The sequence below is a fragment of the Oryctolagus cuniculus genome, chromosome 19, assembly GCF_964237555.1.
Source record: "Oryctolagus cuniculus chromosome 19, mOryCun1.1, whole genome shotgun sequence".
NCBI classification, from domain to species: domain Eukaryota; kingdom Metazoa; phylum Chordata; class Mammalia; order Lagomorpha; family Leporidae; genus Oryctolagus; species Oryctolagus cuniculus.
The window spans coordinates 21,192,418-21,298,853 of NC_091450.1; the positions used below are offsets into that span (position 1 = coordinate 21,192,418).

General features: G+C 52.8%; 1 protein-coding gene and 1 long non-coding RNA gene across 11 annotated transcripts; one reads left to right on the forward strand and one right to left on the reverse strand.

The window, feature by feature from the left end:
• Positions 1 to 5,564: 5,564 nt before the first annotated feature.
• SYT17 (synaptotagmin 17) lies at positions 5,565 to 78,025 on the reverse strand. 10 transcript variants are annotated; one of them, XM_051847474.2, is made up of 8 exons: positions 77,080 to 78,025; positions 73,472 to 73,489; positions 72,688 to 72,836; positions 65,096 to 65,244; positions 62,034 to 62,653; positions 38,129 to 38,249; positions 36,434 to 36,589; positions 5,565 to 6,838 (listed from the first exon to the last, which is right to left on the reverse strand). In XM_051847474.2, the coding sequence occupies exons 1-8, from the start codon at positions 77,092 to 77,094 to the stop codon at positions 6,642 to 6,644; spliced, it is 1,425 nt and encodes a 474-aa protein (XP_051703434.2). In that variant the 5' UTR covers positions 77,095 to 78,025; the 3' UTR covers positions 5,565 to 6,641. The 10 variants fall into 10 exon arrangements, with proteins under 10 accessions (XP_051703434.2, XP_051703439.1, XP_051703441.1 ...); XM_051847479.2 differs by having other exon boundaries at positions 72,688 to 72,798; positions 77,080 to 78,017; XM_051847481.2 differs by having other exon boundaries at positions 72,688 to 72,798; positions 73,472 to 73,494; positions 77,080 to 78,017.
• Positions 76,724 to 82,397, forward strand: LOC103348565 (uncharacterized). The gene is made up of 4 exons (XR_007920121.2): positions 76,724 to 76,970; positions 78,278 to 78,360; positions 78,501 to 78,624; positions 82,209 to 82,397. It is a non-coding gene; the product is annotated as an uncharacterized lncRNA (long non-coding RNA).
• Positions 82,398 to 106,436: the final 24,039 nt, after the last annotated feature.

A 106,436-nucleotide genomic window follows, 5' to 3' on the forward strand; every position in this document is an offset into this window, starting at 1 on the left:
AGGGGAGGAAACACAGCTGTTCCTTACACCACTTAGCACAGAGGCTGCAAGGGGAGACACTAGACAAATCGTGCTATCCTCATGGACCTACGGCAAGACTTCCTCCAGCATCACCCCACCACCTTCCCACTTCCTCTCCAAAAATGCTCAGTCAGGCGCACTGACACTTTGTAGCTGGCATTTATGTGGAGCAATGCAGCGTGTCACTTCGGCTTCCAAGCTACTCGTCTTCTGCCGCTCTGCCTGTAAGGAATAGCTTAGCCAGTGCCCGCTTGGCCCTGCTGACACTGGAGCTGAAAGTCCACTGAGGCCTGACTCAGCCCCACCTCCAGCTGGTTACAGGCCTCAGGTATACCAGTTGTCCCCAAAATTGTTCTGCTGATGCTACCCACTGAGCATGTATATTTATTTATTTATAAATGACAAGCATTTACTGCATCTACTTTTTGAAAGATTTTTTTTTAAGGACTGGGTCAGGCATCCATGTGATGTGTAGGTACTACATATTGTACTAATATATTATGTTTATACTAAAACACATACTCCAAAATTGGCATGCTTAAAGGCTGATACCAAATGTAAATACTACAAAGAAGGCTTGGGGATTCTCCCCTCGCTGCCCATTGGAGGCCCCTGCTGTCCCGTCCCCGGGCCCGCCTGGAAACGACATGCCTGTCTGGACCATTTCTGGCTGCCATCAGGAATGCCTGTGATGGAGTAATTTATAACGAATAGCACTTGTTAGGCTCACAGTTCTGGAGACTGGCAAGTCCAATATCAAGGTCCTGGCATCTGGCGTTGATCTTCCAGTTGTGTCATCTCACAGTGGAAGCTGAGAGGGTGAGGTGATGAAAAGAGGGGGCAAACCCACCCCCGTCACCCCTGAGGCCTCTGACTCCAGACTTAATGTTTCTTAAAGGGCCCCTCTCCCAACACCAACACAGTAACACTGACATTTCAATGTGACTTCTGGAAGAGCAGACTTGAAACCATAGCAACATCCCTCTGAGTGTTACTGGACTGGGAGGATGGAGGGGGTTGTCCGAAGCAGGCCAAGAAAAATCCTTTTTAAAAGTGGACAGGGGTCGGTGCTGTGGCACGGTGGGTTAAGCGGCTGCCCCTGGCACCGGCATCCCATATTGGTGCCGGTTTGAGTTCCAGCTGTTCCACTTCCAATCCAGTTCCCTGCTAATTCACCTGGGAAAACAGCAGAGGAAGATGACCCAAGTGCTTGGGCCCCTGCACCCACATGGGAGACCTGGAAGAAGCTCCTGGCTCCCGGCTTCGATTCAGCCCAGCGCCAGCTGTTGCTGCCATTTAGGGAGTGAACCAGCAGATGGAAGATCTCTCTGTCTCTCCCTCGCTCTGTCTGTAACTCTGCCTCTCAAATAGATAAATAAATAACTCTTTTTAAAAAAGTTGTATTCATTGATGATAGTGAACTCCCACCCAGCTACACACACACACACACACACACTCACACACACATATACATACACACAACCTGGAGCTCAGGGAAGATTCATATCTAGTCTATCATCTATCACATATATATCTATCACCTATCTACCCACTCGTCCACTCATATCTCTACTATCTATGTACCATCTATCATCTCTATTATTATCTATCCATCCATATTCCTACCTACTATCTATTTTTCCTATCTCCCTTAATTTCTTAGCCTTAAAAACATGTTTATTTATCAATTAAACAAAGTCCTGACCATTTTCACCACAATTACAAAAGAGGCAACAGAAGGCACCTAATTTCATGGCTTCCAATTCAAATGCATCCACGTTCAGATTCCAGATCTGCTGCTACGTGGTCGCACGCTATTTAATCCCTCTAAGCCTCTGTTTTCTCATCTGAAAAATGGCAACAAATCAGTATTTCTCTCACACAAGGGCTTGACATCTCACAAGTGACTGATGCATGTTAAACCATTTTTAGATTATTCTAGAACCTTTGAAAACACTGCATAGGGAGGTATAGACTTGGGTAGTAAAATCACCAAAGGATAGCCACTGCTGACTTTCAGGGCACTGCCTTCCTGTCTTTTTCTCCAAGCATGGTCTTTTAGTTTTTACCTACTAATCACTCCGGAGTTGTTTTCAAATGGTATTTTTGACCACAGAATCTAGGCGTAGGCATTTAGCCTAGTGGTTCTGGTTTTGGTTCAGGTGCCCTGGTCCCATATTGGAGTGCCCTGGTTTGACACCAGGTTCTGGCTCCTGATTCAAGCTGCCAGCTAGGGGAGACACTAGACAGCAGCAGGTGATGGCTCAAATAGTTCAGCCTCGGCCGGCGCCGCGGCTCACTAGGCTAATCCTCCGCCTTGCGGCACCGGCACACCGGGTTCTAGTCCCGGTCGGGGCGCCGGATTCTGTCCCGGTTGCCCCTCTTCCAGGCCAGCTCTCTGCTGTGGCCAGGGAGTGCAGTGGAGGATGGCCCAAGTACTTGGGCCCTGCACCCCATGGGAGACTAGGATAAGTACCTGGCTCCTGCCATCAGATCGGCGCGGTGCGCTGGCCGCAGCGCCAGCCGCGGCGGCCATTGGAGGGTGAACCAACGGCAAAAAGGAAGACCTTTCTGTCTCTCTCTCTCACTGTCCACTCTGCCTGTCAAAAAAAAAAAAAAAAAAAAAGTTCAGCCTCTGCCACCTACATGGGACTGAGTTCCTGGCTCCTGGCTTCAGCCTGACCCAGCCTCAGCTGTTGCTGTATTTGGGGGATGAACGAGCAGATGGGAGTCAGTCTCTGTCTCTGTCTCTACCTTTCTCGTGAACTTGGAAATGAAGGGGCAACTATCCCCTAGTGGTGGGAAAACAGGCCACCCAGCAAAAGAAAGCAGAGCTTCTTCCACGCAGCGATTCCCAGCTTTCTGGAAGAGAAAATACCAGTACCCAGAGAGCTGAGCAGGGCTGGCAGGGGGAGGAGCCCAGGTCAAGTCCTAGTGCACGGGCTGGAATCCCGGGGCACTCTGGGGTCAGGTCTGCACTGGGGGCTGTTGCCCAGGGGGAAGAGTACAATGCCTTGCCACCATGAGATGTGAGGACCCAGCATGGCCCTGGGAAGACACAGGTGACTCTGAAACGCCCACCCCCCACTCCCCGCCTGCCCTTCGTCTTTGCACTGGGGTCCCTACGCCCGGAAGAAGAGAGCATTAGTGCCCTGTGTAGCTCTTCTCCCACATGACACCTGGGAGGAGGAGGATGCTAATTAAAACAAGTAGGTAGCCCACGCCAGGGCACCCTGGGTCCAGGTTTCTATAGAAACTCGGATCTCCCTTCACCTTTCAACAAATCACTCTCGTCTCCCAACAAACTCTAGTCCTCAAGATGCAGATGACGCCAACGTGTCCCACATCTGTCCCAGTTACGTGAAGATGGCAGGCATCTTCTAGCTAAACTCCTCATCGGTCCTACAGGGCTGTTTTCTGACGAGACAGCCAGCAGAGCTGTTAGCCATGCTGGCTTAGAATGCATGACACCTGTGGGGGCTGGGTACCAGGACCCCCTGTGGGTACCCCAATATAAAGGCGCTCCTGTCCCTTATGTAGGGTGCAGTAATTGCACAGAACGTAGGCTTATGCTCCTTTATACTTTAAATCATCTCTAGTACAATGCAAAGGCTATGTGAACAGCTGTTTTCCTGTACTGTTTAGGAAAGAACAACAAGGAAAAAAGTCCAGACACGTTCAGTACAATTATTTATCAGTGTCTCAGCTGTGGCAGCTGAAGCCTTAAGTCAAAGTGCAGGAAGGGTTGATTGCTTGTTTTATTTTACACTTACGAAAAATCTTGATCCAGAGAAGAGAGAAAGAGATAGAAGGAGAGAGAGAAACTCCCATCTGCTGGTTCACTTCCCTACTATGCACAGTGGTCCAGGCTGGGTCAGGGCCACAGTAAGGAGCAGGGAACTCAATTCAGCTCTCCCACATGGGTGGCAGGAACTCAGTTACCTGGGCCATCCACCCCTGCCTCCCAGGGTCTACATTAGCAGGATCCTGGAGTCAGGAGCCAGAGTTGGGAATTGAACCTAGGGACTCTGATGTAGGATGTGGGCATCTTAACTGGTAGACTTAATGCCCACCTTGTGGGGTTGATTGTCAGGTCTCAAGCCCAGTGCTAGCCCCTGACCAGCAGGGGCCACTACAGACTCTCCCCAATAAGGCAAACAGGAGAGGTAAGGTAGACAGGTGATGAGCACACCACAAGCACCCGTGAGTTCTGTCGAAGCAGGAACCACTTTATTGAGGAAGTGTACAGGCTTATAAAGCTTACGAAGGACATGCGCAGTAGGGGAGCCAATCAGCGAAAAGGTCACGCAGGCATGGGTGGACCACGCACAGGGGCACCTTAAGTAAAGTATAGGGATCACGCACTGTCCACGTGTCCGGAACTAAAGCAGACCTATCCCTGCTGGTGGTCTGATCTTACGGAGCTTAACCGCAGCAGCTGCAGACACGCCCCTCGAACATCCGCCAGGCGCCATGTTGTAATGGAGGTTTTAGGTGATGCCCAACAGTTGATCGCTTTTGCAGGCTGCAGGGGAGGTGGGTCTCGGGCCTCTCTCCTTGGTCTCTCCCTCTCTCTCCAGATCTTCCTGCTGTGTGCTTGTGTCTCTGCGTCCAAATGCCCCTCCCTCTCTTTGCAACGACACCAGCCTTATTGGATTGGGGTCTACCTAATGACCTCTCCTACTTACCTTTATAAAGACCATGCTCCAAATCAGGTTACCTCCTGAGGTACGAGGGCAGGGCTCCAGAAATCCTTCTCGGAAGACATAATTCAGCCCATCACAGGCTCTAGCCAGAGGCCCGGGCCGGCCATCCGCCTCTGTTGCTTTCTCACCACTTACCATGATCGAACCTGGTCATCTCTTTGGACACGTCCTCCTATCAGTCCTCAGATGGGTATACTTCCACATGCAACCGTGCTTCCTTCTGGGGCTGTATGCTAATGCCATGAGCCATGCCCAGCAGGACTGGCTATTGGACTGCACCTACTGTGGCAGGCTGTATTTTTCCAAAGATGGCTGCACTACATAGAACCCATCTCAGAAGCTCTGCATCCAACGTAACTCTCTCCTTTCCTTCCATTTCCTGTTCTCTCCCCTTCCTCTGAGCAAGAGCTGGTGAACGCTCTGACCAAGACAGTGTGACAGAGTGTGTGGCTTCTGAGGACAGAGTATCAAAAGGCTATGGCATGCACCTGTGTCGCTCTTGCTCGTGGATAATTTCCTTGGAACCCTGGCACCATGCTGCGAGGAAGCCCGAGCTATCTACATGGAGAGCCCTCATGGAGAGAGCTCAAGCTCCCAGCTGCCAGCCAGCATCAACCACCATGCAGGGGAGGGAATAAACTTCCAGAAGATTCCATCCCCTAGGCCTCCCCTCTTCCAGACGAGGCCCCAGCTAGAGTAGAGATGAACCCTCCTATCAGACCTGGTCTGATCCACATCACTGCTGTGAGTGGTTGGGATGGTTTGGTTTGTAGTAATGGCAGCCGGAATACCCTCCTCCGCTGTGTCCCATGTTCATGAAGAAAAAGGTATCTTGAATGCATGGCACAAATAAATAATCTTTAATTTCAATAAATAGCTCCCATCACACCAGACAATATACTGTGGGAAAAGATACAGAAGCTTCTGAGAGAGAGAGAGAGAGAGAGAGAGAGAGAGAGACTACAATAGTTCTTTAGCACATGAGACATGACATTGGTTCACACACAGAGAAATATCCTGAAAGTGATTAAGGAAGGAGATTCCCGTGGATGGGATGTGTTGCCATTTAAATCCAGGTCTTTTGTGGGTCACAATCACCATGATTCGGTCAAAGAGTGTTACTTTTGCTCTATCATACCCTACTAACTTGATGTACGCACACATAACCACTGCCCAAGGTGGGGTCTTTGACAGACAGCAGGACACTGGGGGACAGCTCACTGGATGAGAGAAGCAGAAAGCAGGGAGTGTTCAGGGTGCAGGTCCTGAACCATCCCCTGGTTCTCCAAGAGGACACACAGGCACACACACATGTTCGCCTGGGAGGGCACACACATGAGAACACACGCACACGCAGAGTCCCTGGAATAAGCTAACACAAGGACAGATTCAGTTAAGCCGAGGGGGGTTTCTTATACTGGAACATTTTGGTTGCCATTGCTTTCTCCAGATAGGCTAACCTATTTATCACATTTACTGAGGAGAAGACAAGGATACTTATACCTTTGGAGAAAGGGACTGGGTGTGAGGGCCCTCGGGGCACAGAAGTTCCCCAGAGGGTGTGTGATTTGGGAGTAGGGAGACGGGCCTCCCACACACTGGCCAAACTGGGTCTCAATGGAGCTTGGCACCTTCTGGGAGGCCTCTTCTCCAGCCCGAGGGTTGAAAGTGCCTTTAGGGGTAGGGTATCAACAAGAGAGGCACTGCAGAGAGCCCCTCAGCTCATGAGTTATGGATGGAGCTTCCGGAAAGTTCTCAGGCCTCGCTCATCGAAGGCGGCCACTCTGGGATCACTAGAGAGAGAGGACTTCGGGGATGTGTGTGAGTGTAGGCAGGTGTGGATGTACTAGGATGGGACACATTTGTTTATTTTTTTTCCCCCACATATGAAAGCTGTGTTCCCCGCGGGTCACCTCAGGTCACCTCCAAGGAGGCCGGAGACACGCGGTCGCACTCGGCTCGGGACCGCAGGCTGTGCCACTGCTCCACGGCGGTGCGGTGGGTGTTGAGCATGCGCCGCCAGTGGTTGGACTCGGAGGGGCCGGAGGAGTACTGGCCAATGACGATCCTTCCGATGAAGTCGTTGCTGGTCTTCATGTTGTGGCCGAACACTGTGGAGGCAGAGGAGCAGGGAGGAGACAGCAGCCATTAGACCACACAACCCTCAGCTGTAAAGACAGGCCACTGCTGTTAGGGCATGATCAGTGCCTTGTAGGATGGTTCGCAGCATCCCTAGCTGCCCCGCCCCCACCTGGTGCAACCCAAAATGCATCCAACACATGGCCAAAGGCTCTTGGGAAGGCCGGTTCACCCCAGATGAGAAACAGTAGGTTAAGCCATGGGGCAAGACATCCTTGGGTGGATCCTGGCTTTGTCATTAGGGTGCTCCGAGACTTTATGGCAAATGAGATAATTTCTCTGAGTCTCAGTTTCCCTATGGGTTAATGGGAACCTTAGTAGTACTTTACCTCACAAGTCTATGTAAGGTTTCGATTAAATTATGTGTGTAAAATTCATAGCTTGCAGTGCCTAGCATGTAGGAAGTGCTCAATAAACATTATACTTTATTTTTAATGCTATTTATTTTAGAGACGAGAGAGGAGAGAGAAAGGAGAGAGAGGAGAGGGAGAGAGGGAGAGAGGAGAGAGGGAGAGAGGAGAGAGAGGAGATAGGAGGGAGAGAGGGAGAGAGGGAGAGAGGGGGAGAGAGAGGAGAGAGAGAGGGAGAGAGAGAGAGAGAAAAACACCCATGTATTAGCTTACTCCCCAAATGCTTGTAATAACCGAGGGCCAGACCAGAGCCAGGAGCTGGAAACCCAACCCATGTTTCCCATGTGGGTGCAGACACCCAACTCTCTGAGCCATCACTTACTGCCTCAGGAGGAAGCTGGCATTGGGAGCAAAGGCTGGGAGAGAAACCCACGACTTGGGAAATGATACGGGCGTCCTAACTGGTGCATTAACTTAGACCAAATGCCCACCTCCACACTGCATTTTGAGTCTCCATTTCTGGCTGTTGGGCGTTTATAAAGGAGCCCTCCTGTTTGCTCTGTGGCACACAGCGGAGGCGAGTCTGCTGGAAGACACGGCTATGGCAGTTCCTTCCACCCCCTAGATGTGCTGCACACCTCCTGGTGAGGCTTCTGTGTTGATTCCAACACAAGTTTAACTTGTGTCTTTCAAGCCTAATGAGATGGTTAGCCTGATTTATCTTCCTGGCCAAGTTCTGCTTAATTCTTGATCTGCATGTGGGCAGTCCAAGCGTGCCATCTCACTGATGTGGAAGCAGACGGTGTCTGTGTTATAATGAAGGGCTACAGAAGGGGAAATATCACGACTTCACTCGGCAGGGGCAGAGCAACGGCGGCAGGCTGGGTCCCAGGAGGGGCGCTGATGATCAAATAAACCAGCTAAAATATGCAGTCCAAAGCCGAGCCTGAATACTAACAAGTCTCTGTTCTTCTCTGTGGGGTTCACACCAAGAATTTCAAATGATTAAAAAAGGGTGGGGCTGGTAGTGGTAAGAAAACTGGAAAACCAAAACCAAAAACCCTACCCAATGCCTAAACAACAAAAAAGACCAAGGGCAAAGCAGAGTTAAGTAGAGCACGTTGTCAGTTCTATCCGGGGTATCTGGGGCTTGGCAGCACTGTGCAGAAAAGCTGGACCGTGTATGTTTCTTGTACTTGCGGACTCTGTTTACTAAAAATCAATTGCTTATGAGTTCTCTGCCTGATGCACCTGGGGAAAAAGTGTGTGTGTGTGTGTTTGAATAGGTAACACTCAGGATGGATTTTTTTAACTAAACAGAGTGGGTAGTATAAGGTTTGCTCTCCCCAAATAAGAACAAGTTGCCAGTCTCCTTCCCTGTAGACTTTGAATCTAAAACAAGAATCCATTATGCAACCTCTTGGTCTTCTTTCCTTGCGGATCAATGTTCTCACTTCCTGTGCTTCTTCAAAGCTTAGACACGGCAATGAAGAGGGCCGACATTTGGCACAGTGCTTAACTCACTGTCTGGGACGCCTGCAACCTGTGTCCGAGTGCCTGGTTTGCGTCCCGGCTGCTGTGCTTCTGATCCAGTGTCCTGCTAATGTGCACCTTGGCAGGCAGTAGATGGTGGCTCACACACTTGCCACCCACATGGGAGACCTGAATTGTGCTCCTGACTCTGGCCCTGGTCTAGTCCTGGTCATTTTGGGGGAGAGAACCAGTAGACGAAAGGTCTCTGTTTCTTTCAAATAAATTAAAAAAAAAAAAAAAAAGGAATGGTAATGGAGAAACAACCTTTTGTAATTGGCACAGGTTTTATATCCTTGGGAAAGGGGCTTATGGAAACATCACATTGTAAGCCAGAAATGTATGCAACTAACACATAAAAAATAAAATACATTTTTTAAAAAGTACATCTCAAGCACTGTCAGGTACACTGGTGGGAGAGCAGTTTGACTCCACTTTTAGAGGAGTATGTAGTTCGTGTTCCCGTGTAACTGCACACATGGGCGAACGCATACAAGGACATTTTATCCAGCAGGGGCTGGCAAACCACAGCCTCCCAGCCAAACCTGCCTAACTACCTGCATTTGTAAATGAAGCTTCGGTGGAACACGGCCAAACCCATATTTGTCCTGATACTTTTAAAATCTGACGCTGCCTTTATGGCGGGACAAGGGCAGAACGGATGTCTTAGTGTGTTCCAGCTTCTACAACCAAATGCCACGAACGCTGTGGCCTCACTGATCTTGAGTGGCTCATGGGGCCCAGTTAGCACAGACTGCAGGCATGGCCCAGGCAGACAGCTGTGGAGTTTGACATGGGACACCATCCATGGAAGCTGCCTGGAGCCCCCCGGGGTGGGCTGAGGGGCGAGCTCCAGCTATGCATCCTCATGGAGTACTTTTGTTTTTTGGTCATTCTCAGCTTTTTAGTCTTTTTTTTTTTTTTTTTTTTTTTTTGACAGGCAGAGTGGACAGTGAGAGAGAGAGACAGAGAGAAAGGTCTTCCTTTGCTGTTGGTTCACCCTCCAATGGCCGCTGCAGCCGGCACTGATCCAAAAGCCAGGAGCCAGGTGCTCCTCCTGGTCTCCCATGCGGGTGCAGGGCCCAAGCACTTGGGCCATCCTCCACTGCACTCCTGGGCCAGAGCATAGAGCTGGACTGGAAGAGGGGCAACTGGGACAGAATCTGGCGCCCTGACCGGGACTAGAACCCGGTATGCTGGCGCCGCAGGCGGAGGATTAGCCTAGCGAGCCGCGGCGCCGGCCTGCTTTTCAATCATAAAAACAATGCCTTCACCCAGGGATCACACGCTTCTCCGGAGGGGACAGAGAACGACTATGGGAGGCTCTGAGGGCCACACGGTGTCTCCTGCGATTGCTCCGTGGTCTGAATGTGGCCCCCCGCCCTCCACTGAAATTGTCACCCCAAGTGACAGTGTTGGGAGGTGGGGCCTTTGGGAGGTGCATATGAACCAATGCCCTATTGAAAGGGGCCCAGAGGAGTGGTGGGTGCTTCCCACCTTGCGGGGATGCAAGGAGAAGTGGCTGTGCATGAGGACGTGGGCCCTCACCAGAGCCCCGGTTTGCCCGGGGCCTTGATCCTCTGTTTCCCAGCCTCCAGGACTGGGAGAAATTAATGTCCTCGTGGGGTGGGAGGGGGATGGCAGCCCCCAGCCTCGTTTTCAAGGGCACTAATCCTGTTCACGAGGGCTGTATCCTAACACCCTACCACTGTCCGATGACTCAGCTCATGCGGTCAACATAACAAGGATCAGCATTCAAGGAACAAACTTTTGGGGACACAGACACTCAGACGGCAGCAGCTCCCCCTGACCCGGCTGACGTCAGGCTATACCCTGCTGCTGTCATCAACGGGGATCGTGAGTGTCAACAGCTTTGCTGAGAGCCGTGAATCCTTCTAACGAATCGCGGAGAGAGGACGTCCCAAACTGCAGACCTGCATGCGTCACACGCCTTGACGGATTTGCCTGCCTTGCCCGTCTCATTCCTCGCCCCCTGATTGGTGCTGCCAGGGGTCCCCGCCCTCCCTGGTGCTCTCCTTGAACCCACGTCATCGCCTTAGGCTCGCCTTCCGGAGGCACCTAGGTGAGGACTGGCGGGGATGATTCAACAGCTTCCTGGGGGCAGGCATCTGCCGCAGCTGCTTCAGCCGCCGCTCCGGAGTCCAGACTCGCTCTCGGAGTGCCTGCTTCAAGTCGCAGCCGCTCTGTTCCTGATCCAGCTTCCGACTGGCGAAAGCTGTGAAAGAGCACAGATTGGCTCAAGGAGCTGGGTCCCTGCCACCCAGATGGGAGACCTGGACAGAGTTCTGGGCTCCTCCTGCATTTAGACTGGTCCCGTTCTGGCTGTTGTAGGCATTTGGGAAAGGAACCAGCAAGTAGAAGATCTCTGTGTGTCTTCTGCTCTTCCAATACAAAAATGAAAGAACATCCACAAAAATGAAACAATTTCTTTGAAAGAAATGTTGCTGGCTGAAGGCATTGAAATAGACTATATTCCACTGACTACATCTTTGTAGCCTTCATATGTTAACCTGGCAAATGATTTTTTTTTTAAATAAGATCTATTTAATTTATTTTAAGGCAGAGAGAGAGAGTGAGCCCATCACTGGTTTGCTCTCCAAATGCCAGCAAACCACAACAGCCAGGTCTCAGTTAGGCCAAAGCCAAGACCCTGCACCAGAAGTGGAGCTGACTCTTGATCCAGGCACTCCAGAAATGGACACAGGAGTCCCTGGTGGCATCTTAACCCATATGCCAAACGCCCACCTCCAAATCACTCCCGATGCAATAATACCGTGGAAATCCACGTCACTGTTAAACACAAAACAGAGCCACCCACACGGAATGGAGAAACCTCTAAGACCTACTGCTAGGAGACAAAAGCACATTGCGAAACAGTCCACGTACACGCCATCTCTTTCTGTTAAAAGGAACGTTAATGTATATAAAGAAAACAACCTGGAGGAATGTTCGGCAAATTGTTGAAAAGTGACTCTCGAGGGAGAGAGAGAGAGAGAGAGAGAGAGAGAGAGAGAAATGTCCACTTCCGTGTTGCATAAGTCTACACAGTTCGAACCTTCTTTTAACAAGTACAGATTGCTTTGGAAAGAAAACAAAGAGAGAAAGAAGTTGCTATTAGAGAATCCACATCTAAACGGCCAGAAGGAAAGAAAACGCAAAGGAAGTCTAATAGCCCACGCTCCTCATCCCAATCTGCAAAGTAACTTGGCTGCTGACTCATCTGGCCCGGGACAGGTGGGGGATGTTGAGTGATTCAGCTTTTCTGACGCGCGGCACTTGCTGCTGTGGCCATCTGAGCTAATTGGCAGGCATCGGCACTTGCTAATCACTTGGTAAAGTGATGGCAATCGTACCAGACTTTCAGAAAAAAAAAAAAAAAACTGAAATGCAAATTATAAAAAGCTGAAGCTGAGTACAACTAACCACCCCTGTTATCAAAGTTGCCTGGGAGAATATCAAGATTTGCCATCCCTAGGAATTCTAAGGAGGGTGTTGTTGGAGGGCAGAGAGAATTAAGAGTAGACGTGCACAATTGAGAAAGGGGCTCAGAGACGGGGGGCTGGACACCCCTTCCATTTAACAGATCAGGAAACCAAGTCACATAGCTGGCCAGTGACGGAAACTTGCAGTACTTGAAGCCAATGATAACCTGTGAGGGAAGTCAACCCTTTGCAACTAGACCCTTAAATAAATCCCTTCTCTGCAGAAACACAACCCAAAGTTTTGTTCTAAGGCACCTCCCTAACATCGCTACTTATTGTAGGGACTCACTTCAATGCAGTCACTAATACATACTGGATAATGTATGAGAGTACTCCAGACATCTCAGAGAAAAATAAAACCAAAAGTTTTTTTTTATGTGACAATTTTTAAAAATCTCTGCATAGCTTTCCCATAATACACATTGCCACAAAATCTTCAAAGATCTTTGATATACAGGGTACGTGCACCCAACAACCCCTGCGACCGAGAATCTGTGAAAAAGCATCTAAACATCAAAATAGACGTCCCACAGTCAGGCATGGATTCTGTGGGTTTGTCCTGAAGCCTACTTTCTCTTCACAGATGTAGGTGGAATTTGAATAAACCTGCTCATTTGGTTTCCCCATCTGGGGCTGGACTGTGACTACCAGACAGGTGTAAGAACTCGAAACAGGCCAGTCCGTGAAGGGGCAAACTCCCTTCACTCTCTCACGGAGCTGAGGGCAGTCACTGTGTGGTTACTGTTTCTGCTTATAATCATGACTCTGAGTGCACGAGAGAGCTCAGGGCCAGGGTGGACGCCTGGCGTAGCACCGCGACTCAGGTTAAGATGCCTGCGTCCCACGTAGCTGGGACTCCAGCTTCCTGTCCCTAACCTCCATGGATCTCGGGGATCCCATAGGCGAAAGCCTCGGAGGATCACCATCTGTGGTCGGGTCAGTGCACACGCACACACAGCCAACTGACCTCTCAGGAGCCATCCACAAGCCTGCTTCCCTGGTGCCAACCACCACAGCACCATGAGGTGGGCAAAGTGGCCAGAGGCGCCCCCTAGTGCTACAAAGAGCAGGCTCCGAGGGAGCCTGGGGAGTGCCACTGCTTTACTAAGCACCTGCTATGTGTTGGGCCCAGGGCTAAGCAGGTCCCATGGATTAACCTGCTGCATCCTTACATCAGCCCTTAGGACAGGGTCTCTGGCCCTGGGCACTCTCAGTCTTTGGGGACAGGTTGTTTTGTCTTGAAAGGCGCTGCCCTGGGAGCTATAGGAAAACCGACAACCCAAGGCATCTCCCAACACTGCCACACGTCCTCTGAGTTACAAGTATCACCGCCCCGCCCCCGCTGAGAGCCACTGCTCTGTGGCAGTCACCACCGCTGGCCCATTTTACAGCTGGAGAGACTGATCTCCAGAGAGGTGAAGGGAATGATTTCACTGCTCCAGTCACGATTTAAGTGCTGTGCCTGAGTCAGGGGCAAGTTGATATTTGCTGCGAAAATGAATTCGTTCTTCGCTGTAACAGCTAAACTCTTTAGGTTGCTAATTTAGTTTGCCAAGGCAGACGGATCTGGAAGGGAAGCTGGATGACTTAGAATGTGGGTGTGATAAACACTGCAAATTAAAAGAAAAAAAATCCCGATTACTGCCAATGGGAAGGAACAAACTCACCAGCTCCCCACTGAACATGTTTGGTTCATAAGGGAACAATGGACTCCCAGCCGCATCCCCAGCTCTCACTGACCCTCGACCCCACACACCTTTGAGCCTGACAGCACGGTACAGGGACACCCCCAGACTAGGGCTGGAACCCCAGACGTTCATCACTGTGACCTGTGGACCACCTCTTGAGTGCTGGGTTAGGGTGTGCCCCCATTTCTTTCCTTTTTATTTATTTGAGGTGGAGATGGAGATGGAGATGGAGATATGAGAAAGAGAGAGAGAGAGAGAGAGAGAGAGAGAGAGAGAGAGAAACTCCCATCCACTGATGTACTCCCCTGCAGTGATTTACTCCCCAAATGCCCACAGTAGCTGGTACTCAGTCAAAGCCAAAGCCAGGAACCAGGAACTCAACTCGGGTCTCGCAGGTGGCAACCCAATCACTTGAGCTACCACCTGCTGCCTCCCAGGATCCGCATCAGCAGGGAGCTAGGGTCAGGAGCTCCAGGTATTGAACCCAGCTACCCCAATACAGAGCACTGGTATCCTAACCAGCACCTTCACCCCTGGGTCAGACGCTTGCCCTTACTCCTGCATTTCTGAGAATGAAAATGCATGGAGCCCGCATTCCTCACCCCAGAGGGGACCCCTCTGCCCCACACTTCAGCTGCATGTTCATGAGTTGTCTCAACTGTTAGAGGAGACCCAGTGTAGCTCACAGTTCCCTGTTGTCTCCCTCCCCCCACCCCCAGCCTGGCTCTGGCACACGTCACAGAGGAGGTCCCCACTCCTTCCAACTTTTTCTAAAGCCCCCTCAAACGACAGCACTTTCTGAAACCTTGAAGCTGCTCCAGGTGTGACTTCAAGACTAGGCAGAGGGCGGGCGCTGCAGCTCACTAGGCTAATCCTCTGCCTTGCGGCGCCAGCACACTGGGTTCTAGTCCCGGTCGGGGCACTGGATTCTGTCTCGGTTGCCCCTCTTCCAGGCCAGCTCTCTGCTGTGGCCCGGGAGTGCAGTGGAGGATGGCCCAAGTGCTTGGGCCCTGCACCCCATGGGAAACCAGGATAGGTACCTGGCTCCTGCCATCAGATCAGCGCGGTGTGCCGGCCGCAACGCGCCGTCCGTGGCTGCCATTGGAGGGTGAACCAACGGCAAAGGAAGACCTTTCTCTCTGTCTCTCTCTCTCACTGTCCACTCTACCTGTCAAAAAAAAAAAAAAAAAAAAAAAGACTAGGCAGAGCACATCCGTGCTGGGCCTCAGCTTGCCCAGTTATACCATGGGTGCAGACGCGAAGGTGCCGAGTCCCCGTTCAGCTACCCCGTTTCCTTGCTTCTGAGAAGTTTCCTCTGTGAGTTAAGGGGGATGTTTTGCAAGTGTTCTTGGCTCATTTTGTGAATCACAGCAGCTGCTCAGACAGAACTTGTCCCCCATGTTTTCCCTTGCGACAGTCATAATGACACTCCAGATAACTATATTATCATAATACAAATCAGCAACACCAGGCCCTGGGTTCTGGTACTGGGCATTGAGCAAAGCCCTTTCTGTACCTCTTTGACTTAATCCTTACCATGACCCGGTTAGGGGAGGTACTATTTCTAGCCCTATTTTATAGATTGGGAATTTGAGGTTCAGAGATATTAACTGGTTGAGTGTCTAAGGTCAAACCCACCCCACCCCTCTGTCCCCAGCATGTGACCTGGTAGGAATTGAAACTCAAAGTTCAGCATCATTTCTCCTTTTCTTATCTCAAAAGGAAAGTCTCACCCATTCCCTCCTTCCCTTGTCCCTCTCAAGTGACAAGGACAAGATTAGGAGCATAAATTTACAGAAACTCCTTGACTTACAGTGGGGTCCAATTAAACCCATGGTCAGTGGAAAATATCTCAAGTTAAAAATGCACTCACCTAACCTACTGGACATCATAGCTCAGTCTCACTACCTTCAGTGTGCCCACAATACTTGCATTAACCTACGGTTAGGCAAAGTCATCTCACAGAGAGACCCCTAATGATCAAGTGTTGAGTATCTCACGTAATGAATAATGCACTGGAAATAATAAGAACTGGAAGGAGCAGTGGGCATGCTCTCGCCCCACCATAAAGCAGAAAATCCTAAGGCTGTCGGCACTGTGTGTGTGCCTGGAAGGGAGGCAGGTCCTCAAAAGGTACCAACGGTGAGGATGGCTCCGGCAAATCCCACGAAATCCCTCATGAAGGCGCCACATTACAGACCTTCACAGCAATTCTCTAGGGCCCAGCAGAGTAAGGTCCCTCCGCCCGCCCCTGCCATGTCTGAGCGGGTGGCTGCTTCTTTGGTTGAGCAGCAAACAAGGAAGGAAGTTGTCTTACGTTTAGGAATTACTGATCGGAAAAAAATAATAATAGCAGCTAACACGTCCATCGTGCGTATTAGATAGTGGCTCCTGTGTATGGACTTTGAGTGGACTAAATTTTTTTACATTTTTAAGAAAGGCAGACACAGAAAGAGAGACTTGCCTCCTGCTGGTCACTCCCCATATGCTTGCAACAGCCTAGGCTGGGCCAGGCTAAAACCAGGAGACTGGAATCCAGTCCTAGTCACCCGCATGGATAGTGGGGACCCGATTACTTGCACCATCACCTGTTGCCTCCAGGGGTGTACCTTAACAGCAAGCTGTAGTGGGAGCAGAGTAGCCATGGCTCAAACCAGGTACTCCAACGTGGGACATGGGCATCCCAGCACCCCACATCACTGAATCCAACAACAACCCTGCAGCTACTGTGTTATCTCTATGTTATTACCTTTTTGGACACACAGGGCATGCACTGGCCATCCTGGACCTCATTCCTGGGGATGGACCCAGAAAAGCCCTGACCAGCCTTGGAAACAGGGTGGCGATGGTTTGCAGGGGAGTTCTAGGATGGTGGTACACGGAGGTGAGCTAGAAAGGTAGACGTGGACCCTTCACGCCTTGGATTCCTCCCTCCAGGGCCTGCTTTGTTCTTGGAAACCTTACCCCTTTGAAAACAGCAAGCCCAAGGTAGAGGCCTCCATGTCCAGGTCGCAGGCCACGTTGGCTTAAAGGGAACTGCTGAATTTTTTAATGCAGTGGTTCTCAGCGGGGCCCAGTTTTCCCAAGTTGGCGATATCTGGAGGCATATTTTATTCTCAGAGGGGTACTGAAGGCATCTGGTGGGTGGAGCCCAGGGTTAGGGTTAGGGTTAGGGTTAGGGATGCAGGGATGCAGCCCAACGCCCCTCACAGTCCCTGATACCGGAGGGTTACCGGGTCCCCACGATGCCAGCAAGTGCCAAGGTGGAAAAGCCCTGCCTTAAGGGACAAGCATGAGTGATGGAATTTCCCTACATTAACGTCACATCTGCCCTTCCCCACCACATACCCCAAAGGAAAGCCATTGGAACTCAAGAGGCCAAGCAGATGGCCAGGGCCAAGGAGCTGGGAGACCTGGGGAAAGAGTGGGGAGGAAGCCATGCCCACCCAGCGAGCGAGGGCTTGGGAGCTCCGCATTGGAGAATTTACAGAGCAAACCCAGGGAGAGAGGAAGGTGCTTCTGGGAGACATCACTGTGGTCCTGGACCAGGTCTTTCAAGATCGCAGCTTCCTTACAAATCCCTCTCGGGCTGATGGCTCACTTTTTTGTGCCTCCGTGGGAACACTGAGCCACGCGGAGTGGGCAGGCATGAAGGCGACATATGGGTGGGAGCGTCACTTTCAGATCTGGGTGTGACACAGCAGCCACCGGGAAGCGTTTAAAGGCGTGACTGTAAAGCAATGCGCTGTTTTCACACGCACCACCCAAATGCCTTCATGAAGAGGGACGTCTTCGCACCTGGCTTTTGGGGATGTTGCCAAGGCTTTGGGTAAACGTTTGCTACCAATGTCTCCAGGGCTGGGTATAAGACACCTGTTGAAGCTTTAGCGGAACAGTGAACTGTAGGTTCTGCCCTCATGGTGCCTGGCGCTTCCCCAAGAGATCCTGCTGACACAGAATCCAAACTGCAGGTGGCCTGATGGCTGAGCGGGACTGGAGAAAGGGGCCTGACCCTAGAGTATGAGAAGGACGGGACCTCTCTGCCCACAGCCATGCAGGTCTTGTGCCTGCAGGAGCCTGACCCGGAGGTCACTGAAAGAGCTGCAGAGAATGGTGCCTGTTGCAGCCCCCAGAGAGGAGAGGGGGCAAGGGGACCTTGAACATCTTAAATCATGCCCCCACAGCAGGGCCCAGGGACCGACCTCTAGTTGCAGATGCTTCCTGTTCCTCATCACTTCTCCTGGAGGAGTGGATTAGGATTGAGAGAGCAAAAGAGAGGTGTTTCTCTAGGGTCAGGGTGGCTGTGTTTTTCCCACAAAGGGCCACACAGAAAACATTTTAGGCTTTGGACCCTAAGGCTTCTAGTCGCTGGCTTTGCAGACCCCTCCCCAACCCCCACATGGTAACGACAGTCCTCCAAACCCTGGCTACTGGTGCTGCACTAACTGGAGATGCCACAGACAAAGCTGCCTCCTCAAATTTGTCCTGTGCAGTGGTGGCATGATGGGCCCGAGGTGGCATCCCTCCGATGCGTGGACACAGCAGGCCTGCAGCGCCTGGCCCTGGTGGATCTCACGAGGACCGTGGTTGGTGGGAGGAATCCAAGCCTCCACCTCTGTGCCACCGTTCGCCCCATGTAATGGCTCCTTACTCACCAACAGAGTCTGGCCCTAAGCTACAGTGTGGCTTGAGCTGGCTTCTGTCTCTTTCTTAGCGTAAGACAAGGCATCAAGTCCAAGCACCCACAGTGGTAGCACTGGGTTTCAATTTGGGTCCTGCTGACTTCCTAGAAGTTCCTTCTTGCCTCATTTGCTTTGAAGGAAACAACACTTATTCTGCCAGGCACAACTCCAGTGTGTTTAAAACTCGCCCTACCTCCAGAATGGACACACACATCATAGCACAGTCACCCCCCGAAATACCAGCTCCAAGACAGGAACGGCAAAACGACAACTATACACGATGAAACGAATCAAGTTTCACAAAGATGATGTTGGGTGAAAGAAGTGGTACGATCCCATTTCCATCAAGAGCAAAAAGAGACAACACGAGCACACGGGCAGGGAACGCAGGACGGTGCGCTCCCGGGCGCAGGGGAGTAACTGCAAGGGGATAGGAGGGAATTTTTGGAAAAGCTCATTTCTTGATCTGGGCGCTGGGCACATGGGTGTGTTCACGCTGAGAAAATTCATGAAGTGCCTTATCCTTATGATTGACGAACTTGGCTTATGGCTGCTGTTGACCTTGGAAGATAACCTGAGACTGACTTTGAAATGCGCGATAAAAATTTGAGTTAAGAGAGCAACTGGGGATAGACTGACATGTTGCAAAGCCAGCAGCCAAGTGTTCCTTGTAGAATTGAGGGTGGGTATTCACGACACCATTCTTTCAATATGATTTCAGAGTTTCTTAATAAAATGTCAAGATTAAAAACAAGACAACCAGACATACAACCAACCAATGGTTCTGCTTCTATATCCTTTACTTGCTAGTTTATCCTGCAGAAGTATCTGCTTCTGAGTCAGGACACCTGCTGCGGTTTGAATGCTTGCACCCTCCAAAACTCACGTTGAAATTCGATTGTCACTGTCACCACATCAAGAGGTGACTGGTCACAGGGGCTCTACCCACCATGGGGGGATTGGTGACGTCATGGAAGAGTGAGGTCAGGGCCTGTTGGATCCTAGAGTAGAAGGGGACCGCGGCGAATCAGCTGGGGTGGGACAGTGAGAAAGACAAATCCACCTGGAGAGATGGCAAAGAGGGGTCCTGCCGGGCTGTCCCCATGACCACAGGAACCAGGCCACACACAGCCAGAAACACCTTCCTGGTTGGACGGCAGGGTCCTGTGCTCTGCTATTCTGTCCACTCAAAACACCAAACAGGGCGTTAGGCAGGTAGTTAACATGCAGAGTCTCAGCTCTGCCTCCACTCCGGCTTCCGGCTACTGCACATGCTCACAGGCAGCAGGCGATGGCTCCAGTTCTTGGAGACCTGGACTCAGCTCCCAGCTCCTGGCCTCAGCCTGGCCCAGCCCCGGCTGTTGTGGGCACTTAGTGAAAGAACCAGAGTGTGGAAGATTCTCTCTCTCTCTCTTTCTCTCCCCCCCCCCCCCGCCATGGTCACCTGCTCCAAGAGGCCTTTCCTGCTACCTTATAAAAACCTATAACCGCCAACGCCATGGCTCACTAGGCTAATTCTCCGCCTTGCAGCACCGGCACACCGGGTTCTAGTCCTGGTCATGGCGCTGGATTCTGTCCTGGTTGCTCCTCTTCCAGGCCAGCTCTCTGCTGTGGCCAGGGAGTGCAGTGGAGGATGGCCCAAGTGCTTGGGCCCTGCACCCACATGGGAGACCAGGAGAAGCACCTGGCTCCTGGCTTCGGATCAGCGTGGTGCGCCGGCCGCAGTGTGCAGGCCGCAGTGGCCATTGAAGGGTGAACCAATGGGAAAAGGAAGACCTTTCTCTCTCTCTCTCTCACTGTCCACTCTGCCTGTCAAAAAAAAAAAAAAAAAAAAAGAAAAAGAAAGAGCTATAACCCTCATGCTTCCCTTTCTCTGGGCTGCTTTCTCCTTAGCCTTTAGCGTCCTCTCTAAACTCTGAGTAAGTTGGATCGCCGCCCGTCTTCCCACGTTCAGGTCTTCAGCGGAGGGAGCTGCGGTATTCGCTGAATTTGCTCACTGTCACAGCCACGGCGGGTGGCTCATACGAGGAGCCCGTGAATAAGCACATACGTGCTACCATGGAAAATGCCAAGATACGTTAAGTGACAAGAGTGAGCTGCAGTGGAGTTTATACGTGTCGGGTGCTAACATGAGCCAAGACACACGTGATTGTGTGCACTCCTGGAAGCGGCCGCAAGAAACTGTGAAAGTGGGGGAAATCAGACCCTGTTCCTCTTTAGTCTACCCTCCCCCCTTCATAGTTGTACACATACACACGTGTGCATCCTGTTCTAATACACAGATGATATGTATGTATGTAAATCTTTGACAGATATTTACTATTAACTGCTATCAATTTATTAATAGTTGTTATGCTAATATTGTTATATTTGTAGAATATAGACATAAAATATATAAATGTATATGCACACATACATACCTATATAGTATGTAGAAATACCAATGTTTTATAATGCATAAATAAGTGTCTTTTATAATACATTGTAAGTATGTATCCTTTACTTATATCTTTCATATATTAGAAAGCCAGCAATAGGGGGCTGGTGTCATGGTGCAGCAGGTTAAGCTGCCACGTGGGACATCGCTGGCATCCCACACGAGAGCACCTGTTCAAGTCGTGGCTGCTCTGCTTCTGATCCAGGCCCACGCTAATGCGCCTGGGAAAGTGGCAGAAGATGGCCCAAGCACCCGGGTCCCTGCCCCCCCACATGGGAGACCTGGATGGAGTTCCAGGCTCCTGGCTTTGGCCTGGCCCAACCCCAGCCACTGTGGCCATTTGGGGAGTGAACCAGCAGATGGAAGCACTCTCACTCTCTCTCACCTTGCCCTTCAAATAAATAAATCTGTTTAAAAAGATGAAGATCGGAAATTATAAAATATAACCTTAAAACAAAGCCATCAGCTCCCCTTCCTTCCCATCACCACATGCCTATGACATGTGCCTGTAAAACTAACATGGAAATTATGCCCAACATAGAAGGGAGATACAGTCTCTCCAGGCCTGGTCCATAAAACCCTGCCCTGTAACCTCAGCTCTCTCTCTCTCCCACCCACCAGCTGCCAGGGGATCTCTCCAAGGCCTGAGCCATGAGGGGGAAGAAGCCTGGGCCTCCAGATCCCTGCACGGAAGGCCACTCACCCAAGGACCCACAAAGGACCACTGTGCAAGTGGAAAATAAGCCTGTTGTGTCAAACTACGAACGGATGGATCTGCGGCGACGCCCCAGCGGCACTCATGCAGTGCCGCTCAGCTTTTGAGAACTCCGAGCTGGACTTTCCTCCCCTGTGAGATGGGATGGCGACAGCACAGGCTGAGCAACCAGGTCTGAAGATGCAGCCCCAAGAAAACCCTGCAGAAAAAAGCCCCAAAGCAGACACGCCGTGGGAACGCCGGCAGCTAAGTCAGTGGACACTGCTCCTGCTTCCTGGTGCCTTCTGGAACCCAGGATCCGAAAGAGGAGGGCCAACGGTGAGGCCTGAGAGTCCCCCCCGCCCAACCCCCCAGCCACTGCAGGGCTCTGCTGCTTAAGTCAGACAGGAAGCTGAGTTCACGCCCCACTGCCCACTCTGCTGCTTCTTCCCCCGCCTGTCGGCTTTGCCTTGCCTGGTCAGTAATGCCCGTGGCCAAGCCCGTCTCTAAAAGTGGTTTCCATTGCAAACCAACCACGGATGGTTCTGCTGTGATGGGGGGTGGGGTGGGACGACGCATAGGCAGAAAGCCAGGAAGCGGTTTTCATGTCGGTGTACAAACGGGCAAAGAGGGAAAGTTACACACATGCATGTCTGTTACGTGCCAAATCCTCGCCTGCACGTCATCTCGCCCAGTCCTTAATGAGACCAAGAGCCACAGTTGCCTCTCCAGCGCCTAACAGCCGTGGGCACGAGGGAGGTGTTCACGACACCCCCGTCATCTACGCTTCTGACCGTGGTCCCTACTTACAGCTCTGCCCTCACTCCATTTATTGAGACCTCTGGACTTCTTCCTCTTTGAACAAACAAGCTCATTCCTGCCCCGGGGCCTTTGCTCTGGCCACCTGCTCTGCTTAGAACGCTCTCCTCCATCTTTGCACAGCAGGGCTTTTCATACTTTATATCATCCAGTTAAAAATAATTCTCCAGGCCCTCTCCAGCACCTCTCCCTGTTAATATTTACCCGTTTATCATTCGCCTTGGCCCAACTTGAATGCGAGCACCATGGAAGGATGGGTCTTTTATGTCTTTCTGCTATTTCTTCAGCGACGTACGCAGTATCTCAACATGGTAGGGGCTACAGAAATGTTTCAGATGTAGAAGCCAGTGGTGGAAACCCCAGATTCTTGTCCAGATAACCAGCATTTGGATCCCGGCTCCCAGACAAGCTCCTGATCTTACTGTTGCCTCAATTTTCTCGTCCGTAAAATGGTAATGACAATGATCCCTGCTTCAGAGCGTTGCTACGAGGAGTAAATGAGTTAAATTCATGTGAAACACTTGGTGCGTAGGAAGCGCTATATAAGTGATTGCTATTATTGTTGTCAGCACTGCATGCTCACGGGGACAGATTTCATGCACGTCTCATAGATGGAACCACAGGCTGCAAGAGACCAAAAGGCTCTGCTCAAACGACACAGCAACCAGGATCTGGGAGTCTGGCTTTCTGACTTGTTTTTATTTAAAGATTATTTTTAAAAATTTATTTGAAAGTCAGAATTACCGAGAGAGAAAGAGAAAGAGATCTTCCAACTGCCGGTTCACTCCCCAGTGGCCACAATGGGCCAGGCCAAAGCCAGGAGCCAGGAGCTTCTTCCAGGTCTCCCGTGTGGGTGCAGGGGCCCAAGCACTTGGGCCATCTTCTGCTGCTTTCCCAGGAGCATTAACAGGGAACTGGATGGGAAGTGGAGCAACCAGGACTCGATCTAGCTCACTGCTAATGGCCTGGGAAATCAGTGGAAGATGGCCCGAATGTTTGGGCTCCAACACCCAGGTGGGACACCCAAAAGAAACTCCTGGCTCCTGGCTTTAGCTTGACCCAGGGAGAGAGTCTCCATCTGCTGGTTCATTCCCCAAATGCCTGCAACAGATGGGGCTGGGCCAGGAACTCCATCTGAGTCTCCCACTTGGTCCTGGGAACCTGAGTACCTGAGGCATCACTGCTGCCTCCCAGGTGCACATCTCCAAGGAGCTGGAACTGGGAGCGGAGCAGGGAGTTGAACGCAGGCACTCCGATATGGGATAAGGTGTCCCGAGCTGTGACTTCTCCACTGTGCCAAGTGCCCGCCCCAGGCCTCCACCTTTGAAGCTACCCAGGTGCTGGCCTTGGCTGCCGAACCCACGATGGCTTCTTGCCAGCCCTGGGGCACAAAGCCAGGCTGCAACCTGGCCTCGGCCAGCTCCACTTTCCCAATCCATCCAGCTCGGTCCCTGTGGGGACTCATGTGCTTGGCTAAATGCTCAGCTCCCTGATGCTCTGGCCCCTGGGGACTTGCCTGGAACGAGACTCCAGCAAAAGGCACCACAATCACTAAGCAGCCATGCAGACGGAATCAAAGCCCCAGGGGCCTGGCAGCCGGCCTGGCCTTCGAGCCTGCCACTGAACTCCAGACGAACGTTGAAGATCCAGGAAGCTGCACTGCCTGGCGGACTCTGCAGCCTCAAGGAGCTCTCGGAGTGGGCAGGAGGGCAGCCGGGGTGGGGGCGGGGGTGCTGCTGTAGGCTCTGCCAGGAGACCCTAAGGTGACAGGCCCCCACTTCCACCTGCTGCCTGCTTACCTGGAGTTCCGGCCTCTGCCCACCTCCAGACTCCATGCCCCATCCACAGAGCCCTTCCTGAGCTGAGCATGTCACACACATCATTTCCTTTTGTCCCCAGAACAGCCCGGGAGGCAGGAGCGGAGATCTGCAGCCTGGAAATCCTGATTCTCCAGGGCTGACTAACTTGGCCAATCAGGGAAATGGTCCTTGACATCTCATCCATGGCAAATGCAGCTGACTCCACCCCCACGTTGGTTTCCCACCGAGTTACCTCTCTGCCACCTTCCGGTCCAAGTGACCAATGCCTCTCCTGGACCAACACCGTGGGCTCCCCTGGATAGCTCGCCTCCTGCTCTCCTTCAACCGCTCCCCGCTCCACAGCTGGAATGAGACCTTCCAAGCATCATCCAGAGCCTATCACTTCCCAGGTCCAAACCCTCAAGATCTCTCAATGGGCCGGCACTGTGGCTCACTACGCTAATCCTCCGCCTGTGGTGCCGGCACACTGAGTTCTAGTCCCGGTCGGGGCGCCAGATTCTGTCCCGGTTGCCCCTCTTCCAGTCCAGCTCTCTGCTGTGGCCCGGGAAGGCAGTGGAGGATGGCCCAAGTGCTTGGGCCCTGCACCCGCATGGGAGACAAGGAGAAGCACCTGGCTCCTGGCTTCAGATCAGTGTGGTGTGCCGGCCGCAGCAGCCATTGGAGGGTGAGCCAATGGCAAAGGAAGACCTTTCTCTCTGTCTCTCTCTCTCTCACTGTCCACTCTGCCTGTCAAATAAATAAATAAAAAAGATCTCTCAATGAACTTGGAACAACCACAGCCTTGTTAGCCTACAGGCTCTGCCTGATCTGTCTGCTGCTATTCCTGTAAACTCACAAGGCCTCCCTGCTCTGACTGTGGGGGTGTGTGTGGGGGGGGGTACTGTGTGTGCGAGAGCGGAGAAGGAAAGGGTCTTCTTGCTGCTTCTTCCATGTGTGGTCCTCAAATGAGCCTTGGAGTCCCCTGATTCTCACCAGAAACACAGACACTCAGCTGCTGCCCCAGGCTTCCTGGGTCAGAGTCTGCATCTCAGCAAGATCTGGGGGGACCCCCCACCTCCACGACATGGTGCAGGGTTAGGGCTGAGGCAGGCTCTGGAAGCAGCTGGGCTAATCACCGATGAGCTGGGGGACTCTGCACACGTTGCCCATTCCCTCTTGCAGAGGGGAGAGCTCATTTCAGCCACACAGAGGTCTGGCCTTGGCCTTGGCTCTGACTGGTGATCTCTAGGCCCCCGGTGTGTCTGCCAGGGATGTGTTGTGTGCCTGGGGGCTTTGGCTATGGGAGCCTCGAGTGGTGTGACTGACTGAGAGTGGAGAAGCTGGTCACTAAAAGCACTGGCCACACCTCTGGGTGGGGCTGCGGAAGGCAGGTCAGACGCCTGGGATGTGTGCGATGACCCCTGGGATGTGTGCGATGACCCGCAGTGACCTGGAAGTCCCTGACCCCTTGGGGACAGGATGATTGGCGGCCTGCAGTTTGGACCTCCTCGGACTCTGTCCTGTGTGTCTCCTCCCTTGGCCGATTTTATTTTGTATCCTTTCACCGTAACAGGACTACTGCAACAAGTAGCATTTTTGTGAGGTATAATTCCAACATCTGGGCCATCTCATGGTTGGGTCTGTTGACTGGATTCTTTGTAAATCAACTCCTTTTGGGCGCTTTGAACACAGGCATAGCTCAGTGGTATTGTGCGTTCAATTCCCAACTACTGCAATCAACCAAATATCACAATAAAACTAGTCCCATAAATTTTTAAATTTCCTACAGCATATAAAGTTATGTTCAGGATGGGCATTTGGCCTAGAGGTTAAGACACTGATTAGGATGCCTGCATTCCATATTAGAGTGCCTGGCTTCCATTCCTGGCTGCAGCTCCTCACTCCAGCTTCCTGCTAATGTGTACCTGGGAGGGAGCAGGTAATGGCTCAAGTAATCAGGTCCCTGTCACCCACCTGGGAGACCTGGATTGAGCTCTCAGTTCCTAGCTTTACCCCTGCATACTACTCCCCCTCCCTACCCCACCCCAGACATTGCAGGCATTCGGGGAGTGAACCAATGGATGGGAGTGTCCTCTCTCTCTTTCTGGCCTCTCAAATTAATTAGTAAAAGAATGTAAAGTTCTGTTTATACTATACTATAGTCTATAATGTGTACCATAGCATACCTAAAAGAAAAATGAACATACCCTAAAATATTGTATCACTAAACGTGTTAATGATAATCTGAACTATTGATGCAATGTAGCCACAAGCTCTCATGTAATATATGCAAAGCACAATAAAGCGAGGCATGCCTGTGCTATGCTGTGAGCCTTGTTTAAACTCTATTGAGTTGTTTGTCTTGGCAGGCAACTGAACAGGCAAGGCTCGGAGTTCAAGTTCCAGGCCCTATCCATGTGTTGTTAGTCCAGTGTGAGCCCAGTTTCCAAAGCCTTTGCAGTGCCTGCCTCTCAGAGGTGACCCCAGGGACCAGAGGGATGGCCTGCCCCGCCGTTAGGTCTCAGCGCCTTGGGCGCACTGTGTAGAGCAGCAGTCACCCGTGTGCAGCTCGCAGTCAAGCCCAGGAGTTCACACGCTGGTCTGTGGGTCCCTTCTCGGGCCCCTCTCCCTTCCCCATGCTCTGGCTCCCGGGTCCCCTGTCATGCTCTAAAAAGCAGACACACGAGTCTCCCTGCACTGCTGCTCACTGCTCAGCGCTGGTCCAGGGTCTGGAGCCAAGTGCCCACTGCCAGCCCTGGCTCTGACCTAAGCCCAGGGAGCCACAGGGAGCCCAGACCGGGCTGGTGCTGTGGGTTGGGCTGGCACAGAGTTTGTGTCAACCCTTGGCTCCCCAACACCACACCAGCTGGCAGCTTTGGGGTGACGGTGACTAGGAGAGAGAGATGCTGGAAAGGTAGCCACAGGCAGCTGGGCAGAGCTGTGAACCTGCTAAGGGCCAGCATTCAACTCTCTCACACCTGCGATGATTAAAATGGCAGAGGTGACTTTTCAATCACTTCTGGGCTGGAGGGATCCGCATGCTGATTTGCCTTTAATTTCCATGCTGGGAGTGCCTCCCTACATCCTACACAAGGGGCAGCTCGGCCCAGAGACGGGAGCACCTGCTTGAGGTTTCACAGCTGGTAAACGATGGGGCCCACGTAGAAACCCAAGCGTGTGTCATTCCAGGATCTGCTCTACGTGGCAAGGCCCATCCCTCCTCTTCTTCCTCCCCTGTTCTCCCCCCGCCCCAGCCTCCTCATCCTTTGGTGCAGTGGTTACATCACCACTTGGACACCTGCAACCCAATTTGGAGGGCCTGGGTTCGAGTCCCAGCTTTGCTTCTAATTCCAGCTTCCCATTAATGAGCACCCCGGGAGGCAGTAGTGATGGCTCGGGTACCTGGGTTCTGGCCGCCCATGAAACAGACCTAGATTGAGCTTTGGGTTCCAGGCTTCAGCCTGGCCCAGCCCCAGCTGTTGTGGGCATTTGGAAGGCGAACCAACAGATGGAAGATCTCTCTCTCTCTCCATTCTCTCTCTGCCTTTGTGAGTGAGTAAATAAAGGAAGACAGTGGACGCTCACAACAGAGGAGGAGGCTGACGCTCAGACTCACTCGCTAGGAGGGAAAGGTGCAATGTGAACTGAATTGCAGCTCACTCCCATCTGTACTCGGAAGGGCTGTGCAGCCCTCTCTGTAGGAGGCAGGGCTGGGCTGCTGCCCACTAGGCCGGGCGCAAAGGGAGAGAAGGTGGGAGGTGCTAGGCGGCTGGCTAGGTGGCTGGCGCCCTGGGGCAGGGAGACATCTGTGTCCCAGAACAAACCCCAGCCAGGCTCCCTTGCAACATGGCCTCCTCTTCCTTCCTCTGTGGGAAACCCTCAGCTTCCCCCACTGTCCTGCTTCTCAAATCCCCAAGCTCCTTAAGTGTGGGCCCTGCTGCCCACTAGAGCCTGGGTCTTCCCAGGCAAGAGGGCAGCATCAGTGGACCTCCAGGTTCCCGTGGGGTCCCCGCTGTGCCTCCCCAACCCATCTCATCTCCCCGGCACATTCAATTAACCAATTTGATGCTGCAGCTGCACAGAGCCCGGAATTGCGGACCACAGAGCAGGTGCCTTGGGACTCGCTCTCACAGGGGTTCTGGGAGGCCTCCAAGCAGATGGCGGACGTGGAGGGAGGCAGAGCGGCCCAGGGAAGGGCGGGCCAAGCCAGCCTTCACCAGACACCGCCTGGGGAGCCTTGAAAAACACAGCCCTCCCCCTGCCAAGTCACAGAAGCAGATGCCCGCGCTGAGTCTGTTACTCTGAGCAGAGGGCTTGGGCATCAGGATTTTTCCTACATCCTTCAAGTAATGCCAACGTACAGACAGAGTTTGGCTCCTTTGAAGCTCACACATGCGGCACAGCCATCACTCACCCTGATGCACCTGCTCAGTGTTCCCTGCATCTGCTCCCCCACCAGGCTTTACCTCCAGCCTTCTGGATTGGAATCTGCATTTTAAGAAATCCCTGGAAAGAGCCTTTGCATCCTAGGATGCGCGTTCCCTAGGGCTTTGAAACTGCATCTCCACTGGGCAGTAGTGAGAGGGTGGAAACAACAATGAGAATTAGAGAAATGTATTAGGAGGGAGCCCCCCAATTCAAATCCTAGTGCTTTATGAGAGGGAGACCAGAGAGACCAGCTCTCTCCCCACACATACACACACATCCGTGCACCCTCCTTGTCTCTCTCCCTGTAATGCTCTGTGCCCCCTGGGACTCCGCCAGTGAGACGGCCTCTACCACATGAAGCCCCTAGACCTTGAACCAAAATAATGCCCCTTTCTTTACAAAGTAGCCTGCCTCAGGCCTTCTGTTACAGCAATGAAAAATGGACAAATACACCACTACAGTTGCCAGGTTTCCATGGCTGCCTGGCACTGGTAACTCCTGATGGGTCCTGCTTGGAGCCCATGTCCAGGTCAGCCAGGCAGGATCTTCCATGCTGACCCCTGGCAGCTCGCTGGCTCCCAGGTTCAAGTACGAGGTCTGCTTTGGTTTCTGTTCTGGGGTGGAGCCCTGCCTGACCCCTCTCACTGGCTGCAACTCCCTGTTGATAAGCACCCCTCACCTCCTCCCATTTCCCAGGCAGGGTCGGATACCTTTAGACCAGCCCTCAACTCAGTGGTTCCTGGCATGGTGCTGATGACCTTCAGTCTGTGCCCTCGCTAGGACTCAGCTGCATGAGATCCCAGGCCATGGCCGTCTGGGTCTCTGCTGATAACTTAGCATCTAGCAAAATGCCAGAGACAAAGCAGGTGCTCAAAAAGAAAAAGAAAAAAAAAATTCAACCAGTGGGGACTGACACTTGGACAGCTCCTCTGCAGGGGGCTGGATCCCACCCTCTAGCACCCCCTGCCATCAGCAACATCTGACCAGGCACTGCCCCTTAACCAAGTCTGCCCTGGGAAGAGGAGGGAGACACGCCTCCCAGAGGGCCAGGAAGCCCCGGGAACTTAGGGGAAGTGGGAGGTGGTGGAGGGCTAGAAGCGCCTGATGTGCACTTGGCTCCTTCTAACATGGCTCCCACAAACCTTCACCTCCAAGGAGGTGCACACTGGGAGGGAAGGGGCCAGGCAGGTGACCCGGCCTTCTTTCAGACGAGCCTTGAGGCTGCAAAAGACTGCACGAACCTGGTGTCTTTTGAGTAACACTAACAGCTAACACCGATGCAGCACAATCCTAAGACAGAAAGAATATCACAAAGAAGTTTAACCATTTGGGCTCAGACACAGCTCATGCAGTGTCAATGGCCCCAGTCTGCAGACAGGGAAGCTGAGGCAAATAACAGGAAGGAAAGTGTCAAGATGACACAGCAGGTAAGTGGCAAACAGGAGCCCCAGCCCAGCACCTGACCCCTAACCACCAGGCTGTCCTCCCTCAGTGGCCTTTTCCCAAGAAGGAGGGGGGCCTGCCAGGCTCTCACACCTGCACCTGACTCTTCTCAATGGCTCCAGGTCTATGCAGCTCTAGCTGAAATTTTTTTGCTTATTTAAAAAAAATAGCAAAATACATCTAATATAAAATGTTTTAGGCAAACAACCCGGTGGCACTGATCACACTCACACCGCTGTGCCACTTTCCCTGTCCCCGGCCCCTGCTACCCGCTGTTTTACCCTCTGTCTCTGATTTTTTTTTTTTTTTGACAGGCAGAGTGGACAGTGAGAGAGACAGAGAGAAAGGTCTTCCTTCCATTGGTTCACCCTCCAATGGCCGCCACGGCCGGCGCACCGCGCTGATCTGAAGCCAGGAGCCAGGTGCTTCCTCCCGGTCTCCCATGCAGGTGCAGGGCCCAAGGACCTGGGCCATCCTCCACTGCACTCCCGGGCCACAGCAGAGAGCTGGCCTGGAAGAGGAGCAACCGGGACAGAATCCAGTGCCCTGACCGGGACTAGAACCTGGGGTGCCGGCACCGCAGGCGGAGGATTAGCTTATTGAGCCGCAGCACCGGCCTCTGATGTTTTAAATCTTTTAATTTATTTGAGGAAGTGGGAGAGGAAGAAAAAGAGAGAGAAAGGAGAGCATGAGAGTGCTTCCATCTGCTGGATCACTCCCCAGATGCCTGGGAGCCGGGAGCTCAATCCAGGTCTCCCAAGTGGGTGGCAGGGATCCAGCTACGTGATCCAGCCCCATTACCTCCCCAGGGTGTGTGTTAGCAGGAAGCTGGGGTCACGACACAGCCAGGACGCGAGCCCAGGCACTCCCATGTGAGTGGTGGGCATCTTCGCACCTGCCAGTCTCTATGATTTCTGACTACTATAGAGTCTCCATACAGCATCACACACTACTTGTCCTTTTCTGACTTATTTCACTCAGCACAATGCCTTCAAGGCTGACCATGCCATAGCATGTGTCAGAATCCCCTTGGTTTTAAAATGCTGGCTAATATTCCACTGGATATGTCAAAACACACCTCACGTGCTTGCCTCGGCAGCACATATACTAAAACTGGAACAATACAGGGATTAGTAGGACATGCAAATTCTTGAAGAGTTCCATTTTTTCTTTTTTACAAGATTTATTTATCTATCTGGAAGTGAAAGTTACACAGAGGCCGGCGCTGCGGCTCACTAGGCTAATCCTCCACCTTGCGGCGCCGGCACACCGGGCTCTAGTCCCGGTCGGGGCGCCGGATTCTGTCCCGGTTGCCCCTCTTCCAGGCCAGCTCTCTGCTGTGGCCAGGGAGTGCAGTGGAGGATGGCCCAAGTACTTGGGCCCTGCACCCCATGGGAGACCAGGATAAGTACCTGGCTCCTGCCTTCGGATCAGCGTGGTGCGCCGGCCGCAGCATGCCGGCTGCAGCGGCCATTGGAGGGTGAACCAACGGCAAAGGAAGACCTTTCTCTCTGTCTCTCTCTCTCACTGTCCACTCTGCCTGTCAAAAAAAAAAAAAAAAAAAGCGCAAAGTTACACAGAGAAAGGAAAGGCAGAGAGAGAGAGAGAGAGAGAGAGAGAGAGAGGTCTTCCATCCGATGGTTCACCCCCTAATTGGCTGCAATGACCGGAGCTGTGCCAATCCAAAGCCAGGAGCCAGGAGCTTCTTCTGGGTCTCCCACACAGGTGCAGGGGCCCAAGCACTTGGGCCATCTTCCACTGCTTTCCCAGGCCATAGCAGAGAGCTGGATCGGAAGTGGAGCAGCCGAGACTAGAACCGGCACCCCTATGGGCTACCTGCGCTTCAGGCCAGGGCGTTAACCCGCTGTGCCACAGTGCAGGCCCCAAGAGTTCCATATTTAAAAAAAGCCACACCTGATATTCTTCATCCACTCACCCATCCTCTCCCCTGAATGGTCTCCGAACGTGAGCGTACAGCTGTCAGGATGGGTCCTGCTTCCTGTTCTTTGCAGAATACCCTTTCTATCCCGAGCCCCGGAAATGCTGGGTCCTACAGTAATTCCACTTTCTATTTTTTGAAGCATCGCCATCAAATTGCATTTCCTTCCTTCCACCCTTTTTATCTTCCCTACTTCCAGTGACAGCCCAGTCACCTCCCCTTGACACTGGTTCAATAAAACCTCCCTGAATTTCCCAGAATGCCGCTGGACCACGTGTCGCTGTCTCAGGGGCTGAGAGGCAATTAATTTCCCCCTTCTCTTCATCCTGCAGACATCACCTGACCGCGAACGGCAGGAGACTCCTCATCCCACACAGGAAGGCAGCCGTTCAGAAGGCCCACCCCGCCCGCTAATTACGGGCTTTGACTGGAGATCCCTGGCAAATGCTTAAATTGCAGCTCAACCCTACCGTTGATCCACAGTGTTTGGAAACATGCTAATGGGCTGGGTTTCGCAGCCTCAGCCTGGAGGTGACGGCTCTTTCCCTCCACGGACGAACAAAACAAGTTAGAACCTTACGCACTCAAATTCAGGAGAACCGCAGCTTTGTCTACAGTGACTTGATCCACATTTGTTATTATCCCAGCTCTGGGTCCGAATCCTGACTGAGCATCAGAATTACCTGGCGTGCTTTAAGAACATACACACTCAGGGGTCGGTGCTGTGGCACAGTGAGTTAAAGCCCCAAGCATCCTATATGGGCGCAAGCATCCTATATGGGTGCAGGTTCGAATCCTGGCTGCTCTACTTCCAATTCAGCTCTCTGATAACTTATGGCCTGGGAAAACATTGGAAGATGGCCCAAGTCTTTGGGCCCCTGCACCCATGTGGGAAAACCGAAAGAAGCTCCTGGCTCCTGGCTTAGGATCGGCTCAGCTCTGGCCATTGTGGCCATTTGGGGAGTGAATCAGTGGATGGAAGATCTCTCTCTCTCTACCTCCCTCTCTGTAACTCTACCTTTCAAATAAATAAAATAAATCTTTAGGGGCCGGCATTGTAGCGCAGTGGGTAAAGCCATCGCCCGCAGTGCCGGCATCCCATACGGGCACCGGTTCGAGTCCTGGCTGCTCCACTTCTGATCCAGCACCCTGCTGTGGCCTGGGAAAGCAGTAGAGGATGGCTCAAGTGCTTGGGCCCCTGCACCCATGTGGGAGACCCAGAAGAAGCTCCTGGCTTCAGATCAGCGCAGCTCTGGCCGTTGTGGCCAACTGGGGAGTGAACCAGTGGATGGAAGACCTCTCTCTCTCTCTCTCTCTCTCTCTCTGCTTCTCCTTTCTCTGTGTAACTCTGATTTTCAAATAAACAAATAAATCTTAAAAAAATAAAATAAATCTTAAAAAAAAATAATATACAGACTCAGCAGCTGTGGCGCAGCAGGTTAAGCCACCACTTATGACACTGGCATCCCAGATCAGAACGCTGGTTTGAGTCTTGGCTACTCAGCTTCCAAGTCAGCTCCCTGCTAATGTGCCTAGAAAAACAGCTGGTGATGGCCCAAGTACTTGAGTCCCTGCTACCCGCCATGGTAAACCAGATGGAGTTTCTGGATTTGCTAGGGCCCCACTCTGGCTATTGTGGCTGTTGGGAGAGAATGAGCAGATAGGACTGTGTTCTCTGTCGCTGTGGCTTTCAAATAAATAAATAAACCTTATATATGTACAGTGGTCCCCCCTTTTCCATGGACATACATTCCAAGATCCCTGGTGGATGCCTGAAACCACGGAGGGTGCCAAGCCTTTTGTATGCTTTTCCTGCACTGAAATACCTATGATAAGGTTTAATTTATAAATCAGGCATAGTAAGTGATTAACAATACCTGCCAATAAAATAAGCATTGGAACAACATAGTGTGCAATACGAGTCATGGGAATGAGGGCTCTGTTTATTTCTGGAATTTTCCATTTAAGATTTCCGGGCTGCAGCTGACCACGTGGCACAGAAACCACAGAATGGGAAACCTTGGACAAGGAAGGACGACCGGAGACGTGTGTGGGACTCCAGCTGGGTTAGAGCTCTGGGGGGTGTGGGGTGGCTGTGGGTGGGCTTTTAAGGTCTCCAGCAGATTCTAAAGCACAGCCAGGGGTACAGGGCGCTGATCAAAGTGGGCAAGGAGGCCTCCTTCTCCAGAAAGAACATTGTCACTGGGTTTTCACCCTGAGGAGCATGAGCCCGTGCGCCAGGGGCCTCAAACCCCAGCCTACAGAGGGAATCACAGGCAGGGACAGCAGAGGCCTTGTCTGATGGCGCAGCTGACAACAGCCCCGGCTGACAATGTCCACCTGTAGTGCACGGGGCTGGGGTATGATCCCTCCAGTTTGAGGCTTTAATTTTACGGGATGACCACACAGGACACAGGGGTTCAAAAAGTCTCCTCCAACTATGTGTAAAAGCTTCTGTACTTGGGGCTGGTGCTGTGGTGCAGCAGGTTAACACCCTGCCCTGAAGTGCTGGCATCCCATATGGGTGCCAGTTCGAGACCCAGCTGCTCCACTTCCAATCCAGCTCTCTGCTGTGGCCTGGGAAAGCAGTGGAAGATGGCCCAAGTCCTTGGGCCTCTGCACCCATGTGGGAGACCCAGAAGAAGCTCCTGGCTCCTGGCTTTGGATTGGCACAGCTCTAGCCATCGTGGCCAATTGGGGAGTGAACCATCGGATGGAAGACCTCTATCTCTCTTTCTCTCTCTCTGCCTCTCCTCTCTCTGTGTACCTTTGACTTTCAAATAAATAAATACATCTTTAAAAAAAACAGCTTCTGGGCCTGTGCCATGGCTCACTTGGCTAATCCCCTGCCTGTGATGCCAGCACACTGGGTTCTATTCCCGATTGGGGCACCGGATTCTGTCCCGGTTGCTCCTCTTCCAGTCCAGCTCTCTGCTGTGGCCTGGGAAGGCAGTGGAGGATGGCCCAAGTGCTTAGGCCCTGCACCTGCATGGGAGACCAGGAGGAAGCACCTGGCTCCTGGCTTCGGATCAGTGCAGTGCCGGCTGTAGTGGCCACTTGGGGGGTGAACCAATGGAAGGAAGACCTTTCTCTCTGTCTCTCTCTCACTAACTCTGCCTGTCCAAAAAAAAAAAAAAAAAAAAAGCTTCTGTACTCCTATTTTTCTGGGGAGGGGTCATCTCTCTCTAGCATTTTTAAATTTTGGAGGGATTTGTTGGGCAGCGATAGATAAGTGATACACCACGGAAGCAACAGGTTCAATCACAACCTGGGAAGATGGGCTAACTTCCATGAGCCAGTGGTCCTGAAGCTGCTACTTACATCCCGTAAGCCCTGGGATGCCTGTCAACCCCCTCCTCCGCGACCTAGGCGGCCCTGTTTTCTCACAGGCTTCTTTGTTAACTGTAAGCAATGTAACTCATCAGCATCGTTGTCATCAAAGCTAACGGAGTGAGTACTTCCTATGCTAAGTACTAATACTACCTATGCTAAGTACTAATACTACCTGTGCTAAGTACTGCTCCCACGTCATGGATCATTTCCTCTTTTTTTTTTTTTTTTTTTTTTTTTTTTTTTTTTTGACAGGCAGAGTGGACAGTGAGAGAGAGAGACAGAGAGAAAGGTCTTCCTTTGCCGTTGGTTCACCCTCCAATGGCCGCCGCGGCCGGCGCGCTGCGGCCGGCGCACCGCATCGATCCGATGGCAGGAGCCAGGAGCCAGGTGCTTTTCCTGGTCTCCCATGGGGTGCAGGGCCCAAGCACCTGGGCCATCCTCCACTGCACTCCCGGGCCACAGCAGAGGGCTGGCCTGGAAGAGGGGCAACCGGGACAGAATCCGGCGCCCCGACCGGGACTAGAACCCGGTGTGCCGGCGCCGCTAGGCGGAGGATTAGCCTAGTGAGCCGCGGCGCCGGCCGATCATTTCCTCTTTACAACACGTCTGTGCCACAAGGACTATTATTGTCCACATTTTACAGATAAGGAAACTGAGGCTCAGGTGAGTTTAGAACTTGCCTTCAGTTACTACACAGCCGTGCCAGGAAATCTGGCTTCAGGGCCCACATTCGTCACAATTACGTTGCACGGTTCTGCGACTCTCACCCAAGTTCACAGATGGCCACTGGATTCAAATCCAGACAGCTGAACACCAGCCATGAAGCTCTCAAATACAAGGCTCTCTCCAGAGGCCCTTTGTCTTGAGGCCGCCTTCTGTCTCTACGACGTGCCTCCCCCAGGGCTCCTGGCACGCCACCTACCTGTAAACACTAGGCTGGCGTTTTCCAGTTCTTCCTGGGGCACTTTGAAGCTGAAGGATTCATTGTAGAAGGGATCGATTGTGCCTCTTAAGAAGGAGGTCTTCTTGGTTTTCACAAGCTTGAGTCCATGCACCAGCTGGATTTTCACAAAGGGGTCTGAAAATCGGACAAAGCATCACAGAACACCATCAGACGCAAATAATTTGTTCAGCCTCCATCCATCCTTTCAACTTTTCATCCATCTCTCAGTCCATGCACCCATCCACTGATCCACCATCCATCCACGACCCACCATCCATCCATGATCCACCATCCATCCATGATCCACCATCCCTCCATGATCACCATCCATCCTTTAGGTGACAGATCCACCTCATCAGTCCATCCATTGAGTCACTGATCCACCCACCCATCCATCCATCAGTCCAAGCAGCCACTCCTCCTCTCATTGATTCATTCCCCCATCTATCCGTCTACTACTCATTCATCATTTTCTCATCCATCTGCTTATCCATTCATCCCTTTCTCTGTTCCTTCAGCCATCTGATACTTATGGAACTGCTCCCATCTGTTAGGTGCTGTGTTCACCGTACAGATGAGAAAGCTGAAGACTCAAGATGAGAAATGATTTGCTTAAGATCTGCCTGATGGAGGCAACACCAGGTGGAGAGGCTGTCCCAGCTACCTGAGGACTCCCATTATCACGTCAGTGAGCCCATCTACAGGAGAATGGAGATGGTATAGTTATAACTATCATTCTTCAATCACGCTATAATGGGATTCCTGGACTTTATCCACTTTAGCATCTGTTTAAACAAACCAACGAGATGAATATTATTAATGTGTCCATTTCTGAGATGGCAAAGTTGAGGCACAGGGAGGCATCCTGGGGTAAAATAACTTCTCTAAGGCCACATTATTTGCAAGCTGTGAAACTGAGATTTTGTTCCAGGCAGGCTGACATCAGAAGCCTTAATCATTTTATCAAACTGACTCCTCTATTGTGGCGCGTCTGGAATTCTCCAGCCTCGATACATTCCTGCCAGTGGTCCCTCGGAAACCTCTATTTTTGTAATGTGGCTTTTGAGACTGTGAGGTATCTTCTAGCTTCAGCTGTCACCTTATAGAAAAGTAATTTATTTTTGCTATTGTACTTAGAAAAGGCAGCAGAGGGGATCCAGGGACCATGGCTGCTTTCACAACAATATCTCCAGATGGAACGGAATCTGCTCTGTTTCATTAAAAGTCACGTTGGAATTGGTTTTTCTATAAAGCAGACACTAAATACAACAGTCATTTCAGAGCTAGGATTTACAAAGGTTCATGGCACATATGAAGTGGGCTGTGAACAAACCTCCAGGCTTGTGTGTGGGCCTCCATGCCGTCTCTGCACACTATCGCCACCTAGAGCACACTGTCTTTATTGCAGGCACAGTGTTTGGAAAGGCAAAAGGAACTTCCTCCGACTCTAGGTTCTTGGTAGCACACCTGGTCCCAGTCAACCTCACCAATTCAAACCGGGTTCCTGCTTCACCCTAAGAATCACCTAAGGACTTATTTTCTCTCTTGAGCCGGCAGCCTAGTTCTGGATGCTGTGCACCACCCAAGGTATCATCAGTGGTACCCAGGATGCAGTCCACTGAACACACGCAGGTGCCCCATTCACGACGTGGAGGGCAGGGGATGGCACTGTACCTGACCCTTGGCTCACATCCGTCTGAAGAAGCTGCTTGGCTCGAATGACATCAACATTCAGTCGCCCAGCACTCGGGAGGTAATTCAGAGACAGGAGCAGCTCCCCCAGCTCCACCTCGTTCTGCGGGGAGAGGAGATGTTCAGGAACAACTTTTCCTGTTCTTTTGTGCCCTCTGTACCCCTCGTGCAGCTCACAAATGAACAGCTGGTAGGGAGATCAGCTGACAGTGGGTGCCTCCTCTTCTTCTTTTAGCCTCTGCCTCCAATTATCTTCATCCATCTAGCTCAGAAAGTTTTTTCTGCTCTTACAATGTTTAACAGCAACAGCCAAAGCAGCCGTAATAAAAAAATAAGTGCAATATGCCATGTTCTATGCTAAGTACTTGATATGTGATTGATTAATTTAATCTTCATATTAAGTATTAACCCCATTTAACAGGCAAGAAAACTAAGCTCAGAATGCTTTAAATAACATGTCCAAGGTCATCCATCTGGAAAGAGGCAGAGCTGGCCATTGGCGCCAGTGAGGCTGACTCCAGGTGCTCAGACCACTATGCTGTGGGATCCCCAGCAGGCGGAACACCCTGCAAAGTCAGTCTCTGGGTAAGAACTCTGTTCTCGACACACAGCCCACGACAGAGCCTACGCTTCTAGCCCGTCATGGCAGGACTTGTTGGAAAGCACTGACCAAGGCCCCTGATGTCAACACTCCCACGCTTGCAGAAAATCCACACGAGCACAAGTGCACGACTCCACACTGCCAAGTTCCTAGACAAGAGCAGCTGCCCTCCCTACCATCTGCTCCTTTTCAAAAAATGATTGAAATTATACAGATTTGCCAGCGTAACATCTCCCCACATCGCCGTCACTCAGCTGTGAGCATTATCACCATTTTGCCCAACGATGTTTCACACATACCTGTATTTGTAAAAAAAAATGTTGGCCGAATATTTAAAAATAGGTTCTAAACGTGATGTCAGTTTTGTTTGAGTCCCGGCTGCTCTGATTCCATTCCAGCTCCCTGCTAATGTGCCAGGGTAAATCAGTAAAAGATGACCTAAGTCCTTGGGCCTCCGACACTCACATGGGAGACCAGGATGGAGTTTCTGGGCTCCTGGCTTCAGTATGGCCCAGCCCTGGCCATTGTGGCCATTTGGAGTGAATAGGCAGATGGAAAATCTTTCTATTACTCTGCCTTTCAAGTAAATAAATAAATCTTTAAAAAATATCTTACATAGAACATACAGTCAGCCCTCCCTCTCTGCAGGTTCTGCATCCACAAACACCAAGCACCACAGATTCAAAGCATTTGAAGAAGAAATCACACCCATACTGAACAAGTGCAGACCGGTTGTCTTGCCATCTTTCCCTAAACAATAAGTGTAACAAGGATTTACGTGGCAGTTACAGGGTATCAGGTGTTATTACACATCTGGAGGGGCCGGTGCTGTGGCGCAGTGGGATAAAGCCCTGGCCTGCAGTGCCGGCATCCCATAAGGGCGCTGGTTCTAGTCCCGCATACTCCACTTCCAATCCAGCTCTCTGCTATGGCCTGGGAAAGCAGTAGAAGATGGCCCAAGTCCTTGGGCCCCTGCACCCATGCGGGAGACTCGGAAGAAGCTCCTGGCTCCTGGCTTCGGATCGGCGCAGCTCCAGCTGTTGTGACCAATTGGGGAGTGAACCATCAGGTGGAAGACCTCTCTCTCTCTGCCTCTCTTCTCTCTGTATAACTCTGACTTTCAAATAAACAAATAAATCTTAAAAAAAAAATAACACATCTGGAGATGATTACAGTCTACAGAAGCTCCTGTCCATGTGGAAATCCTTCCACGGGAGACGAGAACTGAGATGGCCTTTGTCATTCCCCGTAACAATAATGATCCAACTTAATGTTCAGAGGACAGTGAGCAAAAGAGAGATCACGCAGGAGAAATGTGGTTGGGCTTATCGATCCCATTTCCACGGGAAACAGGTTATAGGAAGCAAACACATGCATCCAGACTTTTCTAGTGTTAGAATCGGGACTCCTAGTCACTTGTCTCAGACTGTTAACTCCTGGCCTACTCACCTATAGACCTGATATAAAACACGGTTCTGGAAAGAAAACAGAACGTCTACAGAAAGGTGTGCACTGATTCTATGCAAACATCACCCCTTTAAGGGACTGGTGCTTCCTCAGATTTGGTGTTCTTGGTGGTGACCTGGGGAGTCCCTGGACCAATCCCCTGAGGTTGTTGAGGGATGACTGCATTTGAAACTTAAAACATGCATTAAAAAGGAAAGCAGGACAATTAGAGAGGGTGGGAGGGGTGAGTGGTAGGGCACAGCTAGTGGGTGAGAGGTGAGCTGTGCACAGAGTGAAGCAGAAACCTTGGGAAATGGGGAGGGGACACACAGGCAGAGGGGGCAGCCAGTGCAAGGCAGGAGGAATCAGCAGAAGCAAGGCCAGTGTGGCTGGAGTGCAGCAGGAGGTTCTAGACACGTCCACGGGAGCCAAAGGAGGATGCCCAGGGGCTGCCCCGGGGTGGGAGTCTGCTGGAACCCAGCGTCTCACGGGAATTGCAGAAGGCAGGCAAGGGCACCTCCTGGGCCCTGAACCCCCGATGTCCTCCCTGTAACCTTCAAGAGTGGACAGAGCTGCTGTTCCCCTCCCCCACACCATGGATCAGCTCCCTGGAGTCCTTCCCCAGAATGATTCCATCGGAGAAAAGCCAAGCTCCTTCCTTCCTTCCCTCTGTGGGCTGCGAGCTCACTGCCCTTGCCGCCCACCCACCCACCCACCCACCCAACACAATGGCTTTCCCGTTGTATTTTTCCAGCAAAGCCTTCCCATTGATCCGGCCACTCTCTCTGCCTCATCTTGAGAGTGATCAATTTGCAAGTCTGGAGTTGGGGAACAGATGGTAGAAAATAAAGAGAGGGCTGATTGAGCAGTATTGATGGGCGAGCTGATTCTCATAACAGACATTCATCCTTACTGGATCCTGTACCGGGGACATCATGACCCTTACTGCAAACCTACACTGAGAAATCTCCACAGGCCACCGTGGGCCCCATCCCAGGCACAAGAAGGCTGACTCTCATCTTATCCGTCCAGACACTCCAGGGGTTTCCATCTCACAGGGGAGGGAATCTAGGCTTACAGACACTGGGCGATGGTTTGAGATCATATCACAACTCTAATAAGAGGATTTCGACGCAGCCGCCCCATGCTCTCACACCACATTGCTGGTGATGAAGGCACAGTCGCAGATGTCAAGAAATTCAGTTTTTGTAGGGATAGAAGGGAAGACAGGAAAACAAATCAAAATTTCGGGGGCTGTGCAGCCACTCGAATGACCACAATAAAAAGAAACACACACACACAATCAGGAAATAATGAGTGTTGGTGAGGAAGCGGAGAAATCGGAACTGCTGTGTGGGGCTGGTGGGAATGGCAAGTGGTATAGCCAGCGTGGTAAGCAGTGTGGCAGTTCCCCCAAAGGTTACACAGAGCCACCATGGGAGCCAACGAGTCCACCCCTAGCTATACACCCAAGAGAAGAGCAAACATAAACTTAGACTTGAATGTCCATAACAGCATTCTCACATAGCCCCAGAGTGGAAACATCCCAAATGTCCATCAACACATGGATGAACAAAACATGGCCAATCTATAAACATAGTGACAAAAAGAAGGAGACTACAATGCAGAGGAACCTCAAAAACATACTAAGTTGTGGCTATCATTTGGGCTAGTGGTTAAGACATCTGGATCCCACATCCGACTCCCAGCTGTGGCTCTGGCTTCCAGCATCCTGCTAACCTAGGAAGGCAGCAGGTGATAGCTTAAGTAATTAAGTCCCTACCACCCATACGGGAGACCTGGATTGAGCTCCCAGATCTTGGCTTCAGCCTCAGCCCTGCCCTGGCCATCATGGTCATTTGGGGAGTGAACCAGTGGATGCAAGCTCTCTGTCTCTCAAGCAAATAAATAAACATTAAAAAAAAATGCTACATGAAAGAAGCTAGATGTAACAGATCACACAGTGTAGATTATCCTTATGAAATATACAGGATAGAGACCAAATGCAGATCTGTGGGTGCCAGGGAAGTACTGTGGGAGAAGGGGAAGTATAGAGTGGCCGTTTAATTGGCAAAGCACATGTGTGCTCCAGGCACCCCAGAAGCAGGTGGGCCCCTCCCCTCTACCTCCACTTCAAATAAAAGAGAGAAAAAAATATTTTTGACGAGAACTTGACATTTCAGCAATAATACCAAATTAACTATTGAGAAATCTCAATGAGCACTGGAATTTTCAGTAGAAAATTGATATTATCTTGAATGACATAGGGTGTGAGGCTCTGCAGTTTTCAGGGCTTAGAGTCTCAAGATCTCATCCTGACCCAGCCGAGCAGAAAGTGGAAAATCCCCACTCCACTCAGGGCCTCTGCCCCAGCAGGCAGGGCACTGCAAATGGCACCATTCACTCAGACCCAGAGGGCAAAGCATTCCTGGAGGATTCCTGGATTGGTGTCTTCCAGTCCCTCTTTTCTACAAGTAGCTGATGCTAAATTGATTTTTTTAATTTAAATTTATTTATTTGAGAAACAGAGAGAAAGCTTCCATATATCGGTTTACTTCCCCGATGCCCACAGTAGCAGGGGCTGAGCTGGGGCCACAGCTGGATGCTGGCAATACAATCCAGGTCTCCCATATGGGTGGCAGGGAACCCAACTCTTTGAGCTATCACCTGCTGCCTCCAAAAGTGCACATTATTAGGGAGGCAGAGTCAGGAGCTGGAGCTGGGTATCGAACCTATGCACTTCAATACGAGATTCAATATGAATATGCACTTCACCGCCACACCTGTCCCTGATGCTGAATGTAAAAGCTGCAAGCAGACAGCTGATACAACATTTGGGATGTGGGCACAGAGAGTGGACCACCTAGTCCAGTACCTCTTCAACCTGTGCCCACCCCAGGAGGTTCATGAAATTACTGGTGAGCTTTGTGGGTATCCCTGGAATGTTGCCACCTTGGACCTGCAGCACCTCGGGCACTTCTGACCATATCTGGAGATGGTTTTCGTTGTCACAACTGAAGGGGGAGAGAAGTGCTACTGGCATCTAGAGGCAGAGGCCAGGGGTGTTCCTAGACATCGTGCAAGGTGCAGAAGACGAAGGACAGTGTCCCCTCCCCCAACAAAGAGTGATCAACAATGGCAACGCTGAGAAGTCCCGGAGGAAACCTGTGAATCTTGGGATGAGTCACTCTTTGCTCTTACATACGATTCTACCCTGGACAAGTTGTTAATGGGAACTGAAGACTGAACAGTGCCTCAGCTGGGTCTGTCTCTCGTCTCCCCCACACCTGAAAAGGTCACAGCAGCAGCTGCAAACCGGAGCCTGCAAAGATCGAGCTCGGATTTCTTCCTCCTGCCTCCCCCTTAAGCCTCCCTTCTCTGCTGCAAGGCAAGAAATCCAAGCGCCAAATTCACAAACCATCGCGGGGGGAGGGGGCTCAGCTGTCCCGTTGCTCGGGGCGGGGAGGGGGGGGTGGAGGGGGATCTTCAGCTCAGCAGGGCCTCCTTCTCTGAACAGTACGGTCAGCTGAGGCTGGGATGTCCAAGGGGAAATCTTTAAGCACAAAACCCTAGGTTTATAAAAGAACGATGGCCCCATACCATCTTGCATGTTCCCGTCTCAAACCCTCCTTCCCTCTTAGAACAAAACCCGAAGTACTCGGCCTGTCTACCTCCGATCCACGTGCCTCAGCGCTATCCTCATTCTGGGCTGGGTCATTCTTTGTTGCAAGGAGCTACCCCGTGCAGGACAGGATGCTTAACTGGACGCCACAATCCTGACAACCCAAAATGCACCCAAACATGGCGAATGTCCCCGGGGTGGGGGGCAAAATCACCCCCACTGAGAACCACTAGTCTCTAAGAATCTACAACAATCTAAATGATTGAACCTCTGTCTATCTGGGACTTGACCCATAGACTACATCTGCCATCTTTCTTTCCCTTCAAAACACAAGAGCACACCTGCCCCCCAGAGCTTGGACCTGCTGCTCCATCTCCATTCAAATCTCAACTCAAACATCCCTGCCTCAAGTAAACCTTCCGTGACCGACAGACTAAGGACAGCGCCTGCCTCCATCACTTTTTTGTTGTTGTTGTTGTTGTTGCTGACAGGCAGAGTGGACAGTGAGAGAGAGAGAGAGAGAGAGAAAGGTCTTCCTTCTATTGGTTCACCCCCTAAATGGCCGTCACGGCTGGAGCTACGCTGATCTGAAGCCAGGAGCCAGGTACTTCTCCTGGTCTCCCATGGGGTGCAGGGCCCAAGTACTTGGGCCATCCTCCACTGCACTCCCTGGCCACAGCAGAGAGCTGGCCTGGAAGAGGGGCAACCGGGACAGAATCCGGCGCCCCGACCGGGACTAGAACCCAGTGTGCTGGCGCCGCAAGGCGGAGGATTAGCCTAGTGAGCCGCGGTGCCGGCCGCCTCCATCACTTTGGATCACAACATCATCTTGTTTGCTTTCCTTCTGTCCTTACCTGAGGTTTTCTTGTTCTGCATAAAGGCAAGGACAGTGCCCAAACTGTCCCCCACACTACAGACAGCCCCTGACCTAGGAGGATCGAGTTTTACAATGCTGCAAAAGCAATATGCTGCCAGTAAGAAATTGTACCTGGGGCTCTGAGCTTTGACTCTTCCCCCGGACTGGGATAGGCAGTCGGATCCTCTTGTATGATGCCGGGGGGCAGCAGGAGCCATCACACGGGATAACAAGGGGAAACAACATTCTACAATGCTGTGTGTCTCTGCTATGATGCAGCGTGGGTTAGGCGGATTCGATGGGTTTTTGACATACGATGTTTTCCATTTACGATGGGTTTGCCAAGACACAACCCCACTGTACACTGAAGAGCATCTGAATGCATCAGCCCTGGGTGACAACTTCAACCCAGATGACCCCGGGAGCAACTCGGGCAGCCCCAGCATGGAGACTGAGTGAGAGGAACATGGTCCCCTAAGGGTGCTCAGCGGGATGCCTGCCCTGCCTCTCCCGCTGAGGTGGGACGGGAGGAGGAGCTGGGTCCTTTCTGCTTCTCCTTCTCCCCTTTGGAGGCGGTATCACAAATAAGCAGATCCGTTTCCTTTTTTATAAAAGCCTGATGAGCTTAATTTGGTCAAACCACGTGGGTGGGCAAGGGAGAACCCAAATAGCCTGTCTGTGAATTACTCAAATGAATCCAGAAGCCCCTGGGATCACCCCAGCAGCCAGCGAGGTGTGTGCTGGGCAGTGCACCCAGGCAAAGGTTTTCTCTCCCTCACCCCCACCCCCGTCCCCGTCCCCCGTGCCTCTCAACACAGTCAGGTTCTCATCAATAAAAAGAAAACCATCTGGGACAAGACATTTTTGGGCGGTGGGTGGGGTGGAAGCCCAGCTCCCCTCTCTCCTAACGCCTCCTTTGAATTGCTTCTAAAAGGCACTTCCATGCTCTCTCCTACCGAGGCTGCCAGGGGTGCACCCAACATGCAACCCTGCCCAAACACAGACATGCTTGCTGCCCTTGGCCTCCATGCCCCTGGGCCAGGGGAGCCCTTTGTCTCTGAATTTACTGCACAATTAAAATAGGAACAGATTTTCTTAAAGGAAAAAAATCTACCCATAATTCTAACACTACGCATTTCACTGAACATGTTCTTCCCCCTCTACAAAGCTTTCGATTCTGGAGTCCTTGCAAATACCACAGTGCAAAAACAATATTTGCGTAGCTGCACTGATGGCACAGGCATATTCTGACATTCTTTTTTCAAAACCTTACAGTTTGCCGTATTACTACCTAGAGGTAGACATTATATGTATCATTATACATATATATATATATATATATATATGACTACTTTTAAAAGTTTGTGAAGGATCGAATTAAAAGATATACTTATTGCTATGGCAAAAATGTTTAAATTCATAAGTAGCTCTTTCATACTATGAATTTTCCATGAAGTGTAAAAAATTATTTATTTGAGAGGCAGCAGAGAGACAGGGAGAAGCACCCCCATCAGCTTGTTCACTTTCCAGATGTCTGTAATGCACAGGGCTGGGCTGGAACTCCATCCAGGTCTCCCATGTGAGTGGCAGGAACTCAATTACCTGAGCCATCACCTGCTGCCTCCCAGGGCGCACATTAGCAGGAAGCTGGAACCAGGAACACAGCCATGACCTGGCTCAGGCATCCTGATATGGGATGCAGGTGTCTTGAATGTTAGGACAAGCGCCTGCTCCCATGAACTTTCTGAAGATCCCCTTGCACCCCTGGCTGCCTGGAGTTGCTTTGGTGTATGGTGTGAGGTAAGGCTCTGGTTTTATTTTGAGGCACCACCTGTTCTCCTGTCTTCTTGCCCCACAGGCTATGAGCTCATGGAGGGCAGTGACCTGACTCTGCTCCATCTCTGCAGATGCTCTGTGAACACTGGCTAAGGGAAACATTTGCTTATGTCCTGCGTAGGAGTCTACACCTTCCAGGAAAGCTTTGAGAGCAGCTGGCTCTTTTGATGTTGGAGAGTTTATGTTTCAGACTCAATGGCCATCCAGATTCAATCAACCTCCTCGGATGCACTTGAGCATCTCAGGAGGGTGATACAGATTGTATCTGAACTTGGGCTTCCAGTGAGTGTCTTGTTGCAGACAGGGTTGGGCAGAGATAACTTTAAAACTTGCAACATTATGGCTTCAACAATGAAATGAAACCTGCCATGAAAGCCTAGCAGGCATGCAAGTTTGCCTCCAGCCACCCCAAGCCCAAAGGAAGGACCAACAGTGGTCAGGTTTACACTCAGAGAGCGTCCTCTCCCAGGGAGAAGCAGCACCAGCCAGGACAGCCCAGTGCTTCCAAGGAAGTAACTGAGAGAAGGGGAGAGCCTTGGAGACAGCAGTGTCCAGCCACAGCCTCTGCTGCCTCCTCCTCACTCCCCCTCTGCAGAGACCTCTCTCTGTTCCTGTTGTCTCCCCAGCTCTTTCTCAACCCACATCCAGCCCAATCGCCCTGCCTACAGATACCTAGAGAGCCAATCACATGACCAGTACACAGTAGGTGCTCAATAATTGTTCAGTGACCGGGCTAGTACAAAGGACACAGCAGTGACCAGGGCAAACATGGTTTCTGGAATGGAGTTCAGGATAGTCACAATTCCTTCGTAATGATCACGTTTTGTTAGCTAACTCTGCGATTATCTCATTAGCATGGTGGTGTGTGCCATGGGGAATAAGAGATGCTATGGGAACCAACCTTCCAGAAGCACCTGCAGAAGTGGGGCTGAGATGAGATGAGGAGGAGCAGGGGCTGGTGACAGTGGAGGAATGGGAAGGCCGGGAGAGACCCAAGTAGAAGAGAAAGATAGGTGAGCTCCTACTCCGCCTCCAGGTAAGGGGTGTGCACATCTCCTGCTGAGCAGGGAGCCACACAAGGCTTTATGAGTCACCTAATTCATCTGTGCTTTTAAAAACCTCCTGCCTTGTGGCGCAGCAGGTCAAGCCACTGCTTGGGATGCCTGTATTCCGTGGTGGAGCAGCAGTTCGAGTCCTAGCTGCTTCCCTTCTGATTCAACTCCCTCCTAATGCACCCGGAAAGGCAGCGGAAGATGGCCCAAGAGCTGGGGTCCCTGTCACCCACATGGAAGACCCGGATGGACCTCCTGGCTCCTGGCTTCAGCCTGGCCCAGCACTGGCTGTTGCAGCCATTTGGGGAGTGAAGGAGCTGATGGAAGACCTCTGTCTCACTCTGCCTTTTAAATAAATAAATCAAGCAAGCCTCCTTCCTCTGATGACAGCTCTGTCTCACCTTCCAACTCCCTCTTCCATTCATGTGTAACTGTCCACGTTTCTGCACTTTAGGAAAAAAAAATTTGTTTATGTGGTCATTTTTGCTTCTGTACATGAGAGAGAGAGAGACCTGGATTGAGTTCCAGGCTCCTGGTTTTGGCCTGGCCCAGTCCTGGCTATTGTGGGCATTTAGAGAATAAACCAGTGCACACAAGATCTCATTCCATCTGTCTCTCTGGAATGAAAATAAACTTAAAAATTGGAGAAGAAAAAATAAAAGAAGAGATACAGACTCAGACCCCCAGGGGATGGAGCCAGACACAGCAGTGATGAAGCCATGAGCTAAGGGAGCATCAAGGGTTGGCGGCAGCACCACAGGGACATCTGCGGTGCCCCGGGCACTGACGGACTGGCGGGGAATACGGTCCCAGCCCCTCCGGGCTCACACTGCAGTAGAAGAACCAGACCAGGGAGAACCATTGTGCAATGACTGACAGCAGGAAGTCCGGAAAAGACCCCTCTGAGATGCTGACTGAGTAAGGAAAGGAGGGAGCCACAGAGGAATCTGTGGGTAGGGCATGCCCAGGAGAGAGCAGCAAGTGCCAAGGCCATGAGGCAGGGCCACACTGGGTGTGCCTGAGAAACCCCGGAGAGGCAGTGTGGCTGGAGCACCTGCAAGGGAGGCCACCAGCTGGGAACGAGGCTCGGGGAGCAGTAGGGCGGAGTCGTGCTTCCCTTCCATGGGGAATGAGACAGGATGCCCCAGGAAGGCTGGGAGTGGGGGAGAGGCCAGAACTGACATTCACTCTCCTGTACTCCTTGCTGCTCTGTCAAGAAGAACAAAGAGGGGTGGACTTGGGGGAGGGGATGAAGCAGGGTGACCCCTAAAGAGGGTGTTGGGTGACAGGTGCTGGTGGCCAGGGCCTGGTTAGAGGGGAGGAAGGGACCTGACGTGGGTATAGCGTAGGACTCCTGGGTTCTGGGGGTACACGGTGGCACCACACAGACGGAGAAGCAATTCAGTTATGAGTGCAACGTCAGCCAGCAGTCCGGGCAGGGGCAGACGTAGGCCTGCACAGCTCAGGGTTGCCAAGGCTACCGCCCACATGGGACGCCTAGGGATACTGTAAAACACGGGGTCCCAGGCCTTCCTGCAGTCAACTCCATCAGACCCTCAGGAGAGGGGCCTGAGAATCAGCAATTCAGCGTTCTCCCCTTATGCCTGGTGGTGACAGCCACCTGTGGTCCCCTGGCACCGTCCCATCTCACATCATCATAGAGAGTGCGACTACACTGGATTTTTGATGTTTGTGGGCTGCTTACTCCATGAACAGGAGAGCTGGGCACTGGTGTGGTGCTGGGCACACAGCAGCAAATGTGAACCCCACCCAGGGAGCATCTCACGACTCTCGATTCGGTCACCTGTAGCCTAGGCTGTGAGCCCCTCACTCACTCCTTTGTCCCCAAGTCCCACGCAGGGGTTGACACACGGGAAAACCACCTCTGCTCTGACAGGTTCACCAAATAAACGAATCAAAACCACAGCTGAAAGCATTGGCTGAGCATGCCACACAGAATGCTTGGTGCAGAAGACGATGGTGGCCGGCGCCGTGGCTCACTAGGCTAATCCTCCGCCTTGCGGCGCCGGCACACCGGGTTCTAGTCCCGGCTGGGGCACCGGATTCTGTCCCGGTTTCCCCTCTTCCAGGCCAGCCCTCTGCTGTGGCCAGGGAGTGCAGTGGAGGATGGCCCAGGTGCTTGGGCCCTGCACCCCATGGGAGACCAGGAAAAGCACCTGGCTCCTGGCTCCTGCCATCGGATCAGCGCGGTGTGCCGGCCGCAGCGCGCCGGCCGCGGCGGCCATTGGAGGGTGAACCAACGGCAAAGGAAGACCTTTCTCTCTGTCTCTCTCTCTCACTGTCCACTCTGCCTGTCAAAAAAAAAAAAAAAAAAAAAAAAAAAAAAAAAAGAAGACGATGGTGATGGTGATGGTGATGGTGATGGTGATGGTGATGGTGATGGTATGGTGAACAATATCACTGAGAGCTCCCTGCGTGCCAGGCTCCGGGCTCCGAGTGCTTTTGCTTTCGTTTTCCATTTCACTTTCACAACGCCCCTCTGGAAGAGGCACCGTTACTACCCATGTGGTCCACGCGAGTCCCTGGGGGGGACCAGCAGGTTCAGGCATGTGTCTGATGCTACACAGCTCACAGGTGGCAGAGCTGGGATAACAATAGATATGTATCTGGCCTTTGGACGTGGCTCCTGGCGCTCTGGAGAGTCATACCATGTTCCAAGGAAGGAACAAGGCCAAGGTCAAGAGCGGATGCTGGCCGGCGCTGCGGCTCATTAGGCTAATCTTCCGCCTTGTGGCGTCGGCACACCAGGTTCTAGTCGTGGTCAGGGCGCCGGATTCTGTCCCGGTTGCCCCTCTTCCAGGCCAGCTCTCTGCCGTGGCCAGGGAGTGCAGTGGAGGATGGCCCAAGTGCTTGGGCCCTGCACCCCATGGGAGACCAGGAGAAGCACCTGGCTCCTGCCATCGGATCAGCGCGGTGCGCCGGCCGCAGCGCACCAGCCGCGGCGGCCATTGGAGGGTGAACCAACGGCAAAGGAAGACCTTTCTCTCTGTCTCTCTCTCACTGTCCACTCTGTCAAAAAATTAAAAAAAAAAAAAAAAAAAAAAAGAGCGGATGCTTAGGATTTGAATGCAGCCTCCTCCCTTGATGAACTTCATGGTCTTGGGCAAATTCCTCACGCTTTCTGGGCCTCTGTGTCTTCAGCCACAAACCGGGATAATGGCAGTCCCTGGTGGCTTTCAAATTTAAATAGAAGCCACTAGAACAGTAGCCAGTTCCAGGGAAGCACCCAGCAAGAGCCAGCCTTGGTTATTAGAGACCCAGGTCACACTTCCAGAAGGAATGGGGCTGGCTCTGACCTGAGGATTACTGGCTTGTGGGTCTCTGCTCCTGATCATGATATGGCACCACTGTATACATGTGCCCAGCTCCTGTTCTTAGCACCTAGGTCTCTGGCTGTCCACAAGGACATCTGAAATGACAGCTGCCGTGATCAATGCAGTGATGGCAAAGGCTTGACCCTCAGGGCACTCGGGGGCTTGGATCTCACGGTCATGGTCAGTTTCATATGCCACACTACCAGGGTGACATCATCCGGCTTGCAAAATTCCTGAAAATCTCACCACTGACCTGGCGCCCACTGGTGCTGACACACTGCACAATCGCCCTTTATGGACTGGGAGACTGTGGCCTGGAGGTGGTCAGCAGCTCGCCTGGGCCCAGGCTTGAGTCGGGGGCTATGCCAGGACCTGAACCCAGGTCTGTATGACTCCAGGGCCTGTGCTCCCAGCCACCGCCGGGTAACGTGGCTGGCGCAGCGGGAGGACCGCCTACCTGGAAGCCCTGACTCCAGTCCTGCTTCTGCTGTGTGGCTCTGGACAAGTCACTCGACCTTTCTCATCTGTGAGACAGAGAAGCTAGCTCCAATCATCTGTGTCTCGCCTTCCAGTTCAAGGGCATGTGTGGATGTCTGGAATGTAAAACCAACTTCAATGTGAAGAGGACAGAAACAGGGACTGCATGGGAAGAACCTTCTAGCGAACAGCTGTGTTGCAAGGCTCTGGCCTGGGTCCAGCTCTGACTGCGCAGCATCTGCACAAACATCGCTGCTCGCCATTACCTGGGCGGCAGCAGTGTGAACGTGCACACGGAGGCCGGGACTCCACCGAGCGGGCTCAAGGCCGACAGCGGCTCAGGGCAAGTCGCAGAGGGGTTCTCATTAAATAGCCGGCACTGGCCTTGTCAAGGGCCTTGCCTGTTACAGTGTCGGGCAGGGAGGGATCAACGGCAGAAGGCAGCCAGGATCTGTTTACCCGGCTGTTTTTAGCAGCTGCTAGGCAGGCTGGGGGCGGTTTATACCTCCAGGCGGTTTCTACAGTGCAGGTCCAATCAGCACAGAATTCCTAGCGCCTCGAATGATCAACTATTTTTGCTTTTTTTTTTTTTTAAAGATTTATTTATTTATTTGAAAGGCAGAGTTACAGAGAGGCAGATGTGGAGAGAGGGAGGGAGGGAGGCACGGAAGAGGGAGGGAGGTAGGGAGGGAGGGAGAGAGAGGTCTTCCCTCTTTTGGTTCACTTCCCAGATGGCTGCAATGGCCTGAGCTGCGCCGATCTGAAGCCAGGAGCCAAGAGCTTCTTCTGGGTCTCCCACACAGGTACAGGGTCCCAAGCACTTGGGCCATCTTCTACTGCTTTCCCAGGCCATAGCAGAGAGCTGGATTGGAAGTGGAGTAGCCGGGTCTTGAACTGGTGCCTATATGGGATGTCGGTATTGCAGGCAGCAGCTTTACCCACTACGCCACAGCACCGGCCCCTATTTTTGCTTTCTTAAAAAAGTCAAAATGGGGCCGAGTTGTGGTACAACAGGTTAAGCTCCTGCTTGGAATTCCCGCTTCTGGCTGCTCTGCTTCCAATCCAGCTCCCTGCTGATGCACCTGGGGAAACAGCAGAAGGTGGCCCAAGTGCTAAGGCCCCTGCCAGCCATGTGGGAAATCAGGAATGGAGTTCCTGGCTCCTGGCTTCAGCCTGGCCCAGCCCTGGCTGTTGTGGGCTTTTGCAGAGTGAACCATCGGATGGAAGATTTCTCTCTGACATTGTCTTTCAAATAAATAAATCTGTAAAGAAGTCCCAGTGGAACCACTCTGTGATACAGAAGCAGGGACACATGTCATCATACTTGTCAAAACCCACAGACCGGACAATGACAAGGGAGTGCCCTAATGTAAACTGTGGACCTCAGGTGACAACGACACAAGGGTACAGTACACCCACTGCACAAAACGCACCTCTCTTCGGAGATGTTGACAACGGGAGAGCTGCGTATGGGGGGAGGGGTAGAACCCTCTGCACTGTCCTCTCAGTTTTTTTTATGAACCTCAAAATGCCCTAAAAAGTGTCTTTTTTTTTTTTTTTTTTTTTTGACAGGCCAAGTTAGACAGTGAGAGAGACAGAGAGAAAGGTCTTCCTTCTGTTGGTTCACCCCCGAGATGGCGCTGCACTGATCTGAAGCCAGGAGCCAGGTGCTTCTCCTGGTCTCCCTTGTGGGTGCAGGGCCCAAAGACTTGGGCCATCCTCCACTGCCTTCCTGGGCCACAGCAGAGAGCTGGACTGGAAGAGGAGCAACCGGGACAGAACGGGTGCCCCAACTGGGACTAGAACCCGGAGTACCGGTGCCGCAGGTGGAGGATTAGCCTAGTGAGCCACAGTGCCGGCCAAAAGTGTCTTTTTAAAAACATTCCTGGGGCCAGCGTTGTGGCGCCATGAGCTAAGCGGCTGCCCCACAAGGCTGGTATTCCATACCGGAGCCTCAGCTCGAGTTCCAGCTGCTCTGCTTCCCATCCAGCTTCCTGCTAATGACCTTGGGAAAGCAGCAGAAGGCAGCCCAAGCGCTTGGGCCCCTGCCACTACATGGGAGACCCAGGTGGAGTTCCTGCTCCTGGCTTTGGCCTGGCCCAGCCCTGGCTGTTACAGCCATCTGGGGAGTGAACCAGAGGATGGAAGAGCCCTCTCTCTCTTCCTCTCCCTATCACTCTGCCTTGCAATAAATAAATCTTTTTTTTTTAATCCTAAATTTCTTCTACCCACGGTTTGCCCAGGGCACGGGTTAGGATCCAGGCAGCATTTACTGTCACACAAACCAAATTCAAAAGCCCATTCCTTTGAGGACCAGGGCAGGGTACCAAGGAGTGAGCAACAGATGGGGGCCCTGGGCTTTACAAGAGACAGCAAACAGGCTCAGCCGCCTCCTCTTCCTCGACTCTGGAAGTGAGCGGTGGGGAGCAGCCCACCCGGAATCACCTCACCTGGCCTTGTCAAGGCACCCACAGGTGGGACTCAAAATTCAATGTCTATAGCAGGCTAATTTTTAAGTTGATCATTTTGTGTGGCCCACGGATGATGTTAACAATATCCAAATGGCCCTGGGCGGACCAAAAGGCCCCCCCCCCCCCGCTGCCACTGTAAGTTAAAGGATGGGGGAGGGGGAGGGGGAGGGAATGGCTGAGCAGAAGACCTGGGGCTCCCCACCCCCACCCCCAACCGCAGCTCCAGGGCTGGGAGAGATGGCTGCAGAGTCCCTCGCAGAGAGGGGGAGACCAGCCTCTTTCTGCACGGACAGCTGCTCAGCCAGCAGGTCTTGTTCACCGGCCTTGCACCTTCCTGGAGATGGGAGAGGGGACATGGAGAGAGGTGGCAGAGAGAAGGGGAACAGGTGGAAGACTCTGCATTCCGAGCCCTTGCTAGCAGGACTAGCACAACCACAATGTAGGCACCTGCCCCAGACCCTGGCCCTGACCTCAGCCCTCTGCTGAGTTTCCTGTGGGTGGCCCTGTGGTCCTCTCTGTGTCTCTGGGTGGGCTACAGTGAGCTCCCCAGCAGGATGAAGCTCCAGCTACAGCCAGTGGCAACCTGCGTGATAACACACCTTTTACTGGTCTCATCTCCCCCAAGCAAAATGCCTGCCCTCAAACCTTTGCCTGGAGATCTGCTTCCCAAGGCAGCCCAAGTGAGGATGCTGGATGATGTTCCGTGGGTCGGCGCACACCACAGAGGAGGGTGACGTGCACAGATCCCGCCTCCCAAGCCACAGGGTTCTGGATTCTAGACCTCAAGGCTCTGAGAGTTTTTCATTTGCACACAGCAAGGCTTGGCTTACAGGAATTTTCAGAAACATTAATATCCAGCCTGCCAGTGTGCAAATATCTCTCTTGACGAAACACATTTTCTTCTTTTGGACCTAAATCAAACATGTCTCTCCAGTGAGCAAGCTGGCTTTGCACTACGTGATGTGACACGCTGACGAGGGCCAGAGGTATCGCCACGGACTTCTGAGAGCACTCTGACTTGAGCATCCTTCCAGAAGGGCTGCAGAAGACACAGTCCTCATGGCAGCTGTGCATGGGGTACACCTGCACACCAAGCACACAGGAGCCGTCACCCAGCCGGCCAGTGCGTGCAGAGAAAATCGCCAGGCCCACGTCTGTCCAGCTCACGTGACCAAGCCCTTCCCATCCTCCACCATCACCCGAGGCTGCTCAGAGTGAGGCTCAGGTGCTCTGGCTCAAGTGCAAGTTCATGGGCCTCTGCCCGAGAATCAGTAAGGATGAGGCCTGGGGACCCCCCAGTTACAGTTCCCAGGTGGCTGAGACGCCAGTTAATGAGAACAACCACGGCCGTGGAAACCCTGGATTTGTAGGGCCTGTCTGCGGCCCCCGATGCTGGAGTTCCATGTCCCAGGGCTGGTCCTCAGCCTCAAAGACTCTGCCTTCAAGCTGCATCCCCGAGCTGACCGCCCGGCACCTCCACGGTCTCACCCACCACCGCCTCTTGCCTCGAGACCACAGCAATGACTCCGCCCTGGTACTGCCGCCTCCTTCTGTCCTTTGCTCCCCGACATTTCCTTATGAACGTTTCCAACTGCAGAAAAGCTGCACGGTGAACACCCTCAGATACATCACCCCAAGTCCACAATGAACAGTGACCGATAATCCTACAGTTACTTTTTCAATGATATCTTTGCTTTCCTGCATATCTCCCCCTCACAAGTTTTTGAATGCATTCCACCTTAGGTTGCAGGCATTAGCACCCTTCCTCCTTACCCTCATTCAGGCTGCTACAGCCAGGCAGCTTATAAACGCCAAAAACGTACTTCTCACAGTTCTGAACGTGAGAAGTTCAAGATCAAGGCATCTGCAGATTCAGTGTCCAGTGAAGGCCCAGCCCTCACCTCTCACTTTGCCCTCACCTGGAGGAACAGACGAGGTAGCTCTCTTGGTATTTTTTTAATAAGGGCACGAATTCCCATACCTGGAGACTCTGCCCTCCTGACCATCCTAAAAGGCCTCGCCTCTTTAACACCATCACCTCGGGGTTAGGATGTCAACAGATAAATCAGGAGGGGCACCAACGTGCAGCTCACAGCACTGCTAAATCCTTCAACAGGCAGATCGTGAATCAGAGCTTGGTGTGTATTTATAGTGGGGTTTTAAAATTAAGTTTATATATAGTGAAATGCACAGCCCGAAACAGTACCAGAGGAATCCTGACGCGTGCACACACCTCCGCAGGTGCTTCCCAAATTCTCTGAGTCTCCAGCAGGACACGGGGCATGGGAGCTCGCCTCCACCTCGCCCTTCCCTGCCCAAGCTACAGGAACTCAAGAGGGAAGGAGCTACTCCACCCTTGATATGGTGATGACTCCAAAAAAGTTGATTAAAGGGACACCTGTCCATCTGTGTTCACGGCAGCATGGTTCACAATGCCAAGAGATAGAAACAACTCAAGTGTCTACCAATGGGTACATGAGTGTACAAAGAAAATCAATCTCTCTCTCTCTCTCTCTCTCTCTCTCTCTCACACACACACACACACACACACACACATAGGAATATTATTCAGCCTCAAAAAGGAAGGAAATGCTGGCACACTACAATGTGGATGAACCTTAAGGACATTATGCTATGGGAGAGGAGCCAGTCACAAGACAAGCACTGCGTGATTCCACTGCATGAGGCACCCACAGGAGTCAAATGCATGGAGGCAGGGAGCAGGAGGAAGGGGAGTGAGAATTACTGCTTAAAGGGGACAGAGTTTCAGTCCTGCAAGATGAGGAGCTCTGGAGATAGATGGTGATGCTGACTGTACAACCATGCAACTGCAATGAACACCACCGAACCGCACACTTAAAAATGGTCCAGGTGGCACATTTAATAAAAAGAGTAGAGACTATGCAAATATCCCCTCTAGATGGGGATTCAGTCACTTGCATGAGCAGAATTTCTCAAGCAGCCTGTGTCATTCCATGCCCAAGTCCATCACCTCGCACACTTCATACTTCTGTGTCATTGTTTCCATTATCTTCTGGCCAAATCTTATCAATGAGACAAAAATAAAGTCAGAGCTCCATTGGCTGCCGACTTCCTGAATGCCAAGATCAAAGATGCACAGTTCAAAGGCACAGGACAGATGGGACATTCTGCTAGAGAGTGCTCAGAGGCTGGCCCTGCAAGCCACCTGTTCATCTTCCACAGGGGTTCCCTAAGGCACAGAAGGTAGAAGCAGATCTCAGCAGCTACTCTGTCCCTGCCCACCACTAAGACAGGCCAAAGCAAGAACTTGGAGCATTTTGTCTCAACACTTTCACATTCAACTGATTCAACACCTCTGCATTCAACTGACCAGCCAGTTTGGGGAAGACAGACACTTGCTTCTAATGAAAATTGGCAATGACAGACACACACTTGCATGGCCTCATGGCACTGTGTGAGTTTTCAGTCTCCCACCCAGGCCTTTTTTCCTGATCTGATTCTTCGTGTGGGACCAGTAACTCCTTTCCCACAAATGGAATGAAAACCAAAGCAACTACTCAAAGACCTGGTCCTCGGGCTTTCTGCTCCTTTGCTCCTCCCTCACCCCAACCACTGTAGCCCTCCTGAGAAGCCCTTCTCACCTGCAGGGACCAGCCTGGCTTTCATCTTAACTCTCGAGGGAGACTGCTGCTGCGCCCCTATGTGCATTTGCCCTTCGTCCACAGCAGGGTTGCTCAAGCTTTGTGCTATTGGGGTGTGTGTGTGTGTGTGTGTGTGTGTCCTGTGCACTGTAGGAGGCTTTGCAGCATCCCTGGTCTCTACCTACTCAATGCCAACACCACTAGAGTATTACAGAAGCTATGGGGAGGCCTGTGGCCACCCAGCTGGCAATCAGATTCCCCTCTCTGGTTCCCAGACGATGACTGGCTGACCCAGGGGTACAGAGGGCTATGTACCCTGTCTTGAGGAGGGACAACGCCAGAACGTCTGTGAACAGGTGCCACTGGCCACTGCGGGCCAGGCTGAGGCTGGTTCTGACTTGAGGCCACATCCTCACTGGACTCTTTCCTCTTTTACCTAACTTGATTCATTTTCCCCCTTGTAGACTTTTCATGTCCTGGGATGGGTTGACTTGTGTCCTCCAGAAAGATGTGATCAAGTGCTACCCACCCTCCCCTCCAAGCACCTCCAAATGGGACCTTCTCAGGAACAGAGTAGAAGCAATGACTTGAGTGTCATGAGGTCATCCTGGGGTAGGGTGGGTCCCAGTCCAACATGACCAGTATCCTTACGAGAAGGGACGCAGGGAGGAGAAGGCCAGGGGATGGCAGAGACTAGAGAAGTGTGGCTGCAAGCCAGGGATGGTCAGAGATTTCCTGCAAAGCGTCAGAGGACATGGAGAAGCTACGAAGGAATCTTCCCTATCGGTTTCAGAAAGAACGTGGCCATGGAAACACCTGGACCTTGGCCTTCTAGCATCCAGGACTGTGAGATGACAGAACTCTTGTCCATGGTGCTGGATTATATAGGGCAGCCCCAGGAAACTCATCCATGCCCAAATCCCCGACCAGGGCCCTGCTTCTAGGGAACCCAACCTAAGGCAACTCAAAGAGCAGATTCCAGAGTAAGCACAAGAAAGCACAAGGCGTCCATTCTCCCCTCGGTCAGCATTTCCATGAGTCTTTCTCTGCTGGAGCTCTGTCCCACTAAGTATGAGTCCAGTATTCAAACAGAGATACTGCTCTGACTTGGAAAGGGTCAAAGGGGTCGCCGCTGTGGCATAGAAGGTTAAGCCTCTGCCTGTAGCGCCAGCATCCCATATGGGCACAGGTTCAAGTCCAGGCTGCTCCACTTCTGATGCAGCTGCTTGCTGATGGCCTGGGAAAGCAGCAGAAGATGGCCCAAGTGCTTGAGCCCCTGCACCCAGAAGAAGCTCCTGGCTCTCAAATTGGCCTCAACTCTGGCCACTGCAGCCATCTGGGGAGTGAACCAGCAAATGGAAGATCTCTCAGTGTCTGCCTCTCCCTCTCTCTGTAACTTGCCTTCTGAACAAAATAAACAAATCTTAAAAATAAAAAGGGGGTGGGGGATGAGAGTGTGCTCCCCCAAGGGTTCATGTGCTAGGAGTTTGTTGAGTGGTGGTAGAACCTTTAAGAGGTGGGGCTTAGTGGGAGGTGGCACCAGCCCCTCCCACGCTCTGGCTCCCCATCTCTCCATGTGATCTCTCCCCTTCCCAGCCTCTTTCCTCTACAAAGTACAGAAAACAGGAAGACAAAGACTCCAAGCGGCCTCCAAGGCTGATTTCATCCACATGTAAAGCACTCAGGTGAAATACACTATCCCCACTCCCAGGCCCACCCAGATGCCCGTGAACACTCCTAATGCATGTCCCAGATCGGAGGACTAACTCAGTCTCTAAGCTGGCCCTGCCAAGTGGTTTTCAGGGGCACATCTGTCCGTTCTTAATAAATCAAGCCTTCACTCCACCTGCACCCTGCATGGGGCACACTGCTACCTTTTTGCTATTTACGAACCTATCTCTGCCATGAGACGAAAATGACGTGATATTTAGTTGATTAATCTGCATAGAGATCCCTGGCACATCATGAAAACTCAAGAAAAAAATAATGCATGAGTCAGAGAAAAAGAAAAAAAAAGAGTAACAAGGAGAGGTGAAGAGGAAGAGCACATATCTCTCAATCCACGTGACTCCCCCATAAATAGCCATGAGCCCTCATAGAAAACACCCATCTCCGTGAGGAACGAGGCACAGGAGGAGTTCACGGCCCCGATGTGAGAGTCAAGCCCACAGCGACAGGAATTAACAGCCATAATCTACGTGGCGACCGCACCAGCAATGAGGTGAGACGCCCCAGAGTGACAGACGAGTGCAAACCAGGTGCATGTTCCCAGGGGTTCCCCTGCTGGAAAGATTTCAACCATGTGCATGCTTCTGGCTCTCAGAGGCACCCCAAGGTCCCCTGGGAACGGAAGGCATTGCCTGCAGTTCACAGGAAAGATGAGAAGCCAGCCCTCCTGCTCTGGACAAACCTGCTCCCACGGTGACATGAGCCAGGCCTGGCCACCCCTCCTCAGAGGGACAGGGACCCAGCAGTCCTGAGACGAGCTCAGCTCCTCTGCTCCCAGAGGGCACAGCAGCAGGACCCAGCATAAACCCCCCCCAGGGACCGCCTTTCCCACGACGGCATCATCCTGATGTAACTACTGCAATCGTGGCTGGAAAACCGGGCGCCGCAGGCTTTCTCTGAATAAGCCCAGCAAGGAAGACGTCCCCTCCCAGCAACTGGAGCTGGTCGTAGGTGACGCCTCACTTGGAATCATCACCTCCACACTCGCCATGTCCAGCCTCCCCAGAGGCGCCCAGTGGGGCCACCTGATCCTGAACTGTAGCCTCCAAACTGTAAGCTGGAATAAACCTTTGCTTTCTCAAGTAGCTCCTCTTGGGTATTTTAAAGTAATGAACAGCGAACGAATACAGGAGGGGTGAGAAGGTGAAGTCCAAGCCCACTGCCCTCACATGTCACGCTCACGGCTCCCCGTGGGAAGGCATCTCCCACGGCTGTGTCTGCACTGGCCCATCCCCTGGGACAAGGCAGGAGAGAGAAACGACAGTGATGTGCCAGGAAGGCTTTGTGGCAACGGTGACATCTGTGCAAAGACCCAAAGAAGGCGAGGTGTGTGGATGCCCGGGCTGTGTCTCCAGGGCCTTCCGTCATGGGCAAGCAGGGAGCTTGGCAAGATAAGCCTGAGTTTGTCCAGTGGGTCTCCCTGCTTAAACTGCAGGTTTCTAGATGGTTGAGAGACAGTAACTCCTTGAAAACCCAAGGAAGACACACACCGCGCACCCGACGTATCCTGATTGTGTGCTGGGACGAGCCATCAGCCTGGGGACCTGGCCCTGATGCCGGGGTGCGATGCTGGGAGACACTGCCAGCACGGAGGTCACCACCTCCTCACCCTCACCACTGACCGCCTGATGGCCAGCCGCCGGCCCCTGCCTTATTTTGCACGTGTCGATGTCAGAGGTGTCTTCCCCAGCAGGAAGTGCCATTGCTAACAGCCCTCAATGACCACTAGGGGTTGGGCTACAAAGGGGTACAAATGTCCCAGCTGCTTTGCCCCTCTGCGGCAGCAGCTTCCCATGGGCTCCCAGCTTCCCCAGCAGGGTTTAGGTCGGGTTACCCGTGGAGGCAGCCTGGCCAATACCAACACATCCCTTATATGACCTTCCCGGTGTTTTCTACCACAGTGTTGCCTCCCTAATAAATGACTTCCCTTGTCTCAGAGGCTCCTTGGGGAAAACCCAAACTAGGAAAGGGATAATCTCCTAACATCCGAGACGCCCCCCACCCCCACTCCGGCCCTCGGCCCTGACACTGGAACAGTTCCTCCAGCTGTGTTTAAAACCTGCATTCTTAAAAAGAGTGGAGCACAGCTCCGGAAGTCCCTAGTGTGTGTGTTTATTACCAAACACTCCTGCCTTCATCACCCAGGTCTGCTGCTCACAGCCCAACGGCCCCCACACACCTCCCACTGGCTACCTGTGCTCCCAGCACCCCTCTGCCCACAGCATGTGCACGCTTAGGCTCCAACACACAGCAAGGCCTGACGGCTCCTGGTGACACCGCCTGGCCTGTGGGTGGCTTTCTAAGCAGCCCTGGGCTGGCCAGGGGATGGACGCCAATGGAACGATTGATTTGCCTGCAAAGCATCCATGCCCCATCCTGTTCTCTAGCCTGCACCGTTCTTCTCCCTGTCAAATCAATTCCTGAAAGCCAAAGTGACTGATAGCCACACTCCTGATTAAATCACCCAGCACCGATGGCATACAGTCTCCCAGGGAGGCAGCGGGGTCGGGGTTACACACGGCCCACGTGACAGCAAACTTCACAGGATCACAGGGGCGCGTGCCATACACAGCCGAGTCGGAACAAGGCCCGGTCGAGTGACCCATGTCCTGGCTCGTGTCCTCTGGCCGTCCAGGATGATATCATCAGGGGACATTGGATACACAGAGCACAGGGACTCTCTGCTGCATTTTTGCCACTTCTTGTGGGTCAAAAATTATTTCAAAATTATACAATCATCCCATCTCCCCCTGCCACATGCTGTTTCAATAGAAGAAAGACGGAAATCACCCCTTTTCTCTTGGGCTCCCAGGAGGAGATGCGGCCAGCCCAGCACTTACCTGGGAGCTAGGGATCAGCGCCTTCCACCAGTGCCCGCCCTTCACCAGGTCAACTTCGCACAAGGGCACAGACACTTTGCCGATGACACAGTGGCGCGAGAACTTATCGAAATCCACCACGGTGAGCAGCAGGGTCCTCCTCTGGGCTTCCAGGAAGGGGATGTCGAAGGTGTAGCGCTCCTCAAACACGGGCTTCTGCGTCTTGCGCTTGACCCCCGTCTGCTTCGAGTTCTTCTGGTCGGGCAGGAGGCAGATCTTGACGTAGGGGTTGGAGTGCGCCATGTCCTGGCGCGAGCCGTCGTGGGAGATGGGGGGCGGCAGGTCCCGGGCCTCGATCACCCTCACGGTGAGGTGGTTGTGCAGCAGGTCGTACTGGGTGCTGAAGTGCAGCATGCCCAGCTGGTACTTGGACAGGATCTCCTCGTCCGTCAGGGAGTCCACGTCGTCGCTGCTGGAGTCCAGCGAGTAGAGCCGGGGCTCGAACTTCCGGAAATAGTCGTCGGGGGCATAGGTCCGTCTGAGCACCGAGGGCTGGATAGGCTCCTTCTTGGCGCTGAGCACGCCGAATTCAATGGGCTTGATGTCGATGAGCGGGGAGCTGGGGCGTCTCGACTCCAGACCTAGGCAATGGCCAGAAATAACAGTGAACAGGGCCGCGCTGGGATGGGCGTGGCCACGCTGAGATGAGCCTGGCCACTCTGGGACGGACAAGCCCAGCCACTCTGGGACGGACAATCCCAGCCACTCTGGGATGGGCTGGCCACGCTGGGACGGGCTGGCCACACTGAGACGAGCCCGGCCACTCTGGGATGGGCCTGGCCATGCTGGGATGGGCCTGGCCATGGTGGGATAGGCCGGCCATGCTGGGATGGGCCTGGCCATGTTGTCACAGACCCTCCCATTGTTCCCTCTGCTTCTTGGGCTCGCCATGCTTTGAAATAGACTTGCTCCTCTGTATCCACTGGGGGTCTGGTTCCAGGACCCCAGAGTATACCAAAACCTGCCCACACTTGACTCTCCAGGTCCTGACAGAAAAGGTGGGGGTGGGAGAGGGGGGAGAGGCTGTGGCCAGTGCCTTGGCTTAGTAGGCTAAGCCTCACTTGCAGCGCTGGCATCCCACATGGGCGCCGGTTCTAGTTCCGGCTGCTCCTCTTCCTATCCAGTTTCCTGCTATGGCCTGGGAAAGCAGCAGAGGATGGCCCAAGTCCTTGGGCCCCTGCACCTGCATGGGAGACCCAGGAGAAGCTCCTGGCTTTGGATTGGCCCAACTCTGGCTGTTGCGGCCATCTGGGGTGTGAACCATCAGATGGAAGACATTTCTCTCTGTCTCTTTCTCTGTCTGTAGCCCTACCTCTTAAATAAATAAATAAAATATTTTTTTAAAAAATGGGGGAAGGCTAGCATTTCCACAGAACCTACACACATCACAAACTGTCAATCATCTCTAGGGTCCTATGGTGCTTACTGCCACATAAATGCTACGTGAGCCATTGTCACATTTACTGCTTAGGGAACAATGACAAGGAAGAAGATCTGTGCGTGTTCAGCCCAGGTGCGACTTTCCAGAAGCATGTCCCACCGGCAGCTGCGTGGATCCGAGGATACAGAGGGCGGAGGGCACCCCAGGAGTAATTATTCTGCGAGAGGCAGTATGGCAGCACAGCCATCGCCGTCACCCACATCACGGACTGCTGCTGTTCTAAAGGGACCGAGGGTGAGAAGCCATTCATCTGCCCGATCCCTTGGGTCAGAGAACCTTTTAATAAGGGGATCTTCCAAAAGTCCCTGGAAAACGCATATTGTTGAAGACAATGTCTGGATTGCAAAATGCTTTGCTTGAAAATGAATTCTTCTTTTAATTGTATTTTCCAGAAACTTTTTGAAGTCTGGCTGTATATCCCAAAGGCTACCACTTGGACAAGTAACCAACAGAACATTTTAGGAAGCCACTCGAAGTTCTCTTTCCTCCCCAACACTATCTTCGAAGTCCAGCATGTATTTTATACTTGCAGTCCTTCTGGTCGGGCACCAGCTCTAATTCGGTGCCCACCAGCTCCAGGGGGCTGGTGGCTGTGGCAGTGGGAAACGCCAGGCTCCCCCCTCCCGTTTTATAGATGGAGAGACTGAGGCCTACAGACATTAAAAATGTCTTCTATTTCACTATCTGAGCCCTTGACATTTTTTTCTCCTTCCTTTCTCTTCCCCATCTATACCAGGAAATGCTAGACACCAGTTTTTTTCTGTCTGATGGGTACACTGCATGGATTTTAAGCTTTTCCCTTCTGTTATGTGAATCGCACAGACACCAGCTGGGTGGGAGGGCAAAGACACCCTGCGGAGGGAAAGAAAGCTGGGAGCCTCTGGGATTTATCCTCCTTTCTCCTTTCTCCTCTCCACCCAAATCACCTAGGACCCCAAATGTGATCCATAAATACATTTTGTTTAGGTGTAAAAGCAAGGGAACATGATACAAAAACCCAGGTCGTGAGTTTCTCTCTAGAAAGACTGGGCCACCCTAGGTCCCCAATCCACAGAGCTGCCCGGAGCTGGGGCTGGGTAGCAGCCATAAAGGTCCAGTTAGCCACAGTCTCCACCCTGTCCTGTGTAACTCCCCAGGCACAGTATTAGCAGCATCAGAGTGACATTTGTCCGTGCCCAATCCTCTTCAGTCACTCAGCCAACTCAGCTGGGCCCCCAGGTCACCTGAGCTGGCGAGCCCTGCTGTCCACACAGCAACACTCACTCCTCTCACACTGATGTGACCTACGAGGGGGTCTTCATAAACGTCACAGAAATGGGAATTAGGAAAAAGCATGGATTGCAAACACTTTTTACACCAAAATAAGCATGTATTTTCATTTCCCATGAACTTTCTGGAGTGCGCTTGTACGTGACAGTGACGACAAACGATGTCAAGGTGATCAAAATGGTTATCGGTGAAGGCAGAAACCATGCCACCTCCTCCCCAGCAACAGCCCCGCCCCTCATGGTTACCCCTCCCCCAGGACACCACCGACCTTGGAGAAGCAGCCAGGGCCCCATGGCCCCAGCAGAGGGCTTACTTGAGATCCTCCGGGTCAGGCTGTACGTGGACTTGGATGTGTCTGAGGACGAGCGTCTCCCATCCGGGGAGTTGGTCCGTGGGGTCAGCGGGACATCACTGGCCGTGTGGACAGAGTCACCGTCCTTGTCACTGCTCCGGCTGGCCATCCTGGAGGAAAAGGGGAGGCCTCAGTGGCGTCAAGGGAACCCCAGGGCCTGGCCTCTTGGTCCCTAGGAAGGTGCAACCCACAAGTTCACTGTGCTCGGGCCCATGTCCTACAACTTCCAACAATGTCCATTTGAGACAGTGTGGGGGCTAACGCTGCGGCACAGCGGGTGGAGTCACCTATAGCGCCGCATCCCACATGAGCGCTGGTTCAAGTCCTGGCTGCTCCTCTTCCGCTCCGGCTCTGTGCTAATGTGCCTGGAAGGGCAGCAGATGATGGCCCAAGTCCCTGGGCCCCTGCCACCCACATGGGGGACCCACATGAAGTTCCAGGCTCCTGGTGTCAGCCTGGCCCAGCTCCACCACAACCATCTGGGGAGTGAACCAGAAGACAGAAAATCTCTCCCTCTTTGTCTTTCTGCCTTTCAAAGAAATAAAAATAAACCTTTAACAATAAAGAATTAGCGTGAGAATCCTTAAGCTCTCCATGAAGTCTTGGCGTTTTGTACAAAATGTGAAATGCCTGGAAGGATTAGTTCCGTCCCCCTCCCCTCCCTGTTTTCAACAATCTGTCAAAGGATCCGCACACTTCCAAAAGCTGGGGTTGGGTAGAGGGCTGTGCAATGTTAGGCTGCTGCCACGTGGGGGCGCCACTTTGAGCAAGTGAAGACAGAGCCCTGTCATGCTTCAGTCTGGAATGGACTGTGGGGTTGTTTACTGGCCTCCACACTCCAGCAAGCAGCTTTTGGCCAGGGTGTCCTGCTAAGTCACCCATGACTGCATCTTGAAAAGATTTTAACATCTTTCAGAAATATCCCCATAACAGGTGTCACTCAAGGGTTCTTTGAGTGGCAGGGCTGCAGCTGCGAATCAATGATTGGAGGATGGCGGCTCAATGTGAAGGAACGGCGGCCATGACTCAGTGCCCTACCGGGGAAGCTGTGGGAGTGCGGACAGGGAACCCACCCTCCCTGGCTGCCGGAAACACGAATGAGCGCACACCAGCACTGTGCGGGGCAGAGCAGGTGCAACACATTGTGGCTGGTATTCTTTATAACAGAGACGGGCTTTAAGATGCCCCAATGCTCACACAGCCAGGGCAGGGTGCCAGGGTGGGGGAAAAAGGAGGAGAGGCTGTGGGCTAGGTTCCCCAGACTGCTCCCCTCAACTGGACATTTAAGCCTGTAGGGAACTCGTCCTGAAAAATGCAAGCTCAGAATCCTACGCGGTCTTCAGATGTGTTTTGTCATGGCCAGGACAAGACCGGGTTTGCTGTCGGGAGGAAGTGGGACCTTTGCTGGCTCCCTGCTCCTCGCCTGTTGGTGGTGGAGGCAGCCGATGAGACATGAGGGGCAGGAGAAGCGGGAGGGAGACAGCGAGTGGCATGGGGTCACACTCTCCTGTCTTCCAAGGGAGGCAGGACCACAACAAAATGCCCCCTGCGCCCCACCCCTCTGCAGGGGCCCCCTTCCCAGCTGCCACACTTCACTACCAAGTCCCCCCAGCCTTCCCCAGGGGCCTGAGGGCCACTGTCATCCGGAGCTCCCAGACACGGGTCATCAAGCCTCCTGCGTGGCCATCAGGCCCCTGTCGCCCAACTGCGCCAGCTCATGCTATTCCTGTGCCTTTACCCAACCTGGTTCCGTCCCATCATTCAGGTTCCGCTTCCAGGGCACCTGCGCAGAGAGGCCCCGCCCCGTCCCCATCGCCTCCTCCAGTTGCCATCAGCCCCTCTCTGTGGCTGCTCGTCTTAACCCTCCACCCTGCACGTAGCTCATCTTGGACTGCAGCTTGCCTCCCTTCTGCGGTTGACACTGAGCCCTAGGGGTGTTCACCGCGGCACACCTCAGCCCTAGCCTGCTGGAGGTGTTCCAAATGTCTCTTGGTGGTGAATTTGTGAAAGGACCTCCCCATGGTTCTTGTCTATTTGTTGTCTTATCTATTTGGTGCAGGTCTTGCCCTTCCTCTCACACCAGCATACGGTTCTTATTGGTGGGATCTGCACCTACGATGATCAAAGGTACTAGGTGCTGAGTACCTACTATGTGCCGGCCAGGGTGTGAGCCATCTCATTCCAGCCACCTCCACTCGACTCACAGATGCTCAGTGGCAGCCCCAGGGCGGGTTAGGGGGGATGATGGGTAACCAAGCTGCACCTCTGTTGATCCGTGCATAGAACCCCAATAATGCCAAACCCAGGCAGTGAGTGCCACACATTCCCGTGGGAATCGTGCCACTTTATTAAATTCTAGCTGGAAGTGGTTTTCTCCAAGGCTCCCAGCTCGGGTCTGCCTTCTTTGTTTAAAAGGCAGGGAGTGGCCGGCGCCATGGCTCACTTGGCTAATCCTCCACCTGCAGCGCCGGCACCCCAGGTTCTAGTCCCGGTTGGGGCGCCGGATTCTGTCCCGGTTGCCCCTCTTCCAGGCCAGCTCTCTGCTGTGGCCTGGGAAAGCAGGAGAAGGTGGCCCAAGTCCTTGGGCCCCTGCACCTGCATGGGGGACCCGGATGAAGCTCCTGGCTTCAGATCAGCACAGCTCTGGCCATTGTGGTCAACTGGGGAGTGAACCAGTGGATGGAAGACCTCTCTCTCTCTCCTCTCTCTGTGTAACTCTGACTTTCAAATAAATAAATAAATCTTTTAAAAAAATACGCTGCTGGACAAACCAAAGACTTAGCTGACTTCACTTTTCAAGGGTCTTTCTGGCATTGTCCCCCCCCCCCCAAAAAAAAGAAACCAAACTGTTCCATCTCCCCGACCTTCTCAGCCTGGCCTAGCCCAGCCATGGGAAGCTGGGGCCCATAAGCCATGAGCATAGGTGACCATCCAGAGGTGACACACAGCGCATACACAAAGGCCAGCTCACCTGCCACATTTCAGTCCACAGAGGCAAGTCCCAGGGTCTGGGCTCAGAAGCCACAGTAGGAGAGGAGCTGCAAAGCCTGTGGCATTTCTACTCCCTGCCTGTTTGATAACATGCAGCTGCCCACTTGGTAAATAAATCTGGGGAAAACACAAGCTGTACATTTGCTTTTTGACTGATGAGTGTGCCTCTCTTTTACAGCTTTCTCTTACCATTTTGCATCATGTTGAATGCCAAAAAATGGGTTGAGCCTGGAGTTCAAGGGAGACCTGGATCATCACGGAAACCACGAAGGTCACATACAGCTGTTCAGGTTGTAGACTGCACAACCCTGGGTGGTAGTATTCCAAATGGCCACCATGTGACTGGTGCCACCTGCAGTTACCCGAGGTGTTGGCCCTGCAGAGAAAGCCCGAGGCCACTTCTCTGCAGGTGACAAAACAAAAACCCAACCCCTTGATCCCTGAAAAGGAAAGGGTCCTCTACTTGCACAAAGGGGCAGCAGTCAAACCAAAACAGAGCGCCTGTGACCCCGGGGGCGAACAGGTACCCAACTCCGTTTTTCTCAGTGTCCAGCAGGAGTCTCCAGTGGCATAGAAGGAAATCCCAGGTCTTCCTCGGGCATCCACGCTCTGACACTACCCCTCTCCCCTCCCCCCGAGCCTGCAGGCTTTCCACAGCCGTGCCCCTGCGGCGTTACCCACCCGGGGCCCGTTCCCTCCTGTGGGTCACAGCACCCAAGCTGTCTCCTACAGGAGCTGGCCAGCTCCAGAGCCAAATCCACTTGTCTGTTCTTGTGATCCAAGTGCTACTGACATGGTGCATCCACTCTTCTGCGCATTACCCAAGGCTGCTGCCCTCTGACACCGCCCCAGCCAGCAGAGGTGACGGACGCCACACGGCGGCCCTTCACAGGAAATGCTCACTCGGCCCACAGTCCACCAGCTTAGCTCAGGGGTTCAGGGGAGGGTGACCTCGCCGTGGTTCCCGGTAAGCAGGAACCCAACACGATTCTGGGACCATTATCTCTAAGGCACAGTGATGGCACCTAGTGACAGGCACATGACCGCAGGTGGCCGATGGGAGCCTTGCTTGGGTGTTTTGTTGTGAAGATGGTAAGATGTGAGTTTAGTGTTGCCCCATGCAGAAAGCAAGCTTAAGAATGAAGCTGGGGCCGGCGCTGTGGCGCAGCCGGTTAACGCTCTGGCCTGCAGTGTTGGAATCTCATATGGGCACCAGTTTGAGTCCTGGCTGCTCCACTTCCTATCCAGCTCTCTGCTATGGCCTGGGAAAGCAGTAGAAGATGGCCCAAGTCCTTGGGCCCCTGCACCCGCATGGGAGACCTGGAAGAAGCTCCTGGCTCCTGGCTTTGGATCGGCACAGCTCCAGTCATTGTGGCCAATTGAGGAATGAACTAGTGGATGAAAACCTCTCTCTGCCTCTCCTTCTCTCTCTATGTAATTCTGACTTACAAATAAATAAAAAAAAAAAAAGAATGAAGCAAATACAGAAGAAACAGAGGCACAAGATATCATTTGAGCCGCTGGATCCAGCTATACCTGAAGCCATCACCCCTGGGTTTTCCCATAACAAGACTCAAGCAGAACTGTTGCCTATGTACACAGGGTGCAGATGGCTACTCTGGAGGGTAACTGGACTTGCAGACTTGCCTTATCTCCTAGACAAGACGCCAAGTGCCCTGGGCATGGTAACAGGACCCTATCTGGCTCTGTGCGTGTCACAAGGCACTCAGTGTGTACTCGAGGAAAAACAGCAAAGAACTGAGACTACCTTTTCATTGGATGATTGGCACTTTCAGCATTCCGTTTTGGCCTGTAGGTTGGTCAGCCGATCGACAACTGTTTGCTTGAGTGAACAAGACACACAAAAAGTCCCGCCCTCAGGGAGCTGGCGTTCTTGTGAGCATGGTTTTAAAGAGAGCACATGGGCTGTACCAACCTCTGCCGCATGCGGTACTGAAAAATGCTAATTCTCTTCCTTTTTAAAAAAGATGTTTTTGAAGGGCAGAGTGAGAGAGAGATCTTCTATTCACTGGTTCACTCCCCAAATGACTGCAACAGCCAGGGCTGGGCCAGGCTGAAGCCAGGAGCTTCATCCTTGTGTCCCACTGGGTGGCAGGACCCTCAGTACTTGGGCCACCCTCTGCTGCCTTCCCAGGTACATTAGCAAGGAGCTGGACTGGAAGCAGAGCAGCCAGGACTCGAACCGGTGCCCACATGGGATGGTGGCGCTGAAGCCGCTGTTTACCCTACGGCACAAGCAGTGGTCAGTCCCCACCTGACCTGCCTGCCTGCTACATCCTGGCCATGTGTTCAACAAATCTAGCTCTGTGCAAAGAAACCAACCAACCAGAGCTCAGTGCACCACAGCACCAGCCCTGGTAATTTGCTCTTTGTCAATGAGTTTTACCAAATATCCCCGATCTCCATACACCTGTAGGAGTCAAGCCTCAAATGAGGAATAATGGAAGTGTTCCTTAACACGGGCTTCACATCCATTTCATAAATCTCTATTGCTACAAAGCAAAGAGAGAAGGAATCTCACAGACCCCTTCCTACTGTGCTAAGCGCCTTGCGTACACATCTTGTTTACTTTGTAACAATCCTATACATGCTTCTGCTACTCCCACTCTACAGATGAGGAAACCGAGCCCAGACTAGGGTACGCAGGATGCAGGGGTCCCGCTCGCTGAAGCACGCTCAGCCCTCCCTGCTTGCAGGTTCTGTGTCCGCAATCAATCTCAGGTTGAAAACACTCCAAGGAACATCGTGCATCTGTAGTGTGGATTTTGCTTCTTGGCATTATTTCCTAAACAAAACAGGCAAACAGCTATCCCCTTAGCATTTACACTGCACTGGGGATTCTAATGACCTGGGGGTGATGCGCGGTATACAGGAGCAAGTGCATAGGTTCTAGGGAACATGACAGTTTAGGTAAGGGATCTGGGGATCTGCAGGGGCTCTAGAGTCAATCTCTCACAGACGCCAGGGGCAGAGTATCTGAGCAGAGGGGTGGGCATTCGGTGTAGCCATTAAGATGCCACTTGGACTGCCCATTTCATATATCAGACAACCTGGGTTCAAGTTCTGGCTCCACTCCCGAGTCTAGCTTCCTGCAAAGGCACACCCTGGGAGGCAGCAGGTGAGGGCTCAAGTACCTGCCACCCACATGGGAGAACTGGGCGGACTTGGGGGCTCCTGGCTTTAGACTGGCCCAGCCCTGGCTGTTGCTGGCATTTGGGGAGTGAACTGGCAGGTAGAAGAGCTCTTTTCTCTCTCTCTCTCTCTCTCTCTCTAATAAAAAATACATAAAATTTTTAAAAGTGCGTGCAAAATAGAATTCAAAGATAAAGTACGTTCTGGTGCAAATTATTGAAATCCACGCAGTTTCTGCCTGGCACACATTTCCCACGAACTTTTGGAGGATCCTCACGCCTTCCACAATCACACTCATTCAGTCCCTGCAATAGCAACCCTATGAGATAGATACCATTCTTTTTATCTTCCCATTTCACAGAGGGGAAATGGAGGGACAGAGATCACACCACTTGTCCAAGGTCAACGACCCAGAAAATGGGAGTAGAAATCGGATCTGAACTCCCATAACCTGACCCTGATTCACTTTGCTATGGACACCCTGGATGCTTGCAGAAGCGAGAAGAGTGCGGCACAAGCTCCGACTTAGAGGGAAAGACCTGGCACCAGAGGCTTCTAGAATCACAGCCCACGGGTTGAGCTGCGACAGCTCCAGCTGGGGGTGCTTCAGCCAAGAGAGAGCGCACCCAGCGATTGCCAGTCCCTGCCCAGCCCCGGCCTGATGGACTCTTCCCCCGGAACTCTGACCACATCCCTCTCCCAGCCGTGGAGAGATGGACCAGACACGTGGCTGAGAAGCTTCAAAGCTGTGTTCCCAAAATATCCGAGCGACTGGCAGATGGCGATGCTGTATGCGGGCGCGGGAGGAGAGCAAATTGGAAATAAAATGAAAGATGCCAAAGAGAACATAAACAGCGTTGGAGGCCAGGATGGAGCCGGGGGGTGCTTTCCTGCTCCCCTGTTTCTGAAGTTCTTATGCAGACCAGCAAAAAAAAAAAAAAAAAAGCCCTTGTTTGTTCATCCCACCCACCAGTCCAAGAACAAATATCCACTCAGCATCTAGCAGGTGCAGGCAACTGGTGATGCTGGCTTGGATGCAAACCCCTAGAATCTGGTCATCCCTTGCAGAAGCCTGATGCACAAAGACCCCTCCGTCCACCTGGGATGATACCCAGTGTTGATTAAAGGTGCCCCTACAGGGCCACCACACACAGCACGCGTCCCTCAAGCCCCAACGTGAAACCACCAGCGTTAGAATCTCCGCCACCAGCTGGTCTCGCCAGCCTTGCCAAGCAACACGAGGGCCACAGCTCACAGCCCCCACCAGCGGCAAGGATGCCCATGGCAACTCGCCATCCCCACCCTCATCCACCAAATCCTGCTGCCGCTGCCGCCCAGGGGACCCCCCGACTCAGGGAGCACGCAGACCGGAAAGCCGTGGAGACGGGTCGTGATGTGGTTTGACTTACAGCCAGGGCGGGGTCTGAGCAGGAAAAGGTCCCAGAATTTCCACTTCATCCTCACTCGACTGGCAGCAGCTGGACACACAGCACTTCTCACAGCAGTGCCTGCAGGTCCACCTGCACAGCAGCAGATCAGAGATTCTGGAAAGAAAACCCTGAGGCCACGGGGGCGGGCGGGCAGGCGGGCAGCGGGGAGAAGAGGGAGAGAAGAGACAACACCCCAAATTACAAGCAGTCGACCCGGGCTGAGAGACGGAGACCCGCAGGAGGCGCGTCTCCGTGGCCGAACACTTAGAACAAAATGTTTTCCATGTCTATTTACCCACTGCAGGCACAAAGATGGCAAACAGCGAGTCGCTGGAGCCATTAATAGCAAGCAAAACATTTGCAGGTAATTTATAGTTTATGCGAGCCTCTCTCCCGCCATGTGGGTGGTTTATACAACAACAGGAGGGCTAGACAATATGTTCCCAAAACACAATGAATATTACTTTATCTTTTGGAAAGCAAGGAAAAAAATTTTCTAAAAAATCTCACTGACATGACAGCAAACAGCGATAATCAGACAGGATAAGCCGGGGTGGGAAGGGTACCCTGTGCTACCAATGGGGGGGCTTTTCTTGGGGGCTTCCTTCCGGTAGAAAGAAATGGACCCTGTGTGTGCCATCATTGCCATCCAGTTATTGTCTAACGCTCCACACCCCCACGGCCCCCACGGAAGACCCCCAAATGACAGCCAGACATTGCTTAATTCAAAGCCCAGGCAGACCACCCCCCTCCAGGAACCCACCTCGTTTAATGGCTCCAGCTGCCCTTTTAGAGATCGCGATGAGGCCGGGGGCGCAAGGGGGCGAAGGGGTTACAGAAAGAGAGAGACAAGACCAGTTTAGCAATATTCCAGCAACTCACAAAAGAAAAGAAAAAAAAAAAAAAAGCCCAGCATCTTTCCACTTACCATCCTGCGAAGGGAGCTGACTTGCTAACAAGGTGTTGCTATTATCAGGGCTGCTGATAGCTTCCCGGTTAACCAACACCGAGTAAATGGGAAACTTTAGCATCGCGATGTGCTTTGCACCGTATGCTGTTGTGAATCAGAGCGGGGGACACACAGTCGTGCTGTCCAACGCAGCCACACTTGAAGAGGAGCCCAAGGCTTCCCCGATGGAGCCAGCCATGGGGCCACCCCAGCAGGACACGGTGAGGCAGCATTGCAGGCAGGCACGGACGCCATGGCCCCCCCACGGAGGCCCTACCTTCCCACTGCGCTCCAATGGGGATGGCGGGGAGTTTCACATGTCCACCCACAAGTGGGAGAAATGCAAAAGAAAGCCATGATGTAGGGCTTGTGAAGATGGGAGGGGGCCCCCTCCCTCCCCAACTCCTCCCCTCTTCTTCCTCCTCCTCTACAAGGCGTGCTGCAAGGCCCCCATCAACCAGGTAAGTTAGGAGTCCTGTCTCCTAGCTAGGACCCAGCCCTGTGGGACTAGAACTCAGAGCTGGGAACCAGGAAGCCTCGGCTGAGTACCATTGCACGTTAATGTGGTTCCAACCTTGCTCCCTGCCTTTTTTTTTTTTTTTTTTTTGACAGGCAGTTAGACAGTGAGAGAGAGAGACAGAGAGAAAGGTCTTCCTTCCATTGGTTCACCCCCCAAATGACCGCTACAGCTGGAACTACGCCGATCCGAAGCCAGGAGCCAGGTGTTTCATCCTGGTCTGCCATGCAGGTACAGGTGCCCAAGCACCTGAGCCATCCTCCGCTGCCCTCCCATGCCACAGCAGAGGGCTGGACTGGAAGAGGAGCAACCGGGACAGAATCCGGCGCCCCAACCGGGACTAGAACCTGGGGTGCCGGCGCTGCAGGTGGAGGATTAGCCAAGTGAGCCATGGCGCCGGCCGCTCCCTGCCTTTTAAACAAAGAAGGCAGACCCGAGCTGGGAGCCTTGGAGAAAACCACTTCCAGCTAGAATTTAATAAAGTGGCACGATTCCCACGGTGTATATTTTTCCAGTTGCCTTCTGCTTCTATCTCGTGATCCTGGTTTCCTATTATGGTCATAAAACATAAAGTTTCCTTTTCATATGAATTTTAAGTGGATAAAAAGGATCTATTTATAGAAAGCCATTATATCAATATAGTACAGGTGGCACTCCAACGCCTAGTGGAAGGCACTGATCACCAACTCAGCAAAACCAAAACTCAAACCATACAGAGAACAAGACCTGGAAGCAGTGAGGGGCCTCACCTGGCGTCACCACCAGCCAACCAATCATGTGGCTCGGACAAGCGAAGGGCGGGGCGAGGGAGGAGCCTGAGCCTGGCTCACTTCTTATGGAGGGAGCTGCTCCCTACCTACCTAAGCAGGTGTCGCTGGGGTGGGAGTGAACAGATGGCAACATTGCCCACATGCTGCCCAGCTGCAAAATAAAGCACCCCCCCTCCCTGTGGTTTCATGAACACAGGGGGCTTGTCAAGGCCCCAGGGGAACCTGCCTGGCACCAGGTGTTGTCCCGGCAGGCAGAACTGTGCACAAAACCGCCAGAGGCTATGTTCCCTCAGGGGCTCCATTAGAAAGTGCTTTGAAACGCTTAGGATGCCCTTCGAGAGCACGCCCACGGGCTTAACTGCCCACGGGCTTAACTGAGGGAAGCATTTCCTGGGCATTAGGTGGTCAGAGGAGGACCTTCCACAACCACAAGGAACAGAGACCAGGCCACGGCATGCCCCCACGAAGCACCTGGCTTTCCAAACGCCCAGGTTGAAGACGGGGGGGGGGGGGGGGGGCGAAGGCTCTCCAGGGAGATGGAGATGGAGAAGGAGAAGCAGCCTGCAGAGTCCTTCCTCACCCTGGGTCCCCCCCCCCGGCTCCAGCGCCGGACACTAATGGGGGAGAACTGGTTCAAGTCAGAAAGCAAGTGGGAGAAGAATGGACATATTCTAAGCAGAGGTTGGGAAACCATGGCTCGAAGGCCAGAACCAGCGGCAGCCTCAAGCTAAGAATGACTGGCACATTTTTAAATGGTTGAACCAAAAAAAGGTAAATATACTTCTCGATTCATGCCAAAGATATATACTGAAAAAATCAAATTGGTCTCCACAAATAAAGTTTTATTGGCACAGCCACGCCCACTCACAGACTTCCCTTTGTGGCTGCCTTCTTGCACTGTTGGGCCCAATACCATGTGGACCTGGGGGGAAAAATACTTTGTACTCAGCACCAGACAGAGTTGATACTTTGTTCTAGAAAGAAACCCAGCACCACTGGGCCATCCTCAAGCGTCCTGTGGTTGAGGTCCCATCCTGACTGCTAAGCAACTGTGTGCCCTTGGACAGGCACTTGATTTCTCTGTGCTGCAGGTGGCCACTGAAAACCGGACATGCCCTCAAAATGCCCCTCTCTCGCTGGACGGTGCACGCAGAGGGGCAGACGCTGTGCCGTCCGCACCTCGTGGGTAACCACCCAAATGTGCGTTGAGTGACGGTGGAAACTTTCAGCCCCCGGTGAAATGTGAGCCGAAGAGACGTGGCCACTCCTTGTAGGGGAGGCCACTGCAGAACTCTGGGCCAGCAGGGGAATGGGGAGGCTGCACCAGGTGGACAGAGCAGCTTCCAGGCCCACAGGCTGCCGAGCCCAAGAACAAGATGAGGGAGTGTGGGAGTCCCCCGGGAGCCCCCCGCTGTGGCCGAGGGGACAAGATGTGAGCACACGGGCACCCTGGACGGGTGGAGGAGTCAGGGGAGCCCCTGGCCTTCTCTGCCTGGCTGGGAGGAGCCAGCCCCAGAAAGCAGCAGCTCAACGGATCCGGGTGACCTTGGCGCTGACCTGTCGCCACTCCCCCTCCCACCCCCCGCCCCGGCACAGGAGAAAGGTCTCTAACCAAGCAGCCCGGCCTCCCCCAGTGTTTTCCGCCCCAGGATTCTGGGGGAGTTCGCCTCCGCGCGCCCCCCACCCTGGGCACCCAGGGCCCGGGAAAGACGACGTCCTTGTCCCTTCTGGCCGGAACAGCAGCCTCGGGCTCGCTCCGCCGGCCAATTAGCCGGAGCCGTCACCACGGCAACCGCAGCTGGCGCGGTCCCTCCCCTGGGGTGGGGTGCCAGGGGGAGGGCGCGCGGGGAGGGGGAGAAAGTCTTCCCCACCCCCACTCGCTCCCCAGGAGGCGAGGGCGCGCGAGCCGAGTCCGCCTAGGGCCCTCCAGCCTGGGGTCCGGGGGGGTCCCCAGCCTCTCCTCCCGGGGCGCACCGCCGCGGCTGCACAGGTTGCCTGCGCTGGGGCGCCCGTTTTCTCGAGGCAAGTTTGTGGGAGCCCAGCCGGGTGCCCTCCCTTGCGCGCGCTCGCAGCCCGAGGGGGCGCGGCACCCCCAGCCCACAGCCCGGACCTTGTCCCCCCAGCCTCAGCCTTACCTGGATGTACGCCATTTTCGCCCGCGCGCACTCACTCCGGCCCGGGCATGGCGCCGCCACGGCCACTTTGCCCTCGCCAACGCGGGAGGGGGGAGAAGGCAAAGGGGGAAAGGAAGAAAGAGGCAGCCGGGTGGCCCCAGACGTGACTGGCGTGGCTGATGAGCGGCGCCCGCCCCTCCGCCGGGCGCCCCGTCCTTGCCTTTCCCTGCGTTCCGGCTCCCGGAGTCGGGGCTGCCTCGCCGGCTCGCAGATCCGGGGCGCCCAGGGCCCCCGCCTCGGCCTCCCTCGCCGTCCCGCGCTCCCCCGCCCCGAGGCGCTCCCCAGGCTGGGAAAAGGGCCGGGGCGCCTGGGCAGGGAGCCTCGGGCGGCCGCGGGGACTGCAGCGACCCCGGCGCAGGCGGGGCCGGAGACGCTGGGGCCCGGGCGCGCGGGAGGCGGGGGAGGGACCGGGGCTGGGGCCGGGGACGGGGGTGGGAGGGGACGGTGCACGGGTCAGCCCATCTGGCCGGCCAGGGCGCCTCCAGAAAGCAGAGACCCTGGGAGTAGGGGGGCGGGGATGTGAAGCCGCAGAGGGGCACCGTCCCCCGCCGTGGCGTCTGGGGCTGGGAGGATCCTCCCCATCCAACCCTCTCCCCAGACCGGGTTTGGGAAAACTTTATTCCCGCGCCACCCGTCGCGCCTAGAACGGTGGCGGCGAGCTACGGCAGAGACTCCAGGACCTGAGTCCGGAGCTGCGGTGGGCGTAGGGCGCCTCCGGGGGTGGGACTCCGCGGCCGGGGCCGCAGGGGACGCGAGTCGAGAGCCGAGCGTCCCTTCGCCCTAAACCTGCCGGAGTTGCGACCTGGACGCAACAGGTCCAGCCTGGGGCGGCCCGGCAGCGCCACCCAGCGTCCAAGCCCGGCCTCGTGCGCAAGTCCGCCCGCGGGCAGCTGGTGGCCGGCGAGGGCCGTGCGCCCTGGGGCGTGTCCAGCGCGCACCCCGCCGCCCGCCCGCCCGCCAGCCCGCGTGGCCGCAGCGCCCAGCACCCGAGGGCCTCCCAGCCCAAGGCCGCAGAGCTCGCGCTGGCTCGCCACCGCGGGATTCGAGGGCGCACATTGCCCTCCGCTGGTTCTCTTTAAAACGCCCGGCTGGTTCCTGGCTTATCAGCTTTTCCAACGTTTTAACCTCCGGGCGCCTCTCTTGTCTTTTCGCCAGGAAGAAAAATGGGTGAAGGTTCTGCCCCTGCCGGCGCGCCAGGGCTGTTTCCTGGGGACAAGTAAGAAAGTGTCATCCACAAAAGAGGTAGGGAGCGAACGAGGAGGTAGACACAGGTGTGCAGATGGCGCGTGCAAATGGGGCCGGCGTGTACGCCTTTGAGGATGGCGTATTTGTAGCGCCCAGCGTGTGGCGCGTTTAGAAGTCAGCGCTTCCTCTCCTTGCAGGCTCGTGTAGCTCGCTCACCGCTGCACCTGCCGCATCCGCTAGGCGCTCCAAGGACGCTTCTGTTCCCGCTTTGGACCCCTCGTGCCTTCGCCATCCCCCAGCCCTCGGGCCGAGGCCCCGCAGGTGGGAGCACAGGGCAGCCGCACTCTGCACTCCTGTCTACCACTCCGCTTTCTCCAGCCTGGTGGGAAGGGAGTGGGCTTCCTGGAGGAGGAGGTATCTTTTGGGGCTGGAGAGGGAAGGGGACTTGAGGAAGAGGAGGAGTTGCCAGGTGTTCCCAGGAATAATACAAAAGACTTGTGGGCAATGGAATAAAAACTTATTTCAGTTTTAAAAAATTGAAATCCATGCATACGTGGGGCATTCAAACATTTTGTGGAAATGCATATAGTGAAAAAAAAACTACCTATTTTTGCACCAAAACGAACGTGTCTTTTAATTGCATTTTCCGTAAACTTTTTGAAGTGCCCTTGTTATTGTTAGCCTTTTTTTTTTTTTAAGTCTGTGAGTCAGGCACCATTTTCCACCCTTTGTATGAATTCATTGTTTTAATTCTCTGGCAGCCATGAGGTAGGTGCTTCCCGATCCCACTCTTTACTTGAAAGGAGACGTAGACCAGGGAAGTGCTTGACTGGGGTGTTTATGGCCTCTAAGGAGCTGGGATTCAACCCCAGACAGCTAACCTGGAGCCCTTCCCAGGCCACTGTGTGGAGCTGCTGTATGATTCCTGATCATGGGGGAGATGAAGGAGCCCAGAAGGGTGGGCTGGGTGCCTTAACCCCTTAAGACCTGGAATTGTTGGGGGATACTAAGCACCCCTTCCCGGAGAGAGAAGAGCTGATTTTAGATGGGAATAACGCAGTCCACCTGTGGTATCATCCAATGCTTTAACTGCATGTGAAGCACCTGGCATAGTAAGTGCTTAGTAAATGTTTGCCGAGTGAGTCGATGGAGAGAGTTGGCAGCTGCCAGGGCCATGCCAACTTTTCGGTCAAGTGGTGGTGCCTGAGGGCTGGGCCTGGTTCAACCCCTCCTGGATGGGCGCTGCCATCCTCCGCATTTGACAAAGGAGGTAGCAGAAGTTCTGAGATGGGAGGCAAGGTGGGTTGCTCAAAACAAACAGGTGGAAAGGGACAGAGACCAGATAAAAATGCAGATCTGCTCAACCCCAAGGGCCCAGCTTGCTGTAGCAGTGGAGCGTCCCACTTGAGCGCCTGGGTTCAAGACCTGGGTTCGAGACCTGGTTCGAGACCTGGCTCCGCTCCTGGGAGGCAGCTGGAGATCCTCAAGTAGTTGGATCCCTGTAACTCACATGAGTTTTGGGCTCCTGGCTTCAGCCTGGGTCCAGCCTTGTCTGTTGTGGGCACTGGGGGAGTGAACCAGAATCCAGGAGGTTTGAATCTTTGCCTTTCGTATATATAAATCAATAAATACATTTTTAAAGAAGTCTCGGGTCTTCACAGCTGCACCACCCCCAGATGAAGGGATGAATAGCTAAGCAGAATAAGAACTTCATCTGGGATGGGGCTGGTGCTGTGGCACAGTGGATTAACACCCTGGCCTGAAGCACCGGCATCCCATATGGGCGCTGGTTCAAGACCTGGCTGCTCCACTTCCTGTCCAGCTCTCTGCTATGGCTCAGGAAAGCAGTAGAAAATGGCCCAAGTCCTTGGGCCCCTGCCTCCATGTGGGAGACTGGGAAAAAGCTCCTGGCTCCTGGCTTCAGATCGGCACAGCTCTGGATGTTGCGGCCATCTGGGGAGTGAACCATTGGATGGAAGACTTCGCTCTGCCTCTCCTCTCTCTGTGTAACTCTGACTTTCAAACAAATAAATAAATCTTAAAAAAAAAAAACTTCATCTGGGGCACGTCAGAGGCCTCTCTCAGACTGATTCCTTGAGCCCACAGCTCTGTGAGCCCCTCCCTGCCCTTGGCAAGGACTGGACCCAGGCCCCAGCCGTGCCTGCTGGAACACGGCAGCTGGAACCCTCACAAACCTCACTGGAGAAGCCTCAAGTCCAGGTGATAGACACAAGCATGCAGCTCCGTGGGACCTGTGCATTGACAGAGAAAGGCCCAGGGGGCTCCAGCGTACAGAGTATGATGGTTAGAGAAGGCCCCAGGAGGGGCTGGCATTAATCCAAGTCCCAAAGAACCAAAGGAGGGAGACGACTGTGGACCCCAGTGGTGCTTAGCTGGAGGTTGGATGGATAGACTTCTCGGGGAAGGTGAGTCGTGAACTTAGGGAAATAATTACATCTCCATCATCACTAGCTCCTACCTGAGGTTTATTTAATATTTCCTTCCAGGGCTGCCATTGTGTGATCCCATAGCAGAGTGCCAGTTCCAGTCCCAGCTGCTCCTCCTCTAATCCAGCTCCATGCTGATGCCCCTGGGAAAGTAGCGGAAAATGGCCCAAGTACTTGGGCCCCTGCCACCCACATGAGAGACCCAGATGGAGTTCCTGGCTCCTGGCTTCAGCCTGGCCTATCTCTGGCTGGTGCCACCATTTGGGGAGTGAACCAGGAGATGAGAGATCTGTGTCTCTCCCTCTGTCACTCTGCCTTTAAATAAATTAAATATAATTTTTAAAAGTGCAGGCAACAAACCAAAACATTATTAACCCTCTCCCAGTACTTTGTCATCCACAGAAATCTTGTACATTCACCTTACATTCTAGAGCTGCAGAGAACTTGAAATTTCATTTATACTCTTTACCATTTGAATAGGACAACAGTCATTAGGCCCATTGCTAAGTCCTTCTATTTAAGGAATTGATAAAGAAGCACATATATGATTATATTTAAATTTAAATATTTGATCACTACACATCCATATAATTATAATTTCATTATCATCCTATGTATTCTATGGTTTTTTAAAAAGCTTTATTTATGTTATGTGAAAGAGTTACACAGAGAAGGAGAGGCAGAGAGAGAGAGAGGTCTTCCATCCACTGGTTCACTCCCCAGTTAACCGCAATGGCCGGAGCTGTGCCGATCTGAAGCCAGGAGCCAGGAGCTTCTTCCAGGTCTCCCACGCAGGTGCAGGGGCCCAAGGACTTGGGCCATCTTCTACTGCTTTTCCCGACCACAGCAGAGAGCTGGATGGGAAGTGGAGCAGCCAGGAGTGGAACTGGTGCCATATAGGACACCGGCATTTCAGGCAATGGCTTTACCTGCTATACCACAGTGCCGGCCCCCTATGATTTTTTAAGACATTGTTCTGAAATGGAATCTATGGGCTTCAACAGGTTTCCATGGCACAGGAAGGTTAAGAACCCCTGAACTGGGGGTGGCGCTGTGGCGTAGCGGGTAAAGCCGCCGCCTGCAGTGCCAGCATCCCATATGGACACTGGCTGCTCCACTTCAGATCCAACGCTCTGCTATGGCCTGGGAAATTAGTAGAGGATGGAAGACCTCTCTCGCTCTTTCTCTCTCTCAATAAATCTTAAAAAAAGGAACCCCTGAACTTTTGAGGGTACTTCAAACAGTTCATGGAATGAACTTCCATGAAGTTTTTTGAAGTCCCCTGGTAGCATGTGCGTAGCTTAGAGGTGAAGTGGCTGGAGAGTGGGAGAGCAGGGCCAGGTGAGGTTCAACAGGGAGCTGGGGAGGGCGTCAGGAAGGAGCAGGGTCAGAGTTTGCAGGGGTGATGTCGTGGTGCCGTGGTAAAGGACCCGCTTGCAGTGCCTGGCTCTGCTTCAGATTCCAGCTTCGTGCTAAAGAATACCCGAGGAGGCTCAAATATTGGATCGCTGCCACCTGCGTGGGAGTTCTGGGCTCCTGACTTTGCTGTCACGGGCATTTGGGGAGTGAACCAGCAGATGGAGGGTCCCCGTCTTTCTCTGCCTCTGTGTCTCTGCCTTTCAAATAAAAAAAAATGTAAGAAAATTATTTTGGCAGGATGTGTGTTTGTGAGTGTGTCTGGCTGGCTGGCTGGCTATGGGCATGGGGGCAAGGGAGGCCAGTGGGGAGGCTGAGAAGTGAGGTGACAGTGCGTGGTGGGCGATTGTGGGAGGTAGAAAAGACTGGAGCAGGACGGATCTGCAGGGGCAGGAGAAGGAATTGTGTGTGCGGGTCCGCCGGGTCTCCGCCAGGGCTGGGCGGAGTATGCCGAGTCTCCCGGGTGTGTTATCTAGTGTTCCTGAAAGACATCTGATTCCGTCCAGCTTAGCCGAAAAGGAATTTATGAACTTGTTAACTGGGAAGTCCAGGGGGCAAATCCTATAGGCATGATGGAACTAGGGGTGCAGTTAAAGTCATAAGGGCTCCTTCTCTCTCCCTTCCTCCCTCTCTCCCTCTCCCTCTTTCCCCCCTCCCTCCTTGCGTCCCTCTCTCTCTCCCTACCTCCCTCTCTCCCTCTCCCTCTCTTCCCTCCCTCCCTCTCCTCTCTCTGCCTCTCTCCCTCTCCCTCCTTTCCTCTGCCTCCCTCCCTCTCCCTCCCTCTCCTCTCTCTGCCTCTCTCCCTCTCCGTCCTTCCCTCTCCCCCTCACCCCCTCTCCCTCTCTCCCTCCCTCCCTGCCTCCTTCCCTCCCTCTCTCTCTCTCTCCCTCTCCCTCTCCCCCTCCTCTTCTCAGCTTCCTTCTGAACATTCCATTCTTTTCCCTTGGAATAGGTTTGCTTCACATGGCAGAAAAATGACCACTTAAAAGTTTCTATGCTTGCAGTTTATGTTTCAAAAGGAAGAAAGACTTAATATTGAATTATGGAAAGTCTCAGTCCTGCTAAGGTCACGCACACACACATGCATGCATACACATGCACGCGCACACACACACACATGTGCACACACACACACATCTGCTGTGTCCAGAGGACCCCGTACTCTGCTTGAGTCAGCCTGGCCCACGTGACCAGAGATTGGGGGGGCATCGTGAGCCATGATCCCACCAGGACCACCCAGGGAGGTGGAGGCACTGGTTCCCTAAGAGGGGCTGGGAGACAGAAACATGCCTGTGACAGGTGTTGTGGACCATGTAGGTGGGTCTGCCCAGTGGGCAGCGTAGAATGATTCTGGAACTCAGCTTGTCTTACATAGACACTCAGAGCTGATGGCCAGGGAATGAGGCTTCTGTCACCTCCCCTGGCCACGTCTGAGCCCCTGTCCATCTCCAGCTTCTAAAAGGAACAAGCCCTGTCTTTCCTCCCAAGAAGGCCCAGCCCTGGGTGGCAGGCGCCTGCACATAATAACGGTCTTCTCCTGGGAACCCTTAGTGAGGTAGTTAGGAGGCAGCACAGGTCCCAGCCCTGGGCACACCTATGATAATTAACAGTGCCACGATGCCACAGTGGCCACTGGCTCCCAGAGGGACAACACGGGTCCTGGGGAGGTGACTTGCTATTTCTGCTCTGCCAGCTGGTGGCATTTGTCTCCTAAGTCAGCCTTAATTACACAGCTTCCCGATCCTGCCCCTCAGATCCTGTGTCAGCTACCCCAGCTATGCCTGGGCAGTGTTTCCAAATGACAGGGAGGTAAGTCATGGCCAGGCTCACTAAATAGCTCATGGGAAATCTTGAAAGGCAGCCACCTGCTGGAGTCTGATTCCAAAAATGGGCAGACAGGAGGGCGTCACTGTGTGTAGGAGCCGGGCCCTCTCATCTCCACCCTCTCCAGGGGCAGGGTGGTCTTCTGGGAGCAGGGCATCCAGTTCCTAGTCCAGCCCTGCCTATGTAACAGCTGTGCAACCTCGATGGAGAAAAACCACCTCTGCAGGCCTCGGTTTTCCTCATCTGCAGAATGGATGCAACACTTAGTCTGTTTGCTGATGCTATAATGAGATACCCAAGGCTGGGCACTTTGTCAAGAAAAGAGGTTGATGGGGCTTCCAGTTCTGGAGGGTCAAGGGCGCTGGTGAGGCCCTCATGACAGATGGCACACGTGCAGGAAAGAGGGAGAGATCACACAGCAAGGCAGGAAGCCCAAGTGCAGGAAGGGGTCAGCCAGGCCCTCCTGCCGGGCCCTGAATCTTGAAGGTCTCACCACATCTCCACATCACCGCACTGGGGATGTGCCTCCAACACATAGTCCCTTGGGGCCACCTGGAACTGTGTCCAAACCACAGTGGCGCTGCCCCGCCAGGGCTGGTGTAGATAAAGCAGACGAGAAAATCGCCTTTGAAACAACACAGCTGGGGGTCTCTCTTTCTCCCCCCAACCCCAAGCATGCATTTCATTTGCGCCTGTTTCCTCCATGACTAGGAGGTCAGCAGACACGTCTCTTGGGGGCGAGGATCCAGCTGGCCAATCCGTGTTTATCCCACGGCACAGTGCCTGCCACCAAGGAGGCACTGAATAAATAATAGTTTTTTTTATTTATTCAAGAGACAGACACATAGACAAAAACAGTTTCCATTTGCCAAATGCCCGTGATGGCCAGGACTGGGTTAGGTCAAGGTAGGGATCCAGCAATCCAATGCAAGTCTCCCACGTGGGTGGTGGAGACCCAACTGCTCGAGCCATCTCCTGCTGCCTCCCAGCATCTGCATTGACAGGAGGCTGGAATTGGGAGCCAGAGCCGGGAATTGAACACGGGTTCTCTGATCTGGGATGCAGGCATCTTACACGAAGCCAGTCATGTGCCCCACTTTATTCTTTTCAAACTATGAATGAGGATAGCACTTTTGGGGCGCCGCAGGTTAAGCCGCCCCTTGCAACACCAGCCTCTCATCTCGGAGTGCTGGTTCAAGTTCTGGCTACTCTGCTTCTGACCCAGCTTCCTGTTCTTGCACCGGGGATAACAGTGGAAGCTGGCCCGAGAACTTGGGCCCCTGCCGCCCACGTGGGAGACCAAGATGCAGTTCCTGGCTTTCCTGGCTGCTGGCTTCAGCCTGGCCCAGGACCGGCTGCTGCAGTCATTTGGGGAATAAGCCAGTCGTCGAGACATTTCTCTCCTTTTGTGTCTTCCTCTCTCTCTCTCATTCTGCCTTTCATAAATAAGTACGGGCCGGCGCCGCGGCTCACTAGGCTAATCCTCCGCCTTGCAGCACTGGCACACCGGGTTCTAGTCCCGGTCAGGGCACCGGATTCTGTCCCGGTTGCCCCTCTTCCAGTCCAGCTCTCAGCTGTGGCCCGGGAGTGCAGTGGAGGATGGCCCAAGTCCTTGGGCCCTACACCCCATGGGAGACCAGGAGAAGCACCTGGCTCCTGCCATCGGATCAGCGCGGTGTGCCGGCTGCAGCGCGCCAGCCGTGGCAGCCGTTGGAGGGTGAACCAACAGCAAAGGAAGACCTTTCTCTCTGTCTCTCTCTCTCACTGTCCACTCTGCCTATCAAAAAAATAAATTAATTAATTAAATAAGTAAGTATGTAAAAATAAGTACGTAAATCTTATACACACGCAAGCACATCACACAGATAGGTTGCTACTAATACTAGTATCTGCAACAGGTGCTTTGTTTACCCCGAACAGTTTTCCTCTTTGGTTCATGGCCAAGACTGAGAAGACAAGCAGACTGTGCACAGACAGAGGGCGCCGTCTTGTTCAGCTCTGCTCTCGGGCTCCTCTCCCAGGGGTCCTGAGGCAGGGGGTGTAGGAGCAGGACCTGGGGATCTGCAGCTTCCCGGGAGGTGCAGGTGCAGGTGCCTTCAGTGTGACCCTGACATTAGCAAGCTAGGACACTAACAGGCTTCCTACCTAGGACAACATGCACCCCCAGCCAGGCTGCCCCGTGAGTGTTGTCCCATTCGCTGGAAGGGGTCGGGTGGGAGCTGGCGTGAGGTTGGGGTTGGGTCGTGCCCAGAAGCCCTGAAGATAACTGACTCACCCATGAAGCTTGACCTCCAGCTGATCCCTGTGTGCTGTCCGACTTCTCTTCTTCCTGCCCGCCGCCTGCTGGCATTGCTCCTACGGCTCCTGCTTAGCTGGTGGAGTCTGATGGGATGTGCTCTGAAAGCTCCGGAAGCCAGCACCCCATCCTTCCTCCAGCCCCCATACTGGCTGCAGAATTTCCACTCCATATTCCCCCAGCTGAGGCTGGTTGCTATAGTTGGCCAAACCCTTTCCACCCCATGATTCGGGAGAGGGTAGCTCATTATTTAGTCTTTGAGAAAGAAAATCTGAGGGCGATTTAATAATGGGCTGCAAACATATGAGGGGTTATTAGCAGGAAGCTGGTGACCACCTGTTCCCTCTCTCGGCTACAGCCAGGAGGGCCAGAGATCTGATTTAACTGCAGAAATAGAAGGACATGTCAGGGGAGGCAGAAAACGTGACAGTGCGGCTGTGGTTTCAAGGGGCAGCATAAAATCACGAAATCTGCTTTCCTACGATTTATGACAAGGATGGGAGCTCTGGGTTGGATGTGTCGTGTCTCCCGGAGGCGGGGAGGAGGGCCTGATGCTGTAAGCAACGTCCAGAAAAGCATTTTATGTCTGACTCAGCCCTGATCCCAGGCAGCTAGCTGATGCACTGGAGACCTGCGGTGCTCCGAGCACGGCCCCTGGGCTGCCTTTCCTAGAAATGCAGACGTTCAGAACCCATCGCCTGCCAGCCGGATCAGAACCTCCGGGAGTGGGACCAGCAGGCTGTGCATCAGCAGAGCCTCCGGATGCTTCCGAGGCCGACTGAAGTGTGGGAACCCACCTTGGCCGCGGGTGCCTCACCTGCAGATCTCATTCTGGACAAATTTCCGAGTCAGAAGAAGGGCCTGCCACTCTGCATTTCTGACAAGTCCTAGGTGACGCTATGGCTGCTGGTCCACGAGGTAGAACAGGTGCATTTATCCCTGCACACACCTGCGAGCTCAGCTCACCTCCAGTAGCAAAGAAGAAAATACCAGAAGGCATAGATAGGCCCTGTCCACAGTCAGGCATAGCACACCATGTGGGGTCTAACAGGGACTTGGCCATTGACCAGTGTCCTTCAGCAGTGAGTGGGCTTGTGCATACCAGGGGGTTGGGGATGCAGATCAAATGGAGGAATTGCAAAACGCTGGCCTGGTGTCTGGTGTAGTTTCCCTTCCTCTCAATGACCACCTCTCGGTAGATACACAGGGCGGTGATGATTGGCAGTGCGCTTCAAACACGCACGACAAGCTCTTCGGCTCTCCCTCTGCCCCCACCAGCTGTCTGCCTTCCGGAGCCTTGCGTGTAGCAGAAAATGCAAGGGAAGCCACCCTTCTGCGGAGACAGAGTGGTGGCTGCTCACGCAGCTGCCCAGATGGAATCTACATGATTGATTTATGGACCTGCGTCTCAGACAGGACTGGATTCAGGAGCTCAACCGGAGCGGCTGACTCGTCTCTGTCTCTCTACGTCTTGTTTCCTCTTCAGTCTAGCCACAGAATTCTACTCCCCCCTCCCCATCTCCATGTTTTCCCAGTCCAGGGGCCCTCTCTGAACTCCAGGATACCCTGTGTGAAATATGGCTCCATTTCTCCACCATTTAAGAATGGGAGTCTGCAAACACATGGCTGAATGTGGTGTCCCGTCTATTTTGGTAAATGCAGTTACTTTGGAACGTGCGTTTTCTCTGGAAGCCTTCATGAGCTAATGGCAGGGTTGCGTCATTGAGACAGAGACCGTGTGGCTCACAAGGCCTAAAATAGTGATGGTCTGGCCCTTTACAGAAAACAGTCATCCAGCCCCTGTGTAGGGAGCATAAGCAAGTTTGTGTTCTGAAACCAAATGCGTGGCCGGCGCCGCGGCTCACTAGGCTAATCCTCCACCTTGCGGCGCCGGCACACCGGGTTCTAGTCCCGGTCAGGGCGCCGGATTTTGTCCCAGTTGCCCCTCTTCCAGGCCAGTTCTCTGCTGTGGCCAGGGAGTGCAGTGGAGGATGGCCCAAGTGCTTGGGCCCTGCACCCACATGGGAGACCAGGAGAAGCACCTGGCTCCTGCCATCGGATCAGCGCGGTGCGCCGGCCGCAGCGGCCATTGGAGGGTGAACCCACAGCAAAGGAAGACCTTTCTCTCTGTCTCTCTCTCTCACTGTCCACTCTGCCTGTAAAACAAAAAACAAAAAACAAAACAAACAAACAAAAAAAACAAAAGCTTGACCCGCCCTCCTACTCCCTCAACCTGCCTCTTCCTTCTTCAAGTTGTTCAAGCCGGAACATGTGGAGTCACCACTGAGATGTATACACGCAGCCACGTGGTGCTTATCAAGGGGTGAAGTCCCAAGAAACGCAGCGTTAGCTGATTTTGTAGTCGTGCAGATGTCCGGTGTGGTTCACACAGACTTCCGTGGCTCTGACGACATTGCCGGCGATAGAATGTCGTGGGACCAGCGTCGTAGACACACAGCCCGTCACTGACTGCAACATCCATATGTAGTGTGGTGCACACGTGCGTTCTCTTGTGCCCTGTGCCCAATCAGCAGTGCCCTGTGCCCTCCTGTCTCCTTTACTTGCAAACCACAGCCAGAGTGGCTGCCCCGTAGACTTGAGCTTTGTGGTCACTTTGTGTCCGTATCTTTCACACTTAGGAGGAATTCAGTAGATGCTTTTTTTTAAAAAAAAATTTATTTTATTATTTTTTTTGACAGGCAGAGTGGACAGTGAGAGAGAGAGACAGGGAGAAAGGTCTTCCTTTGCCGTTGGTTCACCCTCCAAAGGCCGCCACGGCCGGAGTGCTGCGGCCGGTGCACTGCGCTGATCCGATGGCAGGAGCCAGGTGCTTCTCCTGGTCTCCCATGGGGTGCAGGGCCCAAGGATTTGGGCCATCCTCCACTGCACTCCCTGGCCACAGCTGAGAGCTGGCCTGGAAGAGGGGCAACCGGGACAGAATCTGGCTCCCCGACCGGGACTAGAACCCGGTGTGCCGGCACCGCAAGGTAGAGGATTAGCCTAGTGAGCCGCAGCGCCGGCCAGTAGATGCTTTTTGAATCCTGGGGAAATCCTTACTTCCCTTGCTTAATTTGTCTAATACATGTCACCCTGTGTTGTGTGTTACATTCGTCATATCTCATGGTCTGCCTCCACAGCTAGAGGTAAGCTCTCTGAATATAGAGGAGTTTGTTTCTTTCACAGGCTATCCCTAATCCCTACAACAGTACCCAGCATATGGAAGACACTCTACTGTGGTGTTTGAATGAATGAATGAATGAATTCTGCCGACAGTCTCCCCCCATGCAAGTGGACAAGTGCCTCTAGTGGGTGGCACCTTTACATTTTTTTCCCAGCACAGCAATCCCAATGAGTAAAGACATTTTCCCAGACATCCATAGAAACCAATCCAAGGAAGGGGTAGTGGGCCTCACTTGGGTCTTGTTCCTCCCTGTTAAGGGAAATACGGGGAAATCCACACAGGGCCTGAGACCCTGACGCCCCCGTAACATCTTGGCCTCTGCAGGGATGGCTGGTGAGTTTTAAGTCTCTCCATTGTGCTCAGGTAAGCTTGGGCCATTCCGGGAGAGAGCTTCCCTATGCACAAAGACTTGCATGTGAATGTTTACAGCGGCTGTTATTTGTGATTGCAAAAAGTGGAAAGCATCCACAGGTCCATCAGCGGATGAATGGATAAGTGAAATGTGGCATAGCCATAAAATGGAATACTTTTCAGAAATGCAAAGGAATTCTCTCTGCGAATTATGTTTCCCTGTCTTTTGGATATGTTTCTATGACAAACCAATGAAAAGCATGCACCAGTGAGCCAAATCCGATAAAGTTTATGCCGAAGGTTATTAATACAGTAAAGTGGCCTGGTTTCTGCACTGAGAAAGGCAATAGAAGGCACCACAGCATTCTAACCTTTTGGAAAGGTTCTCTGGTCGTGTCTTCAAGACCTTTGTCGCCTGACCTTGTCACTGGGTCAACCTCACCAGCTCCAGGGATCACTGTCCATCAGAGCAATTGACAAGTGCCACGTTCCCCTGGGGAACAAGAACAGTAAGAGCCAAACGTTACATTGTGACCACAGGGAACTGAAGAAAAGCGCAATACTCTGATTGGTCTGTCTCTGGGTGCCCTGCAGTTTTCATTTCAATGCAATCAAAAGAGGATGGAGGCAGCCTCACCTTTGGTAGCCCCTAAAGCCTCACCCTGGATTTCTCAAAGGTATGGGGGAGGGGAGGGAGCAGTACGATTGGCACAGCCTGGATCACATGCCCAGACCTATGGCTAGAGGAGGCGCGCCATGATTGGCAGCCCTACTGGCAACATATGGAACAACGGAAGGCTAATTCTCACAAAGGAAGTAAGATGATGAGGAGACAGGAACACTAGGGAGCTTGTATTATTTCCTCAAGCAGAAAAATCATAATGAGTTAAGATGTCTTATGATTAAGGGCAGGCAGTGTCACAGGGACAGTTTAATAGGTGCTTGTGGGAAAACATCTATTTGGTTGTATTCAGATCCCTCTAAAAATTTTTTTTATTTATCTTCATTTTATTATTTGAAAGGCACAAAGAGAGAGATTTTCCACCCACTGGTTTACTCTCCAAATGTTACCCCTAGCCAGGGCAGGGCCAGGACACAGCCAGGAGCCTGGAGCTCAATCCAGGTCTCCCCTGTGAGTGGCAAGGACTCATGTACTTGAGCCATCACTGGCTGCCTCCCAAGCTGCACTTAATCAGGAAACGGATCAGAAGCTGTGGAGCTGGGAGCTGGGACTTGAACCCGGCACTCTGATATGGAATGCAGCCACCCCAAGCAGTGTCCTACCCAGTGCGCCAAACCCCTGCCCCTCTCAGATCCCTCCTCAAAGCCATGCCCATACATATCTAAGACTTCTCTCTAAACAAAGGACTCACAAGAGCTGAGGATTTGGAGATGGTGTGTGGGCCACAGATGACAGTCACTGGGGGACCCACATGGGTGTGCATCTCAGTTTTGGATCTTTTTTACCTCTCACACATACACAGAATTAGCTAGAGCTCAGAACAAAATAAAGATACAGGCACTTTATTCAACATCATTCAGAATTTCAGAGACAATGACAATAGTGCATTAAACCAAGCACAGGGTCCTTGTGAACATGTCACCTGTGCCTCCACACCTCTTCCTTGTCTTGCCCAGAAAACTCCAGAACTTCTGTCCCTTCTCTTCTGAGTCACCTCTGCACCCCAGTGTGGGGAGCAACTCGGACTAGACTAAGTTACTCGAATTAAGACTTATTCTATGCATCTGCTCTCCCACAATATGGCGCTGAGAAGGGAGTAAACAACTTCTACGCAGCTGCCTCTCGCCAACATGAGTGATGACCTGCAGGAGCTGATCCTGCTCCTGACTGGAGGAGAGCAGCATACTCGGCGTGTGGGTAGCAGAGTTGGGATTGGTGGAAGAGGACTATAAAGGAGGAGAGAGACAATATGCACGAGGAACATCTAAGGGGAACATCCAGATAACATCTGAGCAGCCCCCGAGAGAGCCGGCCGGCGGTGTGCTGCTCCCCCGCGGAAGTGGGGAAAGTGGCAGGGGGCCCGCCCCTCCACGGAGGTGGAGGGATGGCAGCCAACCCGGGAAGAACCAGCAGCAAACCCGGGAAGGGCTGAGCAGACAAAAGAACAGCGCAGGGTCCTGTGTCATTCCTCCACGAAGAGGGGGAGCAACACCCCAGTTCTCATGCACCTCCCCAGCTCCCCCTTTAAAATATGAAACAAACCTGCCACACACCCCTCGCTTTGCAAGCTCAAACCCCAATATCTTCAAGAACAGAGAACTCTGAGAGATGTGTGCTTTCCAATGTCTCATCCTTAAAGTGTCCCACAGCTTAGGGCTGCTTGCTCTCATTCTTGCCCAGAAACTGGGCAAGAATTCTTAGGATTAAAGACAATGAAGAGAGTAGCGGCCAGGATGGAGCCCCAGTCATCAGCGTTATCACCACAGGAAGAACAGCTTCCCCCACTTTTCAAGAAAAAAAAAAAAAGATATTCAGTGGATTAACCAAGGTGAGACAGAGGACAAGAGGCAGAGCTCGGTCTGATTCCACATCTGACAGAGGGCAGAATTCCCACCCTGTCTGCTGCACAAAACATCAGCTGGTCCTTCCGTTGCTAGCCCCACGGAGTCCTGGAGATGCGACACAGAAGGAACGAAGACATCATTATCCAGGCTGCACTTGGATGTCTTTTGCAATGATCAAATTCTGTTAAAATTTCAACATTATCATGGGGGGAAACATCAAAGGCCAACCAACGTGATTTTGGTGAGAGGGTCAATGTCAACCTGTCCTTGACTACTCATTGTGCTAGATATCTGTGGGTTCAGAGTTAAGATCAAGGACACGTGAGCCTCTGATCTCAGGGACTGAACCAAAGGTATCGTTGGTGACATGAACCAGTGCCAATCACCTGCAGAGAGGATGGTTGGAGATTGTTTTAGAGCTCTAGAGACGAGGAAGCACCAAAAATAGTGGAAACTTCCCAGCTTTTCTAAAACTTTGCTTGGATTGCTTATTGATCAAAGTGCAATGGGCATGAATTTCTTCTTTAAAAAAAAAAAGGTTAATGTATTTGAAGGAGTGACAAAAAGAGATGATGGAGGAAGGGAGAGAAGGGGGGAGAGAGAGAGAGAGAGAGAGAATCTGCTGGTTTATTCCCCAAACGTCTACAATACCTAGGACTGGGCCAGGCTAAAGCCAGAAGCCATAAACTACATCTGGGTCTCCCCCATGATTGGCAGGGACACAAGTACTTGACCCATCATCTGCTGCTTTGCAGGCGCATTAGCAGGGAGCTGGATCAGAGGTGGAGCAGCCAGGACTTGAACCAGCCCTCCGATTCGGGATGTGGGGGGTGCAGGTGGTGACTTAACCCACTGCACCACAGTGCCCGCCCACGCATGAATTTCTGGGAGCCAGCACTGTCGTAGAGGTGGGGTGTGAAGAACACAAATTGCCAGTGTTGCCTGTGATCAACTTGGGATCAAAGCCCCAAGGTCTCTGCTTAGACCGTCCCTTCCGGCTCCACTCCACACCTGACGTTACTTAGGGAGCCAGACACAAAGAATGACAGTTCCACTGGAATCAAAACATTTCTTTGTTAACAGTTGAACTTAGACCTAAAAATCACCAGTGTGGAGCTCCCTTTAAAAAGTTAGAGCACTTGGTATAAACGCCAGACTAAAACAAGCTTCCTAACCCCTGAATGTGCGTCTTGGGGTCTTGCTGAATTTAACAGAGAACCCAACCCAAAGGTCGACTGGTGTGGAAATGTGCAAGAGATCAGGGGGTCCTTAGATCAGGGTGCTGCCAGGGAAGTGGCCCCTTCTGCTAATGATACATGGCCCGGGGCATGTCCGGGGCGTTCATGGAGCTGATGAGTACTTCCTCTTGGAGAGGCGCTAACAGGGCTGAGGGCAGAGGGTGGCCAGGTGTGCCATCTATGAGTCCTCTCTGCCCGCAGAAATGAATAAACAAATGACTCCCCCGCCCCCAGTAGCATCCAGACACCCTTGCTTTACAGATGAGGGAGGGGACACCCCCAAAGAGAAAACGGCTAGTCCAGGGTGACACCACAGTATCACTGGCATAACCGGAGTGATAACCTGGGCTTCAGGTTCCGATTCAGAGCGCGATGCATGGATTCTCTTCCCAGCTCGACCCAGCCCTCAAGATCTGATTCTCTAAAAGACTGAAATGGACTTCAGTGTAACAGAATCTCCCGGAAATGAAAACAAAACTCCCATTGGCCAAAACAGGATCACATGGCTACCTCAAGCTGCAAAGGAGTCTGGGAGAGCAGGCATGGGATTGTGTGATGGATTGGCTTAGTGATCAGCCAAGATCCATAGTCTAAAGTAAGCCCGCTCCTGCCTGGCAGGAATTCAGAGTAAGCAAAGAAGAAGGGGAAATGAGTCATCTGTAGATGACATTGTTCAACTCAGCGATAATGTTATGTTCGTATTACAAATTAAGAGCCCTGATATTAAGAGCTAAAGTGATTTGCCTAAAGTCACAGATAATTAATGGTCAAATCACATTTCTGCTGATTCCAGAACTTGAGCCTTTTAGCGACAATGGAATACTGATGTTCAGAAAGAAACGAGAAGATGGAACTCCTTGAAGGATATGAGAAGAATCACCCTTTGCAAGGCTATGCTAATATTCTCTAACTCATCTCAGTTGAATGATACTTGAAATTTGTACACATTTTTCATTGAAAGCAACAAGAGTAATTTTTTTTAAGATGTAGCAGTGTAAGATCGTTTTTTCTTGAGAACGGAGGCATACAGAGCATCTCGTTGTATGAGGGAACTTTAAAAAAGTTCATGGAGGATTTGTATTATGAAAAACCTACGGGGGCTGGCGCCGCGGCATAGTGGGTAAAGCTGCTGCCTGTGTCGCCGGCACCCCATATGGGTGCCTGTTCGAATCCCAGCTGCTCCAATTCTGATCCAGCTCCTTGCTAATGGCCTGGAAAAAGCGGTAGAAGATGACCTATATCCCTGGGCCCTGAACCCATGTAGGAAATCCAGGAGAAGCTCCTGGCTCCTGGCTTCCGCCTGGCGCGGCTCTGGCTCTTGCAGCCATGTGGGGAGTAAACCAGAGGATGGAAGATCTCTCTTTCTCTCATTCTGTTTTTCTCCATCTGTCTCTCTCTTTCTCTCCCTTCCTCTCTGTAACTCTGACTTTCCAATAATAAATTTATTTCAGTTATATTTTTCCACAAACATTTTGAAGTGCCCTCAGACAATTCCAAGAGCCTCTATTTATATAGGAGTCTGTGGTGATAGCGCATAATAGCATACAATAGAGTTGTACAGTGCATGACCTGCTCAGCCACAGATTTCAAACAACGCTGGATTCAACCTGTGTGGTTCTCAGTTCTCACCTGCAAACTGAGTTGGCTGCCTTCAAATGAGTCTGAGGTCCCTGTGAAGCCCAGTGTGACACTGTGACAAGCCATGTATACTCACACAGGAGAATATAAGAGCAAGAGCACAGGGTCGGCATTGAGGTATAGCAGGTCCAGCCGCCGCCTACAGTGCTGGCATCCCATATGGGCACTGGTTCACGTCCAGGCTGCTCCACTTCCCATCCAGCTCCTTGCTAATGGTCTGCAAAAAGTAGCAGAATGTGACCCAAGTGCTTGGGCCTCTGTCACCTATGTGGGAGACCAGGATGAAGCTTCTGGGTTCTGGCTTCGGCCTGGTCCAGCCCTGGCCATGGTGGCCATCTGGGGAGTGAAATAGTGGATGGAAGATCTCTCTCTCTCTCTCTCTCTCTCTCTCTCCTTCAAAATAAATAAAAATACATAAATCTTTTTTTAAAGAGCCTTAGAGTGTCATATGCCTCCCCAGGAAAACTTGCTTTGCTTTATTTTACAAGGTTCAGGAAGGGTCTGAAATGTTCCCCATAATTCCAGTCTCTTTGGTTGTAAAACATGCTTATCAACCATCCAGAGCGTGCGACAGCTCAGTTTCATCAAGAGCAAAGTACGTCTTTATGGCAACATTGAAAACGTCCTCTCTTCTGCGCCCGACTCACAGCGAGCCGGGTGCTGGTCCCTGAAGGCCATTCTCTATGGGCAGTGAGCCTGCTCCGAGCTGGCCATGACCTTTTCCCCTATCTCTCTGGTCCCCAGAGGGATAGACCCTCTGATTACATTTTCCCGGCCTGGAGTTTAGCTCCACAGGCAGCCTCCTGTCACTTGTTTGTCTGATGGGTATTATTTCTTCTAAGAATCTAATTAGGATCTTTTAAAGAGTTCAGCCTGCGAGCGAGGGAATTAACCATGACTCAGAGCGTGTGGTGCCCAAAGCCAGGAGAAGAGGGAGAGGATCATCCGCGGATTTATCCATGGATTTGTTCAGTGCACAAGCCCTGACAATGCACCTTTTTCTGTGCCAACTTCTGCTGGGAGCTGAGACAGTGGGTAGGAAGGAAGACCCTTCTGCCCCTGCAGGAGCGTCGCACGTGCCACAGAGCAGGTCTGCTTACAGGGAGGTGGTCATTCGCAGGGCACACAGGCCCACGTGGCCACCAAGTCCCAGTTCATTTTCTTATTTGTGGGGGGGGATCAGAAGAAGACTACATTTCGCAGCTCCTGGCAACTAGGAGAGGCTACCCAAGTATTTTTAACCAATGGGCTAAAGCAGAAGTGACCAATATGTTTCAAGAAGGAGGGTACAACCTCCCGTCATCTCTTTTTCTGCTTTTGGGACTGAGAAGGCAGAGTTGAGGGGTTTGATCACCTGTCAGCCTTGCCTGTCCCTCTCCCCCGCCCTGACCACCCTCATCTACAGACGCAGAGGAGTGGGGAATATACCCTCATTCTCCTAAGCCACCGAGATCAAGCAGTGTAGGTTAACCTCACCTGACTCATTTAAAATCTTGAGTTCTTATATTTAAAAATTTATTTGAGGGGCCAGCATTGTGGTGTAATGGGTTAAGCTGCTGCCTGTAGTGCCAGCATCCCACATGGGCACCAATTCGTGTCCTGGCTGCTCCATTTCAAATTCAGCTCCTTGCTAAAGGCCTGGGGAAAGCAATGGAGGGGGGCCCATGAGCTTAGGCCCATGCACCCATGTGGGAGACCTGGAAGGAGCTCCTGGCTCTGATCTGGCCTAGTTCTGGCCATTGCAGCTGTCTAGGGAGTGAACCAGCAGATGGAAGCTCGCTCACTCTCTCTCTGACTCTCCCCAACTCTGAATTTCAAAATAAATAAACAAATCTTGGCCGGCGCCGCGGCTCACTAGGCTAATCCTCCGCCTAGCGGCGCCGGCACACCGGGTTCTAGTCCCGGTCGGGGTGCCGGATTCTGTCCCGGTTGCCCCTCTTCCAGGCCAGCTCTCTGCTGTGGCCAGGGAGTGCAGTGGAGGATGGCCCAGGTGCTTGGGCCCTGCACCCCATGGGAGACCAGGAAAAGCACCTGGCTCCTGGCTCCTGCCATCGGATCAGCGCGGTGCGCCGGCCGCAGCGCGCTGGCCGCAGCGGCCATTGGAGGGTGAACCAACGGCAAAAGGAAGACCTTTCTCTCTGTCTCTCTCCTTCACTGTCCACTCTGCCTGTAAAAAAAAAAAAAAAAATCTTTAAAAAGTTATTTGAAAGAGAAACAAAAGAAGAGGTCTCCCAACTGCAGGTTCACTCTCCAGATGCTTGCAACAGCCAGGGCTGGGCCAGGCTGAAGCCCAAAGCCCAGAACTCAGCTGAAGTCTACCACGTGGGTGGCAGCCACTTGAGCCAGCATCGCTGCCTCTCAGTCTGCACATTTTGAAAAACATGTCGCCATCCGTCCTTTCCCACAAGGAGGGGACACTGAGCCACTTCAAAGAGAGATTACTTCCTCTATTCCCAGGTTCCAAGACTGTGCTGCCTTGGTACCTAACACACAAATGACCCCACACCCTGTGTCCAAGACGTCAGGCTATGTCACACACAGTCATTCAACAAACGTTGGTGGAGCACACCTTTGGGCCAAGCCTGGCATAGACTCGGAGGCTGTTGGCATGAACATGACATCTGCTATCTCTCATGCCATTAGACCAGGTAAGTCAGAGCCAGCGCTGTGGCGTAGTGGGCTAAGCCTCTGTTTGCGGTGCCAGCATCCCATATGGTGGCCAGTTCTAGTCCTGGCTGCTCCACTTCCAATCCGGCTCCCTGCTAATGGCCTGGGAAAGCAGCAGAAGATGGCCCAAGGGCTTGGGCCCCTTGCACTCACGTGGGAGACCCAGAAGAAGCTCCTGGCTCCTGGCTTTGGATCTGCCCAGCTGCAGCCATTATAGCCATTTGGTGAGTGAACCAGCAGATGGAAGACCTCTCTCTCTCTCTCTCTGTCTTTCAAATAAATAAAAAATAAAGCTTTAAAAAACAGACAAGATGAAACAGAGACAGGAACTCAGAGTATGAGGCATCGGGGCAGTGGGGTTACAGTTGTAAACAGAGTGGCTGGGCAGCCCCCTTGGGCAACCATTAAGCTAAGACCTGCAGGAGGTGAGCTGCGTAAAGAAATGTGTGCAAGTGCGCAGGTGCGTAGAGCAGACGGCTTCGGCTGCCGCCTCACAATCTCACAGCCTGGGAGCTTGGCGGACGGAAGCTCTGGAAGTCCAAACCCCGCCCTGCGGCCCTGCTCCGTGGCTGGGGGCCGACTGCCTCCTCTCCGCGGCCCCCGTGGCTGAGCCCCACTCTCAGGTTGCCTGTGAGCTAAGCTGTTCTCATGAGGAGTCCTGGCCCCAGCTTCCTTTTCATTCCCACCTGGGGATGCGCAGGTCTCTGCCCCCACGTGGTTTGCATTAGAGCCCCCCTGGGAGCCCTCCTGATTAAATTCCACCCCACCCTGCCACGCCGGGCAATCAGAGCAGGGGGAGGAGGGTGAGGGTCGTGGGACGAGAGAGATCTCGTGAGGCACAGGGCTGGCGGTTTGTGCCTCACTGAGGAGTCTTGATGACTTCCTGGGTGTCTGGCTTGGACACTGATGGGAGCTGACATGGTAGACACCCTCTTTGCCAGGCTCTACACTAAGCCCTCCGCAAGCATCCACTCATGGATTTCCCACAACACTACCTAAGATTGCAAGGTGAAGAAACTGGGCCTCAGACAAGTGATTTCCCAGGGGCTGTTGGTGTGGTGTAGTGGGTTAAGCTGCAGCCTGCAGTACCAGCATCCCAAATAGGTGCCGGTTTGAGTCCCAGCTGCTCCACTTCCAATGCAGCTCCCTGTTAATGTGCCTGGGAAGATGACCCAGGTCCTTGGGCCCCTGCATCCACATGGGAGATCCGGATGGGGTTCCGGGCTCCTGGCTTCAGCCTGGCCCAGTCCCAGCTGATACAGCCATTTGGGAAGTGCACCAGCAGGTGGAAGATCTCTCCATGTCTCTCCCTCTCTCTCTGGTGTTCATAGGTATAAAGACCCTTAAGGTCTCTAAACTTGCTAGATTGAATCTCAGCTCTGGCATCACCCAGCTGTTTGAATCTGGACAAGCTATTTACCATCCCTGCCTGTCCATCTGTCACTGTTTGCCGAGTGTCCAGTGTGGGTTGTTCCTTAACCACCTGAGCCTCAGTCTCCTTCGCTGTGAAATGGGCATAGTAACAGTCCACACAGCAAGCGTAAAGCACATGACCTGGTGCCTGGCGCATGGTGAGTGGTCAGCCACACAGCTGTCATTTTATGAGGGCAGCACAGGGAAAGCCAGCGGATCAGAGATAAACATGCAGATGGGAGGCATAAATTAAAACTGTTCACATCTTGTTCCTTGCAGAATTAGGATCGGGAAGGCAGTCAGCTCAGCTCTGGATGTGTGGTTTTCTTTTGATTAGAAAACAAGAAATTTGAAGCATTGTGTGTCCCTAATTGCTTTATTGAAAAGCTCAGAGCGAAACCTAAACCCTATTAATAGTCACCCTGTGCATCTTGTTTTAGTCTTCCTTTATATGATAGGGATTTGCTTTGTTTTGTTTTACCTTTGATAAACACAAAATAATGGTATGTGATATTTATTTTAAAATGTTTAGTGGTGGCCTTTTAGCATAGCAGCTAAGATGCCCGGATCTCGTGATGGGAGTGGCTGGGTTCAATGCCTGGCTCTGGCTCCAGCTTCCTTTTCATGCACACCTGGTGATGACTCAAGGAATCAAATCTCTGGCCCCACCCCTAATGCGGGGGACTTGGATCATGTTTCTGACTCCTGGTTTGGGTCAGTCCAGGCCATTGCAGAAACTTGCGGAATGAACCAGTGGTTGGGAGATTCTCTCTCTCTCTCTCTCTGCCTCTCAAATAGTACAGGTTTTTATTTTATTTTATTTTATTTTATTTTATTTTTTAATTTCTCTTCTGTTGACTTCTAGTAACATTTAGAGCTAACTTGAAAGAAATGGCTAATCCAGTCACTTGACAAACTAGTAAAGTAAAAATGATGGCGAGAGATTATGTAGTTATTAAGTACTGCCTGTGAAGTCACAGCACTACCTGAACTAAGATAAAAGGCACCAAGTTGTCCGGGCTTAATTTCCAAACGGAATTCATTCACATGAAGCATTTGGTGGTGGTGGTGGGGGGGACCAGAATGGTAACTGCTCCCCAGAGCCGGGCTGGGAGAGGGTTCAGCCCAGGGCCTCCAGGCCCGCCCACGGCGACGCTTCGCTTTCTTAAGTTCCAGCTCTTTGGGGAACAGAGGCCCACTCCGTGTTCCCAGGCCGGGAGGGATTTCCTGTTTATCTTTCCAGCTCGTGTGTCTGCATGCACAGGAGGTGAATCCGGGGCAGCAGCCAGGATGACAAGAGCTATTTCTGTACTCCAGTTCGATGTTAAACATGAAGGGAATGGAGGAAATGGATGTAGAAATTAAATTGCGGTCATAGGCGTGTGGCCTGGGGTCTCCACCAACAGTGACTGTGTGTGTGCACGAAAGAGAAAGAGAAAGAAAAAAAGAGAGAGAGAGAGAGAGAAAGAGAGTTTATGTGTTTCTGCCCAAATAGGCTAGTCTCCCTAAATAGGTTGTTACAAGGGTTTTCATGTTGGTGCTGGAAGAAGCGTCAAAAGATTGGACACAATACTAAGTTAATCAACAAAAAACTGGCAACATGGCACTTCCGCTTGGTGGGGTGCGAAGGCGGGCACTAACCAAGACTTTGGGAAGCAATTTGGAAAGCTGAACACATCCCAGCCCAGAGGTTCTCCCCACTGTTTGAATAAAATGCAGAGTCCCCAGCCGAGGCTGCACCTCCGGCACTGAGTATCAGGTCATTCTTTGGGGGAGGGGGGGTGATCGTGCACCCTGGGGTTGTAGCAACATCTTGGCCTTCACCCGCTGCCTGCCAGTAGCAGCCCCCTCTGCAAGCTGTTAGCACCACACACATCTCCAGACAGTGCCAAACGTCACGATCCAGGCAGTACATGGATAAGTCCCACCATCAGAGACAGGCGTGTGGCACGGTGGTTAGAAAGCTGCCTGAGGCGCTCCCATCCCATACCAGAGTGCCTGGTTCTAGCCCTGGCTCCTCCCCCTTTCATCCAGCTTCCCACCCAGGTGCACCTGGGAGGCAGCAGGTGATGGCTCAGGTACTCGTGTCCCTGCCACTTAGAAACCTGGATTGAATTCTGGGCACCTTGCTTCCACCTGGTCCAGCTCTGGCTGTTGAGGGCATCCGTAGAGCCAGCCAGTAGAGGGAAGATCTCTCTCCACTTGCTTCTCTGCCTCTCTGCCTTTCAAAGAAAATAAAATAAATGCATTCATACATTTTTAAATCTCATAATCATACATTGTAGCCAAAGAAGCCAGATCCCCACACAGAAAGGTGATGTCCCCCCCAGAGAAACCCCTGCCTGCTGCCCATGGAGACACGCCCAGGAGAATTGGCTGTGTTGCTAGAACAGCAGACTGTGGCTCAGAGTGGGTAAGCGATCCGCTCAAGATCACAGAGTGTATGAGTGTGGAGGCTGGGATCTGATCCCAGCTCAGCGTAAGCCCGGAGCTCAGGCTCCTGACCCCTGGACTACAGCCCTGCCCCCTCCCGGCTGGCTGGGCCGAGTGGTCCCAGCAGGGGCAGCACAGCCAGCAGGCATGGATGATGTCCCAAGGGCACGCTTCCCTCGGCATCGCAGCTCTCCAGTACCAAGTCTGCGAGGACGGGAGATGGAAGGGGCCTCGCAGCACAGCCTCCTCCTCTTTCCCAGACCCTTTGTCCTGCCACCATTTCTCTCCCTTCCCTGCCCCTCCAAGGTCTCACTTCACCCCGGTCTGAGTCCACACTGGATGGGGGCTTTGCATCTGCAGGGCAGAAATGAGGAGGGGGCGGAGGCCCCCACACAGACCCCCAATCACACTGCACGTCCTGACTTCATTAAGGCTCCCTGTAAAGCAGACCCCCAAGCAGAGGTGGAGAGTGAGTCGTTAACGGGAGGGGAGATCCCAGGAACACTGAGGGAGGAGATGGGGAGGGAAAGGAAGGCAGTCAGAGAGGCTGGGTCACCACGCAGGCGCCTGCTGTGAGCAGCTGAGCTTCCGGCCCGTGGACGAGTCCTGACAGCCAATGCAGAGCGTGCACCCCACAGCCCCCGCCCCTACAGCTGGGTGTTCACCCCCAGTCCCATCCAGCCCCATCCCAGGTCGGTGAACGGCTGCTCCCCAGCGCTCTCGCACCAGCGTCGTGTGCTGTCCCGCCTGTGGGTGGCGCATCCTGCCTCTGACTTATAAGAGTCTTGCAGCCTAAGCCGCAGCAAACGGGAGGCAGCCTTTGGAGTGAGGAGGGCGTGCGTGTAGGGTCGGCACCTGGGGTGACCCAGCACAGATTACACACACACCAGAAGCTGTCCCTGCCCCGAGAGGAGAAGCCCCCCCAGGAACTCTCCAACTCTCCCTCGAATCTGAATTCTTGCTCTCTCTCCTGGTTGTCAATCATCCACCCAAAGAGTCAAATTTCTTCCCATACCTTTTTTATTTTTAAGATTTATTTATTTATTTGAAAGTCAGAGTTATACTCAGAGAGAGAAGGAGAGGCACACACACAGAGAGAGAGAGAGGTCTTCCATCCGCTGGTTCACTCCCCAAATGGTCATTAATGGCTGGAGCAGAGCTGATCCAAAGCCAGGAGCCAGGACTTTCTTCTGGGTCTCCCACGTGGGTGCAGGGGCCCAAAGACTTGGGCCATCTTCCACTGCTTTCCCAGGCCATAGCAGAGAGCTGGATCGGAAGAGGAGCAGCTGGGACCCAAACTGGTGTCCATAGGGAATGCCGGCACCACAGGCAGCAGCCTCACCAGCTACACCACAGCGCCAGCCCCCCCACTCCACCCCATAACATTTTTGAAAAGTTATTACCTTAAGCTTCTGCACTTTGGGATGGCTTGTTAAGCAGCAAGAACTCTGTCTTCAGCTCTGACACTTGAAGAGGTCTCTGTGAACCTGGAATGAGTTCCGGGTTAAGTCCTCCACCGTCCCTCATGATCCCAGTCTGGAGCCTTGAACCTGGTTGCTTCCCACGGCGGTTCCTCCCCCATACCCTCCCTCTGACCTTGACCCCGTTGCCCTGACCATCTCAAATCCTGTGTGATTGAGGACCTGTCTGTGGTAGCTTACCAGGGCTGCCACAACAACTTCTACAACAGTCACTTATTTCCTTGTAGTTCTGGAGGCAGAAGTGCAGGTCAAGGCGCCACCCTCCTACTGGGTCTCCTCCCATAAGGACATGAGTGCTTCTGGGCCCCGCTCTGGTGGCCTCATTCTAGCCTAACCACTGCTTGAAATAGCTCATCCCCAAGTGCGTTCCCCTCTGAGGTCCTGGGGCTTAGGACACAATTCAGACTCCACCATCGCCCCGCCTCCCCCACTTCAGGGTGAGGTTCAGGTCTGGCCACAGAAACTGTTGTGCCTTTTCACAGCCAAGCAAACATCTCGCATTCATTGGTGGGACACGAGACATACTTGTTCTACTTGAGTAGGTGTTTATTTTAAAACGTTGGAAAGCGATGTATAACAGTGCAGCAGGTGAAGCTGTCTCTTGGGACGCTGACATCCTATATTGGGAATGCTGGCTCGCGTCCTGGCTGTTCCACTTCTGACCCAGCTCCTGCTAATGCACCTGGAAGGCAGCAGAAGATGGCCCAAGGGCTTGGGTTCCTGTACCCGCGTGGGAGACCAGAACGGAGTTCCAGGCTCCTGGCTCCAGCCTGTCCCAGCCCCAGCCATTGCAACCATTTGGGGAGCTAACTAGTAGACAGAAGATCTCTCTCTCTATCCCCCTGCCCCTGTTTTTTTTTCTCTCTCTCTTCTCCCCCGACTGTTACCTGCCTTTCAAGTAGATAAGTAAAACTTTTAAAAAGGAGGGAGAACTATGTGTAGCTAGCACATTAAAGCACATTGGCACTGATACTGTTTGGAATGAGGCTAGAGCAAAAAAGAAAACCATCTTAGTCCATCCAGGCTGCCGCAACGAAATACCATAAACTGGGCAGCTTAGAAACACATTTATTCCTCGCAGCCCTCAAGGCCGGGAAGGCCAAGATGCAGGCGCCAGCAGATCTGGGTCGGCCGAGCTCCCACTTCCTGTCTTGTTCCCGCGGCCTCGCTTGGCAGAAGGGCAAGGCTGTCCCTGGGGAGCCTCTCACAGAAGGGCTGATCCCATTCATGGGAGCTCCGCCCACCAGCAATCCCCTCTCAGAGGCCCCACCTCCTAACACTGTCACTCCAAAACTTAGGTTTTGACATATGAATTTGGGGCAACACAGATATTCAATCTATGGCAGGGTTAAGGAGAAAGGTTCAACACAGTCATCCCCCTGACCATGCTCCAAGGCTCCAGTGGATACGGGAAACCGCTAGAAGTACCCAACCCTGTAATCTAGTGTCCTTCCCACACACTGTGGCTGTGTCTTGCAGCTCGAGGTGTGACGGTGACAACAGCATGCATTTCTCTTTCCTTTCCATCATCTCATGGACAGAAGGTGTTATTACCACCGTTTGTAGCAATATCAGCATGTGATTGTTTTTATTCTACTGAAGTTAAGAACTTGCACCATTTTGCTTAAAGAAAGCACATCTTGGCTTCTCTTTGGCAGCTCTGAATTGCCAGCACGCTAACCGTGGCACCCAAAGGTGCTTATTAAATAAAATAAGGGTTCCTTGAATGCAAGCACTGTGAAACCAAGTTAGCAGACTTAGACGCTTCTAAACGACCAGGAGGTGGGCAGTGCAGATAGTGTGGCTATGCCAGACCAAGAGATGCTGCATGTCCTGGGCAGGCCCTTCAGGTGAACTTGAACTCTTCTCTTAGAGCACCTGCTCATTAGGGTATGACCTTGGACAAGGCTCTCAGCCCTGTAGAACCCTTGTCTTTTTTTTTTTTTTTTTTGACAGGCAGAGTGAACAGTGAGAGAGAGAGAGAGAGAGACAGAGAGAAAGGTCTTCCTTTTGCCGTTGGTTCACCCTCCAATGCCTGCCGCGGCCAGCACGCTGCGGCTGGCGCACCACACTGCTCCGAAGCCAGGAGCCAGGTGCTTCTCCTGGTCTCCCATGCGGGTGCAGGGCCCAAGGACTTGGGCCATCCTCCACTGCACTCCCGGGCCATAGCAGAGAGATGGCTTGGAAGAGGAGCAACCGGGACAGAATCCGGCGCCCCAACCGGGACTAGAACCCGGAGTGCCGGCCCCGCAAGGCGGAGGATTAGCCTAGTGAGCCACGGCGCTGGCAAGAACCCTTGTCTTAAGAGGATTCTGAGCCTGCTTTCTCTCCCGCAGGAAGGCTGTAACAGCGCCTGACTGCTGCGGCAGCCAGGACTCCATGCGTTGATCCACCTTTTGCGTGACTTCTGGTGCAGAGTCAGTGTGCAGTCGGTGTCATTAGGAGCCGCTCTAGGGCTGGCTCTGGAGACGTGCACTGAAATGTTACTCCCAGAGCCTTCGCAAGGCTAAGTCCCAGCTCCATGCGAAGCCCTTTCCAGCTAGGCTGATGTCAGCTTGCTCATTCCAAAGCCCACATCCTGCCATTGTGCCCAGCACCACGGCCTCAAGGCAGAGCAATGATGTCATGGGAACCGCTGAGTTTGTCCTGAAGGCATGGGCAAGGGTGGGTGGGGAGGAGCCCCTCTCTCCCACTCCTGGTTGCTAAAGGAGACCTGAGCCCGGGTTCCAAGGGTGTCCGAAGATCTTTCTTTCCCATACACGTCTGCACTGTTTGAGCTGTTTATAGTCAGCGTGCATAACGTCCGTGATCTCAAACAAATGAGAAGGCTATTTTCATTTTGAACAAGCCAATCCAGGGCTGGCTCATGTCATCCTGGAGTCCCAGGGGCAGTTTCTGACCTCACTGGGTCACTGGCTCCTTGGCCTGGCTCTCTGAACATAATCCAACAGGGCCAGGATCACGAACCGCAGTTCCTTTATCTGCAAACTGACCTGGCTTTCATGTGAAAGCAATAACACTCTGCCCCTTGTATGGTCCCAGCAACCCACAGACTGAAGAGAACACAGCATCGGGCCAGCCTCTTAATGAGCCCTCAATAAAGGGCAACTTTATTATTATTAGCACCTTTATTATTGAGTATTGATTCTATTCTGCGCCAGATACCTTGAAGGCATTCTTTTATTGAGTCCACACAACCATGCAATAGGAAAGTACCATTCC

Coding starts and splice junctions, on each gene's coding strand:
- SYT17 (XM_051847472.2), bottom strand. CDS start 73,739: ATGCTAAAGTTTCCCATTTACTCGGTGTTGGTTAACCGGGAAGCTATC. Junction 73,495..73,636: donor TCAGCTCCCTTCGCAGGATG/GTAAGTGGAAAG, acceptor GATCTCTAAAAG/GGCAGCTGGAGCCATTAAAC. Junction 38,250..62,033: donor CGCTGATCCCTAGCTCCCAG/GTAAGTGCTGGG, acceptor CTCTCCCCGCAG/AACGAGGTGGAGCTGGGGGA.